The sequence below is a fragment of the Melitaea cinxia genome, chromosome 1 (genome assembly GCF_905220565.1).
Source record: "Melitaea cinxia chromosome 1, ilMelCinx1.1, whole genome shotgun sequence".
Lineage (NCBI taxonomy): Eukaryota > Metazoa > Arthropoda > Insecta > Lepidoptera > Nymphalidae > Melitaea > Melitaea cinxia.
This window is the reverse complement of record NC_059394.1, coordinates 5,769,164-5,890,000: the sequence shown is the minus strand read 5'-3', so window position 1 is coordinate 5,890,000 and position 120,837 is coordinate 5,769,164. Positions and strand designations below refer to the sequence as shown.

The 120,837-nt window shown below is 33.3% G+C and overlaps 6 protein-coding genes across 6 annotated transcripts; 4 read left to right on the top strand and 2 right to left on the bottom strand.

The window, feature by feature from the left end:
- Positions 1 to 1,030: 1,030 nt before the first annotated feature.
- Positions 1,031 to 39,584, top strand: LOC123657945 (microspherule protein 1). Its single transcript, XM_045593459.1, has 8 exons — positions 1,031 to 1,134; positions 1,220 to 1,550; positions 2,045 to 2,263; positions 5,805 to 5,961; positions 6,375 to 6,486; positions 9,558 to 9,711; positions 36,345 to 36,560; positions 39,461 to 39,584. Exons 1-8 carry the CDS (start codon positions 1,031 to 1,033, stop codon positions 39,548 to 39,550), a joined length of 1,383 nt encoding a protein of 460 aa, XP_045449415.1. The 3' UTR covers positions 39,551 to 39,584.
- A 2,244-nt stretch (positions 39,585 to 41,828) lies between these two features.
- LOC123655623 (putative uncharacterized protein DDB_G0282133) lies at positions 41,829 to 49,267 on the bottom strand. The gene is made up of 2 exons (XM_045591387.1): positions 49,175 to 49,267; positions 41,829 to 49,049 (listed from the first exon to the last, which is right to left on the bottom strand). Exon 2 carries the CDS (start codon positions 48,936 to 48,938, stop codon positions 41,952 to 41,954), a length of 6,987 nt encoding a protein of 2,328 aa, XP_045447343.1. The 5' UTR covers positions 48,939 to 49,049; positions 49,175 to 49,267; the 3' UTR covers positions 41,829 to 41,951.
- Positions 49,268 to 49,526: 259 nt separating this feature from the next.
- LOC123655643 (cleft lip and palate transmembrane protein 1-like protein) lies at positions 49,527 to 54,808 on the top strand. The gene is made up of 9 exons (XM_045591408.1): positions 49,527 to 49,880; positions 49,949 to 50,138; positions 50,577 to 50,713; positions 51,046 to 51,328; positions 51,411 to 51,599; positions 51,966 to 52,174; positions 53,404 to 53,655; positions 54,370 to 54,577; positions 54,617 to 54,808. Exons 1-8 carry the CDS (start codon positions 49,615 to 49,617, stop codon positions 54,461 to 54,463), a joined length of 1,620 nt encoding a protein of 539 aa, XP_045447364.1. The 5' UTR covers positions 49,527 to 49,614; the 3' UTR covers positions 54,464 to 54,577; positions 54,617 to 54,808.
- Positions 54,809 to 59,671: 4,863 nt separating this feature from the next.
- LOC123655632 (putative phosphoenolpyruvate synthase) lies at positions 59,672 to 87,051 on the top strand. Its single transcript, XM_045591398.1, has 23 exons — positions 59,672 to 59,783; positions 60,957 to 61,211; positions 61,319 to 61,487; positions 61,918 to 62,028; positions 62,212 to 62,454; positions 62,563 to 62,687; positions 67,862 to 68,023; positions 68,421 to 68,596; positions 69,489 to 69,637; positions 72,758 to 72,894; positions 73,727 to 73,865; positions 76,514 to 76,661; positions 80,681 to 80,947; positions 81,408 to 81,539; positions 81,747 to 81,896; positions 82,099 to 82,263; positions 82,443 to 82,659; positions 82,781 to 83,022; positions 84,328 to 84,476; positions 85,216 to 85,443; positions 85,867 to 86,056; positions 86,491 to 86,608; positions 86,801 to 87,051. The coding sequence occupies exons 1-23, from the start codon at positions 59,672 to 59,674 to the stop codon at positions 86,953 to 86,955; spliced, it is 3,939 nt and encodes a 1,312-aa protein (XP_045447354.1). The 3' UTR covers positions 86,956 to 87,051.
- A 287-nt stretch (positions 87,052 to 87,338) lies between these two features.
- On the bottom strand, positions 87,339 to 112,021 carry LOC123657831. Its single transcript, XM_045593368.1, is given in 54 exon segments — positions 87,339 to 87,593; positions 88,214 to 88,304; positions 88,561 to 88,690; positions 90,755 to 90,861; positions 90,989 to 91,044; positions 91,505 to 91,618; positions 91,698 to 91,816; positions 91,909 to 92,055; positions 92,143 to 92,865; positions 92,941 to 92,991; positions 93,073 to 93,203; positions 93,282 to 93,393; positions 93,491 to 93,541; positions 93,967 to 94,100; positions 94,224 to 94,332; positions 95,274 to 95,401; positions 96,319 to 96,430; positions 96,521 to 96,571; positions 96,994 to 97,136; positions 98,041 to 98,161; positions 98,235 to 98,246; positions 98,329 to 98,498; positions 99,057 to 99,135; positions 99,214 to 99,264; positions 100,439 to 100,563; positions 100,635 to 100,737; positions 101,372 to 101,422; positions 101,771 to 101,886; positions 101,953 to 102,061; positions 102,139 to 102,186; positions 102,287 to 102,411; positions 102,523 to 102,625; positions 102,992 to 103,042; positions 103,142 to 103,266; positions 103,368 to 103,488; positions 103,582 to 103,632; positions 103,717 to 103,841; positions 103,916 to 104,018; positions 104,104 to 104,154; positions 104,232 to 104,356; positions 104,429 to 104,540; positions 104,611 to 104,661; positions 104,740 to 104,864; positions 104,948 to 105,059; positions 105,142 to 105,192; positions 105,285 to 105,409; positions 105,507 to 105,618; positions 105,715 to 105,741; positions 106,370 to 106,441; positions 107,038 to 107,113; positions 107,364 to 107,481; positions 107,589 to 107,707; positions 111,014 to 111,062; positions 111,936 to 112,021. Coding segments are annotated over 54 exon segments (5,964 nt in total).
- Positions 112,022 to 115,621: 3,600 nt separating this feature from the next.
- Positions 115,622 to 118,433, top strand: LOC123657731. Its single transcript, XM_045593277.1, has 5 exons — positions 115,622 to 115,625; positions 115,728 to 115,873; positions 116,197 to 116,329; positions 116,529 to 116,770; positions 117,991 to 118,433. Exons 1-5 carry the CDS (start codon positions 115,622 to 115,624, stop codon positions 118,297 to 118,299), a joined length of 834 nt encoding a protein of 277 aa, XP_045449233.1. The 3' UTR covers positions 118,300 to 118,433.
- The last annotated feature ends 2,404 nt before the right edge of the window (positions 118,434 to 120,837 follow it).

Below are 120,837 nucleotides of genomic sequence, written 5' to 3'. Positions count from 1 at the left end.
CGATTTTTTAACAAAATTATTTATAATTACAGTCGACTCTCGTTAATTCGAAACTCGGAGGACTCGAAAAATATTAGAACTATCGAGTGTTTGAAATATCAAAAGGTTCGAAATTTGTGAGAGAAAATAAATAAATCTTTCAATTATTAAGTGGTGATCAATTATTACATATAAATTAATTACACGTTCGCGCATCTAAGAATGCGTTTCTGACAGATCGTGAACAAACCGGTAACAACACTATCGCTCGGCGACAGCAACTTCTCGGAAATAGACTCGGATCAGTCGCTCGACCGATCCGCATGTTGTATGAGGGCGAGCGGCCTGTGTTCGTAAACAAATCCGAAACAACACGACCGATAACATTTGTAATTTTTAAGTTTAAAAAAGATTTAAAAGAAGTATACAATAATAATATGATTATAAAATACTTACATATGAAAGGAAACGCCACCTTTTAGTAAATTTTACGTGACAGATCTCTTTTTGCAGCAAAAAACGGGAAAATTCGGCATTTTTTGAAAGACGTTGATTCAATCGCGCAACTATGTTTAGTTTAGTGAGCAGTGCGGCTGCAACTAGTTTTATTGTACGCGAAGGACCATTTGGACTTATACTTTGACAGAGGGGAACGTTTGTGTACAAGGAAGTTATACCCATTTGTGTACGGCTACTTCCCTCTGTGTTGTTCTATAGCGCAACTAGGTTAAGTCTAGTGACTCTAGTGAGCAATGTGGCTGCAACTAGTTTAATTGTATGCGTAGGACTGCGTGGACTCATACTTTTGATTGAGAGGAACGCTTGTGTATGGCTACTCCCCTCCGTGTTGCTCGTCGCGCGTCGTTCAGCGGTTGTGATCGAGGACGTGGTGGGCCTTAGGTGGAACGCACCCATACTCTTTGGTAGACGTATGTCAATTGTCACAAAAAATGAAATAATTGTTTTTGTTTTGCGTATTTTCATTACAATTTACTAAATATTACAGTCCTTATTCAGTAGTTTAGTTAAGTTTAATTTTGTAGTATCCTTAATGGATTTTCCTGCTACACCATCAAATGCTTCAGATAGTAACGATTACTCTGGTGCAACACCAACACAGTTTGATGCAACGCAAGACAATACGAAAAGACGAAGGTAGGTTTGCATAGCAGAGATATTGTGTTAGTTTTAACTTAAATTCGGCTATAATTATTAACGATTAACGTTCTTATAATTTCAGTTCGTCTAGATCCATAAAAAGGCGACGTTTTGATGATGAACTTGTGGAGTATAGCTTAGGTTTACCAGGCGCTTCGCTTGGTAAAAATGAAAAACGGATTCGGACTCAGTCTTATACAAGCAATTTGCCTGAGTTTCCAATTATTGGAGCTTCTTCAGTGCCTCCTGTAGTACCGACACCGGAACGTCGTAGGGCTTCAAGTAAAATTTCAGGTGGTGGGAGCTTAGGTAGAAAACCACGTCGTAAAGGACAACTCAGTCAGTTGTCAACAAAAGACTTGGGAAGATGGAAGCCAACAGATGACTTAGCTTTGATATTAGGAGTTCAACAAGTAAGTATTTTTAATCGCTTCAGCCTGTAATATCCTACTACTGGGCATAGGCCTATTTCCCCATGTAGGAGAAGGATCAGAGCTTAATCCACCACGCTGCTCCAATGCGGGTTGGCGGATATATTCCCTACTATGAGTAACAATTGCTATCAGGTGCACATGATAACAACCAGGACCGACGGCTTAACATGCTCTCCGAGGCACGGTGGGGAGACCCCACAAGAACTGCACAAACACCCAGACCACGGCAAACACCTGTATGGCCAATACAAATATTTGTCATGTGCGGGGATCGAACCCGCAACCGCCGACGCAACAGGTACAATCCATAGCTGTAACTGTTGCGCCAACGCAGCGTCAAGCGTCCGGCGTCGGCAAGTGTTTTTAAAATTGTTTTAAATTCCTTCACAAAAGTGTGATCTAACAATTCTAATTTTTATATAAAATATTGTTAATATACATTTATATACTGATGATTTATGTTATAATTTTAGACAAATGATCTTCGTATAGTACACCGTGGAGTAAAGTTTTCTTGCCGCTTTACTGTCGGTGAGCTGCAGTCACGGTGGTATGCTTTGCTGTATAATGCAGAAGTATCCCGAGTAGCTATTGCTGCTATGCGAAACTTGCATCCAGATTTAGTAGCAGCAGTGCAGCAACAAGCTTTATATTCCACCGCAGAAGAGGATTTACTTGGAACTTTACCAAGTGTAGGTTTTTTATACAATTAGGACGGCAAAGAAGCGTACGGCTCTCCTGATGGTAAGCGATTACCGTAGCTTATAGATGTCTGCACCACCAGAAGCATTGCAAGCATGTTGCCGAACCTACCCCCAATTCCTCCCAGGAGCTCTGGTCATCTTACTCACTAACAGAAACATAACACTGCTTGAAAACAGTATTATTTAGCTGTGATCTTCTGTAAGGTTGAGGTACTACCCCAGTCGGGCTGCTCCATATTTTGAGCAGGAAATTTCCTGCTATGCCCTAAAAACTATTTATAATATGTCAATTTACTTACGCAGCGCGCGGCGTGGCAACCGGCGTAGAATAGTGCCACCCCATCTTATCCCGTGGGTATCGTAAGAGGCGATAGAGGGAAAACCACTAGAGAATGGGCAGCAGCGCCTTCTAAACACATGGTTACCACTGCGATCGCCAACCCGCCTGGCAAGCGTGGCGATTACGCCAAATCCCCCTAAAGGGCAGACACAAAATTGTCCCCCAGTCCCCGGCGGCCCCGCTAGTCCTGGCTACGGTGGAGGCCACGGTAACGACGGGGCAGGGGGCTATAATCTCCGGCAGAAGCCAGGCGACCACACCCAACGACAACACTTGGTCCTGGCAACATATAACGCTAGTACGCTGCAGACCGACGCGAAGCTCATTGCGCTGAAAGAAGCTCTCAGCTGGTTGCGCTGGGATTATTATAGGGTTATCTGAAGTCCGAAGAGAGGGAGAGGACTCGGGAGGGCGACCAACAGTCCAAGGGTGGTGTCGGGTTCCTCGTCCGCAAGTCTCTCGTCAACTGCATCGACGTAGTCAGGAGCGTGTCGAGCAGGGTGGCGTACCTTATACTCAGAATATCCAAGCGGTATTCGCTGAAGGTCATACAGGCTTACGCGCCGACGTCGGCACATCCAGATGACGAAGTGAAAGCTATGTATGAGGAAATCTCTACAGCCATACATAGCTCTAAATGCCACTACACTGTTGTGATGGGAGACTTCAACGCGAAGGTGGGCAGACGATGCAGTGATGAGCTGAGAGTGGGGCAATTTGGATACGAGCAAAGGAACCCCCGGGGCTGGCTGCTGGCTGACTTCATGGAGAAGGAGGCACTCTTTATGATGAACTCCTTCTTCAGGAAGCCGGAAAGGTGCAAATGGACCTGTCAGGAACGAGATAGACTTTATCATGTCGACGAACAAGCATATATTTAATGATGTCTCAGTGATCAATACTGTGAAAACAGGAAGTGATCACCGACTTGTCCAAGGCACATTGAATATCGATGTCAAACTTGAGAGGCTTGGGTCGGCTGATAGGGTCTACGCTACGACCTGTGCGTGCTCAGATTCAAAACCCCGAGAGCTTTCAACTCGAACTTCAAATCGCTTTGAAAACCTGGCCGACTGCGTAGATGTGGACGAGCTCAACGACGAGCTGGTGGAAATTGTCCGCGCGGTGGGGTCTAAGTTCTTCAAGACCCGCCGCCAAAAAACAAAGATCTCCGACCACACACTCCGACTCATGGCAGAAAGGCGTGACATGCGGCTGCAGTCCTCGGCGGATGCTACCCGTTACCGGCGGTTGAATGGACAGGTCTCCAAGTCCTTGATAAGCGACCTTCGTCGCTTTAACACTGAACGTATCGAAGAGGCCATAGAGCGGAACAAAGGCTCGAAAGTGTTCGCATGAGATCTGTCTATTGGACAAAGCCAATTGGCGCAGCTGCGAGCCGACGATGGCAGCGTCATTTCGTCAAAGCCTGAAATCCTGAGGGAGATCGAAAGCTTCTATGGCCAATTATACACCTCACAGAAACCCGCCAACATCAAGGCAAACGACCCCAGGGCCAAACTAACAAGGCACGAAACCCAAGAAATCCCAGACGTCAGCCTGTACGAGATTAGTAGTGCTCTCAAACAACTTAAAAACAACAAGGCGTCGGGTGACGACGGAATCACAATTGAGCTTTTGAGAGTGGGCGGTAAGCCAGTACTCAAGATCCTCCAAAGGCTCTTCAATTCCGTCATCCTCGAGGGCAAAACGCCAACGGCGTGGAATAGAAGCGAGGTGGTGCTGTTCTTCAAAAAGGGTGATAAAGCCCTACTGAAAAACTATAGGCCCATCTCGCTTGTAAGCCATGTCTACAAGTTGTTTTCGAGAGTCATTACGAACCGTCTCGCACGCAGGTTTGACGACTTCCAGTCTCCCGAACAAGCCGGGTTCCGTAAAGGTTTTAGCATCATAGACCACATACATACGCTGCGGCAAGTTATACAGAAAACCGAGGAGTATAACTTGCCATTATGCTTAGCGTTTGTGGACTATGAGAAGGCCTTTGATTCGATTGAGACATGGGTTGTGCTACAGGATCTCCAGAGGTGCCAAGTGGACTGTAGGTACGTCGAGGTGCTGAGGTACTTATACTTTAATGTCACAATGTCGGTCCGATTACAGGGCCAGAGCTCGAAGCCAATACCACTTCAGCGAGGCGTGAGGCAAGGGGATGTTATATCTCCGAAGCTGTTTACCGTCGCGTTGGAGGACGCTTTCAAACTTCTGGACTGGAAAGGATTCGACATCAACATCAATAGCGAGTACCTTACCCACCTCCGTTTTGCCGATGACGTAGTCCTTACGGCTGAGACCCTGGAAGATCTGAACACAATGCTCGAGCATCCCAAAGAGTGGGTCTCAAACTGAACATGGACAAGACGAAAATTATGTCGAACGTCCATGTCGCACCCGCTCCAGTTCGCATTGGGAACACTGTTCTCGAAGTTGTTGACCATTACATATACCTAGGACAGTCGATTCAATTAGGTAAGTCCAACTTCGAGAACGAGATCTCTCGCCGAATCCAACTCGGATGGGCAGCGTTCTCTCGCGTCTGAAGACTAAAGTCTTCAACCAGTGAGTGTTGCCAGTGATGACACATGGATCCGAAACGTGGTCGTTAAATATGGGCCTAATAAGAATGCTCAAAGTCGCTCAGCGGGCGATGGAGAGGTCAATGCTCGGTATTTCTCTGCGTGATAGAGTAAGAAATGAGAAGATCCGTAGGAAAACCAGGGTAACCGACATTTCTCGAAAGGTCGCACAGCTGAAGTGGCAATGGGCAGGGCACGTAGCTCGAAGGACCGATGGCCGATGGGGCGGAAAGGGTCTCGAGTGGCGTATCGGGCGCCGCAGCGTTGGCAGGTACACCAAAAACCCCCACGAGGTGGACCGACGATCTGGTCAGGGTCGCGGGAGGCCGCTGGATGCGTGCTGCGCAGGACCGATCGTCGTGGAAAGCATTAGGGGAGGCTTATGCTCAGCAGTGGGCGTCCGTGAGCTGATATGATGATGATGATGATGATGAATCTACTTACTTACTAATAACTTATACTTATTGTTAAAATTGTTCATTACTTTCTTTTACCATTTTGTTAAATAGTTAATATCTGTTTTTAGTGTTAAACTTTTGTTTAAATTTGTTTTTGTTTTTTTAAGCATTATATTTAATAATTTATGTTTTAGAATTCTCACCCAGCACCAGAAAAGTTCCAGGAGCTGTTAGAACAGAATCCACATGTTTTTTATCCAACTCGAACAGCCAAATCACTGATGGCTCACTGGCAGTCATTAAAACAATACCAACTTCTTCCTGACCAAACTGTGCAACCTTTACCCAAAGGTAACATTATAAACAGACATAACATTAGTAACTATTGTAAGTTAACCTTTAACATGGTAAACTTTTTAAGAACATTTTATGGTATTATATAATAGATCAAAGGCAAAACTTTATTAATTTTTTTGACAACACTATAAGAATCTGTGATATATAAATAGATAAAAATGAATGTTGCTAAGCGCTGTTCCTTAATGCCCACAAAAGGTTAAAACAAATTTACTATTAAGTTTTTACAGAACGAATTCTATCTGGGCAGCTAGTATATAATAGATGTCAATTGAATTAGACCTGATTGAAGGCATTTACTGTTCTCAAATTTTTTTTTGGTACATACAGCCTTAAATGGTTTAAACAGTCCTTCCAAATAATATTCAAATACGTGTTTCTAAATCCTTATTAAACAATTTTTCCAGAACCTGGTGATAATATTATGACATTCTCTGACGCTGAAGAAACTATGAATGATTCAGAATTACCAGACTATAAAGAAGATGACATCGATGTAGAAATGCAACTGGCTGACAGGTCTGAAATATTTTTTTAAATATTTATACAGTTAATACAGTTAGTAGTACGTTATTACTAATAATATCAAGCAAACTTGAATTACACTTATTTTTGCTTTGGCATGAAAACAATAAATAATGTAAATATGGTCAGAAAAGTTCACTGTAAAATTTAAAATAAATAATGGGAGGGATAAATTTTTTAATACAGTCAATAAACAAATAGTATTAAAATTTAAAGTCTTGTATTATAGTACAATTACGCTAGGAGTATATTTTCCTAAAGGAGTTTGTCCTATTAATTGTACAAAAGAACACTGATCGATTATTATCTATAGAAAGAAAGTTAATTGAAAAGATTCTATTTTTCTTGTAGACAGGGACGTAGCTATCACCGTATCAACTGTATCAATGATACGAGTTCCCCGAGCTAAAGAGGTATATCATGTGTAAGCAAAAATTAGTAAAATGTATCCACAATTTCACGTAATCTCTCACTTCCCGGGAAAAAAATTATACTAACTGGTGTACTGGTAACTGGCTATGAGAGAAAGAAAATGTGTGCTCTCATCTCTCTGTCTTGCTCCGTTCGCCTCGCCCGATCACATTTTTCATAACGCGCTCGTGACGTATTCACCTCCTTACTCCCCAAGTCAAGCATACATATAGAAGTTTTACTTCAAAAATGACCTAAGGACTTCAATGGGACAGGAATGGCTATCAGATTTGTCACTTTTTTACAGAGACAGATATTTTAGAAAAACTGAAATCGTCTTCAGCTATAGATGTTAATAAATCAATTTGCTGAAAAAAGGCAGGAAAAGTATATATTTAATTTAAAGTTTTTTGGCTAGCTCAAAGTCTAGGCGAAAGTGATAACCTATAATTAATAAATATTTATTTTATTTTAACGCAAGCATTTTTGTTTCTTTTGTGAGAATTCTTTACCTTTCATTTGGCGTCCCAACTAATTTTGAGGGAGTTAATTTCTAAAGATACATTATTTGGACACCTCCTCACCATCTATAGAGCATATATTTTAAATTTCAAGTCTCTTAATTCAAAAACATAGGACTTTCATACAAACTTCCAACCCCCGTTTTACCCCCTTAGGGGTCGAGTTTCGTAAAATCCGTTCTTAGCGGATGCCTAAGTCTTATAAGGAACCTACCTGCTAAATTTCAAGTTTATAGCTGTTATAGTTCCGGAGATTTCGTGATGAGTGAGTCAATCTACCATTCCCCGTTTTAACCCCAAAAAAGAGTTGTTTTCTAAAGATACATTATTTGGTCACCTTTCTACCATCTATAGAGCATACATTTTAAATTTCAAGTATCTTACTTCAAAAACATAACACTTTCATACAAACTTCCACCCCCCGTTTTATCCCCTTAGGGGTCGAGTTTCGTAAAATCAGTTCTTAGCGGATGTCTACGCTCTATAAGGAACACCTATCTGCCAAATTTCAAATTTGTAGGTGTTATAGTTTCGAAGATTTCGTAATGACTGAGTAAACCTACCATCCCCCGTTTTAACCCCAAAAGGGAGTTGATTTTTAAAGATACATTATTTGGACACCTTCGCATCATCTATAAGGCATACAATTTAAATTTCAAGTCTCTTACTTCAAAAACATGGGACTTTCACACAAACTTCCAACCCCCGTTTAACCCCTTTAAGGGTCGAATTTTGTAAAATCCGTTCTTAGCGAATGTCTACGCTCTATAAGGAGCCTTCCTGCCAAATTTCAAGTTTGTAGCTATTATAGTTTCGGAGATTTCGCGATGAGTGAGTCAGCCTACCATCCCCCGTTTTAACCCCAAAAGGGAGTTAATTTCTAAAGATACATTATTTGGACACCTTTTCACCATCTATAGAGCTTACATTTTAAATTTCAAGTCTCTTACTTCAAAAACATAGGACTTTCATACAAACTTCCAACCCCCGTTTTACCCCCTTAGGGGTCGAGTTTCGTAAAATCCGTTCTTAGCGGATGCCTACGTCTTATAAGGAACCTACCTGCTAAATTTCAAGTTTGTAGGTGTTATAGTTTCGGAGATTTCGTGATGAGTGAGTGACCTTTCGCTTTTATAGATTAAGTACAACACTAAAAAAATGCATTGTGATGTTTTTTACGTTGATATGAAACTCTTCCTGAAAAAAAGTATTTCTAAATAATTGTTTGCTGGTAAACGAAAAAAAACCGACTTCAATTACATCGACAAGTAATGCTACGTAGGTAGACGAAAAAATAGTCAAGTAAATACGCATTATTAACGATTACTCCAAAAGTTGTAATCAGAGATCGATGAAATTTATATGTGACCACATGATAAACATCGGCTTTCAATTAAATTAAAAATCATCAAAATCGGTACACTCAGTAAAAAGTTATGCGGATTTTCGAGGGTTTCCATCGATTTTTCTGGGATCCCATTATCAGATCCTGGTTTCCTTATCATGGTACCACACTTAGGATATCTCCTTTCCAACAAAAAAAGGATGATCAAATTGAGTAACCTCCTCCTTTTTTTAAGTCGGTTAAAAAGAAATGTTATTCTTGTAAACTATATATGCTGTGTGGCTACGGCATCAAAGAATTTAGCCACCCCCTCTCTTCCCGCGGGTGTAGTAAGAGGCGACTAAGGGATAGCATGGTTCTACTACCGCCTTGGAACTTATAAAGCCGACCGATGGCGGGATAACCATCTAACTGCTGGCTTTGAAATACACAGGCCGAAGACGGGCAGCAGCGTCTTAGGTGCGACAAAGCCAACCCTGCGGTCACCAACCCGCCTGCCCAGCGTGGTGACTAGAGGCAACACACATGAGTTTGTGTCATATTTGGCGCGAGCTTGTGGAGGGCCTATGTCCAGCAGTGGACTGCAATAGGCTGAAATGATGATGATGACGATGATGATGATTCTTATTTAAACTTTTCAGAAAAATCACAAAGCATACTCAAAATGTCTCAAATTGAAAACAGATAACGTGACGAAAAACTATATGTGAAGAAATAAATTATAGTACTATATATTTATATATAATATTCCAACTTTAATAATTTACAATTCTGTTAATTTTTTTTAGGATAGAAAAAAAAGATATCAGACTGTTAGAGAACTCACTGTCTCGCTGGCAAGTGCTCGTCCAGTCCGTAGCGGGCGGCAGTGTGGAGCTTGATAAGAACACGCTAGCTGTACTTCGTGGACGTCTCGTACGCTATCTCATGCGTTCCCGAGAGGTAAGCATGATGATTTATATATGTATATATTTATCTACTCCCATGCTTTTAATTTTCTATAAAAGATTTTGAAACAGCTTCTTGCCAACTGTAAAACATCCAATGTCCTAATAACCATAATATCATCCAAACGGATGATATAATGTACTGAATTTCATAATAACACCTTAGTTTTTTTTCGACTCTTTGCCCAAAGGGTTAATTCGACGGACAGCCATATTCTTATTTGAATGAATTTCATAAAAAGACATTTTTTTAAATGTTAAGTTATACAGATGTTCTGTATGAATTTAAAAAAAAGGTTGATTGTAAAGTCGGCTTACAGACGATAGTTATACGTGATAACGTCATAAAAAAAACATTGATGAAAAATTGCATACTTTTATGAATTGAATTATTATCACTTGAATTATTATTTTACATAATATAAGGAAGGAGTTAATTGAAAATTACAATTTTTTCGATAACTTAATATTTATTTATTTGAACGAGTAATTAACATTTTGTATAGTGCAATTATTAAAATTCAGATGTTCTTTTGATGTTATAACGTCTAAAAATCATCATAATAAATCGATGAACACCGGCTACACGCACGAAAAGACGTTCCGATTGAGCATGACCGTGCAAGCGAGAGTTTTTTTTTTCTCCGAGATTCCTGTTACTGTTGGCCCTACTGGCCTTTACAGCGTCACCGGTGAGAGGGCCCGGTACTATAGACACCGGTCGCGAAGGGAGATGTAGGCCCTTGGAGGGCACGGGGGTGACGTTCATCCTAAGGGTGTCTTCTAGCGAGAGCGCACCTCGGCTTACAACATCGTCGGAATGGAGGAAGCGCTATGCGGAGCGCTTTGGCGAGTTGTCGTTGTCGGTCGTTGCGCCTAAGGGTATCCGAACCGTCCTAACGCGGGACGGTGCGTGTGCGTTCTGTGTGAGGGTGTATTCCTTGAGAAAGGGGCGTTGGCTATCTTTAACCTATATCGTCGCTATCTGTCAAGATGTGTTTAGGACGACAGACAAGAGCGCGGAACAAGCGATAGAGTAGACGCACGATCGGCCCAAGCGTTGACTTGCAACACATTAGGCCCGTTCCACTAAAGACCCGCAACATCACGCACATCGACCACGACCGCTGAAATTGCCGTTCACGGCTTCACGGTTCAATTAACGTAAAAAACGCCGCGGGTGTTGTAAGCGAATTTTATAAGTGGAACACATATTTGAGCGCTGTCAGGTGTCAGCTATGCGCTCTCAATTTGGCAGCATAGTGTGGCAGCATTGACAGTTGCTTTTTTTTTTAAATCCTGTCACGTTTTGACTAAAGCCAACTGTGACCCACCTATATTTTGTGGGTGAAGTGGGCGCGATGTGCTCGCGAATAGTGACGTTACCTATGACGTCAAGCGATCGCTCGCGACGACCACGGGCCTTAGGTTGAAAGATAGAAAAGAATAAACGATAGGACTAATTACTTATTAACGATTAACTTAAAAACAAAAATTCGAGCTTTTATTAAACAAAATACATATTTACTATTCACAACTTAAGAACTATTTATTATACTAATTATTATTATTATTATAATACTAAATATTTAGAGATAGTTTTGGTACAAATCATGTCCGCGTGGAATTGTGCCAAGAACGTTGGCTTCTTTCCGCACGGACATTTGTGTTAAAAAAATTGAAAAAAATATATAATTGAAGTTTAAATTGTTTTGTTGGCGAATTGACACTTGCTGTACTTAGTGTTAGGAGCCGACTTTTTGGGTACTGTTTTATGGTAGCTATGTTTGATTGGTGTTGATTTTATTGAAAAATAATTTTAATGTTGCAATTAATTAATTTATTTATTTATTTAACAATTTATGTACACTAGGAAAGCAAAAGGAAATAGCTCTTATAAACAATGCTGGTATAAAGGCACTACTTATCCCATGATGGAATCTCTTCCAGTAGTCCTGCTACAGGAAACTTATAAAACAGTCGCAAAATTAGCGTGTACAACGTCGAATAAACGACCGTTTAAGTCGTCGAGCAAACTCGCTCTCGCTGATTTTTCTAGCCACTGTCTGGATTCTAGTCCTCAATTGGTCAATAGAGGTGATTCGTTCCTTGTAGACATTTTCTTTCAGGCAACCCCAATAAAAAAAAGTCCAGGAGATTTAGGTCCGGCGAGCGCGGTGGCCACATTATTGGACCTAAGCGCCCTATCCACCTATTTGGATACACTGTGTTACAGAGCATGTATAGCTGCGAATGGGCGCCATTTCGAGCATTTGGTGTAATTTTTACAGTGTTTGTAATCATGTCAAAGAATAATAATAAACGATGACAGTATGACTTGTTTTTTTTTTTAATGCCTTGTTCTAATTTACAAGTTAGGCCAAGATCACTCTGTAACAGTAGTAATTTTTTTTATTTTAAGTCTTTTTCAATTAAAATTGCAATAATTTTTTTTATTAATGGGATGGCAAATCGTTTTAAAAATCTGCGTTTAATAGGAATATTTTAAAATGAACAGGCACTGACAGTGTAGTTACTTTTTTTTACAAAAATCATAAGTATTAACGCAACTAAATTTTAAAATGTATTTAATGAAAATCTTCTTTTCTTCAATTAAAATTGTATATCTTTCTGTTAAATAAAAGGATCTGCTATTGTGATACCATTTTGAAATTGGTATTTGGTAGGCATATTTTTAAATGAATGGGCACTGACAGCTTAGTACATTTTTTTTACAAAAATCGCTCTTGAATTAGCATGATATGTTAACAATTTGGATTAAAAGTAGAGTAAAACTAATTTTCTTCTTCAAAAGCTTTAAATTTACATTAAAATCATGTTATTTAACGATAGCTCTAGTATTTAGCAGTAACTACCAGTAATCAAAATGAAAAAATAATGGTATTTATTAAAACTACAACCAAATTTGTAACAAGGGGTACAAATATCGTAAAAAAATAAAAAATAAAAATATTTCCGGAACCCTTGGGTAAAAATGGATAAAATTGTAATATGTTATAGTAAATTATCTGGTTTATCGAATCCTTAACGGTGGACCACTATTTACGCCACACCCTGTAGATAATAAAAATATAATATAAATACATAATTATACAATATATAAATAAATACATAATAATTTATACACACGTAGATACAAATAATACGATACTTATACATACACGCATACACATAAACGATACATAATATAATACATACGATAATAAATTCCAATACGCATAAGGACACTTAATTCAATTGATTTTAGACTAGGATTGATTAAGGTAGAATTTTCTCACTCTTTTCTTAAATAGCGATAGTGTTTTGCAATCGCGAATTTCATATGGTAGGGAATTCCAAAGTCTAACGGAATGTACAGTAAAGGAGTAAGAATAAAAATCGGTACGATGGGTGGGCATCTGAAGAAGAGAACGTTTAAGTGATCTGCACGGAGAATCATCGTCGTGAGAGAAAGAAAAGCGGTCCCGTAGATACGAAGGAGAACGAGGATTAAAAAGAGTCTTAAAAAGGAAACAAAGTATTCTAAAATTTCTACGATGGCGGATAGGTAGCCATTGAAGCTGTTTACGAAAGTGACTTACATGATCATATTTTTTTAAGCCGAAAATGAAACGCAAGCATAAATTTTGTAGTCGCTCAAGTCTGTTAAGCAATTCTTCGGTGGTATCTAAACAAGTGACATCGGCGTAATCAATGATCGGATGAATGAGAGTTTGCACAAGAGAAACTTTAGTCTTGAAGGGTAAAAAATTTTGTAGTGCTTTTAGAGAATGGAGCGAAAAGTATACCTTACGACTGATCTCATTGATATAAGCATTCCAGTTAAGATTGGAGTCAAAAACAACACCTAAGTTCTTAGCCGAGTCGGAAAAAGTAATAGGAACGCCGTCGACGGTAATAGGGGGTAGTTCAGCTATATCAAGTCGAGAGCGAATGCGTTTACTACCTACGATTAATGCTTTAGTCTTTCCCGGGTTAATGTTTTAGTTTAATAATGTCTAGGTGTAAAATTGCAAAAGATATGACCCCACTCTAGATAGGATTTTTTTTCCATAGATCTTATACTATATAAAATTCTCGTGACGCGGTGTTGGTGGTTAAACTCCTCCGAAACGGCTTGACCGATTCTCATGAAATTTTGTGTGCATATTAGGTAGGTCTGAGAATCAAACAACATCTATTTTTCATCCACCTAAATGTTAAGGGTAGTCCACCCCTATTTTTTTTTAAAGTAGACCTTACGCATAGTTTTTCTACTTAATATTGTTTCTAACATGTGGAATTTTAACAGAACTGGCCTTAGCTTCATGCACACCATATCAACTTGCAACCTCAAGTTCACGTTTCGGTCCACCCATAGTCCTAAATCTTGAAATTTATCTGCTTGCTTTATTGACGTTTATTATAATTCTATAATTCCGTTATCGCGGGAACACTGTATTATATTATCAAAGTCTCCCTGCAACGCAGCTTTGGCTTCCCTTACCTATATTTTTTGAGCAGTATATCAAACACATGTCATCAGCGTAGATGTATACGCTACACTTAAATACTACGTTACAGACGCTTTTAATAAATATATTTGTTAATGGCTCCATATGAACTTTCAAACCGTGGTTTATTGTGCTATTTGCCTGTATGTGTGTCTCTACAGTAGTCAGATTAATTTTTCACTAGTTTGATCATAAATATATATATATATATATATATATATATATATATATATATATATATATATATATATATATATATATATAGGTAAGTAAACTTAGAATAGAATATACTTTATTGCACACGAAAACAAAAGATTATAATAAAATATAAATAAATTTAGTCATTACTTAGTCTATTCAAGCAGGAATTGAAATGGCCTTGCAATAAACACGTAAAAAACATATTCATATTTTAACTGCTATGTAGGTAGGTATGAACAAGACCTTCATTGATTCATAAACATTCTTTTTTAATTTGTACATATATAAAAGCTAAAAGCTACCTCAGAAAAGATGACTTAACTACGTTATATGAATTGTAACGGATGTGATTATTATTACAGTATATTATGTCAAATTTTGGTTCCACAAATTATAATAGAAGCAATTATAAAATAAAATATAAAGGTTATTTTTATTTATATTATCTGGATAAAATCAGTTATTGTATAAAATACCACTGTAATGATACGAATGCATGCTTTGTACATTTTAATTGATTTGGTTATATAATTTAAGAGTTATATTTTATGTTTCATTTGACAGTTCACAACCAAATAGGTTCCTTGGCTTAAAGTTTAGTTATTACCTACTTTGTAGTAATGCGTTTTAACTAAAATTCAAACACAATAATAAGATCAAGTTAAAAATATTATTAAAATATAATTAATGGAAAAATTAAGGTTTAAACTTTAACCTTTAAAACGTCCTTAATATAAAGATTAGTCATTGGTCTGAGTTTATCTGAAAAAATTAATTTGGTTAAAGTTTTTTAACCTACTTCCAAAAAAGGAGGAGGTTCTCAATTCGACTGTGTTTTTTTAACCGACTTCCAAAAAAGGAGGAGGTTCTCAATTCGACTGTATTTTTTTTTTTTTTTTTTTTTTTTTTATGTATGTTACATCAGAACTTTTGACCAGGTAGACCGATTTCGACAAATTTTATTTTAATCGAAAGGTGGTGTGTGCCGATTGGTCCCATTTAAATTTATTTGAGATCTAACAACTACTTTTCGAATTATATCTAATAATGCGTTTTTACTTGACGCTTTTTTCGTCGACCTCCGTTGTATTATACCACATAACTTTCTACTGGGTGTACCGATTTTGATAATTCTTTTTTTGTTGGAAAGGGGATATCCCTAGTTTGGTACCATGATAAGGAAACCAGGATCTGATGATGGGATCCCAGAGAAATCGAGAGAAACTCTTGAAAATCCGCAATAACTTTTTACCTGGGTGTATCGATTTTGATAATTTTTACTTTAATCGAAAGCTGATGTTTATCATGTGGTCATATATAAATTTTATCGAGATCTGATAACTACTTTTTGATTAATCTTTGATAACGCGTATTTACTTGACATTATTTTCGTCACCTTACGTTGTATTATACCTCATAACTTTTTACTGGGTGCACCGATTTTGACGTTTCTTATATAAATTAAAAGCTACTATTCGTCACGTGGTCCCATTCAAATTTAATTGAGATTTGATTCGTAATTTGTGAGTTATATCTAATATTGCGTATTTACTTGACGGTTTTTTCGTCACCCTACGTTGTATTATACGTTATATCTTTTTACTGGGTGCACTGATTTTGATCTTTTTTGTATAAATCAAAAGCTAATACTTGTCATGTCGTCCGTTTTAAATATGATTGAGATATAATGAGCAATTTTTGAGTAATCTTTGATGACACGTATTTACATGACGATGTTAAGACGACTGTGGTCATGTTCAATACTTTGCCACAACGCCATCTATCAAAATGTTATGAAATTACTTCGTTCACTATCGATCAAATTACAATATTCCACTAGAGTAGAGAGTAGCAGTTTATTCGTTATAAATATATTTGAGCTTTTAATTTTTGAGTTATCGCTAATACTGGGTATTTACTTGGCTATTTTACGTCGACCAACGTTATATTAACCTCATTACTATTTTACTGGGTGGACCGATATCGATGATTCTTTTTTTAATCGATAGGTGGTGCTTGTCATGTGGTCCCATTTAAATATAATTGAGATTTGACTCGAACTTTTTGAGCTATATCTGATATGGCGTATTTACTTGACTGTTTTTGGAGTTTTCTCCTTAAGAATCGATTTTCATTTAAGGCCCCGGAATGAAAAAATTGAACAGTAAAATCTACTGAACGAATGACCTTGTTAGAGATGGCGTTCAGACGTTTTCTAATAACGCAATTAGGTTCCTATAGATGGCGTTATTGCATTCATTTATTTACAATTTGATATAGTAATAATATATTTCTTAGACTAGTAAGCCTTTTTGTGCCTATTTAGACAGTTGATCTGAAGGGGTAAACTCCAGTCGTGCATCGGAGCTGTGTGAAAACATGAACATTACATATTTTTAATAAAAAAGACATAAACCGTAATTCAATATAAATCCGCTTCAACTAAAAAACCCGCCGTAATAAGCGATGTCAGCGCTTCGCGCGAATCGACGACGGGCCTTTTATGAAATTTCTGCCTACAATCGCTAACAAAATGTTAGAAATAACAGTAGAACATTATATAATTCTACAATTTTATAATGTCGCGTTATATGGAATACGAACAAAGTATTACTATTTTTTCGTCGATCTACGTTGTATTACTCTTCGATGTAATTGAAGTCGGTTTTTTTTTCGTTTGCGAGCAAACACAATTATCAATTAAATATATATATTTTTTAAATAATTAAAAATAGTCAGGATTTTTTAGGTAACTCATTTTTAATATATTATTTAATATACTAAATTTATTATAAAGTATGTTTCATTCTATTATCAGCTCAGTGAAAATCGACTTAGGTTCGAATCTTCTATTAATAGACAATTCTTCCATGTTCATTTACTGAAGTATGTTATGTGCATGTAGATTTGAAAAGATATACATATAATATATGAATATTGTTGTTTTATGTACACTATGATTTTATCCCTACAAAACATAAAGATACTGATGGCTGTAGAAAAGAAGAAAAAGACACGAAATACCTTGAAACGATAATCGTATGTGTCATTTGTAAAAAGAGAAGATTTAAAAATTATTAAATTTGATTAAAATGATAAGCGAATACACAGCAAAGTATGTTTCTATGTCATTGTCAGTGTGTTGTGTGTGCGTTTCCATGGTAATAGTGAAGTTTGAATATATGTGATACAAATTAGGTATACGTCGCATATCTTAACACCTACTCGAACAAATTGCCCAATATTTTATTACATTTTAATGTAAACATCATCAATACTTGTTACTCTATCATGATTAAATGAATTACTTATTACGCGTCAAACGTTGATGACTTCAATGGATAATTTATTATTTCGTAAATGTTTTTTATTTCTAAAATAAAAATACAAATATATATTATTTTAGAAATTATAAAAAAATATCATTGTAGTAGCATTAATCAAAAAATACAATGTGACATGAAAGAAATTAATATTTTAATGTTTTTCTTGTATATATTTTTATTGTTTTATTTCAAAGGGTTTATTTTTAATTTATAATAGTTTATTACTTTATATAATATATGTAGTTTTTGTTTTCAATCGACTGTTGAGTATAATTAAAATTCGACTTTCACGTTTTCACCATGATAAAAAGTGAATAACCTACACAAAGCTATTCGCTATTCTAAAACGAGTATAGAATATTTTTTAAAATAGATATCGATTTTTTTGATTACCGATATCTATATTTAGTAATAAGTTTGTTCTTATTTTTATCTTGCTGAATAATATTTTTTTTACAAATAAATAAATCATTTTTATTGTTATTTTATCTATAAGTCGTAACATACAAAACCGCGTCAATTTAGTTCAAGACTCGATACATTTCTATTTTTATACTTCGATTTAATTAGGCTATAGACTAACCCGTAATTCTTGGCTGCACTTTTACGATGCATGTTCAAAGTAAACGTGCAGTGTAGGTAGGTATGTACGAAAGTCGAAATCAATGTTAGAAGGGATCGATAATGGAATATTCTTCGATGTGTGTCATGGTTCAAACATGCATCAAGGACGAAGGTTCACCATTGTTATGTTTTTATTTTAGTGATAGTTATCTAATAGGGATTACACTGTTATTATAGATAGGAACTACATATATATTTTAAATATTATTTTTTCATTGAATTTTTTTTTTGTTCATAATTATATGTATCCTGTACGAGTATATATACACAATTATCTATTTAAGAGTCTATCTCACAAGAAATATATTATCAACAGACATATTCGCGTGTTCAAACAAAAAAATCTTCAGTTTTATTAGGTATATTATTATAGTAAATACTCGTAGAGAGATTTTTTAGTCTATAAGTCGCATAAATGCGAGTGTATGTTGCCTAGCTTTACTTATAAAGTCTCTTTTGTTACTACTCATAGTATTCTATGACCTATATTTAATTTATTGCTAAAAGTCGCTAAAAATATATAACCAAACAATTATAGGTGCAACATAAGTTAGCAGATTTTTTAAATCCTAGTCACTGTTTTTATAAAATAATTATAATCAACTAGAATATATAGTCATTATAATATATTGACTACGACACAGAAAACTTATATATTTTGTATAAAAAATCGGTAGACTTTTAGCATAAAGAAGGTTCAGTATTGTAATAGAATATGATTTACAAATTAGTTTAACCGTAGTAAATTTTTTAGTTTTAAATTGAACAGAAATACTTGTACTTTCCTTTATGCTTACAAAACACTATATAAAGGGAAGAATGATTAAAAGAAATTAATTACATTATGAAGTAACTACGAGTACATTAGTCATTATAATTGTGACATTTTTTTGAAATTTTCAAATTTTCTACACAAATTTTCGTAATTTTTCATATTCCTTAAAAATCTTCCACAAAGTATTGAAAAATCGACTAGAATTAGTGCAGCCGTTCTCGAGTTTATGTATAGATTGTTTGATTATATAATTTGTTTAGAAAACCTTTATTCATAACAGTAGAAACATTACTCGGAACACAGATGGCATTCATTTTTAAAGAGGTAGGTGTTTTGTCGATATCATCATGTTTACTTCCTCGGTGACCTGTTTTTAAACAATGTCATACTTTTACAGCTTTACAATTATTCAACTTGTGCAAAATGATTTGAAGTAAAAATATCGTTTTAAATAAATTGTGTACGTGTCTTAAGTTTTGTGATATTTGATCGATTATTATTAATCGACTTCCAAAAAACAAAACGGGATTAGGTTCTCAATTCAATTGTATTTTTTTTATTAATGTTATTTCAGAACTTACGACTGGGTGGACCGATTTTGATGACTTTTTTTTAATCCTTTCGATTATTTTTTCGATTATTTTTTTTAATCCTTTCGATTAAAAAATCACTTGCAATTTTTTGTGTGATAGAAAGTTCTTCCGATATATTTTTCTAGACGTCATTCCGGATCGAATGAGGTATGGCTCATATTTTTAGGTGCTTTATTTAACACGTTTTTGAACTTTTTGACTAGACTATAACGTTTTTAACTGACATCCAAAAAAGGAGGAGGTTCTCAATTCGACTGTATTTTTTTAACCGACTTCCAAGTGTATTTTTTTTATGTATGTTAACCTCAGAACTTTTGACTGGGTGAACTAATTTCAATGATTTTTGTTTTAACCGAAAGGTGGTATGTGTCATGTCGTCCCATTTAAATTTGATTGCGATCTAACAAGTAATCTTTGAGTTATATCTAATAATGCGTATTTACTTGACTATTGTTTCGTCACCCTACGTTGTATAAATTTATTAATATACTTATATTATATTTCTAAGTTTTTTTATGCAAAATAAATAAATAAAATAAATAATAACTTATAACTTTTTACTTGATGCACCGATTTTGATGTTTGTTGTATAAGTCAAATGCTAATACTTGTCATGTAGTCCCATTTAAATATGATCAAGATATAATGAGTACTTTTTGAGTAATCTTTGATGATGCGTATTTACATGACGGTGCGGGGACGTGCCCGTGGTCATGTTCAATACTTCGTCATGACGCCTTCTATCAAATTATAATAAGTACTTTTTGAGTGATCTTTGATGACGAGTATTTATAAGAGTTGCATACTTTATTGCAACGCCATCTATCAGATATCGAGTAAAACTACTTCGGTGAATATCGATCAAATGATTTTACATGGCCACATCTACTTTAACCTAGTGAGCTGTATTATCCACTCGAGTAGCAGTTTATTCTTTATAAATAATTTTGATGATTATTGTTTAAATCGAAACTCAAATTGAAATGGGACCTCAAGATAAGCTGATGCTTGTCGAGATCTGATGACTACTTTTCGAGTAATCTTTGATAACGCGTATTTATTTGACAATTTTTTCGTCTACGTACGTTGTGTTACTTGTCGATGTAATTGAATTCGGTTTTTTTTCGTTTGCGAGCAAACACAATTGTTTATTTATGTATGTTACCTTAAATTAACTTTTGAATTGGTGGATCGATTTTGATATTTCTTTTTAATCGGAAAATGGTGCGTATCATTTGGTTCCATTTAAATTTAATTGAAATCTGACAAGTACTTTTCGAGTTATATCTAATAATGCGTATTTACTTGCCTACTAGAAACTAGGGAATATATCCGCTAACCTGCATTGGAGTAGCGTGGTGGATTAAGCTCTGATCCTTCTCCTACATGGGAAAAGAGGCTTATGCCCAGTAGTGGAATATTACAGGCTGAAGCAACTACTTGCCTACTTTTTCGTCGACCAACGTTGTATACATCGTAACTTTCATTTCACTTTTCATTTCCTCATAAGTTTACCGATTTTGATGATTTTTTACTTTGATCAAAAGCTAATTAATGCTTGTCATGTTATCATATTTAAATTTGATCAAGATCTGATTACTACTTTTTGAGTAATCTTTGATAACGCGTATTAACTTGACTATTTTTTTGTGTTACTATGTTGTACTCGTATTACTTGTCGATGTAATTGAAGTCGGTTTTTTTTAGTTTGCAAACAAACAATTATTGTCTTTCAACTCAATCAAAAGGTTATTGCAATGAAAATCATCTAAAAAGGTCCAAACAAAGTTTTGATGACTTGCTTTTATTTGCGGGTTTGCATTAAACTTTTATTCTTCGTTAGTGTTGAAATTTTGAAAACACTCGAATACGTGTTTCTATTTATTTATTTATTTAACACCAAACCCTAAGAAGTTACATGCGTCTCGCTCTTATAATACGTAACAGAATTTTTGTATAAAACTTTACTCGTATTTCTATCATCTTGTAGGAAGCGAAATTTCCAATTGCTATAATATTCCTATTTAATGTTAAATAATAATTAAAAAAAATGTTTCGGGCTAACTCTAAATTAAGTTTGAATAATTTAGGCAATGATTTACGTTAGGTTATTAGGCTAGGTTATTTTAAATAAGTTAGCCATACAGGACGTATTATTTTAAATTTAATTCGACACAAGCAACAAAAGCTACTTTTACACAGTTCAAGCTTGTAAAGTTAAAATGTTGCTATAAAGAAAGATCTGTTTTTCTATAAAAAAATGATTGCTGAAATCTTTCTCCTACATGGAGAAAGCGGCCTATGCCTAACCGTGATTGCTTAAACTAGAATCTATAAAGGGTCTAATTGACCCTACCAACTCAGTTCTGCCATATGGATAGGGAAAATCACCTTCATCACCAAATTTAGACAAAAATATAATAATAATCGGCGAACCGTTTCGGAGCAGCGCGATAACAAACACCGTAACACAAAGTTTTTACACGAGTTTGTTAGACATATTAAAGAGCGAATTTGTTGCAATGCAACTTTCGTTGGTCCTTGATTTTGCTACTGTAGTTGCTTTTCGTTTATATATTTTAAGCTTTAGCATTATCAGGTTCATTATTGTGCTAATTTTCATTAAAATCGGTTCATAAAAACATATTAAGCACAGATTTGGGCTGCATTTATTTCATTTCAATTCAGAATTGGGCACATTGTTGTCAGTCCAAAATGTAAAAATAATTCCACGTAATCTTATATTGTTTTACAGTTGTTATTGATATGTAAATAAAATTGAATAAAACGAATAATCGTGTGATTCTTTACATAATGATATATATTAGGAATTAATCATTTATAAGGTTGGATATAAAATATGTTTACGAATTTTTTGTGACCCTGACACTAGCTAGAACAATGAGTGTTGATAAAACAACAAATAATAATAAAATAACCAAAGCTGGTAAGTATAGAGGTATTATTATTTTATTTTATTTATCTCTACAGTTCTTTTACAGTCGTTTTCGAAATAAAATAATTGTACTGTATGTATATGTATAAATATAATAAGAAAAAAAAAACAACAAATACATAAAACAGTGCTTTAAGGATTAAATTTACATAACGTAATAAATTGTTTTATTCACACATAATTAATGTTTCACTTTATAAGTAAATAACAACTTTAAATTTATTAGTTTTATTCTTTAATATTAGGGCCTTTGCCCTGACTTAAAAACTTACTACTAAACTACTTATTTAAAAACTAGCTTTATGCTCTTAGCTTTACCGGTTTGAGTTACGCTATTTTTAACCGACTTCCAAAAAAGGAGGAGGTTCTCAATTCGACTGTATTTTTTTTTTTTTTTTATGTATGTTACATCAGAACTTTTGACTGGGTGGAGCGATTTCGACAAATTTTCTTTTAATCGAATGGTGGTGTGTGCCAATTGGTCCCATTTAAATTTATTTGAGATCTAACAACTACTTTTCGAGCTATATCTAATAATGCGTTTTTACTTGACGCTTTTTTCGTCGACCTACGTTGTATTATACCGCATAACTTTCTACTGGATGTACCGATTTTGATAATTCTTTTTTTGTTCGAAAGAAGATATCCCAAGTTTAGTACCATGATAAGGAAACCAGGATCTGATGATGGGATCCCAGAGAAATCGAGGGAACTTCTTGAAAATCCGTAATAACTTTTTACTGGGTGTACCGATTTTAATAATTTTTAATTTAATCAAAAGCTGATGTTTGTCACATATAAATTTTATTAAGATCTAATAACTACTTTTTGAGTAATCTTTGACAACGCGCAGTTACTTGACTATTTTTTCGTCGATCTACGTTATATTACTCGTCGATGTAATGTCGATGTAATGTTGTGTAATTGAAGTCGGTTTTTTTTTCGTTTGCGAGCAAACACAATTATGACTATCGCTAACCTCACTCAAATGGTTTTTGAGTTTATTCATTACAAACAAACAAGAAACCAAATATTTCCTCTTTACAATATTGTTCCAGATATAAACTTGTTATTTAATTTAGAACTTAAGAGCCATTTCACAAAAATCGGTAACAATCCGCGAAATTGTAATATTTTGACGTCGTTAATCTCAGTGTTGGATGCAATAATGTAATTTATATTCTTGAAATATAATAGAGCAACCTTTGTTGTAGTCCATAGTCAGATCAGAATTTTGATTTATATTATGTGTATAAAATTATTAACCTTTTCATCAGCCTCCTCCCTGGGTAACCGGTCGCAATGTATACTTTGAAGTCCTACTTTTCAATAACCTCTACGTTGAAACCATTTTAAAAAAATATCATAATATGTGGAATATAATTTTGTTGTCCACTATCATAGATTTTTATTCCATTTGTATCTCTATTAAACGATAAAAAAAATTTAAAGTTACGAATATTTTCCAAATAAGTACAATTTTAAAAGCGATATTTCTCTTAGAAAACTAAGAAATTTTAACGAACTATCTTAATCAAAGTAAACTTACATCATTAAGGAATACAAAAAAAAAATAATTAAAAGATGTAATTATTTTTAATACATTTTATATTAAATAATAAAAAGATAGTATATATTGCCACGCATCAAGCTCGGTAAATCAGTCGAGCGCTAGCGCTCTTAGAGGTAAGGTCCACGCTAAATTCTGCGCAGCCGTCTCTTTCGCTCACACGCGCCAAGCGCCTGTTGTTATAGCGGATAAAACGCATTTGATACTTTCATAATAAAATATAAATAAAATAAACATATTACGTACATAACATACACATATTATTTAAATGACTGTAAAATAATATAATGATAATTTCTGTAAACAAATGGATAATTTAATTTTCTTTTCTCACACTATCAATACAAATAGGCATTTCAATCTGTTTGTCTTGTTATTTGTTAATTAATATGTTTGTCGGTGTCGATGTCATTAAATGCTTTTTTATTCATATCGTAAATATTAGATTCATTCGTAAACTGAAAAAACTAAATCAATTTAAAAAAATTGTTTCATAAAAGTGATTTTTTTAATTTTATTTTAAATTTATCGACTGTTGTTATATAACATACTTGAAATTTTTAACAAATTAATTATGTAAAAAACATTTTATACCATAGTTATAATTTTTATTATACATCAGAAAATGATCACGATGGTCTTTTGGTTGTCACACTATACGTACTAGCACAAAGATCGCGCGGCTCGTACGACTCGCGCGATGCGACCAAATTTACCTAAACTTGCAGAGCGTAAAATTGTGAAATGGCTCTTAATAATTAAGCGAAGTCAGTCGTTTGCTTTTGACCGTGAATTCATATTTGCCACCTGAATTCTTGCAATGTTCTACGACTCGAAACCCTTGTTTATACAACATGCATGTACACAGTCATTGTTTGGCTTCTGTATTCAAAACATGGTGCACTAAATGTAATGGAATGTTGAGACGTGAACTATATCGATGTCCGGCAATCAACAGTTTGATATACCGTTAAAATGTTCAGTCATTCAATTTAATTAACTATTTTATAGGAATTAATTTTATGCAAATATTCTGCATTTTCAGTGCCTGTAAAAATGTATTTAAGTTTTAAATATTTAGATTGAAATTTTCTGTTATTACGCCGGTTACCGTAAAATTTTCAAGTGCGCATGTTTCATCTAATCGAAATTGTCGAAATCGTGTAATATAAAAGTTTTATGACTTTGATAAGAAACATTGCATTGTGGCATGCTTTAAATATTGGCTTTCTGATGGGAAAGATCAAAGCATTTGTCCTTGCATTGTAACAGATATAATGGCAAATTGCATTTAGGTACATAATTTTTTAAGAAAAAAAAAACGACCTCTTACGGATTTACTCGTATTTACATATAGTATCTTAAGGTGATGATAAAGGATGATGTGGGTCTCACCACCGTGCCTTGGACACCACGTTAAGCTGTCGGTTTCGGTTGTTATCACAGAGACCTGATAGCAATCGTTAGGTACCTACTCATAAACGATTTCAGTGTCAGCGTCTGCGCAGTAGGAATATTTTTGTAAATATATGTAATTTGATAAGTACCTACCTATTCATCGCAATAAACCTTATCTATTTCAATAAAAAATGTTTACACTTAATTATGATAAAACGTACCATGCCAGGGCTAGATTAGGGATTCTGAAAGTACCGGGGTAACGCAGGAGCGATTGCCTTCAATTATTTTTTGAATAAAAGGAAATGTTTATATTTAAGGACAATATGGTAAAGTTTAAAAAAAAGTAGATAAAGACGGTAAAGTTGTATTCACCGATTAAAATTTGTATATTTTATTTCATTTTCTGGGAAAGAAATGATTTTTCTTTCCTCTTTTGTGATAGATTCTGGGGCTGTTCCGGGGTAGCCTAATACGTTAAAGCGTACACCCCTTCCTCAAATCCGGCCCTTCTAGATACAGTGTTTGTTTTAATATATAAGTATTTTTAATACTTATATGATTGCGCTATAGATTAGCTACTTTGATACTCGATAATAATCTTTTAAAAAAAATTACAAAAGTAGTGATTAGTATAAATAATTATGTGGAAAAATATTATAGATAATATTGATAATATTTTAAAATGTTTGTTACACTTCTAGGCCCGGTAGGAAAACTTAGAAAAATATTATAATCAAAATACACAATTTAAAACTTTAACATCCTTAGCATAGCTTTATATACAGGTGTCTGGTAGAGTACGACAAAAAAATCTTGGTAAAAGTTTCGCCGTTTTTAAGATATTAATTTTTTTGTACTTTTTTGGAGAAAAGACATTTTCTAATCTATTTTTGTTGCTGTGCGTAAAAAAAAAATACATATTGTTTTTATTTTTATGTCAAATACTCTCAAGCGGTTGATTTATTATTTCAAATATTATTTTCGGTAAACACAATTATGGAACGTCGACAAAAAAAAATAATACTTTGTATTTTATTTTTTGAAAATTGAGTTGCTCAACTTTGGTCTCCAGTCCTGAAAACAAAATGTACTAGACTGCTACTGCCTATTATAGCAATAAATTACCTGTTTTATTGAGAATTTAGAAAGGTATTAATTATTAAGATATTATAAGGTTATTTTTTAATATGTTGTAGGTCAGCCTTTCATCTACCTCCCCCTTTTTAACCGACTTCCAAAAAAGGAGGAGGTTCTCACTCGACTCTATTTTTTTTATTTATGTTACATCAGACCTTTTGAACGGGTGGACCGATTTCGACAAATCAAATTGAAAGGTGTGTGTCAATTGGTCCCATTTGAATTTATTTGAGATCTAACAACTACTTTTCGAGTTATATCTATGCGTTTTTACTTGACGCTTTTTTCGTCGACCTACGTTGTATTATACCAACTACCATAACTTTCTACTGGATATACCGATATGGATAATTCTTTTTTTGTTAGAAAGGGGATATGCCTAGTTTAGTACCATGATAAGGAAACCAGGATCTGATTATAGGATCCCAGAGAAATCGAGGGAAACTCTCAAAAATCCGCAATAACTTTTTACTGGGTGTAACGAAAAGCTGATGTTCATCATGTGGTCACATTTAAATTTTATCGAGATCTGATAACTACTTTTTGAGTAATTTTTGATAAAGCGTAGTTACTTGACTATTTTTTCGTCGATCTACGTTGTATTACTTGTCGATGTAATTGAAGTCGGTTTTTTTCGTTTGTCTGCAAACACAATTATTTGTCGTACTCTTTACCGGACATCTGCATAAGAAAGGCCCCAAGAAGCGAAAAATTTATACAGCAATTAATTAAACATTTTTTATTATCTGCAATAAAGATGGAGGTCAGGAATTTTTTTGTTAAATAACAATAGCCCTTTTGTTGAAAAATAGTCTACAAAACTTTTTTACAACTTTTATACATTTAAGTTTTTAGAATTAACCATATATTTTTTTAAAATTAATACTAAATACTCACTTGGCTTGGAAATTTCCTCCTCTTTAAGGAGCTTGTCTTAAAATTTTTTTTAATAACTCATGCAATTTATTGTGTGCTAGAAAATCTTTCCGATCCATTTTTCTAGACGTCATTCTGGATAGAATGAGCTATGGTTCATATTTTTAGGAGCTTTATCTCTATTTATTACGTTTTTCAACTTTTTGACTAGACTTAAACCTTTTATAACACTTTCAAAACAGGAGGTAGGAGGTTCTCAATTCGATTGTATTTTATTAATGTATTTTAACTCAGAACTTTTAACTTGGGGTACCGATTTTGATATATTTTTTTATTGGTAAGATGGTGTGTGTCATGTGGTCTCATTTCAATTTAATTGAGATCTAACAAGTACTCTTTGAGTTATATGACCACTTCAGCCAATCGCAGTCCACTGTTGGACATAGGCCTCTCCAAGTTCGCGCCAGACATCCCGGTTTTCCGCAATCCTCATCCAGCCGGGCGGGAGGGCGTGCGTGCGTGCGTGCGTGCGTGCGTGCGTGCGTGCGTGCGTGCGTGCGTGCGTGCGTGCGTGCGTGCGTGCGTGCGTGCGTGCGTGCGTGAGTTCGTGCGTTCGTGCGTGCGTGCGTGCGTGCGTGCGTGCGTGTGTTTATATATGTCCGTAGTGTATTTATATATAAATAAATATGTTTACTACTTTAATGTTCCCGCCTGTAATATTTTCTGTTTGGCCTAAAGGTTGACTGAGAGAGAATGCCACTAGGCATTAAGTCCGCCTTTTGTTACAACTGTTCATATTGTTGGACAATAAAGTATATAAATAAATAAATAAATAGACATATGTTTTTTTATTTCACTTAATAGTTTGAATTATTATTATTATTTTGTTTGATTTATTTTATTTTACAGTAATTGTTATTTTCTAAAATACTAAATTTCCTAAATACTTTTATGTACTTAATTAAAAACCAATCATCATAATAAAAAAAAAAATCAAGGACTAGAAAATATATATAAAATTCAACATTTTTTTTTTTCAAATTGTGTTGCTTCTGTACTATCCGAAGGAAATTCGTTCCTACCTGGTGTCCCATGACACCACATATTTTTTTTACCGCATAATTTTTCACTGGATATACTGATTTTTATGATTCTTATTTTATTCGAAAGCTAATTTTTGTCATGTACTCCCATTTACTGTCCCACTTTGATTGAGATCTGATCACTACTTTTAAACTACTAATGGTTGATCACGCGTATTAACTTGACTATTTTTTTGTCTACCTACGATGTAATTGAAGTTTTTTTTTTTTTCGTTTGTAAACACAATTCTTGGAAGATTGTAAACATTCTTGTCTATACTAAGATTATAATCTATACTAATATTATAAAGCTGACAAGTTTGTTCAGTTGTTGGTTTAAACGCTCTAATCTCAGGAACTACTGGTTCGAATTGAAAAATTTATTGTAGTGTTGGATACCGAGGAAGGCTTTTTTCCTCAAATTAACACGTAAACGCTTTGTAAATGTAAATATTTCACAATTGTATTTCTATATAAAATCACTTCATTACAATTAAATTGTATTAACGCTACAATATTAAACTGTAAGAAGACTTTATGTTCAAATCGGTATATTTATTAGTACAAAATTCGTACAACATAACTTAGGGCTGTCATATTTATATATTTTTAATTTTAACGTAGATCGCGAAATTAGAAATAACAGCTTGTATAATAATTTAGTTTTGAACGTAGAAATTATACTCCATCAGAATCAGTTTTGTTAGTTTTTTTTTTTATACATACATTAATGCCATCAGACCATGTAATTACAATCTCACAAAATGGTGACAGTTCATGGAAAGTCGCACAAAAGAACAGCCCTACGTTAAGTGTGCTTGACGACGAACAGCGCTAACCGTTGTTTCCATTATGAAGTTAGTACTAATTCTCGGATGCTGTGCCTATCCGCTACTTGTAAATTACTATTTTATTATAATTCTTCAGTCACGAGTTTATGGTTTGGAAAGAAAGAACCCACATACAATAGTATAATCATACAATGTTGTGGGTAAGCTAAGAGTAGAATAAGTATGATTGAATGAAAATTGCAATAGGTACAATATATTTATTTATTTTCAATTCAGAGGTAATGTAACACGTGCATTTATGACTTTGTTTACTGTAGTAGGTATATAGTAGATATTAATAATTATTAATACAATATTACTCATGTATCGGTAGGCGTAGCTTCGCTAAAGACCAAATTTTGTTACAGTGTGTCGTACTAACATTAGTTTTGAATTTTTAAAATGGTTGGTAACAACCACCAATTGTTATGGATGTAAATTTGAATTAAATTTATTATTATTATTATTGTACTGGATGTCACTCCAACCGCTTAATGTAAAATAAATACATATAATATAATAAATACTATTATAAAAATATAATAAATTTACATATACTTACATATGTAAATATAAGCGGGTACCGTAGAGGAATACGACCCGGCAGGGAGATCAAACGGCCGGGGGTTGGGGCTGTAGGCTGAGAAACCAGCGGACAATTCTAGCCGAGTCAAGTAACACCGCCCCCTGCATCCTGGCTGCGAGCGAACCGTCCCGGATCCCCAGTTGCCTCAGATGGTGAGCGAGGCTAACCGGGATCAAACCGTTGGCAGATACGTTACGATAGGGATGATTTCAGCGGACCTCATATATGTACCACATGTCGACCATCTCGTGCGCTAGATCCAGATATTACGTTGTTATTATTATTATAATTAAAGATTACAGGAAAATAGTTATTTATGACAATACTAAAGTCAGCGGCTTCTGTTTGCTCGTGAAAGAAAGGAAAGAAGAACGTTTATTTTTCTATTTGTAATGACATACAGGCGTTATATCTAAAATAACCCTGAAATACAACTGTGTGATGTTGAGGTACTGCGTGTTTGATTTTCGTTTTAAAAGATAATGTAGTTTTATTTTATTTCTTACTACATGTAACTAGGCGATTTCTCAATTGCGTCAAAAAGTTTTTTTGTTGCAGCGAAATATCTATGAATATACAACTGATTAGTATAAATATTATACGCCGCGTTGGCGCAGCGGTCACAGCCATGGATTGTACCCGTTGTGCTGGCGGTTGCGGGTTCGATCCCCGCACATGACAAACATTTGTATTGGCCATACAGGTGTTTGCCGTGGTCTGGGTGTTTGTGCAGTCCTTGTGGGTCTCCCCACCGTGCCTCGGAGACCACGTTAAGCCGTCGGTCCCGGTTGTTATCATATACACCTGATAGCGATCGTTACTCATAGTAGGAAATATATCCGCCAACCCGCATTGGAGCAGCGTGGTGGATTAAGCTCTGATCCTTCTCCTACATGGGGAAAGAGGCCTATGTCCAACAGTGGGATATTACAGGCTGAAGCGCTAGTATAAATATTATACTCAAAATTATTGATTAAAAATAACCAGTGAGATATCAGAACTTGATCGAAAATGCATTTTTGCGCATACACTAATCAACTAAAGTAACAAATACGTAGGACATGCACTTTAGCGGTCTGGGTTCCTATGACAAGAGATGATTTGTGTTAATCATGATACACAAAAAAGGATTTTACTGAGAGCCCAAAGAATTACATTAGCCTGTCCAATTGAACCTATATTTCGCAGTTGTTACCGCTTATGATGGCACTGCTACGTATTAGTTAAAATATCATGAAATAAGACCTAAGAATATATTTAATCAGCGGTGTAGAGACGTGAGACTCCCGGTACTTCTAAGAATCGATATTCTTTATTGAAGTGTGGTAGTAATATAATATATTGCTGTATTATACTCATACTCACACACATATAAAAGTTAGCTTATGGTTGCATTGTCGATGACTAAAAAAACAACGCTTATTTTTCTTTAAAATTTACATATTCTTATATTATTTAAACATGGTTGTGTAAAAACGTCTGGGATTGTTTTGTTTTGTTAAAATTTTTGGCTCGTGAGCCGTGAGAAAGAATCTTTTTTAATTTTAAAAGATAAAAACTTGAAACTTAAACGAAAATTTTAATTATAATATTAAAAATACACACACACACACACACACACACACACATATATATATATATTATAAAGACTCATAACTTCTTTATTTTAAAGCATATTTCTATATATGTACCATTTTGCAATTTGTATTTATGGAACAAGAGGTACTAATTATTATGAATGATGCCTGTGTTAATTTCTACATCTCGGACAAATTAACCTCGAAGGTTTTAAATATTTCGACGGTATGTAAACATGTGACTTGAAATACAAAACAGAAGTAGGTGCTTTATATTAACTGTTACATGTCTTCACTATATTCATATAATAATATTAAAGAGCATAAATTGTGAATAATATACTTCTTGTGTTTTAGGCTAAAAATGTTATTGTGTATTTGCATTGGTTACTAAACTAGAACAATCTATTGAGTATTGAATCTTAATGTAGGCAAATTCGCGAGAGAAACCTGGTGTATGTCAGTTACTAGGTAACTGTGTGTAGGTAAAATGTGTGTAAAATTGTTGCTTTGTAAAATTGAGGTTGTGTGACAAAATAACTGTCAAGTTATGGCTTGTTAGCATAACTTAGTCTTTCATAGAATGAGGCTTAGAATTAAATGTTTATTATTCGTACATATAATATAGCTACATAAGTTACGAAGTCATTATTTTGGCTGCTTTTTACTTAAAAACTTATCAGTAAAGCCTTTATCAAATTAGCTAACAAGGACTTACAGTCAAATAAAAAAAAAACAATACTTGAACATTGATTTTATTAACCGACTTCAAAAAAAGTACTCAATTCGACCGTATATATATATATATATATATATATATATATATATATATATATATATATATATAATGTATGTTCGGGGATAACTCCGTCGTTTATGAACCGATTTTGATAATTCTTTTTTTGTTGGAAAGGAGATATTCCTAGTTTGGTACCATGATAAGGAAACCACGATCTGATGATGGGATCGCAGAGAAATCGAGGGAAACTCGAAAATCCGCATAAATTTTTACTGGGTGTACCGTTTTAAATGATATTTAATTTAATCGAAAGCTGATGTTTATCATGTGGTCACATTTAAATTTCATCGAGATCTGATCACAACTTTTGGAGTAATATTTGATAATGCGTATTTACTTGACTATTTTTTCGTCTACCTACTTCGGTATAATTGAAGTCGGTTTTTCTTCGTTTTTTATTTAAGAGTATTAATATATATTTCAGTTGTAACACTCCTATTTTTATATGAGAGTCGAAGTAAGAAACGTAAAGTCTTACTATCTGCCGCACCAAATTCTATCGAATTGATTCTGCTGTTGAGAACTTGAGCGTCAGCGTTAATAAATATAATTATGTTTATACGCACACAAAAAAAAAAAACAAAAATTGACTACAATTACATCGATAAGAAGAATACTCTCAGTTATATCTTGTAGATGTATCAATGATGGAAAATCGTGTCTTAAATTGGTTAATTCGTTGGCAGCTCGATGTAGTCACATCCGTTGATAGGGACTGCAAATCGAGCATTAAAGATAAAAAATCAAGCGATCACAAGAATTTTAGGCTGATCCTTCGATTTAGGGGATCCTGTAATCCCATGAGGTATATATTTTGATATTTTCGGATATTTTTCATAGTCAAGTTATTATTATCTAATTTTTACGTCTTTAATTTATTCATTTAGAAATGTTAAGTGTAATTTTTTCGTATAGTTATTGCATGTTTAAAGAACAGAGGTTGATATAACATATACTAATATTATGTAAAAGTATAACAGTAATAAATTCAATATTTGTGTATGTACATCTGTTTTATTTTAAGCATTAAATTACGACGTACGCGCTGAACAAACACATTAATTTTATGATAACATCAACAATATATTAATTGAATAAGTTATATATATCCGTATTGAAAATTTTCGATAACAGGGGGTTAAAAGTTGAAGCTATTTCTACATTTAATATGTATGACTGTGTTGATAACAAATTGTTCACTTTTTGAGATGCAATGTTTTCGATGGCATGCGTTCGAAATGCAGTTAAACGTAGCCTTTAGATTCGTTAAAATAATCTTAACATATAAAGTACCTAAGTACGTGAGTCCATCTTGGTAGTAGATAATATTATTCTAATAATTTTTAAGTTTGTTGTTGCTGTAGAAATCCTAGCATCTTCGACTGAAGTGACTAATTACTGGCTTTCTTCTGCGAGTTATGTATGTATAGAAGCTAAAGTCTAGTTAGTAACAAATTAATGTTGATTTTAGTGTTAACAAGCCGCACCTATAAGTATTAAAATCTACATATGTATGTACTAAGTCGTTACATCTATACATCTATAATTCTATACATCTTCTATATCTATACATCTATACAAATAAATAAAATTGGAGTCTGTTTGTAATATTAAAATAACCGCTTTTTACTGAACGCATATGGATGTATACGGTACGGTACATAAACCAAAATAACATTTTTTACAATTTTTGTCTGTCTGTTTGTTCTGGCTAATCTCTGAAACGTCTGAACTGATTTTGACGGGACTTCCACTGGCAGATAGCTGATGTAATAAGGAGTAACTTAGGCTAATTTTATTTTAGAAATTTATTAATTTTATATCTCTGTGAAATGAACAATAATTTTTTTATTAAATCCCACGCGACAACGTCGCGGGCACAGCTACTGATAAATAAATTTCAAATATATTACGGACAGCTGTAAACCTCAGCTATATGTATGTACGTTTATAAATCCTGACACTAGATATATTTTATTTTATGTCAACATAAAAAAATAGAAGATAGAGACCATGAATGACAGTTTTCACAAAATAATTTTAATTGGAAAAGAAGTAGGACAGAAATAGAAATATATAGGAAAAACGCTTACAAGTTAATAAAGTCGGACTATACGGTTATAAGTCGAGTTTAATTATAGTTCTGTCGGTATCTTTATGTAAATTATATTTATATATTTTATTTAATATTATTTTTTTTTTCTGAATTGTCATTTTATAAACCAAGGAAGTTTACAGAGAATTAAGTTATCTGTCTTCACGGTAAGATATTTTGTCGTAACCGCATACACACGTCGCACAATTTCCTCGTATTTCTTAAAATGGCATACGGTAGTAAGTGATTAGAATAAATGCTATGTTCAAATTTAAATTAATATGGATAAAAAATATTTTGTATCAAGCAATTTTAATAAATTTACAAAAGAAAAGATTTGGTAAAGACTAGCTTTATCTAAATCGAGAAAACGTGAAAAGGTTAACACTCACTTTTAAACATTTTTTTATAACATAGACACCAATTTGAATATAACAATAAAAATAAATAAATAAATTACATCAATTTAACACTTGAACGTTAAGCCATGCTTTTGCAAACAAAACTTTGTTAAGCACCAAATACTAAAACCTTCATAAAATCATCTTCTTTATTGCAATTTTCCAATAATTGTTTAGATTTTCATGCTGATTTTAAAATGAACTAAAACATTTACTGTACTGGAGCACTAAACGATAAATGATCCGCCTCCAGCAACCTTGTCGTGTATACTTAAAAAAATGTTTAGCAGTATCTTAATTATGTAGTAGCATTGAATGGGTTTAAAACGTATTGTTGTACGGCGAGTGTGTGTACCAAAGCGATATTATGAACGCTACAACTAGTTACACGTATCTGCTGATAACGTTATCAGAGCCATTGGTGCGTCGACATTTATCTTGTTTGTTCTAACTAATTATAAATGAGAAGTTATTTAACAGTAACGTCGGAAAGAGAATACTTTTATAAAATTTTCTGTTTATCTATCCACGATTTAGTTACGCTTATTGTTTTTGTAATGTACGGAAATTGGTTAAGAATATAATTATTTAATTTAACTTTGAAATATCTATTTTATCGACAGTGATTTTTTATTACTACTTGGGAATGTGTATTGTCATTACTTTTACGTACCTAATTATTCCACATTATTGTTTTAACGTAACGTCAACAAAGCTATAAATATTTAGTAGATATACCTAAGTAATTAAGTATTTTAAATCTTGAATTGTTCGTATATCGTATACCTTCAGTAACGAGTTTCCGTTAACAATTATATATTTTCATACATTGTTAGCGTGTTTTGTACATGTTAATATCCCGTAAATCCTGTATTTACGTATTGTTATATTATTTTTGTTTATTTAGCGATCGTGTAACGGTTTCGACTGTTCGCACAAAAAGAAACTGTTGTGTTAAACACGTAACTGTATTTTTATCAGCAGCGCAAGCTATGTGTACAATTATAGTTATATCAGTACAGTGATCTTTCCACGACCTTGTGGGTAGCATGCGTCCGATAAAAGAATTTGTCGCGTATTCACTTCGGTTCAACGTTACGTTTCAATGAACAATTGTAATTACCATCTGTTCATACGCATTGTATTCGCGTCTTCAACCATGAGCGCTGTCGAAATATTTTATTTTCAGTAGAAATTTGTATAAACAACTAACGAAATAGGTTTTATATTGAATAAGTATTAGGTAGTATATATGTATTATAGTGTTAAGTTTATTTTTAATTAGATTGCCGTCGGTCGGAGCACGAGAGACCACACGATCGACGTGGACCTGAGCTTGGAAGGTCCGGCCGCAAAGGTGTCGAGGAAGCAAGCGACCATTCGTCTCCGAAACAGCGGAGACTTTTTTATGTCATCGGAGGGCAAACGTCCGATTTTTGTTGACGGCCGACCTGTTCTGCAGGGGAACAAAGTGAAGCTCAACCACAACAGTGTCATTGAGGTATTACTATCAGCGTTGTAAAAATTATCACGGCCTATAATATCTATGGTGAGGTACTTATAGATGTACCGGTTGTATATAACTCGGAAAGTAGTTTTAAAAAGTAGTCATGTTCACTTTTCTAGAATTCCACCTACGAAAACTTTTGGCAATAACTCGTTTAATGATAGGCTATTTCTTAAAATAACTCAAAAATATTTAGGAATTTAAATTAATTAGACTTGGTTTAAAAAGTATTGAATTTTCTCTAATCTTTGGTAGAAAAACATGAAAAATTTTGTTACAAAAAGGAAAATTTAAGATGACAACACGAAAATTACCTCCTAAATGTCCAGCCGTATTTATAGTTGTGACTAGTAGACCATTATTCGGCATAAGCACTAATTAATCAGCCTTCTACATATTATATTCATTTTTTTATTTCTCAAGTACTAGATATATACATAGGCTCAATTTCATTAGTTCAACATTTAATAACATTTATCTTGCACAGAAGTTGTTGTGTACTTTAGATGGCTATCAGAGAATATCAGGAGCATCGAACTCTTACGTTTCACCAGTTGTACATAAAGATTATCCAGCAAATAAGTTACGATTAGACTTAACAGCAGGAGTAGAGTAGGCCATTAGGATCTGTTTTGCCTCAATTAAGAAACTACAACTTTTAGAATCACAATTGCGACTACAAATATGCCAGAAATATAGTGGAATTCGATGGTGGAAAAGAATAATACACCAAAAATTTTTGTCTCTTGGATATCGTCATCTGTCAAATAGCGTTCTCTACAACTGGTGAAACAGGCCATTAGAGCCTGCTTCGTCGCAACTTATGAACTAGAATCTGGGCCTCGTTGTTTCATTTCTGATCCCGGGAATGTCGCGATGAAAGTAGTCTATGTGTTTTTCCGGATCTACGGTTATCTATATGTTCTAAATTTCAGTGTTCTGAAAGAGTAACACACTATCGAATTTATAACATAAGTAGGATAACATTTAATTCCGAAAAGTGAAATTTGATTTGGAACAGAAAAAAAAAAAACATAATATTTACCTTTTATATACTTTTTAACTGACTTCAAAAAAGGACAAGGTTCTTAATAGACCGAATTTGATGATTTTTTTTAATCGAATGGTGGTGCGTATCATGTGGCCGCATTTGAATTTGATCGAGATCTGATGACTAGTTTTTGAGTAATGTTTGATAACGCTTATTTACTTGACTATTTTTTCGTCTACTTACCTTTTATTACTTGTCGATGTAATTGAAGTCCGTTTTTTTTCGTTTACGAGCAAACACAATTGATATTTTCAGCGGTCAAAGCACTGGCTGTTGCGCTGGTGGTCGCGGGTTCGATCCCCGCTCACGACAGACATTTGTATCGGCCATATAGATGTTTGTCGCGGTCTTGGCCTTTGTGCTTGTGTAATGTATGTGTTTTTGGACCCCCTACACATGAGAAAATCCCGTTTAGTGTGAAGCGATTATTTATTTATTTAGATTAACCAATTAAATTTTACTGAACTTAAACCATAAGAATGTAGGAACATAAAATTTAACCGCCAGAGCTACAATTCCATTATTCTTGTTTTTTTTTTTACTAGAAGTTAAGTAGTTGATTATAAGATGTTAAGATACGTGTCAAAATGTGTGTGTCAGCGTTTTCGTTTCGAATACACCACACTTATATTCAATTTTTTTTTACCGGTTGCCGGTTTATTACAATTATTCTTTTTCACCATCGACTGCTTCTATATTTAGATCATATTTTTATTGGCTATTGTGAATGTAAAAGTTGCTAATGGCCTACTCTACCTTTTACGCTTAGTCTATTTCTTAACATTATCCACAAACCGGCGAAACAGGCCTTTATTAAGTACAAAAAACTGATAGGGGCATATATTTAGTAGTTTATGTCGATTTTGAAAAGAGTGAAAAATAAATGTAAAAGTTTAATGTTTTTTATCAGAATATAAGATGTGCACATTGCGTAGTTTTTAATTTTTCCTTTAAGTTTCATGTGTGTGCTGTGTATTAATGTTCAAGGAAAACCGGGGATTCGCTAATTATAAAAAAAAAATAGAATCAATTTAGTTTTTAATAAAAGTTATAATTAAGAATATTGATTATTTTAGTTAAAATTGTATTCACTAAATGAAAATACTAAAAAAAAAACAGTAACAATACATTAGAAAGCGTTAACATAGTTTTATTTTTTATTTTTCGATAATGACAAATTGTTTGTTTACCTATTGGAAACGATAATTCTAACGAGAACTGTATTATAATAGTAGAATCCTATATATTATACAATTACATATGCGTTTATTTGCAAACGAAAAAAAAACCGACTTCAATTACATCAACAAGTTAATACAACGTAGGTATACAAAAAATTGTCGAGAAATACTTATTATTAAAGATAACTCAAAAAGAACTTGCCAGATTTCGATCAAATTTAAACGAGATCATATGACACGTACCTATCAGATTTCGATTAAAAAAGAATCATTAAAAATCGGTAAACCCAACAAAAAATTATGAGGTAAAACATAAAAAATATATAATCGTTCTTTGACGGTTCGCACAACGATACACGACGACGACACAACGATAAATAATATATAATCGTGTTGAGAACCTCCTTCTTTAAAGTCAGTTAAACAATTGTGATATATAATCGTGTTGAGAACCTCCTTCTTTAAAGTCGGTTAAACAATTGTGAGAATGGATCGTCGAGTTTTTCTCGTAAAACCTGGTTTGTAGATACATAGAGATCCAGAACAGCTCACTCATTTTTATCCCGACATACCCACGGGAAAATTACGCAAATAAAACCGCGAGACGCAGCTAGCATAAATAAAATCGTGCCATCAAGTGTAATATTTGCAATTATTCACAGATCGCAGGACTACGCTTCGTGTTTTTAATAAATCAAGATTTGATCAGCGCGATTCGTCAGGAAGCTGTGAAAGTGAACATACCTGTATAAATAATATTTAATAAAGGATTCGATTCAAATGAAATGCAATTTTATTTAGAACACATTTATTTGGTCAATTTTAAAACAATTTTCAAAACTAGGTACCACTCGAAAACAATATTTCTATTAAATTTATTGTTAAAACGAAACCCTCGCACACCACTCGCATCTATAATTCCATATTATGTTGTATATGTGGAGCGAGTGTTGTTGATAATATAATGTCTATCACGAAACACTATCACGTGCGTTACTGGCATAATAAGATATGCATTAACATTAAACGACAAACAATTACTTAATATTAATTAAAAATTAGGTAAAACCGTTAACCCTTAACTAAAGGTGCTCTAACCACATTAAAATATTTATTCAATAACAAATCCCCAACGGGTGCAGAAAACTCAACAGTCCACTAAACGGTGCGTAACAAACATACTAAGATTGAATCAAATCATAGATTATCCATTGTTACAATAAATACATTCTTAATTCAGTCGTTCGGATTTGAATAACTATCTGCCAATGTATATTTTCGATAAACACAACTCAAATAAAAAATAAAAAATCTTAAAATTAAAAGTTTAATTTGCTAAACACAGAAATCTGATATTTTTCTATTAACATCATTTATTACGTTAGCAATATCTTTGTACATTTCACATAATAATTATTTACTATCTTAAATATTAAGAATACCCACCTTATGAAATAATAAATAATAGTATAAAATCTAATATAAATTAAAACAGTCGTATTCAACATACAAACATTTCTGAAACTTACAATTATGTTCTAACTAATTATACCTATGAAGGCAACTCTTGCACTAAAAGCACATTTTTGGTATAATTATATAACACCCTGTATATAATATAAAAATATTATTATATAGAAACATAGCTGAGGCACTGTTACGCCAAAACATAAACGGAGCTAGTTTGAGATCAGACAATTATTAGAACTTCCAAAATTTTGTTTGGTGTACAAAGCACTTCACAAATACGATATTAATATTTCTGAGCAAGACATTTTAATACGTTCACACATCAATTTAATTTATTAATTATAATTAATGCAGACAAAAAAATCATGTTTTTATTGCAATTATTTTCGAGTGACTGTTTATTATAATTCATCTTTTGGAAGGCACTGCAGAACTAAATAACATTTTTTTAAATATTAGCTTTAGTAGAAATAAATAATTTTAAACACTATTTTATATAGTTTCTTTCTATAAGTTAACAGGCACTTAATGTTCCACGACAACTTTACGTTTTATTCTTTCCATTACTATTAAAGATTTTAACTTTAATTTAAACACTTTCAAAAATAAACTTTGCTATGTTACACACATTTTTTGAGTATTAGCTTTATTGGCTGGATTTTTGATGTTTAATTTCAATCGACTATTTCCATAATTATTTTAGTAATTACAAATAAATGCAAATAAACACCATCTTAACTATGAAATATGATATGTCAATGATATGTTATATTATATCATTGAAATACGAGAAAATATCCATAACTCCAAAAAGGTTTATTTTTAGTATTGGATCGGTCAATTGATAAAAAAAAAAAACAATTTAAGACTGCTGTTTACAGTGCACTGAGAGTGAATGTTTGTACTTTAAGTAAATTTATAATTTGAACTTAACTTTTATTTATTCAACCACAGTATCACACCGCGCTTAATTTTTATATGAGCAATTAAAATGATCACAATCATAGATGTCTTTGCATGTAGATTTGTAGTAACATTTATCACTCTTACTCAAAATGGACAAATGGAGTAATTTATTCTTGACAAATTAAATACGTATTCTATGTTTCAATAAAACTTTACACCGTTTAACATTAATACAATAAAACTATTATCTTATCTATTTACAATTTTCAAACAAACTTCTTTATTACAATTTAAAATTGAACAAATATTAGTTAATACTCATTATGGCTACCAAGGTGTGTTAACATAAAAATATAACAATTTTAAATAATATAATAAGAAAAGAAAAATAGAATTTACCTTTGACAAAGAAAAATAATGAAGCTCAGCCTCCTGGAGGCGTGGAATAATGAAATGAGAGAAGAAACAACAATAGAATTTTTTAACAAATCAACAAATTACAGATCTAACCAGATTGCATACATTGAAATAGTAGGTACATTATTTTTATCACTTCATATTTATTTTGGCTTAATTTTAACTTATTTTAATATTAATATTTAAAATAAAACTACTTAGTGAACTTACATGGGTAACTATAAAATAATATAAATCTTTGATGCAATAAAGGAATGTATTTGATAGAAGAACTTGAGACCATTTTATGGTGGGATGTACATAGGAATAACAATCACTGCAACATATGTGTACCATCATACCAGGAAAGTATGCAAACATTTATTTGTGCTTTAGCCTAATTGTATATTTTAATGTTCCTTTTATTGAATTGTCTGGACTAGGTTGAGAAATAACGAAATTAGCGTTATAAATAGATTTATATTTTCGAAATTTTTCAGCCAACACATAATTATTCTTTCGATGGCAATATATTGCTTTAACTTTATTCTTAACTGCCATTTTATCTATAAAATTATTTTTTTCAAGAAAAACCCATGGTTGCCATTTTCTCCCAGTTAAGTCCGGGTTGTATATTTCTTTGTCATTAGCACTTTTGCAACTTGCAAAATGTGCTCCATTTTCATTTTTTTTAATAACTACTTTGGGTATTCCATTCTTTCCTTTTTTTACTTTGTCTTTACGTTTCTTGAAATGAATTTCATCAATACTTTTAAGAACATCTTCGAATTTTGGTTTAATTTTTTTTGGTACCTGCGGTATTGCATTTTTATGTGTATATTTTATTGCACTATCATCTATCTTTGGTTCCACTTTGGATACTTTTAATTGCTTTAATGTTTGAAGGCGATGTTTAGGTAAAGGAAGTTTTATTTTGAGATCGCGACTGCTTTCTTTTAGAGGTGGAATATATTTCTGGGCTGCTTTTGTTATTAATGTTCGCGATGAACTGAAATTAGTATTGTAGTTTTGATATTTCTTATTTTCAGTGAGTTTATAACTTAATCTCTCGATGGAGTCCATTTCATTTGATATCCTAGAATCAGTGTTATTGTTAATTTTTAATAAAATATTAGAATTTTTATCTTCAGGAGTCGTAGAAGATACTTCAGGTGAGCTTGAATTTGAATAGTTAGATAAAGTTCTTTTTGGACTATGTAAATTACTGCCTCCTTTTAGTTCATTGTGTAATAGGATTTTTTCTTTTTCCTGAGTATATTCACTAGTAAAGTTAACATAAAGGTCATTATTTATCTCATCACTTCGTCTTTTTTTTATGTCTTTTGTATTTATGTTCTCTTTTTCATATATAACTTCACAGTTATTATACGTTAAAGTCTTGTCGTCAAATTTATCAAGATAATCGTTATTTTCTTTTGGAAGTTCTTGTGTTTTATTAAATTCTTGATATCTTGCTGAATGAGATTCTATATCAAGAAGTGCTTTATTCATATTCATTTGTGGTGTCATGTACAAAGTTTTTAAAATTTGCTTATCGTTACTGCACATGTTACTACTGTATGAGTTCTTGATTTTGTCTATATGTTCATAATTACAAAACTCAAATTGATCATTTATATTATCATCAGGGTTTTTTAATTTTATTGGTGACCCAATCACGTAATCACTATCATCTATAATATCGTCACTTACTACGGTTTCTATACAGGCTACGTCTTCTACCCACGATTCTACAGTGGGCTTTTCTTCACAGATTAAATCAGACTCTAGCGAAGTCATCGCACTTGCTATAGTTGTAGTTGTTTCATCAACTATACAATCATTTTGCTGTATACTATTTGCAAATTCATTTGGTATTTCAGTGTAAAACATTTTATCAGAATGATCATTTTCTTCTGCTACAATTAAATCGTTGTCAATAAGTATAAATACATTATCATCATTGTAAAAAGTTGAAATAGAATTTCTCCGATTAGTTTGGATTATATTGCACAAATCTTCTGATGTGACTGGATGTATGATATTGTGATTTCTTTTTTTGCGCTTGTTGGGTACAAAATGTTCTATACTTTCATCATCTTTATAGTCATCTAATGCTGATTCGGATAAAGATCTTTTTAAAAAAATTGGTCGAAAAGCACATACAGAAGGTGTTGTATTTTCTTCAATTTTAGAATTATTATCTTCCGAAAGAATACTTAAATCATTTGTCGGAACGGTTTTATTACAATCGAAGTTTTTTTCACAATTGGTTTTATCAGGGCAATTTTTTTGTTCTTCGTTTGTCCGATTTTCTTGTCGCATTAAATTATTTGGCTCATTGTTATCTGTATATATATTGAGTTTTTGGTCTGTAGTTTTAAAAGGACTACCGACTTTAGCAGGTGTAGTTTCAATCGCCTTATTTTGGATTTTTCCATCTTCAAATACAATAAGTTTTTGAATCCATGGGGAAAAAAGTTCTTTATTTATTTGTTTTTCTTTATATATCAAAATATTATTTGTTTTATTTATGAAACATTTAGTATCCACATTACTAGTATTATTTGTAATGATTTTGTTTTCTATTGTAGAGACCGACACATTGTTGCATATAGTTTCATAATCGTTTTTCGTAAATGAACTTATTTTATTACGGGAATATTGGTGTTGACTACCGTCTGATAGTTCGTTGAAGACATTGCTTACGTTAATTAACATTTTACCATCACTATTAAACTCATAAGTTTCTGGTTTTGAAAATCCATCATGAGTTATTTTGTTGATCATCTTTTCTTCATCGTTAGTTTCTTCATTACATGCTTCATCGAAATCTTTTCGAACGTTATCACGAAGATGACAAACCTCATTAGCGATTATTTCGATGTCTTTAGACTGGTTGTTCAAATTTAAGTCATCAATTGAATGTGACACCGTACACGTTTCTCTTTCAATTTCATCGTAATTATCTAGCATTTTTAATATACTTTCTTCTCTATTGTGTAATTCTTTATTTTTTTCAATTTCAACTAACACTTTGGTATATTCCAATTCTTCACTACTGCCTGTCGAAGATGATACATTCTCTACAATCGTTTTAATTTCAATATCACCATTTAACATGGTTTCTACTGCAGTGTTTACTGCTCCTGGATCTATTTCGCACAACTCATAACTTTTATATATATTGCCTTTAAAGTTGTCATCTTCATCAGATTTTATTTTACATTGCGATGTGGGTTCTATTTTTTCCAGGTGGGAAAATGTTCCGGTTACTACCACAACTTTCTTTTCATTATTTTTTTCCATGCAATCTAATTTCATGTTTATTGAACTATCTAATAAAGATTCACCCTCTGGTCTTACAATATTTGTAGTATTTGTGTCTACATTAGGGAATTCCTTAAATTCTGATATAATCGAAATATTTTTTTCTGGTATATTATTTTCTTTACAAATTGTATTCATAGGCTGTTTCAAAGCAGCCGAAGTAATATTTATATCACCTTGAATTACTGAGTTTTCTATTGATTCTTTGTTTATAATATTTTCCTGAGCTATTTCATCGTCTTTGTCCAGTTTAAGATGTAATTTTGCATGTTCCTTCTTATTAATAACATTCTCTTCGAAACTAAAATTTATATCGTGACTACTACCAGAGGTATGTTGTTCATCTTGAAATTGATTAACACAGACATTAGATTGACTAGTGTAGTTATGTTTCACGTGAATTTCTGTACATTCCAGTGGGTCAATGTTATTAACTATGTTTTCTTTTATTGTTTCTTGATAATTAATCTGTTTTACGTGTAGTTCTTCAGATTGCTTCGAAGAAATAGTTTCTGAATGTGTTTCCGTATCTCGACTATCGTATCGTACCGTATCAAAATGATGTGGTTCTACACTACATGTATTAAGACCGTCATAAGATTCACGAGTGATTATAGCACTGTTTTCTTCTACTTGAATTGTATTATCTAATGGTTCTTTAGATATATTTTCTTTTGTTGCTTCACGATCTTTTATCTGTTTTTGATGTAATTTTTCGCTTTCGTCTCTAGAAGTAAACTCTTGTTCAGAACTGAAGCTTATATTGCAATTATTTGCGGAATAGTGTGATTCATTAATAGGATCTGAATGTTCAATTTCATTGTTAATATTTTCTTCCATTGCTTTATGATCTTCTATGCATTCAACGTGTAATTCTTGAATTTGTTCCTTAGAAACCGAATTGCCATTTGTGTCCGTGTTGTTATTGTGTCCTGAATATTCTATTGGTTGTTTGTTTATATTTTCCTGTACTATTTCCTGATCTTTTATCTGTTCTAATCGTAATTCTAGAGGTAGATCCTTAGAAACGTTATCTTTATCATTTTCATTGATAATTATTTGTTGTTTATCACCGGAATTATGTGATTCAACATAATTGTTACTAACACAGTCGTAAGATACATCTGTTTCAGGTTTATTCAAGCTAAAGTCAATAGCAGTATCAAACGATGTTTGCTCATTTTTACTGTTTTCAGGTTTAAAAGAGGAAAAAAGTTTGTCGTGATCTTGCTTTGTATAGTTATAATGAATATTTTCAGATGTAGTTTTATTAGACATTGTGAAAGGTTCTTCAATTTCTTCTTGTAATTTAGTATCGGGATTTTTTATTATTACACTATTTATTCGCTGCTGTACTGCAACTATGTTTTTCTCCATAATATCATCATCTTTGGGTATCATATCACATTTTTTGGTTTTTCTGTATTTACTCAATTTAGAAAATTGCTTTTCTGGTGCAGAACCTAAACAAAATTGTGGGGATAAACTACTCAGTTCTTGATGACTACTTTTTTCTTGAGTTGTTTCATTTAATTGGGTTAAATCCTTTTGGAATAAATGAGCTTCAGTTTCTATATTGTTTGCTTTTATAAATTGTTGATTAATTTCAGGAAAATTTAGTTCAATATCATTATCCAATCTAGGCAAAGATGCGAAAGATATGCCAGAATTGCTTTCGAAATCTTGCACATTAAAGTTGTTATTTTTGGCTATATTGCCGTAATTATTACCAGGAAATTGTTTATTAATAATGTCACAGCTTGCAATTTTAATAGTATTTATATCAGAATTGTGAGGTTTAATATCATCATTTTTTGGTAATATTGGTGACTTGGATGTCATTGGATTGGTAATTTTTTCTATGATCCTTTCTCCTAATATATTCTGTATTGGTGTTGCAGCTTCTACATTTAACATTTCTGGGCTACAGGGTTTAATTTCGAAATTACATCCGACTTCCTTATGAATAACGGACTGACTTATTTTTGCTTCTACATCTAAAGGTGATACAGGACGAGGCAAAGAATTATTTTCTTTATCATTCGCTCTCTTTAACATAGAAGAGTGGTCTTTATGTACTTTTGGAATGACTTTGTAATTACTATTACTTGGTTTTTCTAAAAGTTCTTCATATTGGTTAAGTAACTCTATACTATTATAACCTTTTATATTTTCGGGAAGTTCAGAAATTTTTTGAATATGCTCATATTTGCTAAGTTCTTCACTAGGAACATTAACTAATCCAAGAACATAAAGCTGTTCCTGGTTATCAATAGTTTTAGGTTGTGTAGGAAAAATGCTTGGATGAATTTGATGTACAGTTTCTTTACTCGATTCATTTGCTTCATCTTCGCCTTCATTCCACATTTGTAAAAATTGTCTGACATCAATATTTTTTTTGTTTGAAGAATTGTTATTATTCTTAGATATTTTATCAGAACTATTTACACTTCTTGGTACTGTATGCATATTGTAATCATGTCTTCTATAAATGTCTTTAGAAAAAGCATCTAAACTTCTTACACTGTTCGTTGATGACTGACTTACATATCCACAGTCTTCTTGAGTTCCTATAGTATGTATAGTATCATTACTAGTATTTGAATCTGATGGAGAAATGGCAAACATATTTGGTGAATATTGTAAAGGTAGCCTTGATAATGAATAATTTAAGTTAACAGACTGATCTGTATTCCTGTAATGAGGATTATACTCATGATGTTTTATAGGTAAATTGTCTCTTCGGTAAATTTGATGTTGTTGCATTGGATGCATATTTAGTGTAGATCGGTTTGGTAATAGAATTTCACTTCTCAAATGCTGAGCATGGTTGGCATCACTAAAGTAAACACTCTCAGGTATGGGATATCCTTTATTACGAGAAGGATCTTCAAAATAAGTTTTATTATTAGTTTCATGTTGTATCCTATTAGTGGTTATAGGTTTACTTGGTGAATCTACAAAAGATTTATTTTGTATACAATTTCCTGATATGGGACCATATGGAGGATGAATAACTGGATTATGTGTAAATTGCGAATTAAAATTTGGTTGTTGATTAGACCGTTGGTACCCATCAACAAAAGTTTCGTGTATTCTCCTGTCTAAATATTTTAAAGGTACTTGGGGATACATAGGGTAGGGATGGGTTTGTAATGACTTTTGCAATTCATATTTGTGGGGTGGGAATGTATGAGGTGGATGAAAACTATTTTTGTAATTATTTATATAGTCATACCTCGCCTGCTGATGTTTTTCTTTTAAAGTGGGATATGGCTTAAAGCGGATATTAGCCTCTTGATATAAACGTTCCGAAAAGACTTGAGCAGTGTCTTCACTATTTATTCTGTGAGGATGTGATATTGTCACAGGTCTAGGACCAACACAACTAGGATATTCTGGATATTGATAAATTTCAGGAGCAACATAAGGTCTTGACGGTCGAATATTAACACCACCAGGCCATCCATAATGTGGTACACTTCTACCGTAAGCTGGATTAACACTAGGCATTGGTATATCATTATTTCTAACACTTTTAAGTTCATTGGACACAGAGTTCATATTATAAGGCACATCACAGTATTTAGCATCTTGTGGCATGTTTAACTTAGGATTTTTTAAGTTGCTATTATCATCACTATTTTTTAAATAATTGTAACTAGGGGGTACCATTATCCGCTGCATATTTTCTTGGAATGTCTGTCTTGGTGATATGTTTCTAATAGGTGAATAGTCAGACAACCTGTTTGGGTAATCAGGTAGTTGACGGTATGTATTTTCTGAGCAAGGCCATGGTTCAACTGCTTTTTTTAAACACACATCTCCTGAGGTCTGTGGGAGCACCCGGTCAGGTCCAATAATAGCGCATGGTCGCACGGCCGTAGCGTCCATTTTACCCATTGAGGTTGATCCGATTTCATGATATGATCTGCTTTTATTAGCTTGAAGCGTTGGACTGCTGTGGGCATATTTAGTGGTGTCATCACTGACGCTTATACTGAGTGGTGCGTTGGCCCTCAAATCCTTAGGATCCATGCCTACCTTGGTTAGGAAATGTTTTAAATTGATTTCTTATCATTTTTTCACCTCTCCGAACGTATTCCGTAATAAGTCAGTTTTTAAAACTGGAACAATACTTCGCCCATACTGAAATATAAACAAAATATCAAACATCTATGACAACTGTCAAAACATTTTGCCACATACACCATATGTTGTTTTGATAATTAAAACTTTAATAATTTTTAATATACGGAACGTTAGAAACTCACCTACTATAGTTCATAAAAAAAAACATAAAACATCAATATTATTTCCTTGGAGACACCGATTTATTACGTTCCTACTCCGTCGACTTCATTAAGTTTGGTGTTTTAAGTTGTAAAAAAATATCAAACATTGCAAACACTAAAAATGAAATGAGATAAAAATTATTGTAAAATTAATAAATATATATATATATATATATTACACATTTGTATATTTGTATTTTTGATTCATATTTAATGACGCTGATTGTGTTTTTAGACTAGCAAACTATTTTTAAAATTTTTGATTTCATTATTTTCAACTTTTCAAATATCTGACGTTCATGTCAAAATATCTTGTAACAATGTCAGAATTGTCATGGATTGATGGAATTTCATTGGAAATGGCTATTTGTTGTCAAAAACTAGAAAATTTAACATTAATTTAAAATAAAATTAGAAATATGAAGTACGTTTCAATAACCCTGATACTAACATTAATATTTGCGGGTTATGTTATTAATACAATTTGGACTTTAGCTGAAATTTTTATACCGCCGGAATGCAGTCGTGGCGAGCGATGTTTTTCTAATTATTTAACATCAAATCCAGTACAGCATCTGGTTTTATATACTTCTGTTAAGGAACAACCTTATAAGAATGGGATCTATGATTCTGTGAATAAAGTACACACTTCACTGAAATTTAACTATAGAAATGAAGCAAAAGTGTAAGTGTTCTTCAAAGTATGTGGTATAATTTCTATCAGCGTTTATTCTAATGAATGTATCATTTTAGGGTTGTGACGCTGAAAATTCCGCGGAAAACCCGTAATAATGGAACTTTATTTATGCACGCAGTCTTATTAGACGAAAATCGTCTATATGACGATTTTGTTGAAATATTTCGCACGGAGTCTGTTCACACATTACCTTTAGTTACACATACTGAACCCCAGGCTGCTACATTCAATCTTCTGCAATCTAATGTAAGCGGAATATTTTATAACTTTTTTATATTTTCAGAGTAGGATATTAGTTACGATATGTATGCACACTAAAAAATGTCTGCATTTTTGCCAATCTATTGTGTATGTCACTATCTATGTGAGTAATTGTATTCATATATGTTTAAATAGAATTTTTTTCTCAAAGATTGTAATTGTATTTTTGGTCTCCTGTTTTCACAATTCTACCAACTATAGAATTTGAAAGTAAACTTGCTTGTAGTAGGCTTTTTTTAATGGGACAAACTTAAAATTATTTTTTACAAATTTGTATTATATTACTTTATTTATATACTATTTTTCTATATTTTACCTATTTTTAAAAGGAATTAAATTATTTCATGTAAGAATTACTTATGAAGTATGTTTTTTAAAGAAAATGCAATTTATATGTTAATTTAAATATAACTTCTCTTTCAGAGTGGTGAAACAAAACCGAAAGGAAAAATCATTAAGCCTTATGCACACATAGCCACTCATGCACCATTGGCTATCTTAACTGATAGTTTGAATCTGCCAGTCCACAAGATACCTAATGAACTGTATCCATACATGAGGTATTCTTTTTTATTTATTAACTTAAATAACATATTGATTTAGTACCACTTAAATATAAATATATAATAGTGCTTTTGAAGCTTATTTGAATAATTTTTTATTGTGATTTTATTTTTATTAATGTTTTGGAAAAAACAATCATGAGTTTATTATAACTGTGGCATTAAAACTGTAAAATAAGTATGCTTTGTTACATCTCATCTGTTTCTAATATAAACGGATAAATTCTTGTATTATCTGTAATAGGTAATTGATATATATAAAATAATATATGTAATAGATTACAAAAAATATAAATGAAATAAAAAAATATCGTTGTTTCTTATTACAGAATTCGTGGTGATAAATTCCTACCAATTATACAGCATAATGTATTGAAATCTCGTATATCCCAATTACAAGTTTTAAATAGTAGTACACCTGAAGTCAATGTAACAATAACTGTATCTCCCACGTCATACGGCTCTCTGCGTCTTGCTTTGCATGTACGTCTCGCATTGGAACAGCTTCGTAGTTTAGGATTCAGCGACAAGGATGTGGACGATGTAAAGGGAATATTTGCAGACACTAATCTATATTTGCTGTCTGCTACCGTTGTAATTGCTAGTTGTCATGTAAGTGTATCTAATTATACTCAATTAATTATTTTTGATTGTTTTTATTTTAATTTCTATATATGTATAATTTTTTTTTCAGTTGTTATTTGACTTCTTGGCGTTTAAGAACGATGTGTCATTTTGGCGACGAAAGCGTTCACTGGCTGGTCTTTCCGCACGAACAGTTATTTGGCGCGCTTTCTCACAACTTGTTATTTTCTTTTATCTTTTGGATGAACAAACATCCTTATTGGTGCTTATACCAGCCGGTATTAGTGCAGTCATTGAGGTGATTTATACATTATTACCTATTTATTTATTATTATAACTTAAAGATCTTCAATAATAAATAATCTAATGTGTGTGATCAACGTGTGACTTATTATTAACTCTGTCTGAATTTTATGTTCTTTGGTGCTAGAAAACCCGTTTCGATTTCTAAAGAGTTGATGTAAAAGTTTTGTCTTCAAGATAGCTAAATAACAAGAGTTTATAGACTCGGGAACTAATAGCAGGAATCTGTTGTGGAATAAAGGATTAAATTGATAAATATTCAATAGATTATTTTAACGAACACATTTTTTTATCCACTAGAAAGAGAAGTTTTGGAATTTCAATATGTTTAGTTATTGACACCGTAAATTATATTTTGCAGGCGTGGAAGGTGACGAAGGTGCTGCACGTACGAGTGTCGCTGCCGGGCTGGCGCGTGTGGCGCGTGCGCGTGTGGCGCGACCGGCAGGACGCGGCCGAGCGCAGCACGGCGCGCGCCGACCAGGAGGCCATGCGCTACCTCGCCATGCTGCTCTACCCGCTGTGCGCGGCCGGCGCGCTCTACTCGCTGCTGTACGAGCCGCACAGGGGGTGAGTCACACCGCTCCACTACACTGTACTAGTACGAGGCGCGCGCCGAGGCTCCCCTCTCCAACGTAAGATTAGATGAGATTTGACTCGAACCCCCCCCCCCCCCTTTAAACATCTCACGTATTTTATGAACGCCCCCTAATTTGTATTTTTTTTGTATTTCTTTATAATAAACCTAGTCATATTATGTACTTCAATATTTTTTTTATTTTATTCATACTACTATGTATGTGTACTATACACACAAAATACGAATACACAATTGTAGAACGGATGATATAAAATATATATTACTAGCTGCCGCCCGCGACGTCGTCTGCGTGAACACTATACAGCACCAAAAATACCTACGATTATACCTTTTAAAATAACATTCATTTACCCGTTTCTTCTTTACATTTCATATCTACAGAAAAATCCCGTAGATGGCGCTGCTTTTAAATTGTCTTGTCTATTTATATTCATTTCATTATGTTACTTATATTGCGTGATTTTTATAGTGTGAAGCTAGCTTATATAGCATGGTTATTAACATAATAACAACAACATTCAAATATGCGTCGTTAGATTACACGTTGTTACAGAATGCGTTTAGGAAATAAAGGTTCACTGCTCGTTCCCGGTAGGTGATAGGATGATAATATGTAGCCTATATGTTGATCCGACTTTTCAATAATATTCGTGCCAAATTTGAAGTAAATCCATGCGGTACTTTTTGAGTTTATCCCGGACATACATTCAGAAAAACAGACAAACAGACAAAAATTCTAAAAACTATATTTTTGGCTTCGGTATCGATTGTCGATCACACCCCAAGTATTCTATTAAAAAAATATTCAAGTACAGTTTTGACTTTCCTACCATTTTATTATATGTATAGATATTGTGGCAGCCCTGCAGCAATGACGAATGTCTACACAAAAGCGGCATTTCGCGTGACTTCAAACGCGTTGGCCCACTGGTTCTTTTTACGCTGTGGTACTAGTTTGAGGCGCACGCCGACCAGGCCATGTGCTACCTTGCCAAACTATCATACTTGTGTTACTGTAGTGCTATACAGAGATAACGTTACACAAATATATATTAAAATTATGTATTGTTTCTTGTCAAAAATTGCATTTATTTTTGGATTTTTCACGCTATTCTAGTTATACGTCCTCCACGACATAGAGTTTCGTCATTGTAGTATTCCGATGTACAACTCAGTAATCGTGCTCCACGTCGAGCAGGTGGTACTCGTGGGCGCTGCACAGCGTGGTGAACGGCGTGTACGCGTTCGGGTTCCTGCTGATGCTGCCGCAGCTGTTCGTGAACTACCGCCTGCGCTCGGTGGCCGCGCTGCCGTGGCGCGCCTTCATGTACAAGGCCTTCAACACGTTCATCGACGACGTGTTCGCGTTCGTCATCACGATGCCCACGGCGCACCGCGTCGCCTGCTTCCGCGACGACCTCGTCTTCCTAGTCTACCTGTACCAGAGATGGTGAGACGCTTGTCCAGCTGACACGAAATTAAAATAAAACTATATTTCACTAAGCTAAGTTTATATACTAGCCCGTTGGCGCAGTTTGTAGTGACTGGGTGTTATATATTTATTTTAATTATGTATTATTTGTATATACATGTATCGAAAAAAATATGTAACTATATCAGCTGGCCGTTACCTATAACACAAGCATTAAGTTTCTTTACCTTAGAAACAGATCCGTGTGTGTATGGACTACAATGATTATTTATTATTATTAATTATTCTTCTGCAATGAATTTTTGTGTTAAAAGAAATCAAATAGTTAACGTAACTTTTAGTTATAACTTTTAAAGTAAACGAATAAATAACCTATGTAGTTTGACTGTATTCAATCGATAAGTCTATCGCTCTATAGTTTTTAGTAGTAGAAATGGAGATTGTTAGTAGTGTGGACATAACTCTAAATTAGTAAATAAAATCACAGAAGTTAACGCTTCAGCCTATAATATGGTACTGCTGGGCATAGGCCTCTTTCGCCATGTAGGAGAAGGATCAGAGCCTAATCTACCACGCTGTTCCAATGCGCGTTGGCGGATCACAGTTTACGTTGTCTAAAATAGCACTGTTTTCTGATGAAAGATGAAAAATTATAAATAAACATTTTTTTTTATAAAAATTGGTATACGGCTTCACCATTAATAAACTATTAACATATTTGCTTTGTCTCAGGTTGTATCCCGTAGACAAAACTCGAACGGACACAGCTGCTAGTATGGACGAAAATCCCGAAGAGCTGGAACCAATCAAACAAAAAGATGACTGATGATATTATGTCAATTAGATTTTTTTTTACCTTAACTGCAAACTAAAATGGGTTAATTGCAATATATCTCTTACACCACGCTCTCAAACAGATCTTAGAACATCATTTTTGTATGTATACAATCAACATCTATTTAAAATACAAAATTACAAGTAAAAAAGGACACAAATATAAAGATTTCATAAGAAAATTGCAATTACAACATTGTGTTTGCACGTTCTATTTTAGTTATATATATTTTAGACAAATTTCACGAGGCTATGGTGCTATATGATGCGCATTATTAAAAATCACTTATGTTTAATTTTTTAGCAAATCTAGTAAAAATACTAATTACAAAAGTTACGCATTGGTCTTACTTGGTCTTTATAGCTTAGTTGGTTTTTTGTTTCAATCATTATAATTATAAAAACCTAAAAGTATCTCAATAATTTACTGTGATAGTATTACGAATTAAAAAACCAATAACGCTGATATTTTCTTGTGCATTGTAACCAAGAAATTTTATATAAATTATTTCTATTTCACATCGACAGCATTTATTGACCCAAAGCATAGTAAGTAATATAAAAAAAGTTATTTGTGATTAAAAAATAGCTTCGAGTGTCGCTCAACAATTTTTACATCTTAGTATCAAATTTATTTTTAATTTTTCAATAACAATTCGGTAATTTTTCGAAGAAATTTCGAAGTTAACAGTCAAAAGTCATTACTATTGGTTTACAGTTATTATTGACATTAACATAATACATATAAAGTCTATTTTTTTGGAACTGTCTTATTAAGTAAAAAAACCCCTGTCAATACGTAATTCACGTTTTTTCCGCATTTATCACTTACTTTCACAACACATTACCTTACAGACATTTGTAAAACTCCATTTACTATTTATTTCACTAAAAACAAATATCAATTTATCATTTTAAACACAAAAACTATTAAAATACGTATTTCGAGAGTAGGTACAGACAATTAATATTTTTGAATGTGACATTTCAATATCTTTTAAAAGGCAAATAGGGATTGGTCATAATATTTTTAGAGGTGAATGAGTATAAGTGAATGAACAGCATGAGCGATAAAATAGGCTGCGTCCTTTACCTATATTTTAAATTTTCACTAATTATAATTTGTTAATACATTATATAAAACAATCTAACCTTAAAGCGATTTGTCATTAAGTTTTATATATTGTTTTTTTTTTCTTTTTTTTATATGTTGAGCACAAAAAATGCTCACAAAATATTACAAATGTCAATCTTTTATAGTAAATTGTTTATTGTAAATGTTTTATTTTATATTATGAATATTTCTGAATATCAATTTCACCCTGAACATTTTTAACGCTATCCCATATAATATAAAAGTATAGCCATAGCACTGGCATAAAAGCTTACTGTGGTTCACAGGAAAATTTTGTGGGACTTCAGGATGAGACTTAGGATTACCCAATGAAAGCTTCGTAAAAACAATGTTATTAGTCCTTTTGTTTAGAGTTAGAAAGAGTGTGTCGCCGGCGCAATGATTTTTATGTATAGTAAATACAAATAATGTGACAATAATACTAATAGGGTCGCCTTTTTTTTCTAGACACAGGCCGCTATTGTGTTGTAAATTTTATTTATGACGTCTTTTATACTGATCATTTTACATAAACGAAATATTAATTTGTTGTCTTTTATAAAGATACTCGATTAATATTTTTTTTTTTTTTTCGTAATTCTGTACCTCTACTAATTCTTAACAAAAATATTCAATATATTATCAGGTTTTTAAATAATTTTAGCAATATGGTATCGTTAAATAAAATAATAATATTTGAACATAAAATTTTACTTTCATCTATGGCTTTTTAATATTGTTCATTCATTTGCTCTTTGTGTCACTTTACTAAGCTTACAATATTACTCTATTGTTAGTGGTCGGAAGTACGCCATATTTGTTTTTTAAATAAGACTGTTCCAAAAAAAAAAAATAGAATATACGTACATATGTGTTACTTATTACTTTAGTCCACGCCTTGGCCCAAAGTAACAGTAAATTAGAAGGCTGTGTTAAAATTAACCAGATCAAATAAGTTCTTTAGACGCGTTCTAATTTACTACGATTTAATAAGTCATGTGGCTATAATTGCTAAATGAAAGCGATGAGCGTGAGATGAACGCGAACAAACTATACCTATAATTATGTTATTATATATCCTTCATTTAAAAATAACTACAATATTATTTATACTAATAACTTATGAATACTAGTTTTAAATTTATTGCTATTGTTACCGGCAACTGTTTTGTACAGTATCGATGTTATTATGAATTTTTAAAATCCGAATCTATTTTAGGTGTAAGGATGCCTTCTTGAATATTGGAAGTATTACTATAAATTGTGTTTGTTGTAAAACTATTAAACTACGTTTCTTTTATCATCGTAGCAGTTAATATATTACCAGTTGTTAAAATAGCGCGTCAGCAGTTAGCACATAGCCAAAAATCTATTTTATTTTTATTTATTAATTTAATAAAATATTTATTAAAAAAATAACTTTTAATAGATGAAATTTAATATTTAAGTTAAATTCCAAGATGGCAGTCCTAGTCTTATTGTTTTGTGCTGTTATAGGATTAGGTAAAAAAAAAACAACATTCCATGCGGTCGATAGTAGGCACACTTGTTTTTTTTATATAATTTTGCATTGTTAATTCTAATTTATTATAAATAACATTGTTTTACATTCGGCCTGCAGTTAAAGTTGTTTTATTTTTTAAAGATAAATTGTCTCGTAGTATAGTAATGAAAATTTATAATAAATTATTTTCCGTAACTTATGAATGTGCTCAAGTTATAATAAAGACGTTATTTTTAAATTGCTTTAGTTATTTTTTTTTAAATATAACACTTAGAATATATAAAACCTAGAAATTGATTTTAATATGTAAAATAAATTAAATAAACTTTTGCATTGTTATTTTGCATTATTTAACATACTTTCTTATTTAAAATTGTACAAACAAACTAAGGTCTGTGATGTGTTTGTATTGCTTGTGTATATAACTCTGCAGCATTCGCAGTTACAAAAGTTCCTTAACTAAGCGATGTTGCTACTACGCGTTTAATACATTTTAATCTATATGCATAGTGTTATCTTTACGGTCTGTTACTGTGGGGATATCCTACAGATATTGAGACTGTATTTATTTTGCAAAAAGGGCTACTTGCGGCATTTCTCATCCCTTTAATTGATATTATATTACTAGCTGACCCGACAGACTCTCCAGTCTTGCGAAATTGCAAACGTATGAAGTAGAAATTTTCCGAAATTTTCCGAAATTTTTTTCGTTCTGTAAAAATGTTTTACAAGAAAATAAAAAAATAAAATAAAAATAATTTAGCCGTATCACTCCAGACAATCACACTTCAGTCACTTAGCAACACATTTATTGATTCATTTGTATGAATAATATTATATAGATAGATCTATGGCTGTTGAAAATTGATTAATTTAAAATTTTATAAAAGTGCCGATTAATAATTTGTTGCAATTTAACTAAATTATCTGATAAAACTTACAAATTGCAGGTGTTATTTCTATAGATTTGAATACAGTAGATATGTAAATCTGTCGTCTGTGTGTGTCACATCACTCTGTCGTAACACGAACAAACCTTTTTTATTGACTTAGGAGAAATCCCTTATGGATACATCTCGGGCCGGGGGACCCGTGAGTTATGTCGGACTCACACCGACCAAAAACCCCTGGGATGTTCCTTCGTTCAGCACTTTCGCAATCCCACCAGCGTTTGTTCTTGCGGGCCCGTCGTGGTGACAGTACTTCGAAAGGCGCCCTCGGACACTTAGCGCGCCTGCCTCCTGCTCGCCTGCGAGGCCGATCATCGCGGACGACGGGTGCCCCGATGTACCGCACGCTGGCCCGGCGAGTGGGAGTAACACTCCCCTTAGCGCCTTCTCGATCCCACGTCCTAAAGGTGTAACCTTCTCCCACCACCCCGGCGCCCCTGGTGTAGCCCGGGGTGGACAGTGGTCCGCACCTCCGTGCTATCCAACACCACACACCCACCCCCGAACCAACCTAACCGAGCCGAGAGAGGAGTTTCTTGTGGCTATAGCCCGTACACAGCGGACTACGGCCCCAGCGCCCCGATGCACTTTCACGTCCTCCCCTGCTCCCCTGGTTTTGGTCCGTGGGGGTCCGAAGACGCCTACCACTAGCAAACAGTGTGAGTGGCATTCCCCTATCTGCCACCCGGCGGACGAGCCCAGTGGAAAGTCCAGCAACTCCCGTGGGACACGAATTAGCCTGTAAAGCTATTTGTCAAAAGCCTCATTTCTACGAGGAGACTAAAAACTTAATTACATTTTTTTTTCTTATAACATTCACACACGATCGTCTGTTCCTATGGTAAGCAACTTAATGCTTGTGTTTTTTGATAAATTCACTAGAAAAAATACACATATTACAACCAGACTCAGGCTGTTTTAGAAAAGTGAGAGTGGCCGTCGACAATGCGGTAAATTAACATTGTAGAGTTACACATTGTAATGTATGAAGCATGTAGTGTGTTATAAAATAGTAATGCATAGAGCATGTAGCATGAAAAAAAAGAGAAAAAAAACTATATATAGGTCTATATATCTCTCACGGTCAGTTTTGGACTCACCATAGAATTAGAGAAAATAAGCTTTAGTTCGCAATTTGAAGCATGCAATGCTGAAAATAATACGCCTCAACGCTTTGAAAATTAAAATGTAAATAAAAAAGGCATGGGCACTTAAAAGCCTATAGATGTTAAAACTTATATAAAAAAAACAGACTCGGGCGGGAATCGAACCCGCTAAAACGATTATTATACTTATATATTTTCTCAGACGCAAATAGATTCTTGAAAGTACCTACTATACAATTTATTATTTAAAAAAAGTAATAAATTAATAACAAACATCGTCATAATAATTATATTAGTTATGAAACTTATCGAGTCGAGTAATTTCGGTGAGTGTTTTTACATAATTATAACTGATATACAAAAATTTTATATCGGGTTGTTCGCGTGCGATCAACGATCACTATTAATCGGACACTGTCGCTGTGTAGATGTGCTGTACAATCAATTTGTAATCAACTAGGTACAATAGTTTAAATTATCTTTCAAGGAGATAAAACAAGTTTGCTCGTACGTATCGTTTGTTTCAATGGATTTAATAGATATATTACTTCAAGTCGGCTTGTTTACTGTTGCAGTAGTTTTTTACTTGATATTTATAAGAAAATCTGTTAAAAAGAAAGGATTTTATCAACAACCTGGTGAGTATTTCACATATTTTAAATATCCGCTTTCTAATCTCTAGTTTTGTAATGGCGATTACAATAAATTATAAATCCTATTACACTGATACCGAATTAAATTTATCGTTCAGCTGTCCGTGATTTTAATCTTTATGCCTAATTTGTTCCATTTCAAGTATTTTTAACAAAAAGTTATGTTGTAATATATTTAAATTGTCAAGGACCGTGATTTACGTTATACCATAGTAAAACTTATACCGACAATTGTTTGTTTATACATATATTGTAATAGCTTAAATATAAGATTGATACTACGGGTACGCTTTTTTAGTCGTTTTTAACCGACTTCCAAAAAAGGAGGAGGTTCTCAATTCGACTGTATTTTTTTTTCTTTTTTTTTAATGTATGTTACATTAGAACTTTTGACCGTGTGGACCGATTTCGACAAATGTTTTTTTAATCGAAAGGTGGTGTGTGCCAATTGGTCCCATTTAAATTTATTTGAGACCTAACAACTACTTTTCGAGTTATATCTAATAATGCGTTTTTACTTGACGCTTTTTTCGTCGACCTACGTTGTATTATACCGCATAACTTTCTACTGGATGTACCGATTTTGATAATTCTTTTTTTGTTAGAAAGGAGATATCCCTAGTTTAGTACCATGATAAGAAAACCAGGATCTGATGATGGGATCCCAGAGAAATCGAAGGAAACTCTTGAAAATCCGCAATAACTTTTTACTGGGTGTAACGATTTTGATAATTCTTTTTTTGTTGGAAAGAAGATATCCCTAGTTTAGTACCATGATAAGGAAACCAGGATCTGATGATGAGATCCCAGAGAAATCGAGGGAAACTCTTGAAAATCCGCAATAACTTTTTACTGGCTGTACCGATTTTGATAATTTTTAATTTAATCGAAAGCTGATGTTTGTTATGTGGTCACATATAAATTTTATTGAGATCTGATCACTACTTTTTGAGTAATCTTTGATAACGCGTAGTTACTTGACTATTTTTTCGTCGATCTACGTTGTATTTATTACTCGTCGATGTAATTGAAATCGGTTTTTTTTTTCGTTTGCGAGCAAACACAATTATTAATACATAGGTACCATAAAATATTTTAGAGTAGGATCATTGTTTATTGGTGTAGTTTATAAGTAAAATAAATTGAATCGATTTTTAGGATGGAACTATTATTTGAAAACAATTTTTGCATATTACGCTGTAAAGCGTTGGAAGGCTCAGTTACCAACGAAAGAACTCACTGAAATCCCGAAACGAGATCAGACTGAGGGTTGGGATGGCATTTCGGTAAGGGGCTCTGCACCGGACGGTTCTGTAATCCTATTAGGTATACGCAAATTATGTGGAGGGAAACCCATCGCAGAGGCCACAGTTCATATTAAATTACCAGATGGTAGCACTTATAAGTTACTACGTAAGTATACAGAAAATGAGAGAATTACATCGATTTAACATTAATTTGTTTCTTCATAGGATTGATGATAAGAAAACTCTTAGTTATTCGTACTTTTTTTACTACAGAACATCCTCAAACAGCAGTTAGTGAATGGATGCACAAAGATGGAGAATGGATCGCAGGGGGATTAAAAATACAAGTTAATGAACATATGCAAAGTTTGAGAATCATATATAATGGACTCCTAAAATGTGTTCAGGAAAACGAGACGCAGCATGCTAAATTTAATTTATTGTGAGTATTATCTAATACCTTTAAACGAGTAATTCTTGTATATATACGAGTATATTCTGAATCTCGGAAACAGCTCCAACGGTTTTCATGAAATTTAGTATTCAGGGGGTTTAAGGGGTGATAAATCGATCTAGCTAGGATTCGATTTTAGAAAATATTGTTTTATCCGTGAGATGCGAGAAGACCACGATTTAAACCCACATGTCTCCATATCGATTATTCCCCCCCCCTCTTTTTCTAATTAAACTCGTGATTTTTTATTGAAACAAAGAGTTCTCGCAAAACTGGGTAAGGGTCTTTTGTATTGAGCATAAGGGTTGAAATTAAATAAATGTAAGAAGTTTTTTAGAATTTCTCCTAAAGCACATCAGATGTTATGATGATGATATGTTATTTTTACACATTTTATGGTAATGTATCTTTACGTTAGATGGAAATCCGCAACGAGCGTTGTGCAACATCCGAAAGACTGGAGTGATAAACTGGCAGCAGAAACCTTGGCTCTTGAACCCTGGCGAGACGGGAATTGGTGGAAATTATTGTATGTACATTATAATTTACTAACGTTATTTTTAACATCTTTCTTAAAATTTATTTTCTAAAATATCTTGGAGAGATGTCACTTAATATGTACAAGAAAAATAATTTTTCTAATTAAGATTTAAAAAAAATATTATTTCGCATCTTCTAGAAACAATATGACTAAAATTTCACATTTTCACAGAAATAATTGTGGTAAGGATTCTGGTAGTTGGTTACAATGGGGTGCAGTGCAAGGTCGATTCCAGACCTTCAATACTGATGGGGTAATCGAAAGAAACGAATACTTACGAGTACGTGGAGTCAGAGAAAGAAGTTGGGCACCAGGTTATAAAGAGGTCAGACGTGTGGTCACAATAACCGCGGCAACTCGTGATGGAACTGGTGTCCAAATACGTGGGGTTTCTTATTTCAAGAATTTTACGCAGTAAGTTTCTGAGATATGGAAGAAAATATTATATTATTGCAATGCCGTGACTGTATTGTAATTTCTATTATTATCACTAAATAAGTTAATCTGTATTCTTTTTCACAGATGTATTTCAGGAAATGTAAGATTTCCAAATTTTTTGGTAAAACCTATCGCTTCAACAGATTTTAATATGTTAGATTTTTGCGAAAATCCAGTAGGAATACCCAACAATTATACAGTTAACGTAAGCAGTAAGTACAAGATTTTATTCACGTTTTAACTATCATTCAAAGTACCATTTTGATAATTCCTGATAGTAAATAAATGATGCTTAGATTACTAAATGGGGTAGATTGAAGTACCGCGGTTAACATCGTATTTACTATTCGCAATAACTTTATTAAATAAATAACTAGTGCAAAAGCGTAAAAAGTGCAATATCTATATCTCTAATATGTTAATAAACGGTAAAACATAAAATGCATAAGGTATAAACAGAAAACCTATGTTTAATAGTGAAATGTTAAATGACATTATATGTGACTATAAATATCCGTAAAAAAAAAAATAAAATAAAATTATAACACATTATAAGTTATTTAACAAACCCAGTGCGAGTAATTGTTGTTGGGTGTGTAATTATTGAATTAAGTAAATACTAAAGAATTAAATAAGAAAAAAGTGCATGTATAAACAATTGGTGATTGGACATTGTATAAAAAATAAACAATTGTGTTAATAGTACAATAATTACGAGATATTAAGTGACTTTAAAATCAAGCTAAGTGTAGAATAAACCCGGTAGAAACTGACTACTGTTGTGAGTGATTAAGGAGGTCGTAAAATAAACAAAATACCAAAAAGTGCAAATACGATATAAGTAAACTGACCTTTAATAGTCAAACACGATACTAACAAAGTCGTCTGTGTTGCCAAGTCACATCTTCGGGGTTCATGTAAGTAGCAAGCTGAGTTCCAACCTTATCCTTCACGAAATAAATAGTACTTACTTGATGCTGAGATCAGGATTCGAAGGTGATAGTAGTGGGCCTAATACGAATCAATGTATCAAATTCGTATAACAGCTAAGAATACACGTGATATTAATCATTAATAGCACCACCTAGTGACAATTGTCTAACCCACTTACTACTACTTAGATACGAACCTCTCATATATAGATTATATTTCGATATCCTGTCTTCACATTCTCATAGAGGGCGCTAGGTGTATCATAACATTATTCATTATGGAAGAGATAAAGCAAATGCTACTGCAAATGCAGCAAGATATGTTACAACAGAGAAATGACATGTTTGAAATGAAGGAGGAAATAAAAAATACAATAAGCAGCAATATCGATGAGAAATTCAACATTTTAAAACAAGAGAATGAATTATTAGAGAAAAAATTGGAAAAACAAAGTGAAAAAATAAACAACTTGGAAAGACACATTAGACGCAAAAACTTGGTAATGTTTGGTGTGAAAGAGGGTGAAAAATCCTACTATGAATTGGAAAATACAATAATTAATATTATAAATACATACTTTAAAATCCCATGTGATAGAATCAACATTGAAGCAGTAAGAAGACTAGGGAAGAAAGGAGAAAGAGCTAGGCCAGTTATAATTACATTTAATACACTAGGCTTCAAGCTACAACTTCAGAAAAATAAATCTTGCTTACATAACACCTCATACTACTTAAAAGAAGATTTTCCTTTGGATGTCCTAAACAAGCGCAAGCAACTGCAAGATCAACTTAAAAAAGAAAAAGAAGCAGGAAATACAGCTTTCATAAAATATGATAAACTCGTAATAGTAAATAACAAGAAGAGCAATGTTCGCCACAAAAATAAGAGGAACCTTTCTGAATCTCCACAGTCATCACACTCCGGGCACCATAAACATCAAGATGAAAAGAAACAACCATCAAAGAAAAATAAAGCTACTAATATGAAGGATTATATTATTCAGAAACCCAATTTAATCTTTCACACTCCTAATCAAGCAAACGCGTCACATAATAGCACAGATTAGCAACGACAAGCGGACCCTCTACTTTCTCCCCATCTCCCAGTACGGCAGGTCACCGCGGGAGAGATCGACCAAAACCCTCCAAAGCAAAACAAAGTCAAGAAAAACATTTTTAATATATGCACCCTTAATACCAGATCGCTATCTACACAATCCAAACTTATCGAACTAAAAACAGCACTACAAAACATTAAACATGATATACTAGGACTGAGTGAAATTCGACGCCTTGGAGAAAGTATTATAGAGGATGAGGACTACATTATGTTCTACATCGGCAAAACTAAAGGTCTGTATGGGGTGGGTTTCTTAGTCAAGAAAAAATTTAAAGAAAACATCAAGTCGTTCATCGGTTTATCGGAGAGAGTCTGTGTATTAGAAATCGAACTAGAAAATATTCCCTTTGCTATAATACAAGTCTATGCACCTACCGAAAGTTCACCACAAGAAGAAATTGATAAATTTTACGAAGACCTAGACAAAGCGCACAACTGTACTTCTACGAAATATGTCATCTCTATGGGCGATTTTAACGCACAAATCGGTATTCCCAAAGAGCATGAGTACTCAATTACTGGTAAATACGGCTACGGGAACAGGAGCGCTCGTGGAGAGAGACTTATAGAATATGCGCAAGAATATAATTTACACATAGTGAATACAATGTTTAAGCTAAAACCAAAAAATAGATGGACTTGGATCTCTCCAGATAAAAACACGAGAAATGAGATTGACTACATTATGACCACAAAACCCCAGTTGTTTACTAGCTATAAAGTATTAACGTCATTTCCTTTTGGATCAGACCACAGATTATTGAGAGCTACAATCCACTTAGAACCTGTAAGAAAAACTAGACGAAACTTTTCAAGAGCAACAAGTAAACTTAAAACTCAGGAAGAACGAGAGCTGTACCTAGCTAACCTAAGCAGATATTTACCTAAACTTACGGAAACACAGAAACTTTATAAAGTAGAAGAATACCACCAAAAAATCGTAGAATCAATCCTGGCAAGTTTAAAATATACTATAAGAACGCAGAAACCCAAAATCTTGTCGGAAGAGGTGCTGAAGCTTATGAAGGAAAGAAGTGAATTACAGAACAAACCTAAACTGGACAAAACTGATAAAGAAAAACTCAGGCAACTTTATAAAACTACTAATAAAGAAATAAGACGATGCTATGATTCGTACAGATTAAATACCATCCAGAGGTGCCTAGAACAGTCCAGATCCGCCAAAAAAGCCTACAAAGATTTAGATAGAGGAAAACCATGGATTTCCTCATTACAGAAGGGCTCTACTAAGAGTAAAACAAGATTAGATATAATAAACATGGCCACGGAATTCTACGCAAAACTGTATAGCCAACCAGACACGCATAAACAAATTGAAACATGTAACGAAAACACAGAAACTACATCAGCACCAGAGTTCACAACACCTGAAATTATGAAACAAATAAACAAACTGAAATCAGAGAAAAGCCCGGGACCTGACGGGATCACAAACGAATGCATTAAATTCGCAGGTGCTCTCCTGCAGAATCCACTCACTCTTCTTTGGAACAAGATATTACAAGAAGAAGTTGTGCCACACTTATGGACTAAATCTGAAATCATCTTACTTTATAAAAAAGGCGACCCTACTGATATAGGAAACTATCGTCCAATAAGCCTCATGCCTTGTCTGTACAAGCTATTTGCTTCCTGTTTGCTCGAAAGAATTACATCAGATATAGACAATCACCAACCGATCGAACAGGCTGGCTTTAGAAGCGGATTTAGTACAACTGATCACATTCAAGTGGTTGACCAAGTAATAGAAAAGTATCAAGAATTCCGTAAACCCCTTTACGTGGCTTTCGTGGACTACAAAAAGGCTTTCGACTCTGTATCACATGAAATCATCTGGAAAGCATTAAAATCACAAAAAATAAACCAAAAATATATAAACATCCTCAAAAACATTTACTCTAACAGTACTAGTAGAGTTAAATTGGATAGAGTTGGGGAAGAAATAAGCATGGATAGGGGTGTGAGACAAGGCGACCCGATCTCTCCAAAACTCTTTATAGCTACTTTGCAATATATGATGGACAGTTTACCTTGGGCTACGCAAGGAATTAACATAAACGGAAAATTTCTAAGCCATCTCAGGTTTGCCGACGATATAATTTTGTTCTCGGAATCTTCTCAACAACTGCACAAAATGATAAATGAACTCCACCAGGCCAGTATTAAAGTAGGTTTAGAAATGAACCTTGACAAAACTAAAATCATGACTAACCACCAAATGACACCTATTTTAATTAACCATACCCCTGTTGAATTTGTTGACAAATACATCTATTTAGGTAAACAGATCTCCTTCAGCAAAGAAAGAAACACAGAGGAAGTGGACCGCAGAATAACGATTGCCTGGAAAAAGTACTGGAGTCATAAAGAAATATTCAAATCACACCTCTCGCTACCCATCAAGAAGATGGTTATGAATTCAGCAATTCTACCATGTCTTACCTATGGATGTCAAACTTGGATATTTAACTACAAAATTATGAACAAAATTCAAACAACTCAAAGAAGAATGGAGAGAAGCTACCTTGGCTTACAATTGAAAGACAAAGTAAGAAATAGAGACATACGCAGAAAAACTAAGATAACAGACGCACTCGTGTTTTCTCTGCAAAGAAAGTGGAAATGGGTAGGTCACGTGGCCAGATACACAGACGAAAGGTGGACACAAAAAGCTATCAAGTGGAAAGGCCCACAGGGCACGAGAGCAAGAGGCAGGCCTTACGCTAGATGGCTGGATGAAATAGTGGAGGTGGCGGGTCGTGAATGGCTCGACTTAGCTAAAGACAGAGAGACTTGGAAGTCTTTGGAGGAGGCTTTTACCCGAAAGGGGTCCATACAATGCTTAAATGACAATGCTTTAATGTAATATGCCTGTTTTAATTTAGCTTAGTTTGTTTAATTTAAGTTTTTTTCATTGTTTAATTTAATTTTGTTTAATTCGTTTAATTTAATTTTGGTTAATTTGATTATTTTAATTTCGTTTAATTTAATTTTGTACAATTTGCTTAATTTTATTCTATTTAATTTGTTTAATTTAATTTGCTTAATTTGATTTGTTTAATTTAATTCATATACTTGTTTAATTTAATTTAATTTGATTTAATTTAGTTTAATTTGATTTAATTTAGTTTAATTTTAATTAATTTGATTTAATTTAATTTGATTTAATTTATTAAATTTGTTAAAACTGTTGAAGAATTATGTTATTAATTTGTTGAATTTTTGTATGGAATTAAATAAAGCTTTATTATTATTATTATTATTATAGATTACTAATCTACGCTATTTTCGCTTTTTTTCGTTTTAGCTTCAAATGGTCGTACATTGAAAGTGATTCTTCGGATCAATGAAGAAGAAGGTCGGTTGCTTTCGGGTCCAGAACAGCAGGAGATTGTCTATCGTACGGTTCAAGTCAGTATTGACGACGAACATGGTACTGGTATACTTGAATTGGGATATCAAAATTTAGGTGAGATCATAAAGTACATAATAACGCATTGTTATTTAAATGTAATGATTTGTCATTCATATTATTATTTAGTCGTTATGTAGTTTTGTTTTGTTAGTTGCAAATACAAAATCAATTTTTGTTTAGTAAAAGTAGTCATTAATTGTTGAATTCCTATTCCAACTTTAACTGCTAGTTAACAAATATTTCGTATGAAGAGTAATAAAACAGGTGTATTCTTTACTGATATAGAAAGTGCGAGGTTTATTATAGCGTCAATTAAAAAAAAAATTGAAGCTTTTAAAAATCAGTACAATAAACATGTTCGACTTGTTAAAAAACAGTTTATCATTAAGATACTTTTTACGTTAGTGTCATTTGGCTATAAGCTCATGAAATTAACGATTAATTATTTCAGGTAGAAATTCTAAGGTCGATATCACACCACTACCCGTACTAAAGTGGCTTTCCGAAGTAGAGGCTGGTGAAGTTGGTTACTGTGTACCCTTTGAAGAACGCGCCGCATTTTGTACTAGTTATGTTGGAGGAAAGGGTGCTTCTCTTGCACTACTAGCGTCGGTACAGAAAGATGAAGTAAGATAAATATATCATAATAATAGTGGCCGGGAAAAAAGTCTTTTTGTATTTTGTAATAAAAAGTTGTTTGGTTTTTTTTTTGGTTGTATTGGTTGGGTTAGTTTTTTTTGTTGCGGCGCAAACGAACATTTAGCGTAACGGGACAACGAGCGTATCCGGCGTTCATCGATTTATTAGACATTGTCTCGTCAAAATTATAAAACAATTGCCCGCCACTTTTCATTTTTCTGTCGACCTATATGGATGAATCCAACAAAGAACGTCGGTACATTTTTAAGGTTTTACTTTAATAATTGTGTTTGCTCGCAAACGAAAAAAAAACCGACTTCAATTACATCGACAAGTAATACAACGTAGATCGACAAAAAAATAGTCAGTTTTGTAGGAACCTGTTAGTAAAGCCTTAGACATACGTTCTAAAATAGAACTTACTGCCGTTCTCGAGTGGCCAAGGTCTTTCAGAAGATTACAGAGAGATTTAGCTGGTATACCTCTCGCTCCTACTTCTACCGCGTATAAATTAACGACATAGGCATTTTTGTTAAGTTCATTTGTTAGATCGTAATATTTATCCATTTTTATTGTGTGGTCTTTAGGGATGTTAGTTTCGCACGGTATAGTGAGCTCTACTAGTATTATATGCCTAATGTGTCTAGAAAAGAGGAATATGTCAAGTCTGGATGACGAAACACCAACATCCTCTGGGATTTTATAGTGCTTTTCATACGTATCCATTAAAATAGTCCAATCAGATGCCGTACCTAAGAGAAAAGGCTTGCTTTTACAGTTGACAGTTGAGCCGCCTTTATAAACATTAAAAAAAAACATTAAAAAGCACGACTTAAAAAAAACAACCTTGAATGAATAAATAGATTAATTATCATTGCAGGGCTACTGCGTTCCTCCAGGATTTTGCGTGACAACAAAAGCTTTTAACAAACATTTAGAAGTTAATGCTGATCTTAGAAAAGCTATTAAGGAAATCGAAAAAGACAATGATAATTATGATGAAATTAATTTTAAAGAGAAATGTAAAAAGTAAGTGTACCTATAGATATTCATATTTTGCTGAATTCCTTAGCTTAGCCAATACTTAAAAATGTAATACCGCTACATGAACTTACCGCCCTCGCTCTGTTCAAATTCTTTTAAAGACCCCTATTATTCTCAAATTTCTAGGACATTATCTAACTATTTTTTTTCCTGTAAGCTTTGTGATTTAGGTCAGTCAGTTAAATTTTATAGACATTACCACGATAAAGCTTGTTTATTTCAAGGCAACATTTCGATCCAGTTTATTCATAAGTCCGCATCAAAATATCTATTTCTCATCTAATATCTATTATTCATATATATATATATATATATATATAATATATATAAACGCGAAAGGTCATTCATCACGAAATCTCAGAAACTATAACACTTACAAACTTGAAATTTGGCAGATAGGCTCCTTATAAGACGTAGGCATCCGCTAAGAACGGATTTTACGAAACTCGACCCCTAAGAGGGTGAAATTGGGGTTGCAAGTTTGTATGAACGTCCTATGATTTTGAAGTAAGAGACTTGAAATTTAAAATGTATGCTCTATAGATGATGAGAAGGTGTTCAAATAATATATCTTTAGAAATCAACTCCCTTTTGGGGTTGAATCGGGGGATGGTAGGTTGACTCACTCATCACGAAATCTCCGAAACTATAACACCTACAAACTTGAAATTTGGCAGGAAGGCTCCTTATAAAGTGTAAACATCCGCTAAGAACGGATTTTACGAAATTCAACCCCTAAGGGGATAAAACGGGGGTTGGAAGTTTGTATGAAAGTCCCATGATTTTGAAGTAAGAGACTTGAAATTTAAAATGTAAGCCTTATAGATAATGAGAAGGTGTCCAAATAATCTATCTTTAGAAATCAACTCCCTTTTGGGGTTAAAACGGGAGTTGGTAGGTTTACTCACTCACCACGAATCTCCGAAACTATAACACCTAAAAACTTGAAATTTGGCAGATAGGCTCCTTATAGGGCGTAAACATTCGCTAAGAACGGGTTTTACGAAATTCGACCCCTAGAGGGGTAAAACGGGAAGTTTCTATGAAAGTCCTATGTTTTTGAAGTAAACGACTTGAAAGTCCATAGATGGTGAGGAGTTCTCTAAACAATGTATCTTTTGAAATCAACTCCCTTTCGGGGTTAAAACGGGGGATGGTACATTGACTCATTCATCACGAAATCTCCGAAACTATAACAGTTACAAACTTGACGTTTGATAGGTAGGTTCCTTATAGAGCGTAAACATCCGCTAAGAACAAATTTTATGAAACTCGACCCCTAAGGGGATAAAACGGGGGTTGGAAGTTTGTACGAAAGTCCTATGTTTTTGAAGTAAGAGACTTGAAATTTAAAGTGTATGCTCTATAGATGGTGAGGAGGTGTTCAAATAATGTATATGTAGAAATCAACTCCTTTTTGGGGTTAAAACGGGGGTTCGTAGGTTGACTCACTGATCACGAAATCTCCAAAACTATAACACTTACAAACTTGAAATTTAGCAGGTAGGCTCCTTATAGATCGTAGACATCCGCTAAGAACGAGTTTTACGAAACTCGACCCCTAAGGGAGTACAACGGGGGTTGGAAGTTTGTATGAAAGTCCTATGTTTTTGAAATAAGCTACTTGAAATTTAAAATGTATACTCTATAGATGGTGAAGAGGTATCCAAACAATGTATCTTTAGAAATCAACTCCTTTTCGGGGTTAAAACGGGGGATGGTACATTGACTCATTCATCACAAAATTCCCGAAACTATAACAGCTACAAATTTGATATTTGATAGGTAGGTTCCTTATAGAGCGTAAACATCCGCTAAGAACAAATTTTACGAAACTCGACCCTTAAGGGGATAAAACGGGGGTTGGAAATTTGTATGAAAGTTCTATGTCTTTGAAGTAAGAGACTTGAAATTTAAAATATATGCTCTATAGATGGTGAGGAGGTGTCCGAATAATACATCGTAATCTATATATATAAAAGAGAAAGGTCACTGACTCACTCATCACGAGAACCCAAAAACAGCTGGAAGGTCCATCCATCTAGGATGGATAAAGATGAAATTTGGCAGGGAGGTAGATTATAGTTAGTAGACGTCCGCTAAGAACAGATTTTGCGATATTCCATCGCTAAGGGGGTTTAATTGGGGTTGATAGTTTGTATGAAACATATACAGCAGCTATAAGTTCACCTGATAGGTTATTTATACTGCAGCCTGAAAATAAAACTAAAAATGTGGTGTATAGAGAGGTTTTATAAAAATGACTATTAAATTATACTAAATTGTGCCTTGCAAAAAGTTAGTCAGTGTGATAAGCATTTCAAGTGACTGAAATAAAAAAAAAATGCGTTAAACATCTTAATAGTAATGCATATCTTCATAACCACGCGGATGTAGTCGCGGGCAACAGTTAGTGTATTATAAAACAAAGTCCCCAAAACTGTATGTGATCGATTTCCTCGAAATCTACTGAACGGATTTTCATGCGGTTCAAGAGGAAGGTTTACGGAACGGCTAAGCCGATTATAATGAGAGTTTAACTGGAAGTGTGCCGGGAAAACTTTGTGACACACTGATTTCAACGCGGGCGAAGCCGCGGGCACAGCTAGTATATATATATATATATATATATGGATATATAGGGTGTTCGACTTCGTTACTTTAAATAAGGGGTTTTGTAGGAGTAGATCACGTTTCACGTGAAAAAAAATTTCCTAGTCCTTATATAAATTTTACTTTGTCCTAATATACGAGCTACTTTGGCAATTTGCTTCTCATAACCTTCCAATACTATTTTTCTTAGCCCTTAAACCGTCGATAAAGTGAAATATTAATACTAACTAACACATAAAACTAAAGCGTATATGGAAACGAATTCTTTTTCTCGTAGAATATTTTTATTGAAAATTAGGGCTTACGCGCTCATGAAAGGTATCAGACGGAATGAGTCAAGTAATTTGTCTATTTAAGCAATGTCAAATTTAAAGATGGGAAACGTTTTTTATACGCGGAACGTGATCTTTAACACCCACAGAACTTCCCATTTAAAGGACCCCAGTTAGGAGTCGAACAACTTATATTGTGTAATATGAACTGTTGTTTCAGAGCATACAACTTATTCGTTTCAACACCAATAGTTGAAGATGTAAAGAATGCTATATTGAATCATCTGAATGATTTAAAAGAGAAAACTGTAAACCTTAAGCTCGGGGACCAACTAAGGTTTGCAGTAAGATCATCAGGTATAATTACTGTCGATTGTGGTTCTAAATTAAATATCTCCTCTAATAAAATTTGTATACAGTACCCGGCTTTAAACAATGTACATCGACTTATGAAAAGAGACAATCGGAAGACGTTCCTGAGACGTATAAGAGTTGATTTGTGCCTGTCAATAAATACTGCCGACAGAAGGTTTCCGGAAATTAATATCTTTTTTACAATATTCTAAAGCAATCCGTCTGGCCTAGTGGTGCGTGTAGTTTCCTAAATCACCGACGGTTTGCGGGTTCGAATCCCACTTGGTATGTTGATTTGTTTTGGAAAGATCCTTCTTTTCACTTTAGATGTCTGTCCTTGTAGGTTTCCCTACGTCAATCCGCAGTAGAGCAGCGGGTGGATTAAGCTCCAATCCTTCTCCTACATGGAGAAAGAGACCTGTGCTCAGCAGTGGGATGGTACAGGCTTGTTATTGGGTTATTAAAACATAAATGCTATCACAAACTTTGATTTTGATAAGTCAGCTTTATGTAATTTTTTTTTAATTATAAAAAATGTAGGTTTAGTTCATCAAACAATAAAAGTTAAATACAAATAGAATAATAAACAAATCATGATTTGAGTTATGACGATGACATAATAAACAAATATATAAATAAACGTTTCACACTCAACGGCCCCCAGTAGGATTTTGCCTGTGTCGGGGTCCATTATGCAGACCACGATAAAGATTGTTACGAGCAAGGTTTGAACAATGCGTTGCCGCAACAGTCAGTGTGAACTCTACGCTAACGCGTCTTCAAATAATCGTAATTCAAAAGACAATAATGCATGTTTTTTTATAACATTATAAAGGGGTGGGTGAAGACAGCGAGGCACTGTCAGCTGCAGGACAGAACGAGACAGTGCTCGGTGCGCGTGATGAGGATGTGATACAAGCGGTCCAGAAGTGTTGGGCCTCCATGTACTCCTTTACTAGCGCGTTCTATCGTAGGTAGGTGTCATTTGCTTGATTTAAAGGGCAACGACCTGTTTATTGCTGTCTTACATGTAAGTTTTGATGCAATGATCTTATAATAAATTGTACTTGCTCGTAAACGAAAAAAAAAAAACTGAATTCGATTACACCGACAAGTAATAGAATGTAGGTTGACTTAAGAAATAACTAAAACCGTATTATTAGCGAAAACTCAAAAAGTATTCCTCAGATCTTGATAAAATTTAAATGGTACTATATGACAAGCACCAGCTTTCGATTTAAAAATAAATCATCAAAATAGGTCCACCTAGTAAAAAAATATGAGGTAACCACACATAAATATGTTATTTTTTGAAGTCGGTTAATAAGTAGTTAAAATTGATGATCGTATGATTAAATTTGGAGTGCGCTTTATAGCTAGATCTTCATGAAAATTATAGACTGATTCAGGGATTTTAAAATTGTCAAGTTACATTAACAACCTTATTTTAGTCTTTATTGCACTTTAAAACATATTTTACAGCTTTAGATTATAAAAAATAGCTTTGTGCGTGTTATCGTAATATTATATAAAGTATTTAATTTTTTCGCCATATACAATGTTTACCTAAAATCGAGATAAAAACGTCGTCCTAAAATTATATATTTAACGTATAAAACGTTAGACTAAAAAAAAATCACTATTCATCAACTGTTTATCGATAGTATATTATTATAAAATGTCAATACATTTTATTATAATAGGTAAAATATGGTAAACGCCTTACACAACAGATAACCTAGAATTTACTCCTATTTCGGAGGTCCGGAAACACACACAATACACGAGCACAAACGCCCAGACCATAAAAAGCATCGTTATGGGCAATATAAATGTAGGTACCTATGCCATGTGCGGAAATCGATCATGCAACAGCCAGCGCCATAGACATAAGCCACTCTTGTGACCACTGCACTAACGCGTCGTCAAAAGTTCAACAATCCATACACTTTATTATAACGTCTAACCACGATGGTAAAGTAAATATTTCCTTAAAGAATAATAATAATAGTAGGTAACTTTATTTTACACAGTAATATATAACAATTACATACAAATAGAGCTTAAAAATAAATTACATAGCGTTCTTATCACCTTTATTATCATCTTATTATTTATTTATTATCATCTTATTAATTAGATAGTGATCTCTTCCAGACTATCCACCACCAAGAAGCTTTCAATTTAACGGACTTGTGTAACATAAAAATATATATTATATACAATCCATATATATACGTAAACATAAATACATACATATACAGGGTGACTGGTGAATTACTATCAATATTTGAGGACGTTATTTGAGGATCATATATGACGAAAAAAAAATACATATAAAATAAATATTCATAAACTTCTAAGTAAAGTTAACCAACAGTTATCTCGCTAATTACGCGTCGTCTGGACGCCCTAGCTGCGCAGTCGTCGCAAAGCAGGTGTGTAGGTATAAGTACATTTAGTTATCGCGCGGTCGTTTACCTACGTCCAAACACCGCCAAGTGTTAACAGGGTAGCAGGCTACTTTTGACAAACCAGTATGATCCAATCCCCCTTCATACTATAATTTTAGCTTAGGACAGGCAAAAATACCAAAATAAGATTAGGCCGACCCCTTCCCCTTGATAAATATTCCATTTGATAAATATTAATTTATTACGTAAGAATCTAAACGAAAAAATGAATACACGTTTGGTTTGTTTCAATGTTTATTTTTATTTGTACTTTAGGTCGGTACTAATAATTTTTATTTTTTGGTATTAATAAACTTTGGTTTTAATTATGATCTTTACCGACATAAGATTTTCAGTCCAGAAGCTTAACAAAAACAAACTACATATTCAACTACAATATTAAAATTTATCAACGAAATAACGAATGTTGTTTACGAAAGCAAGTGACAACTAGTCGGCACTCGCGCGGTTGTCCGCGATTTTTCAAGGTATTTTCACTTTGCGCATTTTTGTAATTTTACCTAAGAACTATCGAGACTAAAGACATGATCGACCCCCTCTCCCCCTAAATCGTCTTACGTAATAAATGAACCAACCATACTTATTGTCTTTTACATGATATAACACGCACGGGTCACTTTTAAGTACTCTGCATTTGTGTATTGATAAGCCATACCTAATTACTTATGACAGATCACATTCACACGAGACATATTAGGTATACGCGTAAGATCGATCACTAGGCGCGCGCGCGCTGGAAGATGGACGTACTCCTGCGTACAAACCTTATGGCGGCGCTCGCCCAACTGACCTAGTGACCTACTAATCGAATTTAGGGGGGAATTAGAATTGGCGGGGGTTGCGGCGGGCGGCGGCAAGCGGCACAGTACAAGGCCAAGGCCGCACGCGCCGCCGTTATGGCTGAAAATTAATGTGTCTACATTTCATTTATTTAAATTGAAATGTGTGGGAATATTGTCAAAAATTAAGTACCTGTTTTTTTTACATAATTCGAATGAGAATCATGTACCGAGTATCCTCTGTAAATATTGATAGTAATTCACCAGTCACCCTGTATAAAACACATGCGCAATACACAATATTAAACAGTATAAAGAAATAACCTATATGAATAGTAATATAACTAATTTATACTTGTGTTATGACAGACAGAACGGGCAGGCGTGCCTGTGCTCCGGGGGCGTGGTGGTGCAGGCGCTGGTGACGCCGCGTGTGGCCGGCGTGATGTTTACCACGCACCCGCACTGCGGTGACCCCACGCGCTTGTTGCTCACTGCTAACTACGGACTGGGAGAGGTAAGTCCACATAGAATAAATCTGCATTGCATATTGTACGGGTTACCGCATATTCAGCAATGTGATTGTCTTTGCAATCTAATTACCTCCTTTAATTTAGATTATTATTTATTACGAAATTGCTGTTTGCCTGTACTTCTGCCTAAATATACTCAAAGTCATCTAATAAACTTAGTGTTAGATCGATTCATTGAGTTTGGTTTCCCTCTTGATCTTTCCTCACATGTCATCTCTCACTCAATTGTAGACTGTACCATACACATCTAATATACCTATGGAGTAGGTCCATAGATATAGAAATAACCATGGTTCTGGAGTATTGAATCATAATTTTAAAAACATCTAATGACACAATCAAGGGGTTTCACCTTTTCGGTTTGTAATCATTACATAGTGTAGGTAGGTAAAATTAGAAACAGTCAGTCTCGTAACGAAATAACATGAGCCTCACATGGGCATTTTTATACAAAAAACCTTCAGTCTGACTGATGGCACAAGGGACCGTTGTCAAAGATGTTGTCAGAATTTTTTTGAAACGAAGTTCCTTACAGCAGGCTTGACATTTGGCTGGGCGAGCGAACTGAAATAAATGTGATACTAAAACCGTAAGAAAAATATATAACGGAAGTGACGTAATATCAGTCACACGACTGTCTAATATGACGTTTGTAAAACTAAAATATTACTAGTAAACTTTTTTCAAATTATTTATGTAATTTTATACTGTCGACAAAAATAAATAAAGCCATATGTTTTTTTATTTCACTTAATACTTTGAATTATTATTATTATTATTATTATTGTTTCGTTTGATTTATTTTATTTAACGGTATTTGTTATTTTCTAAAATACTAAATTTTCTAAATACTTTTATGTACTTAATTAAAAACCAATCAACAAAATTAAAAAGAAAATCAAGAACCAGAAAATATGTATAAAATTCAACATTTTTTTTCAAATTGTGTTGCTTCTTTACTATCCGAAGGAACTTCGTTCCTACCTGGTGTCCCATGACACCATATAAATTTTTTTTATTCATTTAATTTTTAGGGACTTTTGTCAACAAAGACATGCCAGCCCCATCATACCCACTATACTCGTATCTAAGAAATGGAGAAAGAATCATTGATGATGTAAGATCATATTAACTAACTTTGCTGCATCAGATTAAGGTTCTGTTGACACAGATAAAAATGAAACCATATCAAATTTATTTACACTAAAACGTTTCATCAATGATTCTCTCTCCGTTTCGTATTTATCACATTCACTTAAGGCGCTTCCCTGACCAAAACGCCGCGCTAGCCGTTTTTTGTGCACTTTTTTGGAGCTATCTACTTGTTAATGGAAAAAAGAATCAAACTAATAAAAACACAGTTAAATTCTGCATAATTTTGACTATACAATGGTAGATTTAGTTTTTTTTTTTTAAGGAATAGATGTTAAATAATCTCCTCACAACGATACCACAAAAATGAGAAATAGTGATTGATAATATGCATCTCCTCGTAAAGTAAACATTATTTTATTTTGCAACCGACACCAATTGATCGACAATTGAATACTGAACAATACGTAAGAATTTTTTTTTTCAAAAGACCCAAATTTTAATTTTTATAGATTTTTTTCTAAAATCTGGGCGTATTCACTACTGTAACTCAAGCACAGGGTATCGGAATTCAGTCTGCCGCAAGGTTTGGAGGGAGAAGCTTGTGTTGTTTGTCACCGTGTCGGGTAGCGCACGCTCAATTCACAATATCAATTAACAATAATAAATTTATTAGCATCTTGTTAGCATTTATTGTTGAAGTTTATTTTAATTAGGTTTTATCTATGATATCTTGATGATTATCTATGATAATAAAATTTACTTTGTTTTTATTTTATTTCTCTACTTACACTGTCTGAATAATAAAGATAGATTGCTTTTTAACCGACTTCTAAAAAAGGAGGAGGTTCTCAATTCGACTGTATTTTGTTTTAACCGACTTCCAAAAAAGGAGGAGGTTCTCAATTCGACTGTATTTTGTTTTAACCGACTTCCAAAAAAGGAGGAGGTTCTCAATTCGACTGTATTTTTTATGTATGTGGATATCAGAACTTTTAACTGGGTGGACCGATTTCGACAAAAAAATTTTAATCGAAAAGTGGTGTGTGTCATTTGGTCCCATATAAATTTATTTGAGATCTAACAATTACTTTTCGAGTTATATCTAATAATGCGTTTTTACTTGACGCTTTTTTTGTCTACCTACGTTGTATTATACCACATAACTTTTTACTGGATGTACCGATTTTGATAATTTTTTTTTTTGGAAAGGAGATATCCCTAGTTTTGTACCATGATAAGGAAACCAGGGTTTGATGATGGGATCCCAGATAAATTAAGGGGAACTCTCGAAAATCTGCATAACTTTTTACTGGGTGTACCGATTTTGATAATTTTTTATTTAATCGAAAGCTGATGTTTATTATGACATTTGATATCATCACATTTAAATTTTATCGAGATCTTATAACTACTTTTTGAGTAATCTTTGATAACGCGTAGTTACTTGACTGTTTTTTCGTCGATCTACGTTGTATTACTTGTTGATGTAATTGAATTTTCGTTTGCGAGCAAATACAATTATTAGCAATAAGATCGCCTGGTTGAACAATTTGTTACTATAATTGCTTGTTATGTAAATTTTGTTCTTTATTTACATGCGCAATAAAGTATATTATTATTATTATTATTATTATTGATAACTCGCCTTCAATCCAAAAAGTCAACACCAAACGAGTATCATGAATACTTATACTTCACTACATAGTATAAAACAAAGTCGCTTTCCGCAGTCTGTATGCTAAGATCTTTAAACCTACGCAACGGTAATATAATAATGTACTATTATATAATATATACATAATAATGTAATACAATATAGGTATCTAATATATAAAATTCTCGTGTCACAGTTTTCGTTGCCATACTCCTCCGAAACGGCTTGACCGATTTTGATGAAATTTTTTGTGCTTATGCGGTATCTATGAGAATCGGCCAACATCTATTTTTCATCCCCCTAAATGTTAGGGGTAGTCCACCCCTAAATCTATTTTTTATTTTTTAGACAAAATTTTTAATTTCTATTTTTTTATGATACAACATTAAAAAATACATACAACCCTAAATTTTCACCCTTCTACCACCAACCCCTATTTTAAAATAGCGTTTAGCGGCAAGACAACGTTTGCCGGGTCAGCTAGTTTTTTATATATTAGTATCTTTTCATCTATATATATTTTATATTTAGTATCAGCATTGCACCCGTGCGACGCCGGGACGAGCCGCTAGTATTAGAATAAAAGTTGAAAGTATTCATTATGAACGTAAGTGTAGTGACTGAATTCATTACCAAAATTATTTACGCACCAAAAAAATAAATTTAATTTACTTTTTATTGTATACAGCAAATATATTATACTAATATTAAATAAAAAAAAATATATATATATATTAAAAAAATTTAAAAATTTATTATATATATATTATATATTAAAAATTTTTTTTTAATGAATGCCTTGTCTACGGATTCCAAGATCTATATTTTTTACGCATATTCGTAAGTTGTTTACCAAATGGCGCTAGTAGTGTTTTACGAAGTATTGTAGAGGTGGGGTGCGGCAAAGAGGGAACGAATGCTCAAGGTTATTTGGTCAGGGTAGCGCCTTAAGGGTACGGTACACGTAAGGGGATTCAACTTTTTTTATTAAAAAGTCAAACTTTTTGGATGACAAATGGCCTGAACGTAATTTGAATGCTGTAGTGATGTATTTCCTACCTATCCTTGCTTTTATAAACCAAGGTAAACGAGGGAGCTGATTTTGAATGATTTTGTACCATTTAATTCTTTAAGTTTTTGATGTTGTCAGAATATCAAATATAATAAGTGAACTTAACTTATTTATATTGTAATTGCTGTGATAACTGCAATGTAAATAAAAAATCAAAAAGACATTAATATTCATTTGTACAGTCTGTAGTGTCGGGATCCGTGGAGCCGGACACGATTATCGTGAGACGTGAGACAGACGGAAAGCTTTCAATAGCACAAATACTATTGGGTTCTAAAGAGCACAAGATAATTACGACCGATGATGGTATTACGACAGAAAACGTGTCCTCAGTGGAAAAAAATATACCTTGCTTATCTGAGACGGAAATATTTAAGCTAGCGCGACTGGGTATATCTCAACAAGAACTTTGGGGTGCAGGAAGAGATATTGAATGGGCTATTCATAATGTAAGTAACATATACTTAACAATGAAGCAGTTTTTATGTTCTACTGAGTATTTAATCAATCAGTTTCTATTTTAACACATTTTTAACCGACTTCAAAAAAGGAGGAGGCTACTCAATTCAACCGTATATATATTTTTTATTTTTATGTATGTTCGGGGATAACTTCGTCGTTTATGAACCGATTTTGATAAGTCTTTTTTGTTGGAAAGTAGATATCTTAAGTGTGGTATCATGATAAGGAAACCAGGATCAGGATTTAATTGAAAGCCGATGTTTATCACGTGGTCACATTTAAATTTCATCGAGATCTGATTACAACTTTTGGAGTAATTTTTGATAATGTGTATTTACTTGACTATTTTTTCATCTAACTACGTCGTATTACTTGTCGATGTAATTGAAGTCGGTTTTTTTTTGTTTGCCAGCAAACACAATTATATGTTTTAATTTCTGTTTTCAGGATGACATATACCTATTACAAGCACGACCAATCACATCTCTAGAGCGGTGGACGGAAGAGGAACTGCTGCATGAGATGGACTTTCCCATTATGTCTGACGACGAATTAATTACGTTTGCTAACACCGGCGAGGTACCTTTTTAACTTACTTTTTTTTCTGACAACACGCTGTCTTTGGTGTTTTAGGCATCCATAAACCAAGGTAACCACTTATCATTAGTCATTAAAAAAGTCTAAAAATTCTTCATAATAATTATGACAGACTATAGATTTATGTATATTCTATTTTGATACAATTTATGATGAATATTAAAGTGTTTTATTGATTGATATATATAGGTCGTCCCTAAGCCACTCACGCCTTTAAGCTACGACATCGTAATGGAACCACTGGAAAGAGGCGTGACTGCATTGCTAGAAAACAACGGCGATGGCTATGACAAAAGCGTTGTAATTACTCATAACCGTTGCTGTATGGTGTCCTATAACGTGAGTATGGAATTTCAAAAGTTTATTAAAATTCAAAAGTTTAACATTTTTATTTGTGTAATTAAAAAAGGTGTGAAATCGTAAATAGATATTTTAAAATCATTTTTCGTACAATGGTTTTTAGAATATTTTTGTGAGACGCTTAAAAGAATGAATACACATTTAATTTGAATACGCAAGTAGGTAGTTTCTTACATTGCAGTCATTATATCGTCAAATTCAAAAGGAGATAGATATAAATATTCGTATGCTAGAAATAGCAGTACACGGCCACAAAGTTGCGGACGAAACTGTTTTAAAGACAGCGTTACACAGGAGAATGCCAAAATTTGGAGACAGAATTTTCACAATATTGAATATGTTGAAGGTAAAAGATTCAATATTGTTTTCTAATGTTTACGCGAATTTAATTTCAAGTTTTAATTAATTTCAAGTTTAATTCGATTCGAACTATAATTAAATTTTAAGTGCAAAAAAGTTATAAAAATATAATTGTGTCTTTAAATATAATTGTGTAAAAATCTAATTCTATCATAAAAATTTTAGTGCTTACTTACGTCAAAATGGGTAATGGACGATACGATAACGAAAGTCAACATTATGAACTTAAATGTGGAGACCGAGGACCCAATGGTATTGTTAGATGCAATAACTGGCAGTACGAAGAACATGTTCGAATATATGAGGAATCACGGCGTGACGAGCTCCGCGAGTACATTTACCCAGTTCGTTGCCATGACTATTTTACTAGAAGGAAGATCTGGTAATATATTTGCTTAAATCACAGGACAAAAATCATCACAAATACATCACTTTCGAAGAATAGAAGATTGGAAAAAAAACACTTTCAATTTGCTAAATTAAAATAACGTAAAATGTTTTAGATTTTACTCCGGATGAATGCAATGAAATAAGTACATTACTGAGTTCAGGAGACGTTTTATCAGCCGAAGTACCACACAGGCTCGCTAAAATTGTCCAAAAATTACAAATTCTTGGAAAGTTAAATGAATTCCGCGAACAAAATCCGAGAAACGCATTAACTTGGTTGAAGAACATGGTACCACGTGTATATAATGATGTTCTTGATTTCTTGGACCAACACGGACATAGGGCTATAATGGAAGTGAGTAACTTGAACGTTTTCAAAATTTAATTCAGTCAATTTTCTTTCATCCATTTTTAAATTTTTTATATTTTATATTAGCTGACCCAGCAAACATTCTGCAATATGGACAGGTACAGTATTATCATCGAGAGATTTAAAAATAAACTACGACCTATTGTCAGACTTACCAAATATACACCAAAAATTCTTAGAGATCGATCACCTCATTTTGGAGGAGTTCGATTACAACCACTGTGACAAGAATTTTCATTAGACGAAATATAATATGACTAGCTGTGCCCCGCGGTTTTACACACGTTAATTGGAGAAAAAAATTAGCCTATAGCCTTTCTCGGTAAATGGGCTGTCCAACACAAAATGTATTAATACTGTTTTCAAGCAGTATTATGTTCCTGTTGGTGAGTAAGGTGACCAAAGCTCCTGGGGAGAATTGGGGATAGGGTCGGCAACGCACTTGCGATTCTTCTGCTGTTGCAGTCGTCTATACGATACGGTAATCGCTTACCATCAGCTGAACCGTACGTTTGTTTACCGACCTAGTCATATATTAAAAAAAAATCAATCCAGTAGTTCTTGAGATTAGCTCAAACATATGAAGTTTTCAGCTATATTATATTAGTATGGATTATCTTAATCGTTTTTGGGCGAAAATATCAAAATATTTGAAACACATCATAAAAAACATCTTTACATAAAAAACAACATCTTTTCTTTATTGTGTCTTGTATGTATAACGACCACATGTATTTTACTTCTTATTCTACAACGCATCATCCTATTAAAACCAGCAGCGTTATTCTGTAAATAACAATTTCGATATCGAGCTTCACCTGAGTGACAGCGCTCACTTCGAAAGCGAACCCACTTCACCTTGGTTTGGAATTCTGTAAACATTCCGTACGCACAAGCGATGTGAAGTGAGTGTCGAATCGAAGAGCGGCAATTTAGAGCTGTGTTTATTTTATCGATATTCTTTTCTTAGGACTTTATTTTAGAAAATGTGCATGAAGTCAAGTGTCGAATCAAGTCTCGAATTGTGATGTGTGAAGCGGTAAATCCCCTTACAGAATACCGAATTCATACTATTAAATGTCAACGTTCTCACGCAACAGGGTTCGACTCGTCGCCGCACTCACAAGTGTGGCGCTACGGGACTATCGAGTTTTAATGAATACGAATTTGATATCTCACCGCGGATTCCGCTGCCGAGACACGAAAACGTTCTTACAGAATAGCACTACTGGGCCAATATATTGATTAGCGATAATATGAAAAGGTATAAAATTACTGTTGGTATTCCAGTTCGATTTGTCAACAAAGCCTTGGGCGTTAGAGCCAGAGGAACTGATGAAAGTTCTCCAATACATGCAACCCACATATGAGAAAAAACCACAAAAGACTCCCGACGAAATCATTGCTTCACTTGAAACTCCACAAAAAACGAGTACCAGGTAATATCAGTAATCACAAATTTTTCAAACATCCCAGTTTTCTTACACATTTTCTATTTTATTCTTATCAGTCACGTTTAACAATTTCATCTAAAATCATACTTACTGGCGGTAATCTAAACAGGATAGGATTTAAAGTCTAATTAGTAAAAAAAGTAGTAACTACGAGTATATATGTATATTTTACAAAGTTTTGTCTTCGTATGGAAAATATATTTACAGGCATTAGCGTGGTACTCCGCTTGTTTACTTCTTTAGTAGCTTTTGAATTAAGACGCTTAGTCATTAAATGAGGTAGAGCACAGCAGGATATATTTTGCTCAAAATCTGGAGCAGCCCGACTTGGGATGTACCTCGATCTTACGGCCGTTCTCAATATTCTATCTACCTCTGGATTTGCTTACTAGAGACAGAATTTTGACGTAAGATCCATACAAATTGTGTCAAACATTTATCACTAATGAGCTAAATTATACTGTTGGTAGTGAGAAAGGTGACCAGAGCTCCTGAGGGGATTAGGGTCGGCCACACGTTTGCGATGCTTTTGGTGTAGCAGGGGTCTATAAGCTACCGCAATTGCTTACCATCAGGTGTGTCGCTTGTTTGCCGACCTCGTTGTATAAGAAAAATGTAGGGAAGAAGCTTGGTCTATTTTGTCCGAGCGTTATATGTGCTTGTACGAGTAGCTTTGTTACGCGAGGATGTCAAGTGAAAGATCAAAAACTACGCGTGGTTGCAGGCGAGCGCTTCGTTGGGTGGTGCCTCTGTGCTGGCGTGCAGTAAGGCATCGTGAGGGCACAAAAGCGCACCTAATTCTAGCAGTTCACAAGTTGCGACTGGCGGCACTACGGCTCGGGCAGATGCTTACACGCGCCTGGCTATTACCTTCCGCTGACCTCGTGTTTCACTTCCGAGCTCACGAACTGCGTAACTATATTGCCACGAGGGACCCTGTGCTGCTTAAAAAGTGAGTGCTTTATGGTATACGCTAGCTTATAGGAAGTACGAGTATATGATTTATATATATATATATATATATATATATATATATATATGATATATGATACGAGTAGTTCTGGTTTATTACTAGTTCTTCAGGGATTTAATTTTGAGTTGACATTTAGTATTTTCGATAATCGAGTTAATAATTGGGCCGTATTTGTGATAGATCCAATGCAGTAACGATATTTTGTTAATTTAACTGTATTGGGGCTTTTAGGCTTCTGGGGTAGAGTATTTTTATAATGTAGGCTTCTGGGGTTGAGAATGTATTTTATAATGTATTTTTATAATATATTTGTATAATGCTTTATTTTTTACGAAACAAACTATTACCTAAGTAACAGTTAATATGAATTTTTGCCCTAAACTTTTTTGTCAACTTTTCAAGGGCGATTCAGCGACAACAGTTTTACCCAGGGTGGTGCAAATTAAAATTTTCCGAAATGAATAAGGGTTGGCTAGCGCCTCTTGAAATGGAAGGACCAAAAATTACAACTGGTGAATTGAAATTGAAAGCCACTTCTGTGTGTGGAGGAGATGTTATTGCGAGAGCTTGCGTCGTCAAAGATCTTTCTGAGGTACTTTCTATATCATTTCATATCTGTAACGTAAACATTATTTAATATCTATAAAAAATGGAAAAAAAATTGTAAGTATTGTGTAACAGGTAACGTATTAAAGTGAAATTGTAAAGTTCGTATTAAGTGTTTGTATCTGGAACATGGGACAAAATTTGCAACTTCTTTCACTCTAGTACGATTGAAATCACTATGTATGCACATCCAAATAAATACTTTACAAGTGGTCATGTCATACAATATAGCAATTACAGCACTTCTATGGGAAAGTAATAATCAGCATAGTTATTAATATTTTTACATTCAATTCTATTTGGATGTTAAGCTATTGTCAAGGTATGAAATCAAATAATATCTTATGAAATATTAAATGCTTTCTACATTTGGTATTCCACAGGGATCAATTTTGAGTCCTTAATTATTTTTTTCTACAGATAAATAAACTACAACAGGGCGATATTTTAATAACACATGCTACAGACATAGGATGGTCTCCTTACTTTCCGTTATTGTCTGGTATAGTTACGGAGCTCGGTGGACTCATTTCTCACGGTATGCAGTACTATTTAAAATACACTCTATTATGGTTTTATTGTGGTTTATTGCGACAGTAATAATAATACGGTTATTGATATCAGCATCATTTTTTTTTTGCTTTCTAAGATGCAAAATTTGTTTTTATGAAATTAATTTATTTCGTTAAAAATATTTGATAAAAAAAAAACATTGTGTGTGTACTAACAGGTGCAGTGATAGCCCGCGAGTACGGTTTGCCGTGCATAGTGGGCGCGATGCACGCTACTGAACTTTTTAAAACCGGAGACACAGTCCGATTATCTGGACACGAGGGATTTATTGAAAAAGTCAGTTTGTTACAAGAAGACAAGAAAACAAATTGATGTTTTTTTTTTATTGTAGACATTAATGATTGAGAGGTTGTGCTATTGTTTTTTATTTTATTGTACAATAAATTAATACAATTAATAAACGATAAACAATTTATTACTATTCAAATAAAAAAAATATATAAATACGATATATGGTCACCAACACAAACAAAACGAAAACAACAATAATAGAATAAAAACAAATATAGTTTCAAAAACTTATAAAACGACGGTTTTAACTTTATTTATACAGCATTAAAATATCAAATTTTAATTTATAAAAGATATCGTAAATTAACAACAAAATCACACAATTTTTTATCGATCACGTAGGTAACAATAGAGGCAAAGTCGCAACTAATTTCGCAAGTCAACATACAAACGAAGCAGTCACGCTATCGTTCGTCGAGGACGAGAAGTTCGTAGCAGTTGAAAGCGAAGGGGCGGTCGAAGATCACGACGTGACAGCGGTAGTGCGGCGCGTGCACGGCGCCCACGAGGTGCGAGCCGCGGTACAGCACGCGCCCGACCAACACTCCGTCGCGTACGCGCACCGCGCGCACCCCCGCCCCGCCGCACACCGCCGCGCCCTCCTCACCCCCCTCGCCCGCGCGACACGCCACCCACGACACCGACGCGTTGCACATCACCTTTTTATATACAACTCGATTAGCAAACGCCTAACCTGATGGTAAGCGATTCCCGTAGCTTATAGACAGACGATTGACGCATCACAAATAAATTGTCGACCCTATCCGCGACTCTCCTAAGTGTGAAGGGCTTCACCTATCGAGCTGCTCCAGATTTTGAGTAGGATATTTCCTGCTGCGCCTTACCTCAATAAAATATTTAAAGAAAGCTTCGTTTCGCTTACGGCCTTAAAATAATTGTATTGAAGTAGGACACAGAAATATCATAATGAAAACTCGAAGCAGTCCGACTACGGGGAAGTACTTCAACTTTACACAAGATGACAGCTAAAGAATACGGTCCTAAAGTGGTTTTGTGTTTCTGTGCACAGAGCAAGCCAGAGCTCCGGATTATGGTAAGGAGTTAGAGTCGGCAACGTGGTTGCAATGCTCCTGGTGTTGCAAGCGTCCATAGGCCACGATATCCGCTTATCACCGGACGGACTTGTTTTTACGCTTGTTTGCCACTCTATTACTGTTCTAACGTATATAAAAGTATTTTTGAAATAAAAAAAGTATTATTTAAGTTTTAGCTATACTATATTCTATTCCTATCAGTCATATTTTTTTTTTCAAATTACCTGGTATTTAGTGTAATGATGAACTCCGCCATTACTGTACACAATGCAACAATGTTTTGATGGATATAGAGCGCCGGGTACGACGTTGCATCTAAAAAACGACAACATTAAACAAATAAGTTTTTATACCGATCAGATTTCTATAAGATACAGATAAACAGATAAGATTGAAATTCAGAACTATTAGCATGATATTTGTCTTTATATTTGATTTTAATTGAGGTATAGCAGTCGGCATAGCGCTTGCGACATTTCTAGTGTTGCAGGCGTCTATATGCTACGGTAACCGCTTACCATCATTTGGACCATACGCTTGTTTGCCGATTTAGCTGTGTGTACAAAAAAACCTGTGTGTAGTCCGTGCTACCCAGATGACCTCTCCCTCGTAGACACCGGCAGCCACTGCACCGCCAGGCACCGCGCCGCAAGCGCTCACGACCCACACGGGCCCTGAATGGCTCCAGCCTGGGAGCCAGTCTGTCATATATAATGAGTATGTTAATGCATTGTCCCTTTATTACAAAAAGATTCGATTTCCAAGAATCGTTAAATTTTGAATGTGTCTTGTTTTAACGTGTCTAGTTTTCTGTTTCGAACACGCAACGCAAAACGAATCAATTTTAATATAATATTGGCCTTAATACAATCTCAGGCGAAGGGAATTACACTATATGGAAAAAGAGGTATGTCGATACTGGCGCCGTTTTTAAAATCCTCGTTAATATTATTAAGATTGCTTTTGCATAATTAATATATCGTGGAAAAATCTTTTCGTATTTCTAGCAACAAGTTGCAATAAAATATTTTTAGTTATATTTGTAATTGGCTGGTTTTAATACCATGAAAAGGGGTGAGACGTGCGAAGTTAAAGTACGCGGTTTTTAATGTTGCGAACTTACTCGGCTCGACGTCGGTGACACACGTGAAGCTTACTCATTCTGTATTGCGATGTCGTCGACAGAAGAAGCTTTGTGTTATTTAGGAATTGTATCGTATTACATTTTAAAAACCAAAAAAAAGATGAAGTTCGGAAATACTTCATTTTTAGTAATTTCTCAATCAAAAGTAACAAAAATTACAAATACCTACACTATAAGCGTTGCGCGTCCACGGACTGTTGATACATAATTGTGTTTGCTCGAAAACGAAAAAAACCGACTTTAATTACATCGACCACATCAACACATCGTAGTTAGACGAAAAAACAGTCAAGTAAATACGCAATTATTAGATATAACTCAAAAATTGGTTGTTAAATCGCAATCACATTGACCACACGACACACACCACCTTTCGATTAAAATAAAAATCACGGAAATTGGTCCACTCAGTCAAAACTTCTGAGATAACATACATAAAAAAGTACAATCGAATTGAGAACCTCCTCCTTTTTTGGAAATCGGTTAAAAATGGCGCCTTGCGGCTCGCAGTGCTGCCACACGTACGAGCGGAGGCGAACTTACTCGGCGGTTTTAAAATACGCGTACTTAGGGTGACACACTAGCGAAAAAGGTCGTCGAGCTACAATTTCGCGAACTTACTCGCTCGTCTATCACCCTCTTAAAAATAAAGTAAAAAAAGTAAAAAACAGGATCCCGCCACTTTTCATTTGTTTTTTTGTCCGCCAAAATGCGTGAATCCAGCGAAGGAATTTGGTACATTTTAAGGTTTTGCTTTAAAAAAGGAAAAAAAATGCGCCTTAAACCGCGATAAAAATTTGTGCCGTATGGTGGGATTGGAAGGGCATCATTCATTCTAAACTTTCAAAACGATCGTTTCGGATTTCTACTATCAAGCGGACAGAATTGATCAGCACAAAAACTATGATATTTTATCGCGACAACGCCCGACCACATACGTCTTTAGCCACTTAACAAAAATTGTGAGAGTTTGATTGGAAAGTCTTAATTCACCATATATCCTTGATCTTGCACCCTCAGATATACATCTGTTTCGGTCTCTTCAGAATTCTTTAGATTATGTCTTAACAGAGGTAGGGCACAGCAGGAGATTTCCTGCTCAAAAAATGGAGCAGCCCGACTGGGAGGTACTACACCTCAATCTCACAGAATATCACAGCTAAATAATACCACTTTTAAGCAGTGATAAGTTCCTGCTGGTGAGTAAGGTGACCAGAGCTCCTAGGGAATTTTTAATGAGAAGTCTCAAAATTTGTAAAGCAACGGAATCCTGCTATTACCTACGAGATGGCGGCGTGTTAACGAACAAAATGGTACATATATAAATAAAATAATATTATAGTTAATGTAAATAAATTTTGTAAGACCGTACCTTGAATTTCTACGTAAAATACGAAGAAACTTTTCCCCCAACTAATATATACATACTTTAACTAAAGTATTAGAAAAAGAGCACGTGACTTCTATTAATTTTATATTTCAAAAAGCGCCTCAACTAGAACAGGCTAAGTATTATAATTGGTGTGATATTAAAATAATTTGGAAAGTTGCCAGCTAATAAGCTAGTAAGATGGTGTCTTGTCTAAAATATATTTTTATGAATTTATTTCTTATGATATACCTGCAATCAACTTGTATTTTTGCTCCCAGCATACTTTTAAATGCATATTGTATTTGTTCCAATCTTCCAAATATTCTTCTACTTTGCTCTTAAAATGATTCCATTTCCTATATTATTTTTTTGATTATTTACTAATTAATTATCTTAAGTGATCAAAAGACATTAATGATCAATAATATTTATTACAATAAGTCACAAAGTATATAGTCATTTCAATATTAAATCATAACTTACAAATTACATTCCAAAATATTACTCGTTGGTTGTTTTAGAGTATCTGTTTCCTTTACCTATTAAGTATTAAAAATATTTTAAGTTATTAAAACTTAGGGCAAGTTTTTTACTTATTCAGTCGCTGACTAAACAAAAAAATACTTAGCCAGCGACACGAAAAATTATTCACACAAAAAATTAATGATTGGTGTTTATTTTGCTCTTTGTCAGTCGGAATAATTTCAATGAAAATGGATAGTCGGGCTACAGTTTAGCTTAACTTATATTAACGAGTTTAATTGGAAGCTGTTTTAACGAAATAAAAAAGTGAAGTCACTCAGTACACGAGACACTTATTATTATGTTGAGAAAATCAAGAGGCACTAATTGTAGGCTTCATACTCTGTTATAAATACTTTTTTTATCAAGAAACAATTCAAAAATCACTACATACGATTTTCACTAATACTTGATGTCAAAAGTAACGTACCATGTTTGATAGGTAAATAATAATTAACTAAAATTTATAACACTTACTACAGCAGTCAACCAATGCGTCCAACGGCTAAACATATCGATAATATCAAACATTTCATCCTGACATTCCATATAAGCTTTGGTCTTAAGCGTAGCTCTAGTTGGAGATACAATCTGTAGAATGGAAGTAAAATGGAAGTTTTCTTGCTTTCGTCAATATAAATATCAAAAATCTTTATATAAAACGGTTTACTTTTTTATCTCTATATCGTTGAGCGAGACGGAGTGTTAACTGCCGGCTAAAATTATTATATTGTCTCCATTGCAAAGCTTCAATTGTGACTTGTCTTTGGAACTTCGTCCAAGTTTCATCTATACCATATTTAGATACATAGATGTTATATTTATATTATAAAATAACACTTAACTACGTATTATAGAATAGTAACAAAGATGTGGAATACCTAACATAGTACTAGCGTGACTTGGATTGGTTACAGCTCTATCTATGTTCTCCTGTATCCAATCGCGCCAAGCCTGAACATTCCACATTAAACTAACCATCATGGAATGCCAATCAGACATTTGATCTGTTGTTACAATAGGAGCTCCTGCCAAGTACTTATTGCTATTAAAACAATAAAATAAACAATAAAATAAACATTAAAATTATAACAATTATAATCACTGTTACTTACTTGCATTATATCCGCGTTTCGCTGAAGCTATACTTCTGGATCGATTTATGGAATTCGTAGATTTAATTGCTTGTGTTGTTGATTCCATTTCATTTTTTATTGGAGTATATATTCTTGCTAGCATAGCGGTCGGTGATTGCCAGAAAATAGCATCTTTGTTTTGACCTTTTGAATCAGAAATAGTTGATTGGGGAGTATGAAATGAACCTGGCGACGAAGTGCCAGTTTCTTGCATTTTATCTTCTGCAGTAGGTGTTACTTCTTGTATTTCTGAGGTTTGCGTATTATCGGCGTAAGATTTTGTACTACAAACAGCATTCATTGATGAACACGATGGTGTTTCAGGTGTACTAAAAAATGTCGGTGGCGCTCTCGCTAGAGTCAAACTTTGACGTCGTCGATGACATTCAGTTGAATGTACAAGATACGAAATCGTATTATTGTTACAATCATCAATTGGTTTTTTTGCTGGGCATGACTGATCATATGGTTTTTCGCTTTCGTTTAAGTATATCCTGTTTGACTTTGATGGACATGGAGTTATAGATATATCTATCCCATGAGGAGGCCTAGACATACCAGGACTTAGGTCCATAAGGGTTTGTGCAGAAATGTGACGGGCACATGTACAGCAGGGTTTTGTAACCCGACGCAATATTTCATCGCTCCATAATTCACACTGTACAAATACATCCTTTATGCATTTGCAAACTTGTATCACCTCTAAAAATTAAAAGCGTTAAAAATACATTTGCAACATTAAAAACTTGAAAGTATAAATTCAAATTTAAATATTACGTGGTTGCAGGAAATGGACAGCTAAATACGCTGTAACGTCTTCGATTACGTCTGTAAAGAAAATGGTAAAAACGTGTATTTAATTTAAAAAATAACAAAAAACACAGGTAATTTATACTTTTTCCAATATACCATCCATTAATGTGCGATATTTGTCAGGAGTGCTCAAGTCCATCAAAGTAAGAAGTTTTATTTGTATCTTTCTTGCCACTACGGGATCTGCACCTTGCACGTTTAGTTGATCAGCGTTTTTAGAACGTAACCTGTTGCAAAATAGGTTATTTTAATTATTTACGCGGATTTATGTTCATAATTTTAGTAATGTTAACTTTTTTATTTACAAGTCGGCACCGTCTGTATAAGTTTTGCGAATATTTCCGTGACGTAACAGAACATAATCTCTTTCCCGATCCATTTCATCTATTAATATTTTGAACGCTTCAGTCTTAATTCCTGAAAATAATGCGCCAGTTTTGTTTGCATATTTATAAACTTTATAGCTTTTAAAATATTTACGTCTACGTTGAGTAGACAAATTAATTTCCAGTACCTTGAAGCATGATGTATGATACGAGCAACTTAGTTGATTCACTTATAACACCTAAAAAGTAAGTAAATTAGATCGCAAAAAACAATAATCTAACATCTAAATAGACAAATAAATCTATACTCCATACATATAAATAAAATGATTGATTTCAAAATAACTGTGGTTTTTCAAGTGCACAATTATTGTTATTTACACGATACTAAAAAGAAAACGATTAAAAAAAATGTCTGTCTTTCTGTTTGTCCAGGCTAATCTTCGGAACGGCTAAACCGATTTTTATTTGACTTTCACTAGAAGATAGAGGAGGTTTTAGAGCAACATATAGCAACACTCCGCGAAATCGGGATATGCGCGGGAAAATCCGTGTCTATTGCGCCTTAGTATGTTTTTTAGGGTATTTTTGTCCACAAATTAACTCGGCTGAAACCGCGGCCTCAGCTAGTTTGAGGTATGACCTTGTTAAAAATTTAAATTACCGTCAATTGTGGATTTATTATAACCATCTGCGGCGACATTAGCCATAAGTGCCTTGAGTTTTCCCTCTATATTTGATTGTGACTTGGGATTCGGTAAACATATCAAATCTTGAAAGGATGTTAATTGTCGGAGGCTAAAATGTGAAACAACAATACAAAAATAAATATATAACATATCCTTGACCAAATTAAAAATGAGAAAAAAAAATACACTATTAACGATACGAATCGATACAAAATTTTCTTTTCAAACTTACTACGCTGCGGCGTCTTTATACGATTTAGAAATGTCTCCTTCAATAAGTAAACGATCCCCTGCTGCTTCCATTTCGTTAAGTAAACAAACGTATGCCTCAATGTGTTCATCTATACATATTAATAAAGTTAATGTATCTGTCTGTGTGTCTATTTCAAAATAACTTAATTTTTCATGTGGATGTCATGATGGATGAGGATGGGGGAAAACTGGGATGTCTGGTGCGAATTTAGGGAGGTCTATGTCTGGCAGTGGACTGGAATAGGCTAAAGTGAGAGCTTGAGTCATGTGGATATATTTACACGGTAGTAAAACTAACAAATCATTTAAAAAATTGTCGATTTTTCTGTTTGTATTTCTGTCCTTCTATTTGTCCGGGCTAATCTTTGGAGAGGCTGAACTGATTCTTATGGAATTTTCACTAGAAGATAGAAGAGGTTGTGGAGAAACTTATAGGTTACTTTTTATCCCGGAATTTCCTCAAAGTCGGGAGTTACGCGGGAAAATCGAGTTTACTGCGCCTGTGTACCCACCGCCCAGGTGAGATATGAAATAACCAAATGTTTTCTATTAATTATTGAGTTTGAAAAAATTTGCGAGCAAATCTATAGATCTATACTACTATTATAAAGCTGAAAAATTAAGTTTGTTAGCTTAAACGCGCTAATCCAGAAACTATTGGCTCGAACTGAAAAATTAATCTTCTGTTGGATAGCTTATTTACTAAGAAAAACTATAGCCTATTTTTTCCCTCCAATTGACACGGGTGAAACCGTGGGGCATAGCTAATAAAATCTGGTAATAAAATGTTACTTAAAATTTTCTAAGATTTTCACTTTAAGTAATATTTATATATAATTTTTACCTGGTTTTGTAACGTTACTTGATAAATAGTGTGCTGCTTCTTTTATGTGATCTATTAACAAATGTTTTGTTAATTATTTAAATAATAACTCAATAAACGCATTTATTATTCCTAAAATAGACATTATTTTGTCGTTTTTTTTTTCAATATAATTTTTTCATAACTAATTTGTATTTGTGCTTAAACCTTTTAAAGCTGATGTCAACTTTCGGGCCATTGAGCGACATTTCATGATGTCTTCTAATTTTTTTACCAAATGATAAGATATTTGCAAGCATGGTTCAGTCACTTCTAAAGAAGTCGCCTTTTTCAACCTGTTTTACAAATAACTTTTATTATAAATACTTTTTTATTATAAAATACTTACTATTCAATATTCATTTCATTTTTCAGTTAAAAACTTAAATTAATTTTTAAAAGTGACATTTTAAACTTAACCGAATATGTGCTATTTAGACCAGTGCTTTTAGCTTTTAAAATGGCAAAAAGTGAAAAAATTATAGTAGGTTGAAACCCACTGTTAAACGAAGAGAATACAACGAAAATGAAAGGAAAAATAAATTACGGGCGATCTGAGGAGGGAAAGTGTTGGGGGGTTTAAGGGAAAAAAACTATTTATCTTGATTTCCGGCTAAACTACAAATCCTATGGAAAAAGTTCAATGGCAAAGTTGTAGGTAGTAAAAAGATCTACAACTCATGTCTCATACACTTTTTTCACATAACCTCAAATTTCATGTGAAAAATTCATAATTTTTTGAAAACTTATCTCTTTATATAAGTTAAAATAAGATGAAAAAATAAATATTTTAAATTAAAAAAATTATAGTGTGTTTATAACATAAAAAATAATTTGTTCAACAAATTTTGTAAAAAATAAAGAATATAGTAAAAGAAAATTATTTTTTTAATTTATTTTTTCTTCCATTTTCGATGTATTCTCTTCCTTTTACAATTATTATATTTTTTCTTGGTTTCAAAACCTAAAAGAACTGGTCTTATTGTCGTATAGGCTATAATAAGAATAACAAATAAATAAGTTTTGAAAGTATTAGAATGTTTATAAAGAGAAATGTTTTTGGAAAATTTAACCCATTAGATAACCCATTAGACACAACTTATAAATCTTGATGACAAAACCGAATAAAACTTATTATCTTTTCATTGCCACGAATTTTAATCGCTTATGGAAATAGTAAAAAGTATTGTTTAAAAGAAATGTCAAGAAAAACCTTTGTGCAGCAAAGAAAAAGGTTTCGGCGTTATCGTTAGCTTCAATAAGAATTTCATTTCCTCGTTTCTGCATTTCTAATATAAGAGCTATACGTACGAGCATCTTGTAATCTGTAAATTACACCAAACGCATTGTTTAAATAAGCAAAGAGCTAAGCCTGTTTATATGACAAAATAATGATTGTTTCTAATACTACTTACTTTGCGAGACGAAATATTCCGAAAGGATTCTTGCAGATTCAATTATTACATCTAGAAGAATTATAAAGGAAATAAATATTTTCACTATTATCTATACTAATATTACAAAGCTGAAGAGTTTATTTGTTTGTTTTTTGTTTGAACGCGCTAATCTCAGAAGCTACCGGTCCGATTTCAAAAATTCTTTCAGTGTTAGATAGCCCATTTATATAGTAAGGCTATAAGGCATATATCATTACGCTGAGATCATTAAGACCGGAGCACCAATGAAGAATGTTTCAAAATCGGGGTTTTTCTTTTCTTTTGAGAGCTTCCGCTGCGTGCGCTGTGTAAACTGTTAAACTTTCGCAAAAATCATATAGGTATGTATGTCAGAATTGTTCCCCTTTAAAAGTTCCACGCGGACGAAGTCGCGCGCAGAAGCTAGTGATTAATAAATTCGGATTATCAATTATTCTAACGGAAATTTTCACCTTGCATCGTATCATACATTTCCGGAGGCGTGCTCTTACTGACGATGTTGCTAAGTTTGCGCTCAAATTTTTTATGAAGGCGTGCAGTGTCTCCAGATTCCTTTACAGATTTGTCCACCTTCATAGGTGGTTTCATTGAGAGCCTTAACCAAAATTATTATAATTTAATATCAGTTGAATCTCATTAATATTGAAATTGTTTTCATGAGTACTTGTACTCAATATTACATCTACTCGTATCACCTAATTTTAATGATGCGAAAACTCGTATTATTTATTTTTGTGTTATCTACACATTAAGAAATTCTAAACATTTTTTTTAAATATCATATCAAAAATCGATCGTTCCAGTGGGGATCGAACCTGCATCTCCGACTGACCGTGTTGGTGCTCTAGCCAATTAAGCTGTAGAACGATGTACCCGTTAGATCGAAATTTTTGATATGATGATTTTGTATTCGGTTCTAAGGTCTATAATCCATTAATTACGTGAGCTATTTTTCGATCAGTTTAGACCCCTCCTCCCTTGGGTTGAGATTTAGTGAGATTTGCCTGGACCCCCAACCTTTTACGTGAGATTGACAATGAATATAATAGAGATTGACGGAAAATAATAAACTGGCCAAGTATACTATAGTTAATTTATTTAAATTAAATAAACTTCAAAGCAAAAACTAAACGATTTTAATAGCCATGAGATTTATTTTAGCGCGCAAAATGAACACACAAAATATTTTTTTATTTAATATTTTATACTTTTTGAAGTTGGTGTGAGATTTTCGATTGTCCCCCCTCAGTTTAAATAAGATTTGGTGAGATTTCATTGGACTCCTCCCCCATTCTGAGATCACGTAATTAATGAATGTCCCCTAAGCGACCGCGATTGATTTTTTATATATGATATTTTAAAAAAAGTCGGGAAAACTGTTTGTACAACCTGACTCTTAAAAAAACCATGCATGCACAACTAATGTATAACGATTTCATTTGTATGGTAAATCAAGCAGACGTTATTATGATGAATAGGTATATGATATTCAATATTACCATTCTGAAGCCTGTACATGTGTCAATTCCGTCTGTGGTTGCTTATAAAATATTTCACCACCATGCGCGCGTAACTGACTGTGAAGTATTTGCATTGCTTGCTCATGTTCTGGGTCAAATTCTAAATATCCAAATTACTCATTAGGGCATTTAAACATTACATATTTAATTAAATCCAAATCAATTTTTCTTACCAAGCTCTTGTCCTGAAACAAGCGTTTTAAATATTAACATTTATTAAATAACGTAAACTAAAATTAGTTTATGGAATAAATATGGTCATATTACCTGATGCTACACGACGAAGTCTCTCATCTGCTAACTGTTTCCGTCTTCTTTGCGCCTCTTCTAGTTGTCGTCTTCTTTCTGCCTCTTCCTGTTGTCTTCTTCTTTCATCATCATCTTTATGCGATCCTTCTCCAAAACCAGCAGTGGCTCTACTAGAACTAGCAACGTCACTGTCAACAACAACACTATCATAGTTCAGTCTTATGTAAGGTGTAAATGTATTTAAATTATAATCTCAATATATCGATTATTCAATATTGCTTAAATTTCTCGTAAGTTAAAATTTGTATTTATATATCAAATTTAAAATATGAATTAATATAAATTCAATCGTTTCTGAACTACCAAATTATGTTTTGAAACAAATTCTTCAACAAAGTTACCAAATCTTTTGTCTTCTACGAGTATAAGGCTTTGGGGGGATGCGAGAAATAGGGTGTGAAGTTCCTCATCCACCCTCGCAAAGGGAGAATCTTCCAACCAGACGGGTTTTGTGTCTGGCGGGCCGACGGCTGTTGTCAGGTTCTTGTATATATATTTTTAATTTTCGGAAAACTTTAATATCGCGATATAGGATGCATCAGTTCTTAGTTCGTATGTTGCGCGATATATTTCACTACATGCCAATATAAGTTCACTGTCTATCGAAAGCTATATCTAAGCCATAAGCTTACTGATACAATATGTTGTTAACAGCATGAATTACGATAAAGTAAACAAACGCTTACCTAACACCACTTTTACCACTCATTCCTCCGACTTTTTTTTCTTCGTCTAACGCCGCAAGAGCTTTTGCATTAAGTCCACCTTTCAAATAGTTTTTGATAGTAGAAAGTATCTTAATGATTATTATAAAGCATAATTATCTTTATAAAAAATACTTACATTCTTTGGTTGCTATTCCAGCAATGTATTGAGTAGTAATTTCTGAGGCATCTAAAATTTATTTACAATATTATCAGGTATTTTTGTAACTATAAAAATTATGAACGTAATTACTGATAAGGATATATTCAGCAAAAAGAAGGATAATTCTACACATAACCTAACATTTAAATCTTAATAAGTATACTTATATATAATTTTTGTGTACTTTTAATTGTCACCTAACTTCTCCAAATGTCTGGACCGATTCGATTTAAATTTCGCGTGTAAATTTTAATGGGTTCATAGATGTTCTGAAAACAATTGAACCCTGATGGTTGCCCTGCTGTTAGTTCTGTTCGGTTTTTTCTTATTTATTTATTGTGAATAAATACAAAGTTATCAATAATGTCAAATATTGTTTCAGTTTTTTTTACTTTTATTTTAGTAAATCTTTATCAGTTACTTTTTCTGAGTCTTATCAACAAATTCACTAACGACCTTAGCACGATTCGTATCCCAATTTTTTTTTGTTATATACAATTTATCAATTTATTCCGATATAGGGTCCAGAGGTAAAAAATGGAATTTAAAACTAATTAAATATTGCTCTTTGTTATATAAATAAACACAATACATATAACTTATAGATCAAAAGCCCCAAAGGGCCAGATTTTCGTCATTTCAAAAAAAGTAATTTTTTTAAGCTTCCAACTATGTCGGTAAGCTAGCGTACGGCTCACCTGATGGTAAGCTATACGCTAATTTACCGACGATGATTACAGTTGCTTATTATAGACGCTTGCAATCACTAGAAGCATTTTTCAGTGCATGCTCCTAACACCGGTAGAAGCAATTGCCAAATATGAAGTTTAACTCATAGTGGCTTTGGCAGAGACCAGATATCAAAGGCGTACATTAAAATCATGATCATCGTAATACTTATTATTTTAAATTTGAAAAACTACTGAGAGCTTTTTTCTTCCTGCTTTTATCTTCTGAGCCTATACTAGAGATGTTATGGCTCTTTCAAAAACTAAAAAAAAGTCTTAAAATAAATATGAGACCAAAAGTTTCTATTAGATATTATTTCTGATTCATGTTTAAATAAAATAAATAATTTCATATGGAATATAAATTGAGTTACTTTTTTGCAGAGTATGAAGACCCATAAATATTTTAAAGACAAAAATTAATAGCATTTGCATCTAATTTAAGAAACCGTTTAACGTTTTTAATCTAGTACCTGAAATATACGGTTTAGCCGTTTCTGAAACTCCAGAAGTTGAAAGTTTTTTAATCTTTTCACTAACTTTGTCAACTAACACAGGTGATGGATTTTGCCCACCAAAATGTGGAGCAGTTTTTAGCCTGAAAAATATATTTCATACATAAGAAATTCTATAATTTAATCAATAAAATAAAGATTTAAAAGTATAAACATTTCAGCTCCCTGTCCGTGAGTTTTTGAGAATTTGCCAACAGTTATCAAATCTTTGTCATTTTCTTTCTTCATTTCGTCATGTAAGACTTGCATAGCTTCCCCTAATTCAACAAAAAATATATAAATAAAAAATACTGCTGTGTGGTTATGGCATTAAAGAATATAGCCACTAGTAGAATATAGACACTATAGTGTCAAGAGGCGACTAAGGGATAACACAGTTCCACAAACACTTTGGAACGCAAGTGTTAAGTATGTGTTTTTTGTATATTTGAACAAAAAAAAGAAATACCTAAAAAGACGACCGATGGCGGGATAGCCATCCAATTGCTGGCTTTGAAATACACACGCCAAAGACAGGCAGCGGCGTCTTCAATGCGACAAAGCAAGCCCTGCGGTCACCAATCCGCCTGCCCAGCGTGGTGACTATAGGCAATTTTTGAAGTCGGTTAAAAACTCGGTACAAAAGACAAGTTGACATTAGGGTCTTAACAAGGAAATGGATAATACGTAGCTCTGTAAGGAAAGCTGGTGCAAAAGTGACTTTACAGTTAATTTATATAAGTGTATACAATAAATATTGTAAAATATAACGTACTTATTAAGTTTTAAGAATAGAATTATGCTTTTAAATAACTTAATTCTGTTCTTAAAACTTAGGACCACTTAGGACTCCATAGGACCTACGTTCTACACGTTGTTAAAAATACTAAACAATAATATAACTTTACAAACCTCTCCCTTTTATTATATCGCTTAAGTAAGTAGAACCTTCATTTGCTGGTTCTGTAAATAAAATTTAATTTTTATATGAAACTGAGGTAGGGCACAGTAGGAAATATTTTACTCAAAATCTGGAGCAGCTTGACAGGCGACAGTTTAAATGCCACGAAATATCTCGACCTTACGGAAGATTACAGAGTTGTGTTCATGTGGTGATTAAGGTGACCAGAGCTCCTGAGGGGAATCGGGAGTAGGGTAAGCAACGCGCTTGCGATACTTCTGGTGTTGTAGGCGCTACGCCATAAGGTGAATCGTACGCTTGTTTGCCAACCTAGTTGTGTGAAAGAAAAAATAAAAAAAATTGACGTGATAAAATCGTCAATAATTAAAACAATATAGTGTAGTTAGTACCTTTAAGTAAATTTTGTAACTTTTTTTCAGGTATTACTGAGTTTACTTTTTGAAGTATTTCCTTTTTAGTATTTTCATCTTGCGCCTTGACGAATCCCACAGGAGCATTCATAATTCTACACACACAAATATTTATAATATGTTGTGATAAAATGAAATAAAAAAAAAACACTCTGGCTTACTCTTCTCCTCCTTCTGTGTAAGTTAGTTTATAAATTCCCCCATGACCCAATATTTCGTCACCTTTTCTAGCCATTAGATCAGCTAATAGACGTCTTTTTTCAGCTTCATCTAGCAAGTGAATTAGTTTGTTTTAAAATGTAATCTATTGATTTCAAATTATCGATGTCATAAACTAAAATTCTTACTCTCCGGAAACGGAGAAGCCAAAAACTTAGAACTTTCGTCAACAATAGCTGGAACAAGATATATTTATTTAGAATATTTGTAAGATCATGTCTCTTCTTTTACGAACTCAGTGAATTATATTAAGTTTACCATTTATGAAAATTTTACCTGGCATTTCTTTACTATGATCAGGAGATGGTTTCTTTTCTGTTAAATTGGTCAATTTTCCTCTTACAAGCTCATAAGCTCCCTTGTCAACCTTTTCGTTAGTTAAAGTGGGCGCATTCTCAATTCTGAAGTTTTATATTAGAATGCTTATTTTACTTTAGCACTCTATACTTGGTTTTACATTTATATGAAACATTATATAAACAGATACATAATTAAATTAATAACATAAAAACCTTCTTGCCCCATCCTTATAGCTTTGTTGATATCCTTGTATTTGGCCTAGTGGAGTTTCGCCTTCTTCTTTCATCAAATTGACCAAATGTTGCAAGGCTTCGCCTGCAAAAAACAATTTTTTGAAATCTCAAATACAATTACATTATATAGTAAAATATTATCTATACAAATAAATAAAATTGGAGTGCCTATTTGTAATATTAAAATAACCGCTATTTGCTAAATGCATATGGACATACACACGTTACATATACCAAAACATTTTTTTTAAATATTTGTCAGTCTGTCTGTCTGTCTGTTTGTTCCGACGGGAGTTTCACTGGTAGATAGTTGATTAGTAAGGAGTAACTTAGGCTACTTTTATTTTAGAAATTCATTTCTTTTATAACTCTGTGAACTAAAAAATAACTTTTGTGTTAAAGTCCACGCGGACGAAGTCGCGGGCACAGCTAGTTCACAATAAATTACCTTTATCAGTTCCAACTTTAGCCAAGTGCTTCGAAGCGTCTTCCATAGTATCTACACATAAATATTTTATTAAATACCGCTAAAGTGTTGAGGTCCAAACATACAATATTTAGAATATATATACTTTTTATATTATGCAAAAAAAAATACCATTTAAATTACTGGTGATTGTTGAAGCTAATCTAGTTGGAATTCCACGCTTCATTTCTGATGAAATTTCTGCTTTCAAATTTTCACATTTGGGGTTGGATTCTAACTGACCAGCGTACTTTAACCTAAGTTCAAATTTTATGATAATCAGTTTAATTAACAGACAAAATTGTCAGTTTGTGACAAATAAAAAAAAAAATTAAATTGAACTATTTAAACATCTCACTCGTCAGCGGCGTCGGTATAAGTTTGTCCGAAACACTTGTATTTATAAAGTGGTCTTGTCCCTAGAGATTTCTTAACGGCTGCTAAGAAATTTAGCGGGTATTTTTCACCGGCTATACCACCTAGGCTCAAAAATATAAAATATGGTGTTGAGAAACATAATTTAGACTACAACATATCTTTGTTACATATTAGAACGTTAATGATTATCTTACTTCGCATAGCAATCGGTTGAGATAGAAATTTAGATACATCTTTGATTAGTGCTGTAAAATTTCATAAGATATTAGCCTGAGTAAAAAGAACAAATTATTCTTGTATTTGAAATAACAGTTGTTATATTTATTAACCTTTTACAGGTATCTGCATTTCGGCTGGAGTATTGCTTTCCATATCTTTAGTCAAGTTCTTTCTCGCTTCTTCGGCTATATCTTTAACTGGCATATAAGGTATTATAGTTGGAGCAGCGTCTAACCTTTAAATATTTATCACATTTTATGTAAAATAGTCTATTTTAAAACTTGAGCACATTTGCATAAAATAGCTTACTCGTTAGCTCCAGTTCCATAATTCATGGCGTAATTATTTCTTTTCGCTAATTCCTTGTTTGCATTACTCTTCATCATCTTTATGAGAGATTCAAATGCTCTATCTTTAAACAAATATATAGTATAAATATTTAGGTAATTATTTTTTAATTTTCAAAAGCTAACTTTCCTTAAAAAAACACAAAATACCTCTGTCTCTCATAAACGCTGACAAATAATTAGAACAACGTAGAATTACATCTGAAAAAGTTGTTGAAAGTTAATAAAACTTTTCAATTTTGTTTGCCTGCGTATTTGAATTTGAAAATTTTTCAGACCTCGCATGTCCATAACTAACGATTTTGGCGTAACTGTATCAACAATCTTATGTAGAGCGTTGACAAACATTGGTGCTGTTGATGGATCTGGTAATACTGAACTAAAACCTGGAGCTGATTTTAACCTAAAATAAGATTTATTTTAAATGGCTTAAAGAAATAATGCACATAAATAAGTTACAAAATCGATATCCTACACATATGCTGTAGCAAAATTTGATGCTAGTGGTATGTATTGTGGCATAAACGGGTCAGCTCCCTTTTTTTCCAATTCTTTTATTAATATATCAAATGCTGGACCGCGTTCAACTGAAAAAAAACATCAAATTAAACTGAAAAATAAATCAAAGAGTGACTTTCCATAAAACAAATCAATTACTTTCATCAGTTGCAGCTTGTGACAAATATTTGGAGCAGGCGTCTAATGTCTCTGAAAATAAAAGTTGTAATTGAGTGTAAACTCTTGTAATGCGACGTTATGTTAATATAAATTTAACTCGCAATATACCTGACATATCTTTTTTCAGATCAGCCGGTGTTTGAGTAGCAACTAGATGCGATAATTTTGAATGGATGTCTTGAGATAAATTAGGGTCATCGTAATCGGATTCTAAGCCTTTAGCATTTTTGAGTCTTAAAAGTTAAACGAAATTTAGTAGATTATTTTTATATGCTTGATTATTTTGATTTACAAAAATAAATCTTTTGTTTCTTACTCTGATGCAGCTTTTGCGTAAGTGCGCTTGGCTTTCCCTTTTTGGTACAATTGCTCATTCTTTTTTTCTTGCATTGCTTTCAGTAATATTTTAAAGGCAGGTCCTTTATCCTCTGTAATAAATTATAGATTGATTGCATAAAAGTACGTTAGGAAAACTAAACTTCTAAATTGACTTAAATAATAGGTACTTACTGCTAAATTCGGCATTTTGAGCAAGGTAATTTGAACAAATTTCAACCATATCTAGAATATAACATTTTAATAAATACTTTATTTATATCATTCCAATAACTTATTAAAAAGTACATAAATGTACGAAAATTGTTTTATGTTACCTTTCATGAAAGGAACGATATTATTAGGTGTATTAGGTTTAGCAACAGCAGCAAGATTGTTTTTTAATTCAGTTGCTAAAACTGTACTGTATTCAGTTGCTTCGAAATCAGGTGCCTGTTTTAATCTGTACGGAAAATTAATCATAAATACATATCTACTCTCATCTATGTAAGTTAACAATTACTTATATATTTAGATACTTTATACCTATATATACTTACTCATCCGCTGCTTCTGAAAAGGTTTGGTTAAATTTTCCGTATGAAAGCAGATTCTCTTCTCCCTTCGCATACATCGAATCCGTTAAAATTATAAAAGCTTCAAGCATTTCACCTACAAATATAGTACAACAAATATTACAATTCGAAAATTCCTTTCAAGGTTAAAACAAAAAATACGTAATAAGAGAAATACTAAAGATAAACTCACCGGTAAATTTTAAATAAGCTGATTGAGCTGCATGAAACATAAAAGAATTATAATGATAATATAATATAAGACAATCGTATTATTTTAAAAACTAAATATATATACATACGTCCTTTAAGAAGACCTCCCTGAAAAGAAAAATAGCTGTGAAAAGTAATAAAATATAGGAAGATTCTAGACAAAAAAATTATAAATGTATATATTCATTACGAAACCATCCTTCATTGCCCATTTCAATACAAGTGAACACGATAAAAACTTTGATGGTTAATGAAGAATGATTTGAAATGATTGAAAATCCAAATAAATGAGAAATTTTACCTTATCAGTGTTCACTTATATTTAAAATTTATCCATTGAAAGGTTAAAAAAATAAATAATAATAATAATAATAATGTTTTGCTATATTTTTATTTATTTCGTTATTTTTTTAAAGAAATTGTTTAAGTTGCATTTCATGTTAAACTCAAGTCGGTGCAGTTGAGTCTGGTCTTCTTTCGAAATTAACATTAGGGACTGTTTCTAATGTGCTAATAACTTGTTCTTCTTTAAAGTGTTTACTTTTCGTTTCATAAATTATTATTTCGCCCTATTAAGATACAGCGTATTTATTATATTTTCATTATTTTAAATAGGTGAGATAAAAATAAAACACTTACATCGCTCATCATATTCAGAAAGTCGTCTGTGAATCCTGTATCTCCTGCTTCATCAGCTCTTATTTGATCTGTAACAAATAATAATATTCTAGAAAACTCAATATTAAAAATTTAAAATCGATAATGTGATTTTTAGTATCTTTGAGTCATCAAACACCCTTTCAAAAAATTCCTTTAAATATTACAAAATAAAGGTCTATTTACTCACTTATTCTTTTGGTATACTAGTTTTAGAAGGTTTAGGCGTAGATGCAGGCGTAACTCCGGGTGTGCTAGTTGGTGTTGTTCCAGATACACTAGAAGTTCCGTCTACCATACCAGACGCAGCTCCATCAGCCAAACTTCGCTCCACTTCTTCTCGAAAAATTGTAAGAGTAAAACATACCTCAATCTTGCAACATCGTCAAACAAGGAGTATTTCATATCAAAACAAATATATTCAATTCATTGCCATTTGATTAAATTATAGATGATATGTTTGCAGTGTTTCCAATGTCAAAGAATTCTTACCTCGGAAAGGCAAAATAAGTGACGGCAGGATTTGGGAATGACTACTATAATAATATCGTTTATCATAAAGTAGGTAGGTACTATTTTTATTTACTGTTAAAAGATCACTTTTAAGTGATTCGTGTTATTGTTATTATGTTTTACGTCTTCTTACCTTCATCCTCATCGAAGTCCATCATCAGCATACGGTCTTCACTCTCCGCCAAAATTTCGTCTATCCAAACTGTTACCTAAAAGATAATTGTGTTTGTTCTCAAAAACAGACTTATTTACATTGACAATTGTGGTACAATACACATTATAAGGGATAACTCAAAACTTCTATAAAAGTATAAAATTTATTGAGTAACTCCCATAAAAAATACAGTCTAATTGAGAACCTCCTCCTGTTGTTGAAGTCGGGTAGTAAAAATAATTACCATGTCAGTTACAATACTTTTGTCTATTTTTAACTTATATCTATTTACTTCATTTATTTACCTTATCAGCCATTTCCATCATAAATTTTGCTTTGGGATGAATGCATCGCCTAGATGGAGTTTTCATATTCATGTAACCACATATATCGTCTAAAATTATATTTGATAACCGCAACATTCTGTGTGAAAAATTGTTACGTCAAAAAGAAATTTCTCTACAAATAGTTATGTATAGAAAGTTAGGCTAGGATAGTTTGTAATATGTTATATTATTAAATCATTTTACCTATCACCCAAAACGTAATTGCCAGGTCTGGCCAGCCTTTGTTGTATACCTCGAGCGAACGCTACTGTCGCATTTCGTGCCCACTCAAATCTTTTGTCACCGCAAATAGCCACTATATCCTTTTTTATAGAGTTTACGCCGCTTGTTCTAAAAGATTTATGAGATGAGATATATGATTTTATATGTGGCATGGGTATTTTTAATGGGTTTTGATTGACTGTAATGATGTGCAAAATCTAAAGAAAGGTTATTGTCCACGCTAAATAAGTAAGCGGATTTTATTTATTGTTTTCATTTTTATTGTTGTTCTATTTTCTTTTTTCTTTTTTCTTTTTTGGGCTTACTGTTTTTACTACCTTTATCTTAAATTTTATACTGACTCCATATTTCCTTTTCCTTTTTTTCTTTTTTTTATATATTTTTCTTTGCGAGAATGGTAAAGTAATTGAATTTAGTTTCCTTGTTCAATTTTGCTTAGTATTGTTATGTTGAAAACTTGTAATTATTAAGATGTGTATTATAACGCTGGCAGGTATGAGAAATTATTTATTTGTTTTTATTTATTTATTTATTTTATTTATCGCTTTTATTGTTCTCTTTAATACATTATTAATATTATTATTATTTACGTTTAATATATATACTACATTTTTATTATATGGTTTTATACATATATATTTTTAGATTGCATAATTATATATATATACTTATTGTTATTTTTATTATTATCTTGCATATACAATGCTCAATATTAGCGGTACAGCTATTTCTGATGATAACAGTTTTTGTTCCCTAAGCACATCTTCGAATGATAGTTTTCACAGTGCTTCTTTGCCTTTGAATAGTATACTTAACACTACATTCTCATCTATTCATAAAAATTTTAATGTCGTTCATATTAACGCACAGAGCATCCCAGCCCATTATCCCGATCTTTTAGATACTTTCGACGTTCCGAATATCCATGCCATACTAGTTTCTGAGTCTTTTTTAAAACCATCTTTGCCTTCCACCTCTTTCGCACTCCCGGGGTTTCACCTTATTAGAAATGATCGTACTGGCAAAGGAGGTGGTGGCGTGGCCATTTACCTTCGAAGTCACATACCTTTCTCTATTCTAAGCAAATCTCCTTCAGTTTATTCGGAATCCGCAGAACATATTCTCTTGGAAGTATTATTTGGCAAGCTAAAAGTACTCTTAGGAGTATTTTATTCTCCATCACTCCAAATTAACTACTTCCAAACTTTTGAAAGCTTGCTCGAAACTTATGTTCCTAATGCCGATCACACCATTATTATGGGCGATTTTAACACCTGCTTGGTTAAAGATGACTCACGTGCTAATCAACTCAAGCATATAATCACCAGCTCTAACCTTTCTCTGCTCCACACTAATCCAACGCATTTTTTCCCTAACTGCTCTCCTTCACTTCTTGACCTCATGATCGTCTCTTCTTTAGACCTTGTTTGCTTGCACGGCCAACTTTCAGCCGAAGCGTTTTCATACCATGATTTAGTTTATTTATCCTATAAGATTCGACCTCCTAAAATGAAGCCTACAGTCATTATGCGCCGTTCTTTCAAAAATTTCAACAACTCCAACTTTACGACCGATTTGAACACAATTGATTGGGACGCTGTTCTTAATGCTGCTTCTATTGATGAGAAACTAAACATCTTTAATTCCCATCTTATTAATCTTTTTGATAAACACGCTCCCTTGCGGCCTATAAAATTGAAACATCTTCCAGCACCCTGGCTCACTGAGGATATCAGAGCATTAATGACCAAACGTAATGCTGCAAAGGGTAAATACAAATTGAAGACATCTGAACTAAATCACAATAATTACAGGCGTTTACGTAATAAATGCAATAAGATGTGCAGGGACGCTCAAAGACAATATGTACATTTGTCTGTGGATAAAAAGAGCTCATCAGAGGTGTGGCGATTCCTTCATTCTCTTGGGTTAGGACGCTCCAAAAATGAAACTTCCCTTAATATAGACCTGAACGTCCTCAACAACCACTTTTCCAATTCTTCTATCCCCAACCCTTACAAAGCACAAACTGTTTCTTTCCTCAAAGGCCGTACCAAACCCAATCACCCTTCATTTAAATTTGAACAAATAACATCATCTGACATTAAAAAGAACGCATCAGCTATCTCATCTGATGCCATTGGCTCTGACGGAATAAGTAGAAAAATGGCTATGTTGGTATTGGAAGAGATTATGCCTGTAATATGTCACATATTTAACTTCTCTCTTACTTCAAAGACTTTCCCTAGTGTTTGGCGTCTTGCTAATGTCATACCAATCCCTAAACTCTCCAATCCTTCAGTACCCTCACACTATCGACCTATATCTATACTTCCTTTCTTATCTAAAATCCTTGAACGAATCATTCATTTCCAACTTACCTTGTTTTTAACTAAACATAATGTCTTGAGCCCTTTCCAGTCCGGTTTCCGACCCGGCCATAGTACTGTTACGGCACTTACGAAGGTTTTTGACGACATTCGGTTTGGAATGGATAACAAGCAAGTAGCCATACTAGCATTACTGGATTTCAGCAATGCATTTAACACCGTTGATTACGATATACTCCTAGCTATTTTAGAGTCCATTAATGTATCTGCTGAAGTCATAGAATGGTTTCATTCTTATCTGTTCGGGCGTCAACAGCGTATCTGTGCCGGAGGTCGCAATTCCTCGTATTGCCGTCTCAGTGCTGGGGTTCCCCAGGGTAGCGTGCTCTCTCCACTACTATTCTCTATCTTCATAAACACTGTTACTGAACTTCTCACCATCTCCTTTCATCTTTACGCTGATGACTTGCAAGTTTATTTGACAACGCCTGTTGAGAATATTGTAGAAGCTATAAACACCCTAAATTCTAACCTGAGCACTATTACCAACTGGAGTCGGTCGTTTGGATTGTCTGTAAATTCCGGCAAGTCACAGTTCTCTATTTTAGGTACTTCCAAACAACTAGCAAAGATTGCTTGCTATAACCTTCCTGACGTTATATTCGATGGCTCCGCGGTATGTTACTCCAACGTGATAAAAAATCTAGGTGTTATTGTAGACAGCTCTCTTTCTTGGCGTCCACAAATTGCTGAAATTAGTCGCAAAATTTTCGCAACTTTTCATTCTCTGAAAAGATGGAAAAATTTCCTACCTATTAAGACTAAAATATCGTTAGTCAACTGTCTTATGATGCCAATCTTGGACTATGCGGATGCATGCTATCCAGACTTGTCGGAGGAACTGATTAATAAACTCGACCGCCTGCAAAACCTCTGTATAAGATATGTATTCAGCTTAAAAAAGTTTGACCACATATCACAGTATCGCTCAAGGCTTGGATGGCTGCCAATAAAACATCGACGTAACTTACATATTCTGTCTCTCCTCTACACAACCCTTTTCTATCCTACTTCACCGCTATACCTCAAAGAACGATTTTCTTTTCTTGGCAACCCTTTTCTTCATCTATGCCTTCGCTCTCAAAACGACAACAAATTGAGTGTGCCAATTCATAACTCGAGTTCGTATTCTAAATCTTTTACGTTAAAGGCTGTTAAATTGTGGAATGCGCTACCACTAGTAATTCGTCAGTCTCCTTCTATCTCTGTCTTTAAAAACCGCGTAAAGCATCTCTACCTCACTATGCCTTAAATAGCATGTCTATGCATACTTATTTTCACTGTTTGTACCCATCTCTCTATCGCGTACGTTTATTCATTGGCTTATGTATGTGTATTTATACGTTTGTTTTGTGTATATATATATATATATATATATATATATATATGTGTGTGTGTGTGTGTATATATGTATGTGTGTGTATATGTATGTATGTATTTGTGTACCCGTGTTTGTGTATATGTATGAATGTGTGTATATAAATATATATAAACTTAAATGATTTATTTATTTACTTATTGTATTTTAGTTGCATATGTATATATGTATGTATGTCTGTTGAAATTTATATATGTATTTTGATTAAACTTTATTACTATTGCGCAAGCCCGTTACACTGCTAGCTTTTTTCTGTCGGGTAATCTGGAAGAGATCGCTATTTAGTGATAAGATCGCCCATTGCACTATATGTATCTAGAATTAAGGTTTGTTATGTATACTATCTTTAGTTGCAATAAAGTGGTTTATTATTATTATTATTATTATTAAGCGGAAAAGTCTTATTAAAAACCATTACAGTTGGCGCTTATGATTATGTATAGCCAAGACATAATCTTCACGCGCGTGGACCAGCAGAGTATATGTACATCTAGTATTCTATAAACACTGAATAAGTTCTACTGTTAATAATAAACATACCTAGCTACTTTTTTCTTTGTTTTTCTAATATTAATAAAATATTCGTAAGCCTGGTCAGGCTTAAACGGCTCATCAGCGTCTAACATTGCCCTTAGTCTTGCTATCTGAAGGAAGTTAAAGAATTATTTATAAATGATGAAAACAAGACTTGTGAATTTTTCATGTATAAAATGTTAAGTGTTTGTGTGTCTTTCTTGAACCCTATAAATATTAGTTGTTAAATATTACTAAAAAAATATGATTATTAATTTTTCTGAGGTATTATATAAGATGCCACACAGCAATAAAGATATACTGCTAAGCAGCTTTGGAGAAGTAGACTGCAATTTTAATTTAATGAATCAAGTCATACTGATTTGATACAGCAACGTAAAAATTATTTATTGTTTATAATCAAATATTCGCAAATATTCCTTATTGTTTATAATCTGATGCAAAAATTCTATGTACGCTTACAGTTAATCTCTATTAGCCGGTTTTCCTTTAAAATTTTTCTTCAAAACTTCGACATTTAATTGAAATCAAGTGATTTGTCTCTATATGTACGGACGACTTTATTCCCCAAAATCAGTTTTTAGGATGATGGAGCTTAATTAAGCGTCAACTTACAGTTTCAGCTGGTAGAGTATGAGCATGCTCACGCCAAAGATAAATAATACTACGGCGTGGAGGCTTAGACATGCGCTCCAAGCGGTCTGTTAATATTGCTCCGTGTCGGCGCAAGCAACGTGCATGTGCTCGCAAAGCACGCCTTGTCATTTTCACATCTGTTGCTTTAGGGCCCCTATTTGTTTTAGTTAATGTTAAGACAAAAATAGTATATACATATAATATTAAGTCTACTTATTTAAGCTGTAAGAAGGTAAAAAAAAAGTAGGTACGCACTTGGGTTTTGCAGGCTTAGGTGGCGGTCGGACAGTTTTTTTCGGTGTCGATTTGTATTGAACTCTAAGATCACGACCTGCTATAATTGTATCTGCGATGGATGGTGGAATTGACTCTGCAGTGTACGGTGGGTACGGAGAAAACCCGGATTGTGCGACTGGTATTGCTACAAGAGAACAAAATAATGTGAAACGTTCCAACTCACTACTAACTTAAGATTCTTCTGCTATTCTCTCTTCCCCACTCCCTTCTACTTATTTAAATTAGTGTTTTAATATTATCCAGCAGAATATGACTTAATATATGTAGATTCCAATAGAAATCTTTATTCCAATAGTGTAATATCCCTACCTTCTTCTTCGACAATTTCGTTTGGAGTATTTTCCATAGCAGTTGTAGGCGAAACTCCTGTATCTGCCATATTTGTATTATTTAATATTAACCTTTAGAAACAGTCTTCATTAATCGTTAGTCATACGATGAATGTTAAAAACAGTACAATAAAAATTGTTTCAATGTTTACATTTCCATTTCAATTCTAGAACATAGCCAAGCAGTATTTTTCATAAATAAATTCTACCAAGGAGGACGTCTTATTATGTTTTCAACCACTTTTTATTAAGTTTGATTTTATTTTATCACGTAATGATTAAAATTTCAAAAACCAAAGAGATCTTTGACCCACAGCGGACACAATCGACGGCTCTCAAAGAATTTCTTATTGTAGACCACTGTGGAAAACATAGTAAAGTTTGTAAGGGGCAAGTAACTCTATTTAAGCTGATCAGCGTCGAACACACTAGACCATAATATAAACGGATTTGCTGAGTTCCTGGCCATAGTAATCGCAATTCATAAAGACAAAACGGCTACCTGCAAAAAGGTACTGGAACCGTGGTATGACTGTCTGCCGCGTCTATCATAAGCCTAATGGATGTCATAATTGACGCCAGCGGGTCTGCTGTCCGTCTCCGGCCTGTGTATTTCAAAGCCAGCAGTTGGATGGGTATCCCGCCAGCAGCAGAAGGTGAATTGCTTTATTAAGTACAAATTAGCTAAAGTATAAAATTCAACATCAATGAACAATATTTTTTCATTTTCTTTCCTTACCTTACCTACCGTAACCTACATCAATATAATTAACATGCCCCCGAATACTATTAGCTCAGAGCCCCACAAATTCACGAGCCTTGGGTGTCAAGTATGTAAGTGCCGGATTCGAAACAACTGAGGTAAAAAGCCTGGTGTATATTCAAATTTTTATCGGGTTTTAATTACGGGTAGATTTTTTTTTATGTCACTAAGATATGGAGCATCTGGGAATTGCTTCAACTCCACTGGTATTCTGCTACTGCGATAGCCTATATTAGCTGCATTGTTACTTGTTGTAGCAATTAGTAACTTTTCGTGTCGAGACTATAACGACTCTGATTTTGATATCAAAGAATTTGTGTTTTTTTTTTTATACAACTAGGTCGGCAAATAAGTGTACGGCTCACCTGAATGTAAGCGATTAGCCAATTACCGTAGCTTATAGACGCCTGCAATACTAAAAGCATCGCAAGCTCGTTGGCAACTTTACCCCCAATCTTATTTGACTTTGTGACCCTGGTTTTTGTTCTGGGGGTTGAGGGTTCGATTCCCGTCTCTAGTCTGGGTGTCATGTAGGTATGTTTATATTTATATAAGTATTATTTCTATGTATTTATCGAAAAACATGTACCTTTATCAGTCGGCTGTTACCTATATCACAACCATTAATTTGTTTACCGTAGGACCGTGTGTATTTAAACCCCCCCCCCCTCTCCTCTCTGGTCATTTTCTCTCCCCTCTGGTCACCTTACTTACTACATGAACACCACACTGCTTGAAAGCAGTATTATTTAGCTGTGATTTTGTTTTGGTATATGGTATCAAGGTACTTCTCTAGTCGGGCTGCTTCAGATTTTGAACAAGATATTTCCAGCTGTGCTCTACGCTTATGTCTTAGCCTGTAATATCCCACTGCCGGGCATAGGCCTCTTTCCCCATGTAGATGAAGGATCAGTCCCTAACCCATCATGCTGCTCCAATGCGGGTTGGCGGATATATTCCCTAATATTAGTAACGATCGCTATTATGTGTACATGGTAACAACTGGGATCGACAGCTTAACGTGCTCTCCGAGGTACGGTGGGGAGGCCTACAAGGACTAACACCCAGACCGGATAAAATAATTATATAAACACAAATATCTACTCCGAGCGGGAATCGAACTCGCGACCGTCAGTGTTTACACGCCAGCACGTACGGCCGCCGACATGGCACACGCACCATTACACCAGAACAGTCGTCAGTGTTGTGCCCTACTTGCTACCTCAGTCAATTTCTGAAAAAAAAAAATATTTTTCGTTCTTTCCTATCATATACAGCTTTGGAATCTAACGACTTTAGTAATATAAATAAAAAAAATGTATCGTTCTTGTACAATTAACGATATAGAATATTGTGTATCAGTGTATCGGATCAAAATATATCGCTTAAAATAATGATATATCGAATTGAAAATATCGATAATTTTTCAACAAACCTAATCAGTATTCAACAGTCCTGAGCATAGATTAAACACTTGTTCTGAGTCCTCCATGACATTTCATGGTGATAAGACGATTTCGGGACATTATTTTAAAATTTAACAATAATGTATATTTTATGTACTTTGGTCTAAAAATGAATTAATAGTTATATTATAATAATTAGAAGCTGTTATCCAAAAATTTAATTGAAAATTGGGACGTAACAAACACAAAATGCGAAAAACAATGGGTAAGATTATCCATTATAGGTAGTTATTGATTTATCTCATGAAATTTTAGTACCGTATTTAATTTTTTACAAAAAGTTAAAGAATGTTATTATCAGTTTCAGGTCAGCTACAAAATCCATTTCAGGTACACAAAGCAGACAGTGGTGCAATAAGATTTGAAATAATTTGTACAGGGATGCCTGATACATCAGCAAATCCTTTCATAGCCCTTATATCCAAAGAGTGCCCTCATGGAGACCTGTACAAGGTACAGTGAGCACATCTATTTTCTTTGCTAGGTGTTTATTATTTATCAATATTTTCAAAACAAAAAAGATAAATAAAAATAATACTTAATACAATATTAATATTCATCATTTTGAAATATTGAAAAAGTTTAATAAGATAAAACTAAATTCTAATCTGTTTTTTGGAACAGAATAATATTCTTTGTTCATGTACTATTTAAAAGGGGTCTTAAGAATAAATAAGTTATTTTCTTCTAGTTTAATACAAAAAAAAATAATTGATATAAAGTAATTTTATTTTTACTACTGATGAAAAAAAAAGTCTATGTTATTGTATTTACAGATAACATTTGAATATGATACAGGAAACATTTGTCTAACATCGCCTGAAGAGCGAAAAATTATAGAGATACCAGACTTTCTCATTCCTCTCACAACACGAGAATTTTGGCTAACTTGGTTCAACAATGAGATGTGTATGGGCTTGAAGAATCAGCCACCATTTTTGACACACCAGATAAACTCAGAAGGAAAGACAATTGGATTTATAAAATTAAAAGTAACAAAAAATATAAATTGGGATATAAAATGTAATTTAAGCTTTACCTTAATATCTGTAATTCCATTACATATTTTTTTTCACAAAAATGAATTTTTTTACATTTTACGTTTTAGATCCTCCATTTCTCTTACCACCTTTAAAATATAAACATATAGAAGATGGAAAATTATTTTGGGTTAAAATGGTTGATAATAAACTTCCACCGGGTGCTTTTATCGGTGGATTTGAAAATGAGCCATTATATATAGCACGTGCAATGCACAATAATTCATTGTGTCCTGGGAAGTATGTACCATCTAAACAATGTGCTTATGTACCATGGGGATTTCGAGAACATGAGAAAAGGAACTTTGAGGTCAGTTTTTTTATTCTTAAAAAGTATGATTAAATGTATAATGTTTTGTATTCCAAAAAAACAATTGCTAAGTGTTGAATAAAACACACAGTGTTGTGTAAAGAAGCAGTATGTGAATTTCCCCTTTTTGGGAAAAGGGGATGCGATCATAAACTATCGTGAGCTTGATGGCTGTCATATTACCTCAGCATCTTCACACCTTGACACTAGCAAGCATCTTGCTCCAATGCTGTGTGATTTATCAGAATAATACAAATTAGCAAAAGTAGCAAGATAAAGTTCCATAACAATATATAATAAAGAAAAATAAGAATTTTTTTTAATGTAAAAATAAGATATCCAATGCGTAATAATAACAGATGCAGCGGATGCAAGCTGTAGCATGTGGATTATTACCAATTGTAACCGGGACACAGTGTTAAAACTTATATGGAACAATATGTGATAAGAATAAATCTGAAGTATTTCATGTCTTGTGCATGTATCTCTGAGTCAAGTCCGCAGTAAGGACATAATAGCATATCTGAGGTACGACGAAGTAATAGCCATTGATGTTAATAATTTGGCCTCCAGTGACCTTCAGTTATACGTGGGCCAATTTACTCAGGTTAGACCTTCCCATAAAAATAAATTATCATCAACTAACTCCTCATGTTGTTGGCATAGTCAAGCGACATCATAGTAAAATATATTGTGATAACTTTTGACTTAATCAGTGGATTCCTTATCATTGATTAGGTAAAATATTTAGAGAAGGATTTAGAAGGATTCCTTATCATTTTTACATATTTAGAGAAGGATTTAGAAGGATTCCTTATCATTGACTAGGTAAAATATTTAGAGAAAAAATGTTGTCTAAATATTTTACCTTTTATCTATTTAATCACTTAGCATTTGTGTTAACCATCAGCAGATATCAAACAGGGCTTCATACAAAACTGTGTTTTAGTAAAGCACATAATATGCATATTAAAAATAGTACCTATGCTATTTGATAAATTTCCAAATACCTTTAAAATGAATCTAGTTCGACATTATAACAATTATTTTTTCATGCTTAATGTTATACACATATATATATATATATATATATATATATATATATATATATATATATATATATATATATATAATTATATAATTTCTAAAAAAATCATTTTTAAACATTTTTACTCGATAACTATTTTATTATGTGTATTTATCTTTTTACTATTTTACAGATACTTTGTGGTTTTAATGCTATATGGATCAAATGTAAAGAAAACTTGCTACCTGAAAATGCTTTTGTTGCGGGAGCATCAGAAATAAATGGTGAACATTTATACATAGGTAGAGCAATGGTCAACTCAAACCTTATTGTTGGTAAAGTGCTCTTGTTGTATAAGACTTGTTATCTTCCATATGAAGGCAGGGAGGTTGAAAGGTCTTCTTATGAGGTACTTGTTAAAGGAAATGTAAAAAGCCATGGTATTTCAGTAAAGAATAAATGTTTAATGAACCCCACCAAAGCTATGCAACCATGTATATAAGAAACTTGTATATATGTGTATACTTTTTAATTTGTGATATTATTTATATTTATTTATTAACATTGTTGTTATAAGATAAACTAATTAAAAAAAATATTATTTACTTTGAAGTATATCTAGTGAGGAGAAACTAGTCTAATAATTTTTATTATGAAATGTTTGACTTCTCTTAACCATATTTATATAATGAGACGTAAATATTTTACTTCATACAAAACTAGTATGTGAATTCCTAACAATGGTCGGTATGTGTTATAATATTTAATGAAAATATATATATGTTAATAATACAATATAAATGTTAAATGAAAAGAAGAAATGGTGATGATAGCAAAAGATGAAGGCTTAGGTATACATATATATGTGGAATTGTGTATACTATTATAAACCATATATTTTATTCAATCACATTACCACAATGCTCATAATAAATGCAGTGTAGTGCGCTCTCTTATTTGCTGATTAAGCAATTTGCAACGCGAACTTGGTGAGACTTACATCTCACAGTGGCTGCAATAAACTAATTTGATGTAATGCAATGCTCAAAATACTAAAACTTAATTGTAACTTAACCCTGATGTCTAAAAGCTAATGAGAATTAAAGTAAATAATATGTTTTTATTTAACCTCTGTAGGCATGCTTGACTTAGGCAGTAAACTGGTGAATTTGTGACGAGAGCATTGCGAAAAGTGTGATCGGGCGAGGCGAACGGAAGTTGTGAGGGAGATATAACTTAGATGTAGTTGAAGAAGTTTTACTTCAGTCGTATGGTCTAAAGCACTCGTTGTTTTCTTTTATATGTTGCAGTAACAGAGAACAGTATATTTAATATAATAAACACAGTTATAGAAAAAAAAAATACTGCTAGAAATTACACTGTTAAATAGTTTTCAATTCCTACCACCTATTGCTCTCACATTCCCGATATATACGTATAAAATAAGTATATATAGCCGAGACGTGGACACTGACGAATGGTCTGGTCCACAAGTTTAATGTCGATCAACGTGCAATGGAACGGACAACGCTTGGGGTTTCGCTCAATTAAAGATAGGATTAAAAATGAGACTATCTGCGAGAGAACGAAAGTAACCGACATAGTCTACAGAATTAGCAAGTTGAAGTGGCATTGGGCTGGTCACCTGTATCGCAGGACCGATGGCCGTTGGAGCAGACGTGTCCTGGAGTGGAGACTGCGTGTAGGCAATCGCAGTGTGGGACGTCCTCCAGCCCGCTGGACCGACGATCTGTGTAAGATTGCCGGTGGTGGCTGGATAAGGATTGTGGAAATCCGGGATGTCTGGTGCGAACTTGAGGAGGCAGTGGACTGTAATAGGCTAAACTGACTTGATGTTAAGTGTTTTCAAATATTAATTCTTAATATCTACGACTTTTTTTGTGTTACCCACACATTAGGAATTCTAAACATTTTTTGAATATCATATCAAAAATTGACCGCTCCAGCGGGGTTCGCTTAAACCGAATATAAAAAATTATCATATCAAGAATTTCGATCTAGCGGGTACATCGTTCCATAGTTTAATTGGCTAGAGCGCCGACACGGTCAGTCGGAGACGCGGGTTCGAACCCCGCTGGAGCGGTATAATAAAGTAAAATAATCGTAACATTCGTATCGGCGAAACTACGTACATGGTTATTAGCTTCGTAACTAGTTACTAAAACCGATTACGTTAAATAACGCCCAATGCTAACACAAAACAACATCACGAATTGTTACACCCATATGCCTTACGCTATTTCAAAGACGACTGACTTAAACATTAATTTATAATTTACCTACGTTAGTTATACCTTTAACCCTTAAGTCAAAAAATTAAATATATTATTAAATACATAATTCTTGGTTTAAGACGATTAAAATCATTACCGCGACTTAAATGCTTTTGTTAACTACCCGCTTTTTGTGTTTAATAGTCTTATTAGATGACGATAATTTTTAAAATACGCAAAAAACTCACACCTAAAAAGCCAACTGTATTCCTGATCGTTATTCTATTTGGTTAAAAATGTTTTGTGAGCACGTCTTTTTTTCGGACTACCCTGATTCGCGCATACTGTATACTCTTGTTTCCTTAGTTCTTACTAGAAAACTTTCTACCTAATAAGTACTTGCATGTATGTTTCATTCATGTGTCTCAGTGTCAATTCAATGTAATAAATATAAGCCTATTATCAAACGTGCAATTTCTTTTCATTACTCCTAAAAAAAGTAGGGTTCAGATTATGCTGCAGCGTATAGGTACTATGATGTATAGATAGTGAAATAACATATAGAATAAAATTTAGTAGGCCATTGAGTGGCATTTGTTGACTACAGCGTATGACAGTACTAACTGCTCAATTTGGAATACATTGAAAAGGTAAGGTATTCAACAAAAAGAAAAAATATAATTATCTATACTAATATTATAATTCTTTCACTAACAGAAAGCTACACTATTCAGGAATGATATAGGGTATATTTTATTGTTATTGAACCAAAAATTCAGTGTAAAATAATATTATATGTAAATCAA

What these genes read in the sequence shown, in the direction of transcription:
- LOC123655623 (XM_045591387.1), bottom strand. Translation starts at nt 48,938, where the DNA reads ATGGATCCTAAGGATTTGAGGGCCAACGCACCACTCAGTATAAGCGTC.
- LOC123657731 (XM_045593277.1), top strand. An exon ending in CTCATGGAGACCTGTACAAG is followed by an intron (nt 115,874 to 116,196) that starts GTACAGTGAGCA and finishes TTGTATTTACAG; the next exon opens with ATAACATTTGAATATGATAC. An exon ending in ATGAGAAAAGGAACTTTGAG is followed by an intron (nt 116,771 to 117,990) that starts GTCAGTTTTTTT and finishes ACTATTTTACAG; the next exon opens with ATACTTTGTGGTTTTAATGC.
- LOC123655632 (XM_045591398.1), top strand. Translation starts at nt 59,672, where the DNA reads ATGGATTTAATAGATATATTACTTCAAGTCGGCTTGTTTACTGTTGCA. An exon ending in ATTGGGATATCAAAATTTAG is followed by an intron (nt 68,024 to 68,420) that starts GTGAGATCATAA and finishes TAATTATTTCAG; the next exon opens with GTAGAAATTCTAAGGTCGAT. An exon ending in CGTTTGCTAACACCGGCGAG is followed by an intron (nt 81,540 to 81,746) that starts GTACCTTTTTAA and finishes TGATATATATAG; the next exon opens with GTCGTCCCTAAGCCACTCAC.
- LOC123655643 (XM_045591408.1), top strand. Translation starts at nt 49,615, where the DNA reads ATGAAGTACGTTTCAATAACCCTGATACTAACATTAATATTTGCGGGT. An exon ending in GAACTGTATCCATACATGAG is followed by an intron (nt 50,714 to 51,045) that starts GTATTCTTTTTT and finishes TTCTTATTACAG; the next exon opens with AATTCGTGGTGATAAATTCC. An exon ending in CTGTACGAGCCGCACAGGGG is followed by an intron (nt 52,175 to 53,403) that starts GTGAGTCACACC and finishes CACGTCGAGCAG; the next exon opens with GTGGTACTCGTGGGCGCTGC.
- LOC123657945 (XM_045593459.1), top strand. Translation starts at nt 1,031, where the DNA reads ATGGATTTTCCTGCTACACCATCAAATGCTTCAGATAGTAACGATTAC. An exon ending in TACTTGGAACTTTACCAAGT is followed by an intron (nt 2,264 to 5,804) that starts GTAGGTTTTTTA and finishes TTTATGTTTTAG; the next exon opens with AATTCTCACCCAGCACCAGA. An exon ending in GAAATGCAACTGGCTGACAG is followed by an intron (nt 6,487 to 9,557) that starts GTCTGAAATATT and finishes AATTTTTTTTAG; the next exon opens with GATAGAAAAAAAAGATATCA.